General features: G+C 42.7%; 2 protein-coding genes across 5 annotated transcripts; both read right to left on the minus strand.

The window, feature by feature from the left end:
* Positions 1-6,022: 6,022 nt before the first annotated feature.
* On the minus strand, positions 6,023-27,591 carry Traf1 (TNF receptor associated factor 1). 4 transcript variants are annotated; one of them, XM_090330539.1, is made up of 8 exons: positions 27,417-27,591; positions 25,744-25,950; positions 23,565-23,646; positions 13,946-14,011; positions 13,187-13,597; positions 11,739-11,916; positions 9,789-9,937; positions 6,023-7,909 (listed from the first exon to the last, which is right to left on the minus strand). In XM_090330539.1, exons 2-8 carry the CDS (start codon positions 25,881-25,883, stop codon positions 7,691-7,693), a joined length of 1,245 nt encoding a protein of 414 aa, XP_090186665.1. In that variant the 5' UTR covers positions 25,884-25,950; positions 27,417-27,591; the 3' UTR covers positions 6,023-7,690. The 4 variants fall into 4 exon arrangements, with proteins under 4 accessions (XP_090186665.1, XP_090186664.1, XP_090186663.1 ...); XM_090330538.1 differs by lacking the exon at positions 27,417-27,591 and adding an exon at positions 26,327-27,124; XM_090330537.1 differs by lacking the exon at positions 27,417-27,591 and having other exon boundaries at positions 25,744-26,302.
* Positions 27,592-48,781: 21,190 nt separating this feature from the next.
* Positions 48,782-121,113, minus strand: C5 (complement C5). Its single transcript, XM_090330542.1, is given in 42 exon segments — positions 48,782-49,363; positions 50,332-50,470; positions 54,470-54,553; positions 57,547-57,636; positions 58,514-58,597; positions 60,801-60,906; positions 61,008-61,082; positions 62,433-62,535; positions 67,857-67,914; positions 68,236-68,317; positions 69,506-69,568; positions 70,749-70,901; positions 71,293-71,498; positions 74,041-74,212; positions 75,993-76,088; positions 79,530-79,689; positions 81,773-81,848; positions 82,357-82,569; positions 83,989-84,078; positions 85,344-85,404; positions 87,137-87,364; positions 88,809-88,948; positions 89,654-89,727; positions 91,967-92,021; positions 92,024-92,056; positions 93,782-93,979; positions 95,945-96,010; positions 97,227-97,356; positions 100,370-100,519; positions 100,613-100,822; positions 103,480-103,683; positions 105,200-105,385; positions 105,898-106,013; positions 108,987-109,113; positions 110,770-110,884; positions 111,471-111,561; positions 111,911-111,993; positions 114,260-114,351; positions 114,788-114,858; positions 115,693-115,855; positions 119,004-119,196; positions 121,032-121,113. Coding segments are annotated over 42 exon segments (5,040 nt in total). The 5' UTR covers positions 121,097-121,113; the 3' UTR covers positions 48,782-49,224.
* Positions 121,114-121,896: the final 783 nt, after the last annotated feature.

The following is a 121,896-nucleotide window of genomic DNA, read 5'->3' on the forward strand; positions in this document are numbered from 1 at the left end:
GTATGTGTTTGCTGAGTGAATCAATAAACAAGTAACTATTATCACTGATCACCAGCTTTTGCAAATAAGCAGCCCTCAAACCCAACAAAATGGTCAGATGCCCCTGGTCCCTGACCCACAGTTTGTGAACTAAGGCCTTCTCAATGAGCCTAAAACTTTCTTTTTGAGTAACTCATTTGACATTTTCATTTTAATATGTGAAACTAGGCTACTTGTCTCAGAGAGAGTTTATGGAAAAAGACTTCCAAGCTGGAGCTGAGGGCAGCCTATTTAAAAAAATGTACTCTAAACTGACTAGTTTGAAATCATGGAGAGAGAGAAAAAGGGAGAGGGAGAGGGAGAAGGAGGGGGGGAGAGAAACACTAGCCATAAGATCCTGGTAAAGCTCACTTTATTTCCGTCATTAGCACTCTTCACAAGAGGTTTCTTTCCTGGTTCCTAGTCAAAGGATGGGGCCCAGAATCTATTCAAGAGAAACCACAGCTTTCAAATAACAGACAATACATCTTAAATGCAGGCAGCCTGGGATTCAGACTGTTTCAAGGAGTGTTGGTGAGACGGAGAATGAAGAGTTTCTACTAGCTTTAACTGTAGCACTTAGAACCCCAATTTCCCTGACCCTTTGCTTCAAACCCGATGCCCTTCTGGAAGCCCTCTCCTTGGTAACCCCAGCCCATCTTAAATTTGCTTATTTGTACGACTCCTTGGCTTAAAGCTCTTCAGAAGCTCCTCTTGGCTGAAGGCCAAGTTCAATCTCAGTGTACCATACAAAGTCCTCTGTGATCTCTTTCTATACTCCTCACCCCCACCTACCTGCTGACCTAACTGTGCCCAACTCTAGCTACCTCTGCTTCCTCTACTTGGGTCTTAGAGGCTTAGACAACAAACTGCTATAGCTGGAATTGGCCTCCCCTCTTTGAGGTGTCTGGATAGCATTTGTCCCCCATTCCAGCCCCAGCCTCTCTTGGACGCCATGGGTGTGTGCTAGGAGGGGTGGGGTTCCCCAAGCAGCTAACAGCCAGGTACACTTGCTGCTCATCACATTTATCCTCAGGGTCTCTTTGCTCATCTGCCTCCTCTTCTCCCCTCCCCTGGGAGCTCTGGACAGCTCTTGCACATGCTCATTCTATAGGAGACCTGGCTCTGAGAAGGACACTCACTTTTAAGCTTGGCTCATCACCCTTGTTTGCACACGGGTATCACCTGACACAATGTACAGTAACACAATACCCTCTCTCATCCTTTGAGATTCTGACTGATTGGGGGTGTGGCCCAGGTATAGGGTTGAAAAGTGTACATTGAGAGGTTTCTAGGTCATTCTTGTGCAGCCCAAGGTGGAGGATACGAACTAGTGACACAGGACTCAAGACTGTCCCAGGCACTTATAAGAGCAGTACTCTGGACACCCACTTGTCAGAGGGCATCATCTTGAAGTCATAACCTCATTATGCTCACCCAAAAGAAAGAAACTTATTTGTTCATCTGTCTAGATCTATAGTACTAAGTAGATATACAACCCCACCTAGCTCTCTGTACCCTGTCATAGACATCTGCAAGAATTCCTGTTTGCCCTTTCCCTGTAAACTGTGTACTGATGAACCACAACTCAAAACAGAGCTGAAGACTTCCTATGACTTGTAGAGCCAGGAAGGGGTTCTAAAGGCCAAGAATGGCCTTGGAGGCCCACAGAGGAATGGAAGATGAATGCTCCAACCAATCTATGTTCTTTAGAATGTCAGTTTCCTATTGTAAAATCCTTGCTCCTTTCTATCCTCCCTCTCTCCCTTCCTCCCTCCCTCCCTTCCTCCCATCAGTCATGGGCCTTGAACTCAGGGCCTGGGTGCTGTCTCTGAGTTCTTTTGCTCAAGGTTAGTATTCTACCACTTTGAGCCACAGCTCTGCTTCTGGTTTTCTGGTGGTTCATTGGAGATAAGAGTATCATGAACTTTCCTGCCCAGCTGGCTTCAAACTACAACCCTCAGATCTCAGCGTAGGATTACAAGCTTCTGGCTTCCTTCCTTCTTTTCTTTGCTTCTTTCTTCATTTTTTTTTCTGATCCTAGGGCTTGAACTCAGATCATGGGCATTGTCCCTGAGGGTTTTTTTTTTTGGGGGGGGTGTTTGTTTGTTTGTTTTTGCTCAAACCTAGCTCTCTACCACTTGAGCCACAGTGCCACATCTGGCTTGTTGGTGGTTAATTAAAGATAAGGGTCACACAGATTTTCCTATCTGGGCTGGCTTTGATCTCCAGCTCTCAGATCTTAGTCTCTTGAATAGCTCAAATTATAAGAGTGAGCCACTGATACTCATTTTTATTTTTTTTTTAAGAACTGACAATGTGTGTGTGTGTGTGTGTGTGTGTGTGCGTGCGCGCGCGTGCGCAACTGTGAAAATCCTAACTAAAATTAACAACTAATTCGGTTTATGTACTAAACTCATCTGAACACTGCATTTAGCATTTCCTGTGGACTAAACTTGAGATGGGCATGCATGGCTGGTGTGGCTCTAGCTGCTCTTTCATTAGAGCTGCTTTTCTCTTCGGGAGGTAGGCCAGCTTGGAGCAGTTCAAGGAGGGGTTCAGGAAACAGTCCATGAGACTTGTGCTGTACGTGCAAGTCGGAGGCTATTTGAGGACATTGCTCCTTACGTTCAATAGTATTCTCTGCCTGCCAACTTATTGGAAAAAAAAAAACAACTAAACCCTCTGATCTCAGGGTTTCTGAGAGTTTTGTCTCCATTGTGGTTTGTCAGTGTCTTTGGGCTATAGTGTGGAGGATCAAATTGGCTGCTAGAAAGCTCAGACCTGTCTTTTTACCCTTTGCCCCTCTGTCTCACTCCTGGATTCTTCTGATATTTCCAGCTTTTGTTGTCCATGTTTCACTTGTTTCACAGTCACTCCTGTAAACGTTTATTTTCTCCTATATCACTATAGAAGCTGAGTGATTTCTAAAATAAGGCATGCTAGAAATAAATAAACCTACTTACAAGTGCTAAAATAGACTTATTTGAAATTAGGGTATATATAGTGCTAAAAAAGGGGGGGTGATTTAACAGATGACTACTTGAATGATTCACTCCGTGGTCATTCAGGATTTGGTAGAGAGCAGGTGCTCAGGAAATGAGGGGTAAGATGACAAGAGTGGAAGGCAGTTTAGTGAGGAGGAGATAAAAACCCTGTCATTTCTTAGCCACAAAGGCCTCAGTCATGTTGTTTCACCACTTAGTTGCAGCTTTCTCATTTGTGCAGTGGGAACAATCTCAGCAACCCCTGTAAGAGCTGGTGGTAGACAGGACAAGATTGTATAGATAGAGTGTCTGGTATGGAATAAACAATTAAGAAGAGGCAGCTGTGATTATTTTTTTTTACAATAAGTAGGCCTTGTGGCACATGAATATCATTATTCAATAACCTGATAAATGTGGTATATGCCTTGAATAAGGACACTGTCTCTCTGCTCAGTTTGACAAGGAAGTCACACAGGGGCCTAGATTCCCTCCACTCCTGATCCTAGGTCTCTGCTCATCATATACAACTCACACCTAGGTGCAGAGGTGAGAACAGGTGGTGGGAACAGTGTGTCTGTCCCTTCTCACTTCTCCCAGCATACTCAGCAGTAAAAACTTTTTGCCTACTCCAATACTGGTCTTAATAGCCCTTGCCCTCTACATACTTTCTTTTTTCTTTTTTTAATGCTCCTTCTGTATCCCTGAAGTGAGCCAACTCATCTTGAACAGTGACTTGACCTTCTGGCTTTTCAAAATCAGGCACACTTGAGAGAGACAGAGAGAGAGAGAGAGAGAAAGAGAGACAGAGAGACAGAGAGAGACAGAGCACCAGGTGGTATCCAAAAGAAAGGACCAAGTGAAGTTAGGGGGTTCACTCTTTTTTTTTTTTTTTTTTTTTTTTTGCCAGTCCTGGGCTTGAGCTCAGGGCCTGAGCACTGTCCTTGGACTTTCTCTCAAGGCTAGAGCTTTGCCACTTGAGCCTCAGCACCACTTCCGGCTTTTTTCTATATATGGTACCGAGGAATCGAACCCGGGTCTTCATGCATGCTAGGCAAGCACTTTAACCACTAGGCCAAACTCCTGGCCCAAGGGGTTCACTCTCTTGAGGGTGTCATGAATGAACATTCTGGGCATACAGGCAGGAAAGCAACACTGTAATATTGTCAAGATGAAGGAAGTTCACCAGTGATCTTTCTGGTGGACAGTGGTTTCTGGAAAACAAGAACAGGACCAAGTACTCTGTGCTTTAACAAATCCATGAGTGAGCGTGCATGGCCTATTCTGGAGCCACTGGACACTCCTGTGAATTTCATTTCGTCTTGGCCACCTCTGTGAACAGGGTCTGTGCTTGTCTAGCAGGCCCCACGCAAGGGAAATGAGGTTAAATGTGCATGGCAGGTGATGAGCAGTCCCTTCCCATAATTCCTCAAAACAACTGTGAGCTTAGTTGGTGACCTCAGGAAAAGATCCCTCAGCCCCAGCAGAGGGAGAGAGAGAAACAGTACGGAGAAGGGAACTCCAGGTCTGAAAATTAGCTTGCCAACTTTATATTGCCTTAAGATGTAGAGTTAAATGTTTACATTTTTCCTTCCCTGTGGCTGCCCTAGTGCCTTTTCTCCAGGCCACTTGTCAGGTCCTGGTGGGTCAGTGGTAGAACTATAGGGCCCTGCCATCACCCGCTGCAGGGTCATGACTGAAGCAGGCCAGATCCTGACTGGGTGGAAGGAAACCTTCTTATCTGCACAGAGACCCAGGCTGCCAACCGTGGCTGGCGCCTTCCAGGAACAGGCGCCTGGAGAGCAGAACCACACATTTGGAATGCGAGCGCTATTCAATGCCTTCCATATGGCTTCAGCAGCCCAGGGAGGCCCAGGCTGGACAGAAGGGGACCAAGAATCTGGCAACCAGCGGTGCCCGAGCCCTGGGCGGTGGTAAGGCACATTTATCTGTATTCACTTTAATGTTGCCTCTCTCACCAGACTGTACGGTGGGAAGTTTGCTGCTGGTGACTCAGACAAGCGCAGTACTGAGCAAGGAGGAAGCATCAGGAACATCTGAAGAATGAATATTAAATTAATGTCTGATTGTGCAAGGCTTTAGAGATTCTACTTCAGTCCATCCAGTACCCTGGCCCCACTCTGTTCTTGCATCCCTCAGGTTCAGCTTCAGTTACCTGAGAACCTGTCATGGTGAATCCTCCGCCAACCCTCATCACACTACTGGTCAGACACTTTGTTCTCCAAGTTTGTGTGCGAGTGTGGGACTCTCTCTTGAGGTTACCACAGCAGAACTTCTGGTTGTGGAGGCAGAGACCTGCCTATTGGCTGCGAGCGACCCGGGGAAAATTCCCTGACCTTTCTGAATTTGTTTCTTCACCTATCAAATGAGGAAAATGAACATGAAGTACGATACTTATGAGAACTATGTTAAATGATGCTAATAAATGATACCAATGTGTGAGAGCTGTTACCATTTTGTGATGGCTGTTTAAAAATTAATTTTGTCTGTGCAAACAGGATCTCATACATCATGGCTACTCTTCTATTTTTGTCAAGATGTGCTGTCCAGTCACTCATCAGATCGTAATTTGGGTTGAACTTCACTCCTGTCTCTTAGCCTCTGTGTGAGCTTGGATGAGTGTTTTGTCCTTGGATTTAGTGAGCTGGAACTCAGGTATTGGTGCTCCATAGGTGGGTTCTGAACCATCTGAGACCTATCTCTAGTCCATTCGCCTCTGGTTATTTTTGAAATAGTGTCTTTTTTCTAGGCTAGCCTGAGCTACAATCCTCGTTCCATCTCCTGCTGTATCAGGGATGACAAGGGGGTACCAGCATGCTCAGCTATTGGTTGAAAAAGAGTCTCTTGAACTTTCTACCCAGGCTGGCGTGGAACGGCAAAGCTCCTAATCTTAGCCTCTGGAGTAGCTAGAATGGCTGCTGGTATAAGCCACTAGCACCATGGCAGGCAGGCTGCAGGGCTGGGAAACCTCCCCTTCCTGTGTGTGTCAGACTCTCCTGTGTGGTCACAGAGCCCAATGTGGGAGGCAGGTGTGGACCTCCCCATTGTAGAGAAGAGGAGACTGAGGCTAAGAAGCAATGTTTCTGATCTTGCCAGAAGGGTGACTCTCATGTTCCCTGCAAAACTGTGGCTTGAACCAGGCACTGACCTTCATTTTCAGCCATGTCTCAGGACAACCAACTCACACCACCACACCTGTCATGAGAACTTCGGAAGAGCGAGGCATCAGCAGCTTATGCCTGGTATCTCAGCTACCCAGGAGGTTGAGATCTGAGGATCATGGTTCAAAGTCAGCCTGGGCAGAAAAGTTCATGAGACTCTTATCTCCAATTAACCATTAAAAATCCAGAAGTGGAGGTGTGACTCAAGTGGTAGAACACTAGCCTTGAGCACAAAGAAGTTCAGCACCCAAGCTGTGAGTTCAAGCTCTAGGGATTGTTCTCTCTCTTTCCATCCCCCTCTTTCTCTCTTTCTTTCTCTAAAAGATATTTTTTGCCAGTCCCGGGGCTTGGACTCAGGGCCTGTGCACTGTCCTTGAGCTTTCTCAAGGCTAGCGCTCTACCACTTGGGCCACAGCACCACTTGCAGCATTTTCTGTGTTTGTGGTACAGAGAAATGGAACCCAGGATTTCATGCTAGGCAAGCACACCACCACTAGGCCACACTCCAGACCCAAGAGATTTTTTTAAAAGAGTTGTTTCTTTGGTTTTATACATATTTAAAAGAACAGCCTTTGCCAAGTGGCTCAGAGGCCTTGGTCAGTCAATTGAGGGAGAATACTGAGGTGATTGGGATTCTGGAAAGCACCAGATAAGGAGATTGAGGCACACCAGCACACCCCCACACCTGGTTACTCCTGGAAGCCTGCTACGCTCTAGAATGAAGGGCCTGGGTGATGGAGGCACAGATGCCGGGGCCTGTGTGTGCTCCTGCAGGCTGGGAAGCTGGACTGCCAGGCCCAGGGATCAGGAGCATGGGAGTCACCTAGTGCACCTGGAAATGTAGGTAGGTGAGGAGCCAGAAGCCATGAGGCTCCAGTGTTCCTAGGAGCCCCCAGGGGCCTAGGCCTTGCCTGGTCCAGGAGGCCCAAATGAGGACTCTCTTGGTTGTAAGGAATGTTAAAAATGGTCAAATCCAACCTCTAGCTCGGTGCCCTTCCTCTGCCATAGTTTTTGGCTTTACCCGTTCACCTCCTGTGATGGAAAACTAAACTCAGTTTGAATTCTGAGCATATTCCCATCCTTTCTACTCCCCTGATCAGGGTCTGAGTCTGAGCGCGAAGAACAAGCACGTTTCCAGTTCTCCATGGGCCTACGAGACCCTCCTATCCTGATAACTTCTCTGCTCAGGCCCCATCGTTCTGGCTCACTGAGATGACTTCAGGTTGGGTCCAGCTTTTCCCAATCTCATTGGAAAATAGCCTCAACATTCCGGGCTGCCTCTCAGCAGTGAATGGTTGGTGAGAAGGGGAGCAATTGTGCTTTCTCCTTCAGCGCCATCTGCCTTTTGTGGGCCCAGCCCAAAGTCCCAGCATCTTGATAGCAGCCGTAGTCAACTTGTCTGTCCAGCCCATACTATGTCCTAGGACCACAGGAATGAAGCCAGCTGCCAGTCACCTTGCTAAGCCCCAAGTGGGAGTGAGTCCTTCCTCAGGAGCCCCATTGGTTCTAAGTACTGGTGTCCACAATGCACTTGAGAAACATGGTGTCGTCCTTCACATAGGCATGCTTGGGCGACTGCAGCTTGCTGAGGGGGAAGAACAAAGGGCAGCCACTGGCCACGTTGGTTTCGGTCTGAGGCCGTTGGAAGGAGGCTGAGCTGAGGTCAGGCCGGAAGGCATCGATGGCATGCTCACGGTTGTTCTGGTCGATTAGCATGAAGGTGACCTGTGGGGCAGGGGCAGATGGAGGTAAGGCCCCGGATGACAAGGTTGAGATTTGGAAGCTGGACGTGCATGCGGTGTAACCCTCTGATCCTTAGTTCAGAATGACTGGGAATGAGAGGAGCAGCACCAGGCCTGAACCAGGATTAGATCGAGACCCAGGAAGAGGAAGCCCAGGGTTTTCTCTGATTAGGATCAGCTGACCCATGCAGCAGGAAGGGTGGGAATTCTGATGCCACAGTCAAATCTGACTGACTATTGGCGATCCAAGGTGTGATGGGGAGACAAGACCCAGAAAATCCAGACTTGAAAAGTTTGGATTCATCAACTACAAACTGGCAAGCTCAGGCAAGAACAGCCTCCCGGTGAGAACGCCATCAACCAGGCCTTGAGACAGCTGGTGCATGTCTGGCACATACAAAAGCACATGTAAATGCTCATCTCAGGCTGACACCAGTACTCTTCCCTCACCCGTCAGAAAGCAGAACCACTGAAGCCACGTGTCCTCACATTAGAATCCCCAGGGGAGGCTCAGGCTGCACCGTGGACTGGGTAGGGTTGAGCCCACATCATTGGTAGCATTTAAACGGCCCCAGCACCTTGGCAACCACTGTCTATTGACTCATACCCAGAGCCACCTGGCTTGCCCACCTAGTTTCCAGGCCAACCAAGGTCTGTGGTCTTGATGCTCTCTCTCCTCAATGCCGTGGCCCTCTTTTTTTTTTTTTTTTTTTTTGGTCAGTCATGGGGTTTGGACTCAGGGCCTGGGGACTGTCCTTCAGCCTTTCTGCTCATGGCTAGTGCTCTACCTCTTTGAGCAACAGCACCACTTCTGGTTTTTAGGTGGTTAATTGGGGATAAAGGTCTCACAGACTATTCCTGCCTGGAGTTGGTTTTGAACCATGATCCTCAGATGTCTGCCTGCTGAGTAGCTAGGATTACACATGTGAGCCACCAGTGCTCGGCCTCCATCAGCCCTCTTTTAGAACAATTTAATAGGCGTGGGGATGGAGCTTGGTGGGATAGCTTTTCCTTAGCATGAGGCCATGGGTTTGATTATTTGTTCTTAAAAATGAAGACTATCTCCATCTTTTCAAGGCTTTGATGATGCATTTCTTTTTAGCATTGAATAATTTGTCACTGCTTACATACACCACAGTTTATCTACTTGCTTATTAAAGGTCATCCTGGAACTTGCAAATTTTGGCTTTTTAATTTTTGTACTGGTACCAGAGCTTGAAATCAGGACCTTGCACTTTTTCTGGGCTACCTCATTCACATGAATGGCTGGCACTAAACCACTTGATCCATGCCTCCTGTCTTCCATTTTGCTTGGTAACTGGAGATGGAGTCTCATGGACTTTTCTGTTTGGGCTGGTTTTGAAACTTGATCCTCCAGATCTCAGTCTCCTGAGTAGCTAGGATGATATTCATAAGCCACCAGCACCAGACATGAGTTTTAAAGTCCTTTAGGTAAATATCAGGGTACCTTTGATGGCTGAATATAAAAATTTGCTTGTCTAGATTTGTAAACAACTATCAAATTCATCTTGCAAAGAGGCTGCTTGACACTGCACTGACCCTGGCTGTGAGTGAGAAGTGTTCCCAGCCCACAGCTGAGAGGATGTGTGTTGGTGGGCCCGCCTCCTACGCAGCCCCTCCTCCACGCAGGTCTCCTTGCCCTCTCCACAGTCTCAATCCCATTTCCATGCACCCTTTAGGAGCCCTTTGCTCCTGGGCTTGGATCTGAGATCGAAAAGGAAAGGGTTAACACAGGAGGGCAGGGGCCTTGCTAGCTCACAGGCTCAGTTTGTGGAAAAACCCAGACACACTTGGTTCAGGATCCCCCACTCCCCATCTCTTCATTCCCCTGGGGCTCTCACCTTGTTCCGGAAAGGCCATGGCAGCAGGGCATCATACTCTCCTCTCATAATCACAATGAAGAGGGACAGGTGTGTCCTCTTGCCTGTACCATCCCCGTTCAGGTACAGTCTCAGGCACAACTTGTAGCCGTACTTGGCTGTGTAGAAAGCTGAAAGGTGGAGCCAGAGTTAGCCCTAGAGAAGGAGCTGAGCAGCGCTGGGCTTTGCAGAGGGGGAGACCCGGATATAGTGGTCAGATTTGCCAAGGACAAAGGCTCAACGTAAGGAAAGCTGGGCCTGGCAGTTGGCCTTCTCTGCAAGAATGCCAAGGAAAGATGCCTTCTTGGGGTCTGAGATTCTGACTCAGCAGTGCTGGTGAATACTAAGTAACTTCAAGCTTGCAGGGACCTTGGGGACCATATTTGAGCTATGGTCTCCTGTGTGGAAAGAAGCCAGTAAGAGGAAGTGGCTAGCCACAATCACAGTGTGTTGAATGGAGAGCCAGGGTTAGGTTCTCCAAGAATAGTGCTCACTGCTGCTCTGGATCTGTGCTTAGATTACCCTGGAAGCTGGGGTGAGGAGGGCTCATGGTTCTTACAATCACCCTAGGCAGAAGTCCCTGAGGGAGGGAGGGAGCCCTGAGGATTCTGTGCAGAAACCTCTGGGGCTTTCTCCAATACAAGCTGAAAAGTCCATCCAATTAGAACAGGAGTTCCTGTAGCAGTGACCTCTGATGACATGTCTCTGCGTAGAGACAGAATGTCCGGGTGGGCAGAAAGGGGGTTGAGGAGGGGAGGCTAACAGCCTGACTCATCTTTGCCTACTACAAGTTGGCAGAATAGGAAATCAGAGCACTGTTTGTACTTTCAGAAATGCAAGTAACTGCTTGCATTTCTTCTCTTTAGAAAAGGACAAAAGTCTGACAGTAGAACTCGAAATCACTCAAGGTACAGGCACCCTGCCCTGTTCTGGGCTGAGGGCATAGTCTGCCTCCACCACCATCCCATCTCTGTTGATCTTGGATCCCCTGGAAAAGCCAATGAGCATAAGCTCAACAGATATGCTCCTTCTTTACTCCCGCCCAGGACACTCAGACACAAGGGAGTGACGCTACCAGAAGCACACAGCCTGAGTCCTGGCTCCACACCTGGCTTCTGTGTAGAACAAGGTGGAGAGTCAGCCATCCCTGAGCCTCAGTGTACTCATCTGTTGCACTTTGTGAGGGCTTGAGATACTGTGTCCACACGAGGGTATGATTTGAGATACATATATATATACACATACATACACATATATATATACATATGCGTATTGTGTATATACAGATATACATATCATTCACATGTACATATGCACATTTGTATACGCATTAGTACATGGTGACAAGTCCCTCATATATATGAATATTTTATGCCCACTTATAGGCAGCCCCCCCCCCACATTGACCAAGTAACTGCTTCATACAAGTCATCATGCCAAGCCCAGCCACCCAGAAATGAGTAAGAACCAATAGCTACAATGGCTATTCCCAAGCTGTCCATATGCAAATGTAGGCAAGTCTGACTGGGTTCTGCACTTCTCACTGCAGAGTGCTCACTGCCTGGAGGTGCAGAATCACCTCAGGGAATCTTCATCTGAGCCTCTCTCACTTGCACAAACTCTGACCTGTGGGCTCCTTTCTTTTATAATCCCATAAGGACGTGCAGGAAGTAGATAAGGATTATTCCTAGTTGCAGAATGTAAATAGGATGCTCAGGGAAGAGAAATGCCTGCCCAGCCTCTCCAAGATCTGCAGGTTAGAACATAGTCCATGCACTGCCCCCACAGCTCCTCAGTGGACACTGATCTAAGTGGAGCACTGTCCCCCAGTTGGCTGTTCTCACTTCCCATTTCCTGGGTGCTGGGGACTGGGTGGGGGAGGGGCAGCGGATTCTGTTCTCCCACTTGGTCTCTGTGCTCTTGAGGTGTTACCTGGGGAGAAGAGGCTCATGGTCCTGCCGCAAGCAGACTCATGGCAGCGTCTGGTGACGTTGGTGATCTTCCAGAGAAAGGTACCATCAAAGGAGGCCTCCTCCATGAGGCGCAGGCTCTGCTCTAGCTTGCCCAGGGCCTGGTCTTTCTGGGCCAGTGTCTGCTGCAATTCCATCACCTGCGGGGAAACTGAACCAGCTAAGGAGATCGGGGCCCAGTTTCAGGGTCAGTGGAATGGTGGAGTATCGGGATGTCTGCCCTAGATGCAACTTTCTGGTCCCATCTGCATTCACATGGCTGCTCCTGCAGGGCATTTCTCTTCCTTCCTTCTCCACTAGCCAACTCCTAATCATCCATCAGGAGCCCTGGTGCTATGGCCCTTTCTGTGTAAGCCTTCAGTCACAGCCCTGGCTCAGCTGGTCTCTCTGACCAAGGTTCTCCCAATGGGTTGATAAGATAGATTTTCTGTCTGTCCATCTAGGTGGTTTCTGGTGTGGACTGTGCCCATGTCCATTTGTCTCCATCTGTGTGCTTTGCACAGTGCCAGACTATAAGAAGAGAGTCAGGGAGTTCCGTGGTGAATGAAGACACCATTGCTGCCCTGAAGGAGCCTGCCTTCCATGGGCATGCTGCACAAAGACAGGCTTTACTTGGTCAATTGAACTCAGTGCCTGGCCCTTCTAGAAGGTTCCCCAACAACATTTAAAAGAATATGATTTTAATAGATAAAGCCATTGAGAACCAGCAGTGATTTTTTTTTTGCCAGTTCTGGGGCTTGAACTCAGGGCCTGAGCACTCTCCTTCGGCTTTCTTGAAGCTAAAATTCTATTACTTGAGTCATAGCACCACTTCCAGCCTTTTCTGTGTATGTGGTACTGGGGATGGAACCCAGGGCTTCGTGCAGGGTAGGCAAGCACTCTACCACTAGGGGCCACGCTCCCAGCCCCTAGTAGTGAACATTTTCAAAGAAAATGAGTGCTGGCAGTTCACACCTGTAATCCCGGTAATTCAGGAGGCTGAGATCTGAGGATCATGGTTCAAAGCCAGCACTGACAGGAAAGTCTGTGAGCCTCTTTATCTCCAATTAACCACCAAAAAAACTGGAAGTGGAGCTGTGGACAAAAATAGCTAAGGGATAGTGCCTAAGCCTGGTGTTCAAGCTCCAGGACCATCATGCTTGCATGCATGTGCAAGTGTGTGCATGTGCCAAGCAGGGGAGTGAGTATCCTATTCTAGCAGTTCAAGCAGAGGAACTGGGCCATGGAATGGGGGTGGAGGGTGACCCTGACTGACTCTTCTGGGTCAGTGTTCTTCCTCACTTGTCCTGGGACACAGGAAGTGACTGCTGTGAACAGGATGGATGGCTGGGGGAAGACTGCTTTCTACTTTGGGGACAGGGTGGGACAAAGCTGGCTGGCTGGGGGGACATGCACGCCTCTCCCGCTCACCCTGTGCTCCAAGCTCTCGATGTGCTCCTGGTCTAATTGGCTCTGGTGGGCAGAGGCAGCCAGGGCCAGGTGAGAGGCTTCCACCTCCTTGTTGAGGACCGAGACGATGTTCTCAAATACACGCAGCTTCTCCTCCAGCTCAGCCAGCAGCTTCTCCTTCAGGAAGCGCTGCAGGATCAGCTGCTCCTGGCTCTCAGAGTTGGGGGCCTGGTAGCAGTCCACCTCTACATCTCCCGCCACCTCCACAGCCGCCTGCAGCTGCAGGTGTGACAGGTTCTGCTCCAGGGCTGTGGGTCTCCACCCTGGACTGGAGCTGTGCTGGGCTTTCCACTGGATCAGGAAGCTCAACAGCAGGTTGAGGTGGGAGGTCTGGGACGTGGCTGCATGTTCCTGTGTGGACTGGCTGCTCCCCTACCAAGAGAAGGGGATCATCAATGGAAAAGGGAATAGAGAAAAGCCAGGGGGGCCATAGGAAGCACGGGCACCTGGGGCCATGGCTCAGGCTCAAGTGAGCACAACAATCCACCCCTGCTCTTGAGCACAGTGATGATTCAGGACCATGGAGAGTGGCATGGGGGCTCATTCTTGCCAAGCGGCTCCACCAAGGCTTGGGTGAGACATTAAGGAGACCTCCCCCCAACACGACAAGGACTTAAGAGTGGCTTGGAATTTGATGTCTTAGGAAAATGCTGATGGGGCTAGAAGGGAGACCCAGATGTCAGGGATGTAGTGGACAGATGTCCCTTCTCACATGCTTACCTTGAAGGAGCAGCCCACACTTGCAAAGGGACATACAACTCCATCCTCAGCTGCCTCTGGGGCCACCTGGAAATAATGGCCATGTGATGGATTCCCCTAGGGAATCTCTGCAATGTACCAGAACCCACCAGGGCAGGAGTTTGGCTAGCCCATGACTTTGCAATGCTGTTCCTTCTGTCTGGCTGATTCCTTTCCATCTGATTACTATCCTACAACCCACCCATCCTCCCCTATGAGTTTGATCCTTTATGACCATCCACCCGAACAGGATGAGCAGAACTGATGTCACCCACAGCAGTGCTCCTTGGTGTCCTGTCTGGACACAAAAGGGAAGAAGACATCGTTCACTCTTCAGTTGCTTCCACTGGTCTGCAGGCAAGACACTGAACAGATACTTCCCCAGAGACGACTCAGGAATGGCAATTAAGCCTCTGAGAAGATGAGCCTCATCAGGAGTCATCAGAGAAATGTAAATTATAACCACAATGAAATACCATTCTCCATGTGCAAGAGTAAATAATGACAATAAAAAGGACAACAGCACGCCATGATGAGGACTGAAGAAGGGCTATCTATGCAAGCATCTCATCATGCTAAACCATACTTTCCTTTTGCCAGACCTAGGGTTTGAACTCAGGCCCTGGGCACTGTCCCTGAGTCCCCTCTCCCACTCTCTCTCCCTCTCTCCTTCACTCTCTCCCCCCTTTCTCTCTGTGGATCATGGGGCTTGAACTCAGCCTGGGAGATGCCCCACTTCCCATTTTTTAGAGGTTAACTGGAGATAAGAGTCTCAGGTCCTTTTGTGCCCGGGCTGGCTTTGAACCTTGATCCTCCTATCTCAGCCTCCTGAGTAGCCAGGATTACAGGCATGAGCTACTGTGCCCAGCTTGAGCTTCTCTTGCTCAAGGCTGGCACTCTAACTCTTGAGTCACAGAGCCACATCTGGATTTTTCTGTTTATGTGGTCTTGGGGAATGGAATCCTGAGCTTTATGAATACTAGGCAAGCACTCTACCACACGGCCACATTTCCAGCCCTAAACCATATTGATGAACAACTTACCTATCAACCATTCTACAACCCACCCATTGCACCCCGTGGAGCTTGTCCAAGAGAAATAAAAGCTCATATCCACCAAGATGTGGGTGTGGCAGTTCACAGCAGCTCTACTCACGATCACCCCAATGGAAGCCACCAAGGGGTAGAGGGACAAACACATTACCAGCTTCCTACACTATAGTCTCATATAACACAACTCGGCAATAAGTGGAATGAAGTACTAATGTATGCAACGGCATGGATGAACTTCAAAAACATTGTGTTAAAAGAAAGAAGCCAGCCTAGCTACTCAGGCGGCTGAGATCTGAGCATCAAGGTTCAAAGCCAGTCCAGGTACAAAAGGACCTGAGACTCAACTCCAATTGACCTCTAGAAAATGGGAAGTGGGTCTTGGCTCAAGGGTAGGGCAGAAGCCTTTAGCTGAAGAGCTCAGAGACAGTGCCCAGGCTGAGTTCAAGTTCGGTGACCCACAAAAAAAAAAAAAAAAAGCCAATCACCAAAGACTACATACCTAAATACTTCATGATTCTATGCTTGAGAGATTTGAGAAGGAGCAAAACCACAGTGACCCCCATGGTGACAGAAAGCAGGTGAGATGCAGTTCCTTGATGCGATTGTGGGGAGGGCTTCTGTACAGGGGCCAAAAAAGGCTTTTTATTGTTGTTTGTTTGGTCAGTTACTGGGACTTGACACTTTTGCTCACTGGCTGGTGTTTCACCATTGGAGTCATGCCTCCAACCCCAAACTGATTTTTCTTTTCTTTTCCTTTTTTAAGGCAGAAACAATTGCCCTCTTGACAACTGGCTGTCATGGGATTATGTACATTAACAAGATCCCTCACACTGTACACTTAATAAAAGTGAATTTGCTCACATGGGAATAATAACTTGATTTCATAAGACTCCCTTAAAAAAACAAACAAAACCCTTCAATTTGAAAGAATGATGTGGTGGAGTGAACTGAAAATGAGACTTGGATGAAAGGCCGGAAGTATGCGAAGAGAGGTGTTTGGGGCTGAGAAAATAGAAAGCCACACAAGTGACTCCTGTCAAAGTAAAATATGCAGAAGGCTGCAGGGCTAATGAGTAGAGTTGGGACACAGAGCCCGGCCCAGTGAAGGCCACCCCCGCCTTGCCCCAGTGCCCTAAGTCTCAGGGACACGCTGTTCTCAACAAAGAATAGAAACCAGATGTGCCATGGGAGTGGACAGATGGCGGTCTTGGCGGGAAATCCACTGGATTTGGGAAGTCTGGAGTGATGAAGCCTATTATAATAGGTCACTAGCGATGATCTATGAGAACAAGGAGTCTGACGTCACGTGGGGATCTGAGGGCTGGGTGGACAGACCATCTCAGGTCCTGCAATTCCTCCTTGTCTGAAATTCCAGTTCTCTGCACAGTCCAAGGGAGGGAGCTTGAAGTGGATCCTTGGAGGAACAGGACAAAGTGGTCAAGCTCACACTGCAATTCCAGGTGTTTCCTGTGAAATGGGAACTGTCTCTTGGCAGAGGCCTTCCTCAGGTTAGTGAGCAGTGAGTCTATGCTGGGGAGATAGCCCATGGATGCCTGGCTCATCCTTATTACAATGCCTATTCAGGTGGGCTGGAGTAAGCCTCAAATGTTTTCTGAGGCCATGGTGACCATTCAGGTCTCCGTGGAGCCAGCCTGTCGAGTTTGGTGCTTGTTTCTGTCATGTCACATAGTAGCTGAGTGGCCCTAAGAATGTCATTATCCATTCTGTCTTAGTTTCTCTATGTAAGAATGGGGATAACAGTATCCCTCTTGGAGTTATGTGATGTAAGGTAATGCATGTGAGTTGTTAGTATTAGTTACCTATTGCTGCTGTAACAAAACACCACGGACTTGCTGGCACAACATGATCCAAGTTTATTATCACACAGTTCTAGAGGCCACAAGTTCTAACATCAAGGTTTGGCACACCATGTTCCCTCTGAAGGTTGCAGGGGAGAATCTGTTTCCTTGCTTTTCTCAGCTTCTAGGGGCTGCCTGTATTCCTTGGCTCGGGGTCTCTTCCTCCATCTTGAATGCCAGCAACACAACATCTTCCGACCTCTCACTCAATCTTGTATGTCCCTCGTAGGCTCCCGGTGACTACATCAAGCTCACTTAGGTAGCCCTGGGTACTGTCTTTGAGCTCTTCAGTTCAAGGCTACCACCCTACCCCTGGGCCACAGCTCTACTTCCCCATTTTCTAGTGATTAAGTAGAGATAAGAGTCTCACTATCTTTAGTCCTTTAGTGCCCAAGCTGGCTTTGAACCACGATTATCCTCAGATCTCAGCCTCCTGAGTAGCTAGGATTACAAGCATGAGCCACCGCACCCCGCTCTGAGCCTCTTATTTCTAAGAATCTAGAGACAAAGCCTTTAAAGAAGCTCACTAAGTTAACATGGGCATGCTAACTTAATCTAACACAACTTATAAGATGAAATTAGACATCAGACACCATGTGAAAACAGAGAGGAAAAAAAATAGCCATCTGTAAAATGAGAGGTCTTGAAAGAAACCAACTCTGCCAATTCCTTGTCCTGGACTTACAGCTTCTAGAGCTAAGAACCCTAGACAGGTCGGGTACTTAGTCCTGGCAGCCCCAGCAAATCACATGTCCACAGGTTCTGGACACTGTGGGAGGGCATTTTTCTACCTAAGGGTATTTCATCAGTGTTAGTCATAGTAACACTAATGCTTAGTAGCATCTCCATGGATTAAATACTACCTCTGGTTCCCTACACTAGTAACTGGCACTTACATACATCAAATTTAGTCCTCATACTTCAAACTCTTAATAACCAATTCTATAAAATTCTATTTTCCCTCTGGATTTCCTTGGGTAAGGAACATCCTCTTAAATGTAGAAGTTCCAACAATATTTTCTAATTCTAGAAGCCCCAGCATCTTTCGATGCTATCTCCCTGTAGAAATCTCTTCAGTAGAAAGGATAAGATTCGCTTCTTTTAAGACAGATGAGAAAATTGCTGAGTATGGGTCTTCTTGTCCTTGGGGGTCTAGCCTTGGCAGGCTTGCTGTTTCCACTGCACTGGCCAAGCTCCAGCTCTGTAGATCTGCACATTACATGGGGGTGGGGCAGAGCTCTGAGGTCCTGCTCTCTCATGGAAGAGAAGAAGCCAGAGCTGACCCAGTTGGAGACTTGCAGGAGGCAACAGGGCCAGGTAAGGTAAAGCCAAAAGCTTGGAGTCTAGTGTGGTTTCTATCCAGCATGAATCCTCACCTTGATCAAAGAATGGCCCCTCTTGAAGGCCAGGAAATGCAGAGACAGGGAAGAATCCAACTCAAGTAGCAGAGAAGAATAAGGATATTAAGAAAAAAAAATAACCACCCTTTTGGGGTTGGATGTATGGCTAAGGTGCCATTGAACAAAAGTGTCAGATACTGAGTTTAAGTCTCAGTTTCAGACAAGGAAAAAAAAAAAAAAGAATGGACACTTTTGCCCAGTGCCACAAGTGGCCCCTATGGGAATGGTTTCTCTGCTTACGAATTGCTAAACATAGCTGAAAGTGGAATTTCCTCTTAGGAGAAAACCATAAAAGGCAAACAGAATCCCAGCCCCTGAGGGAATGCTTGTTCCTCTGTTGGGTCTGCAGAGCTTCTGGCATGTAGTGTTCCTGCCATGTCAGCCACCAAGGCTCTCTGTGATCTCCCCAGGACCTTTGTGACAGCAGGTCCTGATGGGAGGTGGCAGGAGGCCTGCTCCTGTGCCGCCTTGCATTGAATCAGAAGGTTCTACATACCAAGGTCACCTATTTGTAGGGATGAGGACCCCTGGGGTTCTGGAGGCAGGGGAAGACTTGATTCTATGAAATCCTAGCTGGTGCCAAGGGAAGGCACTCTACAGTCCCAGGGGGCCCTGCCCACAGTTACCTCCCCCCTCGGTAACTCTTCCTGTCTGCTTAACTCTGCCACTTCCTCCAGGAAGCCCTGTTAAGAGTCTTTTCATTAAAAGTACCCTTGCCCACTCCTGTTTTCCCAAAGTACTTGCTGGGTTCTAGCACTTACAGTACACTGTTTTTTTAACCATGCATAACACAATTGGGGAGTGGGTATCCCAGATGCAGAATGGGGATGTGCAGATCAGAATGACCCCTGGGGTCAGAGTGATTTGGCCTTTTGTGGCCCTCAAAGGAACCAGGCTTCAGCTTGGTGCAAGGAAATAAGAAATGGCTATATGACCCATGACCAATGAGCTCCCTGGCTTTGGAAGGGCATAAACCTATGTAGCAGGAACTCAGCATGGGATGGAAATTGGACTAGTCAGCTTAGAATTCCAACTTGCTTTTGACTTTGTGTGTGTGTGCATGCATGCATGTGTGTGTGTGTGTGTGTGTGTGTGTGTGTGTGTGTGTCCCTTATTGGGGTTTGAACTCAGAGCTTCATGCTCTCAATTGGCCTTATTTCATTCAAGACTAGTGCTCTCAGGATCTAAGGGTCTCTTGGATGTGTCTCCTTGGGTTGGCTTAGAACTGCGATCCTCAGATCTCAAAATCTTAAGTAGTGAGGATTTTAGGCATGAGCCATCAGCAACCTGACTACTGACATTCTTGATGTTCCCAGTGGAAAAAGAGTGAGGGCAACAAGCAATCTCTTTCATGGAAGCCTCAAAAAAACAAAACAAAACAAACAAAACAAAACACCACTAACCAGAATTAAATGTTATTTTCCAGCCACTTGTTTGTCCCTTACTTCACTATGACTTCTTTATCATCCAGACAAGAACCAAGTCTCTAACTAGGCCACCATTAATCATCTAATAGCTGCTTCTTATATTATATAACCAGCCAGTGGCTCTGGGTCCCTCTCTGAGAGCTGTTTAATAAAGTCAAGAGGATGAGGGCAAACTGATAAGCAGATGGCATGGCAACTGTGGCTTAGTTCAGCTGCTAGACAGCCAGTAAAGGCTTTACCATAAACTCAACCATCTACTAATCATATCACTTTTCAGCTTCTCTCAGATGAACAAATCAATTTAGAAATTGCCACGTATTGAGGAATAACCAGTTACTCTTCTTTGGTCAAAAGTCTCCCAAAGTTTTCATCAGGGTCAGGGGCCAGAGACATTCTTGATGTTTCCACTATGTGGCTTCCTGCAGGTGTTCATACCACTCAGTCACCCCAGCCCCTTCTCACTGGTGACTGCACTGAGCAGGAAGTCAGCAGGAAGGGGGAGGGCTGGCACCTCTCTGTGGACTGCCTTGACTCAAAGGGGCTTTTGTGCTCATCCCTGATGTCTCAGTCCTTTAATCCAAGCTACTCAGGAGTCTGAGATCTGAGGATTCTAGATTGAATGAAGTCAGCTCAGACAAGAAAGTCCATGAGATTCTTAGCTCAAATTAACTACCACAAAGCAGGAAGTGAGGTTGTGGCTCTTAGTGGGAGAAAAATAGCCTTGAGTGAAAAAGCTCAGGGACAGTACCCAGGCCCTGAGTTCAAGCCCTGGTACTGAAAGACAGATACAGACACACAGACATACAGAAACATAGACTCACACAGCTTTGTCCCAAATGTAAGCAGCACTCCTTACTACTCCACAGCCTGATGAAGTGTTTGCAATTTCACCATGGAACTATTTCACTCGGATTAAGACAGCCAACTTTCAAACTGTGCTCTGCAGAGCCCAGAAGTCCTTAGAGGCCTTGTGGGGGAGGTGGGGCAGAGACAGGAAAAAGAGTGGAGCAGACTCCCCTTTTATTTTTATTTTATTTTTTTTTTAAATTTTTTTTTTTTTGCCAGTCCTGGGCTTGAGCTCAGGGCCTGAGCACTGTCCTTGGACCTTCTCAAGGCTAGAGCTCTACCACTTGAGCCTCAGCACCACTTCTGGCTTTTTTCTATGTATGTGGTATGAGGAATCGAACCTGGGTCTTCATGCATGCTAGGCAAGCACTTTAACCACTAGGCCAAACTCCCGGCCCCAGACTCCCCTTTTATTACATAGAATTTTACTTGACAAAGATGCAAAAATTAAAGCCATTAGATTAAGCAATACTAAAACCTATCTAACCTATATTGTCTTACATTAAGTATTAATTTTGCCAAGAAGTAAGACCAAAAATATTATAAAACAATAGCCCCTGACGATGCAAGCAGCAGTGTCTCAGAAAGCATACAGCCCATGCCCTCTTTCTGCATATGGGATGGGGTAGCTCACAGTGAGGGGTCTGCTCCTGAGTCACCAGTAATCCACAGAGACAAGCAGGGAACACAGGAAATTGTTCCACATATATCATTGTGCCAGTCCTGGGGCTTGAACTCAGGGTTCAGAAGCTTGAATTCAGGGGCTGGGTGTTGTCCTTGAGCTTTTCTTTTCTTTTCTTTCTGTGCTCTACAACTTGAGCTAGAACTCCACTCTGGCTTTCTTAGTGGTTAATTGGGAATAAGAGTCTCATGATTTTTGACTTGGTTTTGAACCAGTTGAGATCCTCAGATCTCAGCACCCTGAATAGCTAGGACTCTAGGCGTGAGTACCACTGTCTGTCAGTACATCATATTATGACTTTCTGCACCACAGAGTGTAAAGTTCCAGAAAAATATGCTTGATCCTCATTATTCTTTTCTAAAGCCCTGCTGAGAAGGGAAAACTCTCCCAGCAAGCTCTGAGAGTGGCAGGAAATTCTCCCAAACCCTTTGAATGACAAGAAAAAGGGGAAGGAGACCCAGAGACTTTTTCCTTCTGGTTCACCAGGTGGGAAGGAGATGAGGCCTGGCAGTTAGTGATCTATAACCTGGATACCACAGATCCAGGGAGCGACCTGGAGAACCAGCTTGACCTTCATTAGATAAGAGGGAGGAACAGGGCTTGGATTTGCCTGAAGCCATGCAGAGAATCATACAAAACTGTCTCAGGCCATCAGGCTCCTGATTTGTGGTCCACTGTTGGTGGAAAGTTGTGCTGAAAGACTCAAGGTACTTGGGCATCGAAGTAGTTAGATTCCCCAGTGTAAATAAGGAGATTCCACACATAATTAAGGAGGTTCAGGTTTGCATAGTGATTCCAACATGTTTGGACTCATGGACTCATATAAGTTCTTGTGTTTGTTTTTGTTTTGAATTAGAAGATTAACATAAAGATTGCCATCTTTTTTTATTGTGCCTCATAAAGGTTTTATCCAACACTTATCTACTATTGCATCATTTCTATGAAGATATGTATAAGAAGCACATAATCTCAGAGGTGGATTCTACAAATTGAGATGATAGCTATAATATAGCTTTATAGAAATTTGATAGTTTCGACATTTTGTCATGAACTGATAGATACCTCCGTTCTAGCTTGGGAAGGCCAGGCAAACTCTTCTTTTTAACCACTTATACTCCCAACATGCATCATTCATTTAATTATTTATTTTTTTGGTCTGGGTTTTTTGACCTCAGGGTCTGGACCTGTCCTTGAGCTTTCTCAAAGCTAGCACTCTACCACTTGAGCTACAGCACCACTTCTGCTTTTTCTGTGTATGTGGTATTCAGGAATTGAACCCAGGGCTTCATGAATGCTAGGCAGGCACGCTACCACTAGGCCACGCTCCTGGCCCTGAGGTTTTTTTTTTTTTTTTTTTTTTTTAACTGTACTTTACTTTTTTGTCTTTTCTTTTTTGATACTAGGGACCAAAACCAGGATGTTGCACTTGCTAGGCAAGTTCTTTGCTACTGAGCTACATCCCAGCCCCCAAGGCATATCTTATTCCTAGAAGCTCATTTGTGGTACAGCCCATGGCTAAACTGAAAATAGCCTCTCGTTGCATTAGGGGCTGGCTGATTGTGTTTTGGTTTTTTGTTTGCTTGTAAAAAGCCAGAGAGTAGATATTTTGGGCTTTGAAATTTGTTGCAAATACGTAAGTTTTGTCCTTGTGAGGCATAATTGAGTTAGAGTAGTTATATACCAATAAAACTTTACTTACAGACACAGAAATTTGCTTTTCATAGAATTTTTCATGTATTTCAAAAATTTTATTCTTTTGACTTTTTTTTTTTTTTTGTGCCAGTTCTGGGGCTTGAACTCTGGGCCTGGGCACTGTCCCTGAGCTTCTTCTGCTTAAGGCTAACACGTGACCACATGAGCCACAGTGCCATTTCTGGCTCTTTTTTCTACGTAGTTTATTGGAGCTAGAGTCTCATGGACTTTCCTGCCTGAGCTGGCTTTGATTACAGGCATGACCCATTGGTGCTCAACTTCTTTTGATTTTTTTTTTACAAGCATTTAAAAATATAAAAGCCATTCTAAGCCTGTGGAATGTATAGAAGCAGGTGATGGGCTGAATTTAGCCCATAAGCTAGTTTGTGGTCCCTTGATTTCAGATAGCAGTTTTTACCCAAATCTATCACACAGCCACCAGGTGGCTGGGGCAAGACGCTTCACTATGAATATCAGTGTCCTCCATGCTCACGAAATGAACTCAGTCCAGGCTCATAGACAAAGTAGGGACAAGGATCAGGGAGGCAGTGGGGTTGGGGGGACAGGGGAGTTCACCTAGACAGTTGCCTCCACCTGAACAAATCAGGGAAAGTATGTGAAAGCTCTGACTGTGCCAACGTACCTTGTCCTGAGTCAGGCTGTCTGAGGCTCCAGGTTGTAGGCTGTTCCCTTGGCATTTGGGACAGATGGCATCCTGGGTGTTCCTAGGGAAATGAGCAAAACCCTTCAATGTGGGCCAGCTGGGCAGCCATGGGAACCACAGACCACCTGGATCCACAATCCCAGAGTCCTCATTCATAAACTCGAGAGCCCTGGACGGCACTGTCTTACTGTAGTTTACAGAGCTTCTTCTGCAGTTGGACTTAACCTCAAGTAAGTACCTCAGGAGAACACTGACGTTCCTGTAGAAGTGCTTGGTTCCTGGGTACTGCCCTAGCCCCCATGAAAGGAGTATACCATGTACTCTGTTGCTTCCTTCAAACTTGAAAATATTCTAAATTCCAAAACATAGCCAACCCTGGGGGGGCTTAGGCAAGGCACTGTGTACAGAGAACTATTTTCTCCTCTCGGCGGCTCATATTTAGTCCTGTTTTGTTGCTGTTGTTTTCTGTTCGGTTTTTGTTAATTGAAAATGATCCAGAATAGACCTCCAGGACCATCTAGCTGGGAGACAGCTATGTTATTCTCACTAGGTATCATTTAGATGCCTGTGTTTCACAAAGCCCCCAAGTAATTCTGATCTACAGTGAATATTTCTGGATGAGGCCACTTTCTAGGTGAGGAAAACGAGGCCGTGGAGGCCAGCGGGGGGGCCAAAGGAGAAAGAGAACTGGCTTTCAGGCTCCTCAGAACTCAGGAGGAGCCCCTTCATCCGAGGGCCAGCTCTCTCCCCTCCTCTGCCAGACTTTTACAGAATGGAGAGGGAAGCTCAGATTGATGGGAAGAGGTCAAGCTATGTCCCTCCATCCCCTACCTGGCCTTTCCACAGCCCTGAACTCCCACTCGTTTCCTGCAGCCTCCCCCTTAGTCCCCCTGTTTGAACTTCTCACTTGCCTGATTCAGTTTTCCCACAATTCTAAGCTGTAAAAACCCCCAACAAAAAAATTGTGCTGGTAGCACATGGCCCTATTTTTTTTTGCAGCCAGTCTTGGGGCTCAAACTCAGGGCCTGAGCCCTGTCCTTGGCTTTCTCAAGGCTAGAGCTCTACCACCTGAGCCAAAGCATCACTTCCAGCTTTTTCTATGTATGTGGTACCAAGGAATCAAACCTGGGTCTTCATATATGCTAGGCAAGCACTCTACCACTAGGCCAAACTCCTGGCCCCACATGGCCTTTTAAAGGCATCTCTGCTAGGAACTGACTTGGGGGAAGTGGACTTAATCTCTCTATGAGGCTTCAATGTCATCTATAAAATAGAATAATAACAGCCACCTTTCCAAGCCTTCCTGAGGATGCAAGGTAAGAGCATTTTATATACAGCAGGTGCATAACAGTTGCTTAAGGTACCATGCTAATGTTACTATCAAGGTGACACACATTTGTAAGTGACTTCTATTTTAACCATAAATGTATTAGTAAACATACACTTTATATCTATGCCCTTTACAGACTTCTTAGCAAACAAGATGAAATATATTTGTATAAGTTTGTTATTTACAAGGAGCTTTTCATTCACTATACTTTTTTTGAATAATATTATTATCATTATCATTTTATGCCAGTATTAGGGCTTGAACTCACTCAGGGCCTAGGAACTGTCCTTTAGCTTTTGTTGCTCTAGGCTAGCTCTTTACCACTTAAGCCACAGCTCCACTTCTGGCTTTTGGTCAGTTAATTAGAGACAAGAGTCTCTTGGACTTTCCTGCCTGGCTGGCTTTGAACTAAGATCCTTGAATCCTAGTCTCTTGGCTTTGATTACAGGCATGAACTACAGGCACACAGCTAATGTTTTGAACACAATTGATTGGGCCTTGTAACAACTGAGTGAGGGAGGAAATCTCTCTAGGTCAGAAAGCTGAAAGCCATCAACATTTTGCTTTGGTCCACGCAGGAAGTCAGAAACTGAGTGAGCCTTAAGCTCTGCCCTAGCAACCAATGGAATTCACAGTGCCAACATCTTTCCAGGACTACGTCTTACTTATAGCCAGAGGGACAGTGTCAGGAGAAAAAAGTAGGGAAACTGAGGATCAGAAAGATAAAGTCACCTACCGAAGACACTGACTTGATTTATCCCAACCACCTGTCAGGAATCCCTCCCTTGAACCTTCTTCCCACACACCCATCATTCTTGGTTCTCTCACCTCAGATTCTCAGCGAGACAGGTGGCACAGCAAAGGGCCCTGGGTTCTGATGCATCCTGGCACACGGTGAGGGGACCGCCAAAGGGAAACTCATTCTCACCAGGGGCTGGGTGAGGGCTGCTGGCTGAGCTGGAGGCCATCTTAGAGCCCCAGGCTGGCCAGGGGCTGTGTAAACTGCTCCAGGATAGAGGACCAACACCGTGGAATCTGTGGAGGAAAGCAGAGGTGGGTCTTTGCCTGGACCATGCTCTCTGGTGAGCAAGAGTTCTCTGGTGACTTTATCTTCCCCTCTCTGGCTTGTGTGGTTTGATGTCACAAGCTGAGTCACAGCAAGGACGGGGTAGGAATTACCCCTTGTGGTGCAAAAAAAAAAAAAAAAATCCCCTGGATGGTGAGCGAAGGCTTTGGGAGTGTCCAGTTGTTTTTCAGAGTGAAAAAGAGAAACAGAGAAGCATGTCATAGACCTGTGGGAGTCAGAGTTCCCCCATCTAAGGACTGCTGGCTTCTTCCCCCATCCTGGGGTTGGCTGTCTTGTTCTTTGGGGCTCCTGGAGCACTGGAGGATTCTCAGTGTGAGTATATACCTTCCAGCATCCTGGAGGCAGAGCCCCCAAGTCCAAGTTCTTTTAGGTCTAGCCTATTCTGAGTGTCCTCAGGGGAAAGTCACTTTCTCATCCGTTACCTCATCTGCAAAGAAACAAGTAGATGGCGTCTGAGCAATTTGACTCTAGGAACTTGCGACAGAAGTAACCAGAGGGAGGAGGATGGGTCTCTGAGGCTTTAGCCATGCCTTGTGGCATTCTGCATCAGTATGACAGTGACAACCAAGGTCCTCCCCTCCTTTGAAGTCCAAGGCTCTGGGACCTCTGCCTCTGCAGAATCTTGTTGCCACAACCCCACTCAGGGAGTCATAGATGGCTGCATTCTCAGCTTTGGGCCACCCCTTCCCTGCCCCCAGGAAAACAAAGTACTAAACGACTCCAGCATTAGGCAGGACACAGCTTCACATAAATGGTGGGAATGAGCATTCTAATCAGTCTGCTATGTTCTGACCAGTGTTATTGTTTTTCCTCCCCCTTCCAATCCTTACGACATCCTCTCCATAATTCTTCTGCAGTCATGAACAGCCCAGAGATATAACATGTGTCTTCTGACGTCACACAGCGTCTGGTGGTGGTGGGAGATTCAAAGTCGAATTATGGATTTCCCGAATCAGTTATCGTCTACTATATCAAAGATGAGAGCCAGGAAAACTTGGTGGAGCCTTGAAGTTCAGGATGAAGTTCAGAGAAAGACTCCTGAGCACCTTTCTGGGCTGCGATGAGGGCTTCACAAACGTAGATGCAAATCCTGGCCTCTGAGTTCAGACAGATCTGAGTAGAGATTCTGAGTTTACCACTGACAAGCTGTGGGTCTCAGGACAAGATCCTTAATCTGTCTGAACCTCTGTTTCTGCATCTGTAAACTGGGGGTAATAATATCTATTCCACCCCAATTGCTGTGAAGATAAAAGGAGATGAGGGAGAAAGTGTAGCAATGTGCATGGCCTAAGTGGCAGGCTTGAAAAGTTTTGATAGTTTACCCAGTGGATTGGCTATACAACCCTAATGCTTCCCCAAACCAGAGGAGAGGATTTTAATGACAAGTTATACTTATATAGTATTTCATACCTACCAACTCAGCCTGAATCTCCCAGGCAGGCAGGACAGATTGGATGCTATCATCTGTCCCCAGGTAAATTCAACTGCCTGCTCTCTCTAGAACGATATGATGGCTGGCAGGGACCATCAGCAAAGAGCTCACTATATCCTATAGCTGCAGAGTACATCAGGACTTCAGATTTCACCAGGGCCCTCTATGAAAACCAGCAGCTTGATGAGCCCTAGGACTATCTGAAAGGCATGCCTTCCACTTAATTTCCCAACCTGCAAAGTCTTGCTTTCCTCCCTCCCTGCTTTCCCCAGTTTGGGACAGAAAAGACATTGAAGCTTTATTTTCCCCCTTACCAGCTCCTTTCCAGAAGCAATCGAAATCCCCCTAGGCTGCTCTAATACTTCATCATCTATCATGGAGTTTCACCTGGCCCCCCAGAGGCAGAGATGGCCCCATCATCCTCATCTTATAAGGAACCTCAGCACAGAGAAGGGTTAATGGGATAAGAAATGTCCTTAAGGTCTGACAGCTGGTGAGCCAAAGAAGCTTTAAAATGCCCTCCACGCTGGCATTGAATTCCTCTTCTGCATGTCTAGTCTCTCCTCACCCAGCAGTAAACATTCTAGAAACATTCTGCCTGAATCTCCACTGAGCCATCTCATCTCAGCAAGTTATGGATGTCAGATTGTCAAATGTCTCTGGGCCCATCCCAACTTTCTTTTTTCTTTCTCCTCCAATCCCTGATCCCCTAAGGGCCAGGTCTCAAATACAGTCCCCGCTGGCCTGGAACTCACAACCCTCTCACCTCCTCTTCCTTGGTGCTGGGATTACAATCATGCCACATCAAGCCTAGTCATCTCTGTCCAATTTCTGTCCTGTTTTATCAGCCCTCTGGCCAGAACCTGGCCTCTCCTAGTCCTTGGGGTGAGAATCTGGGTTTTCCCTGGTTTCTGCACTCCCTGGAAGGGGCTGGGGTCTTTTCTAGGGCTGCCACCACCTGATCTTTGACCGCTTTCTTTGCCACCCATTTCCACCAGCCTCCTACGAGGCTGTTTCAGGTGCACCTGGGCCAGGAACCCCCTGGTCGGGAAGTCTAAATGGCTTGCACCCAGCTCGCCCCCAAACAGCCCTCTGCACGGCCCACCCCCTACAGTTGCTGAGCCCCAGGGCCCTGCACCTCTCCAGATTCCGGTAAGAAGCCCTTCCCCCAGGGGATGCCCAAGCTCCACAGGAAGAGGGGTGCAGAATCAGGGGCCCCGCTCTGCAGGGGGCCCCCCCACGGTGGGGCGCCTGACAGCTAGGGCAGAGGTGGGGCGGGAGCCGGGGCGGAAGGAGGTGTGTGGGGGGAAACGGGATGGGCTCTGCCCCCCCTCCATCCCCAGCGATCGGGAAGGGGGGGCGGGAAGGGGTGCAGGACAACCGACCTGGGCGCCGCGGCCACCGCCACTTCCTCCTCGCAGCCCTGCCTGGAGCTTCCGGCAGGCCTAGGAGGACGGGCCTGGTCTGCGGAAGCCACGGAAGGCAGGGTTGGGGGTGAGGGGGGCGGTCCCTGGGGGGGGTGGGGCAAGCGCTCCCCAGCTGGGGAAACTGAGGCCGGGCAGCTAACCTGCTCGTGGCCCCTGCTGTACACCGCGCTCAGGGCGCCGCGTCTGCACCTACTTGAGTGCCCAGTACAGGGAATCCAGCAGTGCGCACCTGGCCTCGGAGGCCTCCCTGCCCCCTCCCACAGTCCTAGGAGCCCCGAGCCCCGCCTGGCTTCCCCGCTGGCCGGGTGGGCTCTGTCCCCCGAGGAGGAGGAGGGGCTCCGCGGCTAGCACCGCAGGCTGGCGCGGGCGCTTTGCCAAGCGCCCATTTCTGGGTAGCCCACGGGGCCCCTGGTTCCCTTGAATGCGCACACACACAAGGAGTGTGGATCCCATCTCCAGAAGGCAGGCTACACCTACCTTGCTGTTGTATTTGGAACTTGTCAGAGGCATCCTTGAAGCCCACTTTAGGTGTTGGGGATGTTTTTGTGTTGACTCTTCACTAGATGTGGTTGGTGGTACTGGGATTGGAGCTCAGAGCCCCCTGCTTGCTAGGCAAGCATTCTGCCACTTGAACCATGCCTCTAGGCTTTATGGCTATGGCTGGTTACTCCTTTGTTCTTTTGCCTAAGTGACCCAGGACCACAGTCTTTCTATTTATGCTTCTGGCAGCCAGGTGACAGGTGGTGGCACCACCCTGGCTACTTCTTTAGTTTTTCTTTGGGGGATGTGACAGGCTGACCACCATCTTGTTTCTGGCAGGTGGGCAGTGTTGCAGGAAAGTCTCTGACTGGTATAAAAGGATTTTGGGGCCTTCACCTGGAAGAGATGTCTGCTTGATGATAAATAGGGGTCCCAGGCTACTCTAATAATTCACGTAACCTGAGATAATTCATGTAACCTGTGTATGGGGTCGAGAGATGGTCTCTGTGAAGCCGTTGTATTATTTTTATTTGTTGGTTTGTTTTGAGACAGGGGCTTGTGAAGCAGGTCAGATTGGACTTGAACTCAGAATCTTCCTGCCTTGGTCAGTCAAGTGCTGGGATCACAGATGCGTATTCCCATTCATGACGTGGGCCTCTGATTTTAAAATTCATTGAATCATATTCCAGTCCCTGAAAAGTTACCTTGTGGTGGCACCTTCCTCTCACCCCCTGTCCTAGGCCAGCTTCAGTGAGAAGAGCAGGCAGCCTGACCTCATGCCCTTTGTGTGCCACATCCTGTTTTCAGATTAGTGAGCTCATTTGCTGGAAAATTACCAAGGGAGACAGTTTAGTTTTGGAAAGTACCAAAAACTTATCTGTACTCACTCATTTTAATTTGAGGGGCTCTTGAAATAAAAGGGGGCATCACCAAAGGGCTTGGACCAGCAGAGCTGCAGAAACTGAAAGTCAAACTTTGATTCAGAAAGGAAATAAAAGCCTCTTAGATGCCACTCATTTCTCTAACCAGTAGAATGTGTGTGTGTGTGTGTGTGTGTGTGTATTGATAATGGGTCTTGAACTTGAGGCCTTGTGCTTTTGCTTGGTGTCTTCACTCAAGGTTGGTCCTCTACCACTTGAACCACCCTTCTACTTTCAGCTTTTTGCCGGTTAATTGGAGATAAGAATCTCAGAGACTTTTCTGTCTAGGCTGGCTTGGAACTAGAAGCTATGAAAAGCATGAGTCACTAGTGCCCACCTTAGATTTCTTTTCTTAAATGAAAATTAAAAAGAGAACTAGTTCATTTGGTTAGGGCATCAGAACTGGTGGTCTGAGCACAGACTGTAAATGAGGAGCAAAAAAAGTAAATAATCTAGAGAGGGAGGTAATGTTGAGCTTCCATCTTCTCTTTTTGTTCACTTTGGTCTCAGAGCCACCAAGTTCAAGCGTTCATTCTCCAGTTTTGTCCCAGTCCTCCAGCTGTCAGACGCTTGTCATTGAAGTGGCATGTCAGGCCTCACAGCCTTCAGAGCTTGTGGATTGAAAACAAGTGAGGGACTGAATGGCAGGAAGGATTCTGATCATTACATATTTGATAGCCTGTATTGTGAAAGATAACACACGAGTGAATCCCCTCAGAATTGGCTGTTAAAGTCCAAAAAACTCCGGACTGACATTATTTCCTAGAGTGGGATTTAAAATCCATTTCAAGATGTCAAATAGGAGCATGGTAAAAACAAATAAATGCTGACAGGCTGGCACCAGTGGGTCATGCCTATAATCCTGGATATTTAAGAGGCTGAGACCTAGGATCACAGTTTGAAGCCAGTCCAGACAGGAAAGTCTGTGTGACTCTTTATCTCCAATTAATCAGCAAAAAGCAGGAAGTAGAGTTGTTGTGGCTCAAGTGGTAGAGTGCTAGTTTTGAGTGAAAAAGACAAGTGTGTGACCCTGAGTTCAGACACAAATACACAGACTCAGACACAGACACACACACACACACACACATGCTGAAATGAAAGGAACTGTATCTCCTTTCTTCTTCTGTCTGAAACCTTTTGAAATACATAGGACTGAGCCTTGGGCTGCAAGTCAGAAGACTTGTGTTCGATTTTGTTTTACTTTTCCTAATTCAGAGCCCTCATCAGTTGTTTTGGAAGAAGGATAAATAAGCCAATACTTAAGTATGGTCATTCAAAAATACAATATAGGTTTATCTTACAGCGGAAGATGATCTTAGAGATTATAGAATACATGAAGTGTTACCAACTTCATATTTGTTGTAAAACCTTGTCTTCAAATACTTTCTCATGTGGAGCCAAGATCCACAAGCTGACCAGAAAGTAAGGAGGCTCTGGGAAGCAGGGCTGGTGGCTTGTACACTGGTTTGTTCACCTTCTCCACTTTGACTCTGATCCCCGCAGAACCACATTATTGGATAATCATCCAAATAATTAGGCCTTCTCAGCCCCCCCCTTCCCCACAACGTGGAAATGCTAGAGAAGAGACACATTACACTGGCCTAGGTCATCAGCCTTCCTCTCAAAGCTAAACAGCTGGAGGACCAGTCTGTGGTTGTGGGGAAAGTAATTATGACTTAATAATGACTTTAACTGAATGTCAGACACTGCTCTGCACACATAATACGCATAATCCGCTCTGTGGAGTGCCCAGAAGCGGTGAGAAAACATTTTGTTTTTCAGCTGGGAACACCAAGTCTGAAAGAGTTAAGTAATTTGGTCAAGGTCAAGCAGTCAGTAAAATGACCATGCTGGGGGAGAGGGGCGGAAGGGGAGGTTCACTTCCTGATGTGTGTGTTTTTCCACTTGCACTAGTTAAGACCAGGCTGCGATCTTACCCAGTTACCTCTGTGGCACATTTCACCTTGATCTCCTGCTCTTGTGCCTTTAGATGTCAGGTGACAAGAATAGAAGGTGGAACAGATTCTTCTAAGATGTTTAGTATGCAGACACTTAAGGGTCCAGATAGGAGTGGCACTACAGGATTCCTTATTCTAATGCAGCACATGAGCATGCCCTCTAGGCTCTTAATTCTGGAGAAATCTTGGGAGAATGATCAGTGAGTCATCAAGACTTCTATTTCCATCCAAGTGTCATATTTCTATTCTGGGTGGGTGGGTTGGAAAGGAAGGAAACCCAAGAGTCCAACAAGGGGAACGTATTAGAGGTGACTCTTCCTTGACTTTGCCCCCTATGTATTTATGGGACACCTGTCATCTGTTAGGTTGTAAGTAAGGCCCCTGCCTACAGCTGCCAATGAGACAGCCAAGGTCTTCCTTTGATGGAGGCCTCTTAGAGCAAAACAATGTGAATGGAAAAGCAAATGAATGGAGTAAGTCCATCGCATGGACTAAGTCTGGGCATGCTACCTGTTTGTCACCAGTCCAGAACAGGCTATTAACTGCTAAAACCTCACAATGCCAGTGGTTCCCTTCTCTATTATCATTCCCAGCCATGTGCCCTGTTTCTGTGAGACCCACAGCTTATATTTGGTAAACACACTCAGGGAACAGCTCTCTGGTTGTGACATCTTGACCTTTTCTCACAGTGTCTGATTCCTAAACCAGGAAATTTAACTCAGCAGGCGCTCACAGGCTTCCAGTGGTGTTTAGGTTCTGTGACCTAAATTCAGTATTTTCTCAGGGACCCTAACCTAACTGGCACCAACCACCCAAGACACCAAAAGATCTTATGAAAACAAAATTGTAGCATCTATATTTTTTTCCCTGAGTGGTAATGATTAAACAAAATGTTCTGTTTCCCTCTTTGTATTTCCTTCTTGGTTCTTACTGTTTGAATCTAACCACAATTTTTAAAATGTACCTGTTCATAAGTGGCCCCCCCCAATTTTTTGTCCCAGGAACATGTATGAGCATATGAAATAATAGAGTACATGAAATTAAGGTTATAAAGGGATGAAATAAAGTGAGGAAAAGCCATGGATGGGAAGCTGGGTCTGACACCTACATTGTTACTTCCTCTGCCTTAGCATAGATAGGTAATCATTCTATAAACATGTTTTCTATGAATGACTAGCCTGCAAGTCCACTATTCATAATTTCTTTGTTAACTTTTAGATAACAATAGTTAAGGATGTCATCCCTATTAGGAAATCTTTCTTGAATGTCTTTGATTTGGCCTTTCCTGGGTTTTGTAAAGTTAGAACTAGCTTTCTAGGGGCAGGAGTATGGCCTAGTAGTCGAGTGTCTGCCTAGCATTCACGAAGCCATGTGTTTGATTCCTTGGTACCACACACACAAAAAAAGCCAGAAGTGGTGCTGTGGCTCAAGTGGTAGAGCACTGGCTTTGAGAAAACCCAAAGACGGTGCTCAGGCCCTGAGTTCAAGCCCCAGGGGTGGCAAAACAAACTAATAAACAACCAAAAACCCTAGGAATGCTAGGTGGTAGGAATGTAAACTCATTCAACCACTATGGAACGCAGTATGGTAATTCCTCAAAACACTAAACACAGAGCTCCCCTATGATCCAGCAATCCCACGCCTGGGTATTTACCCAAATGTCCAGAAACAGGGCATACTAAACTCACTAGCACAATGATGTTCATTGCAGCACTATTTACCATAGTGAAGATATGGAACCAACCCAGATGCCCCTCAGTAGATGATTGGATCAAGAAGATGTGGTATTTATACACAATGAAATTCTATGCTACCATCAGAAAGAATGACATTGCCCCATTCATAAGGAAATGAAAAGATTTGGGGAAAAAATCATATTAAGTAAAGTAAGCCAGACACAAAGGCATATAGGCTCAATGATTTCCCTCATTTGTAATAATTAGTACATCTCTAGGACTCTCCTTCCTCATATAGGATGAGACTAAATGAAATGAACTCTAGGATATGGAAACAAGAGCTTTATCTTTGTGATTGTTGTTCTTAATGCACTAGGTCATTTCTTTTCTCCTTTTTCCCCCCTAATAGTTAATCTCCTGTGGTTATTGTATCTGACTTTGTTACCTGGCATGTTGTAAATACATTTATTTGTTTATTTGAAATAGGGAAGGGAAGGCGGGAAAACAAGATGATTGAGAGGGGGTACAGGGAGGGAAACAGAGTCAAAAACATGAGAAGGGGTATCAATGCGTGAGAAGTAATGCACCCTTTACCTGACGAATGTAACTGTAACCCCTCTATACACTACCCTAACAATAACATAAAACAAAAATAAAGTGATGCAAATCAAAATAAACTCCAAGACATGGGGGGAAAAAACCCTAGCTTTCTAGATTTAAAAAGAAGCCTGGGCTTGTTGGGTAAAGGGAGTCTCTATGTCTGATGATTTTTTTTCCCCCTATCTCAAGGTATTTTCAGACTTTAAGGAAACAAAACAAAAGAAACACTTCTGGAATTCTTAGAACAGGTTCCAAGTTGTCCCTGGGTTTTTTCCCCCAATAGTCTATGGGACTGGGGATTTCATGAGTACATGACATGGCAGGGAAGATAAGGACAAGCGGTAAGATGTCCATAGGTCTAGGGTACTTTAACCCTAGTGCATCACCTTTCTTTTTGCCATCTCTGGCCACCAACATGCCCTGTTCTAAGGGAGGTTTTGTCATGGATCAATCTATCTTTTCATGGTCTCTGAAAACAAAGACTATCTTTAGTGTGAATGTACTGGACTGGGCCTTTTGCTGTGCCTCAGAATGATAGCCCTCCCGTCACACTGGCGTTTGGCTAGTGCAGAAGTGTGACATGCGCCTTAACTCAACATGTCCACATCTGGTTGAGGAGGGAGGCATCTGAAGAACTCATCCTGAGAAACAACCATCAAGAAGGAAGGAAGAGCTCTTTCTGAGAGGTCAGATCTGTTTCTGCCTAGCTTGTAGGAATGTGCGGAAAGTTGCTCTGAACTTCACATCTTGTTGTCTTACCTGCAAAGTAGAGGAATGATCTCAGAGAATTTTTTTTATTATGAATTCTTTAACCATTAAAACAATTTTTTTAAAGGGAAGCTCTGTGAAAAACCTCCTCTGATGGATTGCTTTCAGAGCTTCAGCCATCTGAATTCCCAGTGCAAGCCAAGAGTTAGGAGCAAGAATGTGGGGTGGGTGTAAAAGGCTAAGAACTAGGGCTACAATCATCATTCATCAAAGAAGTCCCCTGCTAGCGCCCAGGAGGGTTGTCAAAGTCCAACTTTGCTCACCCCCACTGACACCATACTCTTGCAAAGGGGAAAGGAAGGCCAGAGAAGAAAACCAGCTTAAGGTCAGACATTTTTTTCCCTTGTGTTTTGTTGCTCTTTGGGCCTAGAAGTCTCAGGAATACCCTGTGCTTTTGTTACTGTATTCATTTCTCCTCTGTCTATACCTCTGGCTCCTCTGAAGACCAAGGAGTAGGGCAAACACATCTACAGCCTCCCTTGTGCCCAGTCTACCTCTCACATACAGTCCAGTTACTCTTTATTAAGAAGGACTGGTTTTCCATTCTAAGAGGGCCCCATGATACTGGAAAAGATGGGTCTTATCTTTCATATTGTACACCTTAGCTTCCCTCCCTCCCTCCTTCGCTCTCTTCCCCCCACTTTCTCTTTTACATCTCTCTCTTGTGCTGGTACTGGTACTTGAACTCAGGGCCTGGACACTGTCCCTTAAAGCTTTTTCTGCTTACGGCTGGTGCTCTAGCACTGCAGTCATACCCCTGCTTCCAGCCTTTTGGTAGTTAATTGGAGATGAGAGTCTCACAGATTTTCCTGCCCAGGCTTGCAGTGAACCCTTGATCCTCAGAGCTCAGCCTCCTGAGTATCTAAAATTACAGGCATAAACCACTGGCACCCTGCCTTTTTTTTTTTTAATGAGTGTATACACCTAGCAGACTTTCCAATCTATTCTTGCAACATTTCTAAATGCAAATATCAAATAGATAAGAAAAGCCATTCTGCCTAATTGCTATTTTTAATTGCTACTATCTAATCAGCATCCAGCTGCATAGCCAGCAAACCTTGATTTGCTGTGTTCTCTCTGCCTCCCTGACTGCTGAAACCAGAGCTGCCAGAGGAGCCCCAGGGTCTTGGCACCAGTTCCTGCCCTGTCCTTCTCTCACAGAGAACATGTCTGCACACATGCTCTCCTGAGCTGCTATGGCAGCTCTCCAAGGACAGCCCTGGAGAGTGGCCAGGGGTGGTCCTGGGAAGGATAGGTCTGTCAGGAAGCAGAAACGGTGGCATGCAGGCACACACATGTACAGGTTGGCAGGATGGCTGACTATTCCAGGGTTTCAAGAGAAACTGAAAATCTGGATTTCTACATGAAATGTCTTCATCTTTTAGAACGTACCATGACCCCCAAAGCAAACCCAAACCACATGAGATGTCCTCCCAAAGCAGACGTACAGGCTGCTATGTGCCACCTGTGGTAGAGCTTGACACTCCACAAACACATCCCGCGTGGATATATGGATGAGTGACGGCAGGCAACTCACCCTAACAGCTCACATCTGCTGTGTGTCCATTCCTGCTAGGGGCTGCCTTTAGAAATGGATGTACACATATTATTCCTGAGGGTATGGTTTTAATAATCGCATTTTCCAGCTAAGGAGGACAAATGACTATGGAATCAAGGCCACAGAATTAATGGGTGGTTAGCCTAGAATCCTACGCTGCCTGACTCTAAAGCTAGTGTTATGAACCCTTGTCAGACACCTGTCCTGTGAATTGAGATGGCCTGCTATTTTTTGCATTCCTCCCTAGACTAAGCTCTGGGAGTTTAGTCTTATTTCCTGTGTTCCCCTCACCTTTACTATGCCTGGAAAAACAAAGAAATTGGCCAATAAACCTCTGAGGGATTGTCCTCATGAAGGTGGGTACACAAGCAAATATACAGACATGATGTGTACAGATTCACATACATAACATGCGTATGCCTATGTACGGACTGCTGCCACTATATCCTGCTTCCCAGAGCCTTGGAGCCTAAGCTGGGCCACCCCAAGTTTCTCCCCCACCCCCAGTCCTCTGCCAGCCAGGCCCAGGAGTCTTCACAAGTAGTTTCCTGGAAATCTTAAGGCAGCTGTGGTGTTCTTTTTCCTTAACTCAGGAGACAACTCAGCAGTTTTGTTTTTCAAAGTCTGGGATTCATAAACCTGGAATCTTTTCTTCATTTTTTCCACTAGAATTCGCCTTGGCCTACTGCCTTTCCTCTGGGCCTTGGCCAAGAAGTTACACTTGGAGCGCCCTCTGCTGGGTACCAGCCTCTCAATCAAATGGGCAGTTGAGGAGCAGGGGACCTGCCTCAGACAGCTTTACAAATGAGGAAACTGAGTCAAGGATGGTTGAGAAGTGAGGAGAAGCTGGAGGATGTGTGTTGCTAGAAAGTGGTCTTCTGTGATTTTTTTATTGTTGAAAATAAATAGTTTCTAGAGGTTAGGCCTATGGCTTTCCCTGGGGCCCCTGGGAGTGTGTGGGGGGCACAGATGACAGATGTTTGGGAGAATCACCTGACATAATTTTATTCTTGAATCCCCACCACCCTAAACAGATGAAGCTGAGACCCAGAGCTATATTGTGGGAGTATTTATGGAGCCTCTGCTAGATGGCAGTTGGACTTGCAAATCGCTATTATTTAATCTTCACAAGAGACCTTGTGAGGTGGGTAATTTTATTTCTCATTTTGCCGATGAAGACTAAGAGGCTTGGTGAGGTCTCAAGATGAGAAAGAGAAGGGAAGAAGCTGGGATTTGAATCTAACTTGCTGTTTTCTTGGCTCTGCAGCCTCTTGGACTTTTTCCCATTTGGCTCCGGGTCTGAATTCAGTGAGGCCCCGAGCAGAGTTTGTGGCGGGACACATGGTAAGCGAGGGTTCCTTGGTCTTTCTCAAAAAGAGAAGTCCATCTTCTCAGACTTCAGAGTGCTGTTTGGGGGCTCTGGACAGTACAAATGGAAAAAATAAAACCCACAAAGTCTCTTCCAACTTTTAGAGCCAAAGACCTCAGAGATGGGAGTGGGGTCTCAGGAGTAGCAGCAGGGCCAAGGTCCCTACAGAACAAATTAGCCTGGATGTCTTATAAACTGAACCCATGGAGGGGGGGCCTACAGGGCAGAAGTTTTCCTGGAAAAGAAAAAGGGTCCTGGAAGCTTTTTGGTTTATTTTTCTTCTTAATGGGATCCTGGCTAATGACTCAAGGAAATGAAGAACATATTGCACCAAGGACCACTGACTGCTCTCCTGAATCTGGCCTCCATTCTCATGTGCTGTTTAGAAACCTTTGAACTTCTCTCTTCCTGCAAGAAAGACTCTTCTTAAGTCTCTTACACTGTTCAGTTTGGATCCTGCATGGCCTTGTTTCCCATCTGTCTTATTTGCATAGCTACACTAAGGGACCTGTTCCTACCTCTCTTGATCGCCGCAGCTGGGCTTTGCTCCATTAGTCGTTTCCCTGAAATCACTTTACTTTTAGGTATCTAGACCCTGGTCATTCTTTAAAACTCAGCTCAGGGGTCATCTCCTAGTGCCTTCTCCCTGACTCTCGGCAGAAGCTGTCCTGCCTGCCAGGTATGAGGCCTGGATCTTCGAGCAGATGGAAGCGCTTGAGCAACTGTTGCATTCATCTTTGGCTCATCTTTGCTTGTGTGTGTGTGTGTATGTGTGTGTGTGTGTGCGCGCGCACGCGCGTGCTTGCACATGTGTGTGTAGGCATGTGCATGTGCGAGAGTACACATACGCTTGGTTACGTACATCTATACTGTGCCCACACATGCATATAATGCTATTATAAGAGTCATACAATGGCTCTTAGACATACAATGCTATTATAAGAGCCCAGAGACCCTCCACTCTGGCATGAAGAAGACCAAGGTTGAATGAGGATTTTTGTTGTTGTTGAGAAAGCAGATGAAAGAGAAAGAGACTTGGAGGAGTTTACATAGAGAGCATAACACGTGTCAGTGGCAGTTTAAGGGGTGAAGACATGATGACATCTAATAGTTATCTGAGAAATCTAAAAGATACCATCTTAGACAAACAAGGCAAAGGAGAGGTGGCTCTCTTTGGATCAGCCTCAACTTTCAAAGTTGGCTGGGCGTCTATTGCTGGAGATTAGAAGTGGGCCATCATGCACAAAGAGATGAAAAGAGCTCTTAGTTCTAGCTGCAGTTCTAGCTACTATGGAGGCAGAGGTAGGGACGATTTCCAGTTGTGGCCAGCCAGGGGCAAGTTAGAGGTGGATCCTTTCTGAAAAACAAAATAAAATTGGAAAGGCTGGGGACTTTTCTAGCAAGTGACAGACCTTGAGTTCAATCCATAATATTAAAAAAAAATAAAGCCTCTCATTTTTCTAGTGCTGCAGAAGTGAACAGTGTTATACCGGGCAGGACAATGCTTAGGTAGAACGAGAGATTCTAAGTCCTCATAGCAGTCTGTGTATAACACCTTTTGGCTAAATAAGAACTCTCTGGCTTCCCTTTCCTCTCCCTTTTTTTCCCTCTACCCTGTCCCTTCAGTTCCTGAAAGAGCAGAAATCAGAGCTTGCACAATAATATGAATATATTAATCATACTATTAGACATGGTTAAGATAAAGCAGGCACTGGGGGCTCATACCTGGAATCCCAGCTACTTAGAAGACTGACATTGAAAGGACCATAGTTTGAAGGGAGGCTGGATGAAAACCCAGTACCATAAAAAGGTAGAAGATGGACATTTTATGTTATATATTTTAAATATATTGCCATAATTTTTAAAAGAAAATCTACAGCCAGGAAACTTGTGTGTGTGTGTGTGTGTGTGTGTGTGTGTGTGTGTGTGTGTGTGTGTAATAGCTAACTGTGGTTCCTAAATGCAGGAAACCCTGGCCGGGAGAAGGGAGAGGAGGAAATTTGAAATCAAGTTTGGGATTGAGCATTGCATTTAGGAATACTGTTACTTGGTGACCAATGTCACCAACAAGACAAGCATGTTCAGAAGTCCTAAGCCGCTTGCCTTCTCATTTTTGGGAGGAGAAAGGATTTCTCTTCCTTGCCTCTGAAGACAATGTAAATGGGGATTTAAAGACAAAATGAAGTTGACTTATGAGTCTTGTTTACTGGAGGAAGGAGTTATATCTGCTTACTTTAAAATAAGATCTCCTCTTCCATTTTCTTTTTCCATTAGGGGTTGTTTCTACATGACAGTTATGATATGACAGTCCTCTCACACAAATCCATAAATTCAGTTGTGCCTCAGCCTTCCGACTCCTTGTGAGAGGGAATTGAAACAAATTTTATTGTTATTATAAAGGTAATGCACAGGGGTTACAGTTACATAAGTGAGGTAAAGAGCACATTTGTTTTTGAACAATGTCACCCCTTCCTTTGCTCTCTCCCAGTTTTCCCTCCCATCCCCACCCACAAGTTGTAGAGTTCATTTTCAATATAGTATCCAGTGATAACCACTGTTATATTCATTCACCCTTTGTCTCTCCATTTCTGTGCCCCCTTACTTTCCCCAAAACAGATAAGCTAGCAAACAATTAAGACAAAAGGAAAAGACCAGCAACCAAGAAAAACCTTCTCATTTCCATTCCTGGAGTTCATCTCGATTAGTATTATTTTGTAGGCATTGTGCCTTTGTGTTCCTGTCCTGAGTATCCTCCTTTGGGGTCTCTGTGTGTGAATGCCTGCAGTCTTGTATAATTTATCATGTCTGAGGGGAATTCTTGTACACTCTGTTTTGAGTTCTTATGGGACAACCAAATCCTAATTTTAATGTTCTGTTAAGTATCTTTCTCACGGACCTTGATTTTAGTTCCCTGCAAGGAATTTACTAAATGGATTATTTCCTTAATTTATTTTATTATTCTTTTCTATAGTTATACAAGAGATTATCTTGATCCTACTATTTAGAACTGTGTCTGGTTCTATATAAATATCCAATGATTATTTAATGAATGAATAATCCTCCATGAAAGGACTTTGTGTATGAACCCCCCCCCTTTTTTTTGCTTTGGGGAATTGATCTATAAAAATAATTCAACAGAAGGAGTGTTATCAGATCAAGGGATACTAACAGAACTTGCTTCTAGAAATGTATTGTCAAATGGCTTTGCAAAGAGGTGAAATTGTTTTTCATCTGTTAGGTAACACTTTGGAAGTCTAATAGCCAAGGTGATGGTTTCTGGCACATGAGGATGGAAGGGGGCATGGCCAGAAATGGGGGTGACAGGCCAAGCGTGCTGCCTGTAGCAGCAACCAATCAGTTCATGATGTCTGTCAGGAAAGGGGACAGCTAGATCAAAGGCCCACGCAGGGGTTAGGGTCTGGTGGAAAGGCCCTTTTGAAGCTTAATAGGTTTGTGGTACTGGGGATTGTACTCAGGGTCTCACAGTTGCTATGCAGGTTCTCTACCATTCCAGTCATACCTCCAGACGCTTTTAATGTTGGTTATTTTTTTAATTAGTTATTCATTTTTTTGGCACATGTACTGGGTCATGACTTCAGGGTCTGGATGTTGTCTAGGCCTTGTGCTAGCACTCTACCACTTGAGCCTCAGGTCTATGTCCTGCTCTTCTGGTGACTAACTAAAGAGTCTTGGGCAGGGAGTTTGGCCTAGTGGTAGAGTGCTTGCCTAGCATGCACGAAGACCCGGTTGAATCCTCAGTACCACATACATAAAAAGCTGAAAATGGTCTGTGGCTCAAGTGGTAGAGCTCTAGTCTTGAGAAAACTCAAGGACAGTGCTCAGGCTCTGAGTCCAAGCCCTAGGACTGGCAAAAAAAAAAAAAAGAGTCTTATACACCTTCCTGCCTGGTTTGGCTTTGAACCATGATCCTCAGATCTCAGCCTGCTGAGTAGCTTGGGTTACAGATGTGAGCCATTGCCACTGCTCAGTTTTTGTTGCTTATTTTTGAGGTCAGCCTCGATTTCAATCTTCCTACTTGTGCCCCCTTGTGTCACTGGGGATGCCAGGTGCATGCCAGTGTACCTAGCCATTGTTTGAGATATAATATGGAGACCGTCTAATTGCTTGGGCGGGCCTTGAACCCCTGATCTCTGCCTTCTAAGTAATTAGGTTTATGAGCTTGAGCCGCCATGCTTGGTGAAGGCCATGTTTTCTTAGTGATATGAGACAACTACTACAAAGACAACTACTTAAGGTTCTCATTCATGTATGGAAAATGAAAAAGCGTATCTCATAGGAGTAGAAGTAGAGGCGTAGTTGTGAGAGGTTTCTAGAGTCTAATAAGGGATGTTAACAGTGGGTCTGGAAGAACCTTGGTTAACATGTACTAAGATATTTAGAGAAGATGAATGAGTTCTATGGTACACGGACAACTTACTACATTTCTTAAAGAACTATTGAGGTTTCCCAACAAAGTGGGAAAATACTTCTTTATGGAAATGGACAAGCTAAGGACCAAGATTTTTGTTTAAGGGCCACTATCTTTAATCACAAGTATGTCAAAACTACATTAAGAGTCAACTGCTCTAATCAGAATTCCAATAATCAAGAAAATGAGCAACAAATGTTGGGAAAGATATAATACGAACTTTTATGTGCTCTTGGAGGATATGAGAACAGTCTCTATGTAAATCAGTAAGGAGCTTTCTCAAAAGGCTTAAAATGTATTCATAATATGTCCCTGCAAATTTTGTATGCAAATGCACACAAGGAATGTAAGTCAGCATCCCATAGAGATAGCTGCATGCTTACGTTTCTTGCAGCACTATTCATAAGTCAAGATATCTAATGAGTATCATAGAGTACATATATGTTGAATAATCACTGCATACCTCATAAAGATATACAATCTTTTCATATCAATTAAAAATTTTAAAAAGAGGAAGTCTTAACATCGAATTTTTAAATTAAGAAGCAGGCAACAAAGTAAAAGATGAAGAACATTTGATAGAAGCATTATTGAGAAGGTGAAATGAAAAACACCCCAAAAAACAGATAAAATACCAGCTAGTAAGTAAATAAATCAGAAGAAAGAACTGCATGTATAACATTGTAGTAATTAGGAGGAAAGGATGAATTACAATTACTGTAACTGTACAAAAGCAAATGGCAAAAGCTAGAAGGTAAAAAAAAATTATAGAAAGAGAGAAAAAAAAAGGTAGATTCAGGCATCAGGAAGAAATGTAGGAAATTTCACTGGCATGGCAACTTGTCCAGAATCCTAGCCTGGGGACAGGTATGTGTATTTAAAGGACCAGCCATACAAGTCCTCAGCGAGTCCTCTGCCATAACCCAGTTAGGTAAGTCCCCGGACAGGGCAGCTCTTACCACAACAGACAGCTTGGTGGTCTCTTTCAATTTTCAGTCTCCTTCCACCTACCAACCTACCTACTCCAGTTCTACTTAACACACACTTGCGCACGCATGCGCACACACACACACACACACACACACACACACACAAGCACACATGCGTGCAACCCTCCCCCCCCAAATTCCTGAGATCCTCAGATCTCAGTCCCCTGAGTAGCTATGATTACAGGTGTGAACCACCAGTGCCAGGCTTTTATTTTTATTTTTTCACCAGACAGTTCTGATTTCTTTCATCTCATCTGCTGGAAATGTTAGCTTGAACCTCATCCACCCTCAGGCTCTGATCTTTGCTCATTTGGCAGACATGGCTTCCTGTTAGGTTCTATTAGTAGGAGGAGACCCTGGGGTACTACTAGAGGAGGGGAGGGGAGGGAAAGGGAAGGGAAAAGAGAGGGGAAGGGGGTGGGAAAGGGAGAGTGGAGAGGGGAGAGAAGGGTAAAGGGGAAGGAACAGGAGAGGAAAGGAGAGGAGGGGAAAAGAGAGGAGAAGGGAGGGAGGGGGAGGGGAGAGGTTAGTGAGATACTTCTGGCCTGACCCTGCTGTGGTGCCTTGGCTAAGTCCTTGCTTCCCCTGGGCCTGCTCCCTTATCTGTGGACGAGGAAGGGGTTGCTTAGACATCTTCCAGGGGATTTTGAAAGTAATCAGTCTGTGATTCTCAGTAAATGTTCACAGGGGGAAAATGATGAATTTATCACCCATGGTGTGTTCAGAGAGGTATTATCAGACAGCTCTCAATGATTTTTATTGTGCCAGGCATCGTACTAATCATTTTATTTGCATTCCAAACATTGTCTCATTTAACTCTGTCTTTAAGAAAATATATGACTTGGGGTATCAATGCGTGAGAAGTAATGCACTTACTACCTGACGAATGTAACTGTAACCCCTCTATACATTATCCTGACAATAAAAAAACTGAAGCATAAGCCTAAGATATGTATTAAAAATTGATTTCCCTATACCTTCTGTTACTCGCTGTACTGGAAAGAACACTGGGTGGAGAGTTAGAGGTTCTGGGAGGTGTCCAACCCTTCTGGCCAGCAGAAGCATAAGTGCAGGAAACTTAAGACTTGGGAATTACTACTTGCCTATTTTCAGATGTGAAGACTGAGGCTTTGAGAAGGAAAGTCGCTTTCCTGAGGACACTGAATCAATCTGGGTACCAGCCCTCACCTTGAATTGCCCAGCAGCATTTCTAGAAGGTAGCACGAGCTTCTCATTGACTCTCCCCAGGATAGGGCTGCTTCGTCTCCCATAGAAAGCCTTGCCTCAGCTTTGAATGGTTTTGACTGTAAGAATATGCTTCATGGGACACAAAAATTGATTTCCCTTCAATGGTTTCCCTCATCTGTAATAATTAGTACACATCTAGGACTCTCTTAGGATTACAATAGCTCAAAACCTAGATACATGTAGGATGAGACTAAATGAAAGGAACTATAGGATATGGAAACATGAGCTTTATCTTGTGTGATTGTTGTTCTTAATGTACATGTTATTTCTCTTCTCTTTTTTTCCCCTCATGGTTAATCTCATATTGTTACTGTATCTGACTTTGTTACCTGGTATATTATATATACATTTATTTGTTTATTTGAAATAGGAAAGGGAAGGCAGAAAATAAGATGATTGGGGTGGGGAGGGAAATGGGAACAAAAACCTGAGGTGTATCAATGTGTGAGAAGTAATGCATCTACTACCTGACGAATATTAACTGTAACCCCTCTATACATTATCCTGACAATAAAAAAACTGAAGCATAAGCCTAAGATATGTATTAAAAATTGATTTCCCTATACCTTCTGTTACTCGCTGTACTGGAAAGAACACTGGGTGGAGAGTTAGAGGTTCTGGGAGGTGTCCAACCCTTCTGGCCAGCAGAAGCATAAGTGCAGGTGAGAACTACGTTAGTCCTGTTTTCCCAGGTGGAAATAAAGGTTTGGATGAGATGAACCTTTCTGGTTTGGACATTTTACGATTATATAATTTATGACTCCGTAGATCACATGTCTGTATCTGACTGTAATGATGGAAACAGGGAAGGAGTGAACATTGTGTTCCAAGGAACAGATCTGTCTCTGCCAACATGTCTGCAAGGGTACGGAGCCTGCCAGTTGAGAAGAATCCAGAAGGTTCTTAGAAATGGAGTTCTCATTTTGCCTTAAAACCAAATCCCTCCTTTCTTTCCCCCTCTTTCTCCTCTCCTTACTCCCCTCCTTCTCCTTTTTTTTTTTTTTTTTTTTTTTTTTTTTTTTGCCAGTCTGGGCTTGAGCTCAGGGCCTGAGCACTGTCCTTGGACTTTCTCAAGGCTAGAGCTCTACCACTTTGAGCCTCAGCACCACTTCTGGCTTTTTTTTCTATGTATGTGGTACTGAGGAATCAAACCCAGGTCTTTGTGCATGCTAGACAAGCACTGTACCACTAGGCCAAACTCCTGGCCCCTCCTTCCCTTTCTTTTCCTTTTCCCCTCTTCCTTCCCTCCCTCCTTCACTTTGTCCCTCCCTTCCTCTCTCCCTCCTTTCCCACCTCCCTCCCTCCTCCCCTTCCTTCCATTAAGACAGAGGCCTAAAGGAATATTTTAATCTCTCAATCAGAGATAAAAGTGGACAACTTTTTCTCACCCCACAGAATCAGTCTCTTTTTAGGAATAAAGAAAACCCCAAGAAAACACGCAGTGTTTTTGTGTCCCTAAGAAGCTATAAATTCAGCTCTTGGGATGGGAGCTTTCAGTTAGGAGATTCCTGCATGCCCTTTCACCAGGCCCTTTGAAGTAGCATGCACATTTTGTGAATGAATTTTTCTGGGAATGCAGGGAGGGTCTGTGAAAGGGCACAGACCTTGACATCAGAGGTAGATCTCACTGTGTCTCAGAGCTGGCCTGGAGCTCAGGAGCTGGGCTATGGCAGGAAATATATTTGATGTTATAGAGCGCCAATACCAGAGACAATGCCTCAAGACCAAAAAAGACTACTCCATAATGACGTCTGAGCGAGAATAAAAACAACGACATTGTCTAAGGCACAAAAATGGACCCCACACCTAAGGGAAATCTGACTAGTGCTTTCCCCCTTAGATTGCAAGTTCCTCTCCCTTCCTTCCGTGGGCCCCTTCACACTTAGAGACAGCAATACATGATGTTTGGGTGTTTCCATGCCATTTGGCTTTGTTTCTGTTTCCCATGGCAAGAATGGAAAAGGATCTTAGAGCTATATAGAGAAGAGTCATCAGAGTGTTCGAATCCCAAGTTAGGAAAGAGATGAAGGGTCTTGTTCCAAATTGCCACCAACGTGCAAAATCAAGACTAGAATTTGAGTTCTCTGATGTTTCACTCTCAGAGCTGGAATCTTCAAACACATCGTGAGGGATCTCTACAATGTCCCTGGTGCTGTGCCAAGTTCAGGAGAAAATGGTTGACAGCACCCACAGGGAGCCCCACACAGCTACTTGGATATAATTAAGCAAATCCTTTCAAGGGCATTTACCCTTTGGGAGAGAAGAGCAGGATTAAGAAGGACCTGTTCTAGTCTGGAGGATCACAAATGGTGACTGAGGAAGTATGCTAGGAGTTAGTTGAGGAGTTGGTGGATGTCTTAAACTTGATTCGATTCACTGACAAATGTGCTTTAGTACTGACAATTCAGCTACATTATGGGCTAATTAGGCCTTTGTGGCCCAACCCATTTCCCACAATGCTCTAGGGAAGGCAGCCAAGGCACTCAAAGAGTCTCATTGTAAGCCAGCAATTCCAGTGGTCCACTCGATCCTTTATTCAACGAGGAGGTGATAGAAGACACTGCCAGGCTTGCTCTGAAGGAAATCCCTCACCTCTCTGTGGATATGCTTGCCAAGGAAGTGCCTACAAGGTGAGTTTTAATAGTTTTTACTTCCTGGAAATAGAAAATCTTTGTGTTTTTTAGGATGCACACAGCAAAACTTGGGGAAGTTTTAGCTGCCTGGCAAGGGGCATTTCCATTCTTATGATCATTATATCACACTTGTCTATATATTTCTTTGTGGTGGCTTAGTGGGGCTGCTTAATCTATTCCCAAAATACTCCAATTTCATGCTGCCTCGATCTTAGAAAATTAACCCTCACAAACCACATGATGAATTGGTATGTAGAACGAGATGGCCTTGCTCAGATTAGGAGAGCCCGAGAGATGGGCATCTATCTAGTTCTGCCGGTCACTGGACTAGGAAAATGGCTTTATGTTTCTGCATCTGTAAATGGGGATAGTAATTTGTGAGATTTTTGTTTGTTTTTGCTAGCCCTGGGGTTTGAACTTAGGGCCTGGACACTGTCCCTGGATACTTTTGCTCAAGGCTTGTGCTCTGCCACTTAAGCTACAGCTCTACTTCTGCCTTTTTCTGTGTATGTGGTATCGAGGAATCAAACTCAGGGCATCGTGCATGCTAGGCAAGCATTCTATCACTAGGCCACGCTCAAGGCTCATTTGTGAGATTGTTGTCACATTTTTCTTTTGTTTTTTTTAAGAGGCAAAAGGACTACAAAATGTCACTTGTACAAGACTCTCTCTCCTCCTCCTCTTCCTCCTCCTCTTCCTCCTCCTCTTCCTCTTCTCTCTCTCTCTCTCTCTCTCGATCTCTCTCTCTGTCTCTCTCTCTCTCCCTCTCCCTCCCCCTCCCTCTCTCCCTCTCTCCCTCTCTCTCCCTCTCTCCTGGTCCTGAGCTTGAACTCTGAGCTTGAGTGCTATTCCTTAGCTTCTCTTGTTCCAGGCTAGTACTCTACTGCTTGGGCCACAATGTCACTTCCAGCTTTCTCTGAGTAGTTTATTGGAGATAAGAAAGACTCTCACAGACTTTCCTGCCCAGGCTGACTTCAACTGGGCTCCTCAGATCTGAGCTTCCCGAGTAGCTAGCATTGCAGGAGAGAGCCCCCAGCAGCATCTGTCTCAGGATTATCTCTTGGAGGCTTAAAAGGACGCTCAAAGGTAGGGATGTCACAAAGGTCTTTTGATTCCCAGTTTCTCTGGTCAGGGGCGGGGGGAGGCACAGATGACCTGTCCTACCTTCCCAGTGGGCGGAAGGACTCTGAATGTAGCTGTCTTCCATGTCTAGCTTCTCTTATCACCTACTCTGTCTTTGCCTGTCTTTATATAGTTGTCGCCGACCTAGTATAAAATAGCAAGAAGTCAAATTTTAATGATCACATCTCTGTTTCTTGGCATTTTCTTTCAAGTGAAGACCATGTTTTTAAGGTACTGCATTAGTCAGTTTTTCTGTTCCTTGGTGGGTTTGCTTTTAGTTTTCAAGCGAAGGACGTGTTTTTGTAAGATACTGCATGTCCGTGGGGTCCTTCCTGTGGTCCCAGCAGACATTTCCGAGTGGTCAGTTTTAGGATGTGGTCCATTTGATTGTTCCTGAAGTCCCGTATCCTGGGAGCACCTGCCTTCACGTTCTTCAAGGCCAGGGTATTTCCAGAAAGTGACAGCACTTCAAACTATCCTCTAAAAGCAAGTGTAACTAATTATAAGGAAAGGGCGTTTTCCAAGTCAGACCAGTTGTGAATGGTTACAAAAAAGGAAAGGAGAAAAAAGGAACTTCAATGCGAGGAACCCGTAAGTGAAAATGACATGTGGTTCAGGCATTTTCACAGCCATTTAAAAAGATGTCTTCCACAAATGCGTCTAAATTAGCTAGAAATGCTTGACAAGATGGACAACTTGTGTCTGTGGGCCAATACTCAATCCAGGTGGAAGAATCTAAAGGGTAGATGTACCTACAAGAATAAATGGAAACCAGATGTTTGTGATAATGGCACGATGGAGGAAATCTGTATTCATTTTTGTTGTTTTTGAAAAGGCCAAATGTGGCAGATCCCCAGGGGTTAGACTGTCAACCACATAGCACCCTTCCTTCCTTCTTTCCTTCCTTCCTTCTTCCATCCTCCCCTCCTTGTCTCCCTCCCCCTCTCCCTCTCCCCCTCCCCCTTTCCCTTCCTCCCTCCTTCCTTCTTTCCCTTCTCCTCACCTTCCCCTTCCTTTCCTTCTTTCACTAGTACTGGAGCTTGAACTTGAGGCCTCAGGCTTATTCCTTCAGTTTTTCTTTCAAAGCTGGCACTTTACTACTTGAGCCACAGCTCCACTTTCCTTCTTTCTTTTCTTGGGGGGTGGGGGCTGGGGTGGTTGCTGAGCCTGAGATTGAACTCAGGGCTTGAGTGCTATCCCTGAGTTTTTATGCTCAAGGGACAGTGCTCTACCATTCAAGCCACAACTCTACTGTCTACTTTTTGGTAGTTAATTGGAGATAAGATTCTCATAGACTTTTCTGCCTGGGCTAGTTTTGAAACTGGACCCTCAGATCTCAGCATATTGAGTAACTAGGATTACAGATGTGACCTACCAGGGCCCAGCTTTATTTATGTTCATTATGGCTTGATGGTTAGCCTCAAAGTATATAAGAGTTATATAGCGTAAATAAAAAATGACTCTGAGGCCAGGAGTTTGGCCTAGTGGTAGGTTGCTTGTCTAGCATGCACGAAGACCAGAATTCAATTCCTCGGTACCACATACATAGAAAAAAGCCAGAAGAGGTGATGAGGCTCAAGTGGTAGAGCTCTAGCCTTGAGAAAGTCCAAGGACAGTGTGCTAAGGCCCTGAGCTCAAGCCCAGGACTGGCAAAAAAAAAATGATTCTGAGATTTAACATGAAAACCAAATAAACAGTTTCAAAAATATTGGTGACTTACTTGAAACTGAAGTTGTGTTTTATCTGCAGTGCTTCTTTACCCATAATTAAATACTGCCTTCCTTTTACCAGGGCAGCATTCGCACAGGACATTTTTTTAATGAAGGTGATTTCAGAGTCTTTCTCAGCAACAGCTTCCCCTGAGAAATACACAAGGAAAGTGAACACATTCATGTTTTTTTTTTTTTTTTTTTTTTTTTTGCCAGTCCTGGGCTTGAGCTCAGGGCCTGAGCACTGTCCTTGGACTTTCTCAAGGCTAGAGCTCTACCACTTGAGCCTCAGCACCACTTCTGGCTTTTTTTCTATGTATGTGGTACCGAGGAATCGAACCCGGGTCTTCATGCATGCTAGGTGAGCACTTTAACCACTAGGCCAAACTCCCAGCCCCCACATTCATGTCTTAATATGGTGATGAGAAACTTCCTCAGGCAGTCACATTTCTGATAGATAATGAGAGTAGCTACTGGAAAATGGCAATATCCACATGGTCAGACTTATGGAGCCAGTCCACCTGCATTAAACCCCAGCTGTTTCTTGGTTTCTGGATCTGGCCATTGATTTATGTGCTCAGTCGAGAACTCAGTTTCTTCGTCTGTGAAATGAGCATGATAATAAACTCCACTGTAGAACTGTTGTGAGATTAAGTTAGCTAATATCTGAAATGTACTTAGAACATACGAGAATCATATGTGTTTGTTCTCACTACTCTTGTAGACCCATAATTATTATCTAAGAGTTGAACAATATAAATTTCTATCTGTTACTCAGAGAAATAGCAGAAGTATTTGATTGTTGGCAATGTTCAACATTTGAGAAAAGTACATGATGTGAAAGACATAGGCAAGAAGCTGGAATACATTAGCCTGGAATAAGCTGTTTTCCATGCTGGCCTATTGAACCTTTCCCTCCTTAAAGCCATCTTCAGTTCTCAAAGTATCCAGTAAACCTTTCTGTTTACTCTCTGACATAAGAGGAGGATTGAGTCTGAGCCCACATACATATTGGAGTGCTCTTCCATTAGCTACGCCCCAGCCCCTCCCCCTTCTTTTATACCCAACTTTCTATCACAGTTTCTCCTACACATCTGTCTACTTAGGTAGACTGGAAACTTCTTGAGGTGGGGTCTGTGTCTGACTCATGGTTCCATACCTAATTACTAAATGGTTATCTATTCATCCTAATTGTCAAGTTTCCCTCCAAAACTTTTTTTTTTTTTTTTTGTGGGTCATGGAGCCTGAACTTGGCCTGGGCGCTGTCCCTGAGCTCTTCAGCTCAAGGCTACTGCCCTACCCCAGGGCTTGGACATTGTCCTTGAGCTCTTCAGCTCATGGCTACGGCTCTATCCTTGAGCCAAGCCCCACTTCCCATTTTCTAGAGATTAATTGGAGATAAGAGTCTCAGGTCCTTTTGTGCCTGGGCTGGCTTTGAACCTTGATCCTCAGATTTCAGCTTCCTGAGTAGGTAGGATTACAGGTGTGAGCCACCTCATCCAGCTCCCTCCAAAACTTTTGACTCATTTTTTTTTTGGCCAGAGCTGGCTCTGGATCGCAATTTCTCCTCATCTGTACCTCTTAAAAAGCTAGAATTACAGGTGTGAGCTACCATTTCTGGACTTTACAAACTTTTTGCTAGTGAAAAATTTCAAGCATATTTAGAAGTTAACTAACTTGAACAACTACAAATCTTCCCTTTAGGAGGTACCAAGACATGTGAAAGGGTATCAATGTATGTGAATTAATGCACCTTCTATATGGCAAATATCATGTAACCCTTTTATTAATTACAATAAAAAATGAAAAAAAATCTGTCTTAAAAAAAATCTATCTATTCTAGATACCCTGTGCCTTAGGGTAAATATCAGTTCATCATTATTCTCAGCTGCATGGTTTGCCTTTATTCTGTGTGGTTTCTTGTTGGTATAGAGTTTGTGTTTTGTAATGAAAATAAAGTACAAAAATGTTCCATTCAAGCCTGGCAATGGTGGCTCACACCTGTAATCTTAGCTACCTTGGAGGCTGAGATCTGAGGATCACAGTTCAAATCCAGCATGGGCATGAAAGTCCATGAGACTCTTATCTCCAAGTAACCACCAGAAAACCGGAAGTGATGCTGTGGCTCATTGTGGTAGAACAGTAGCCTAGAGCTGAAGAACTCAGGAACAGCACCCAGGCCCAGAGTTCAAGCCCCATGACCAAAAAATAAATAAATAAAAATAAAAAGTAGAGCCAGGAGTTTAGCCTAGTGGTAGAGTGCTTGCCTACTATGCACAAAGACACAGGTTCGATTCCTTTGTACCACATAGATTAAAAAAAAAAAAACAACAACAAAAATGGTCCTGTGGCTCAAGTGGTAGAGCTCTAGCCTTGAGAAAGTCCAAGGACAGTGCCCAGGCCCTGAGTTCAAGGCCCAGGACTGGCAAAAAATAAATAAAAATTAAAAAATAAATTAAAAGTAGCTGGGTGCAGTGGCTCTCGCCTGTAATCCTAGCTTCTCATGAGGCTGAGATCTTAGGAAGGTTCAAAGCCAGCCTGGCGCAAAAGGACCTGAGAGTCCTTTTTCCAATTAACCTCTAAAAATGGGAAGTTGCCAGGGCCAGCCGGCAGCGAACCGGGATTCCTGAAATAGGGGGCAGGGACTGGGAAAAGATAGAAAAGAGGCAAACAGATGAGGTTCGGGAGGACCACAGCCCAATCGGCAGCCCAAGAAGGCTGTAGCACTGTTTATTTCCAAATCAAGTCTTATATACTTTCTTGAAACCAGGGAACTACCAGGGATTACATTCTTACAAAGCCTCAGGTCAGTTAAGCAGGACAAGGCCATAAAACAATAAAGCAAAAAGCAATAAATCGATAAGGTCAGGGAGCTCACAAAACAGACAATGTAGCTCAAAAGTTCCCAGGCACAGCGCCATCCATAGCAGCTCATATCTTTATGTGGTTATCTTACTGAGTTATGCAAATTCATGAGTCAGTCTGACTCCATACTCCCACTCCCAATAGGAAGTGTGGTTTGGCTCAAGGGTAGGGCAGTAGTTGCAGGGCACAGGGACAGAGCCCAGGCCAAGTTCAAGCCCCATGACCCACAAAAATAAATGAATGGTATGTTATGGCTGAGTGTTGGTGGCTCATATCTGTAATCCTAGCTACTCAGAAGGCTGAGATCTGAGGATCCTAATTCTAAGCCAGACCAGGCAGACAAATCCAACAGATTCTTTTTTTTTTTTTTTGCCAGTCCTGGGCTTGAGCTCAGGGCCTGAGCACTGTCCTTGGACTTTCTCAAGGCTAGAGCTCTACCCCTTGAGCCTCAACACCACTTCTGGCTTTTTTCTATGTATGTGGTACCAAGGAATCGAACCCGGGTCTTCATGCATGCTAGGCAAGCACTTTAACCACTAGGCCAAACTCCCGGCCCCATCCAACAGATTCTTATATCCAATTAACCAGCGAAAAGCTGAAAGTGAAAAATCTTCAAGTAGTAGAGCACTAGCTTCAGTAAACAATAGCTCAGGAATAGGGATCACATATAGCACCTGAGTTCAAGCCCTAGGACCCCCCCCCCAAAAAAAAGGTGCCTTAAATAACTTAGAACGAAATGTCAAAGACTGAATATACCTATGGCTTTTGTTAGTGTCAAAAGTCCTGGAAGGAACAACTGAACAACAGAGATCTGAAATAAAAAAAACTGAATGAGGAAATTTTTTTCTGTCAGTAGTAGGGCTTGAACTCTGGGCCTGCTCACTGTCCCTGAGCTCTTCAGTTCAAAGTTACCACCCTACCCCTTGAGCCACAGTGCCACGCTTCTGATTTTCGAGTGATTAATTGGAGATATGAGTGTCAAGGTCTTTAGTGCCTGGGCTGGCTTTGAACCTGGATCCTCAGATCCCAGCCTCCTGAGTAGCTAGAATTACAGGCGTGAGCCACCAAGCCCAGCTAGGAACATTTATATAAATACATTTAAGATATATCTTTCCAAGGAGAATATAAACTTTTGGAAGGCAGGAATGTTATTCGAGTTTTAGCTTCTGCATCTAGTATAATGACTTGCACATAGTAAGCAACATATTTGTTGAAAGAAAGATAGGGGAGAGAAAGAGGAAGGAAGAGAGAGAGGGAGGGAGGGTGGAAGGGAGGAATTCTCACCTGTTTTGTAGATATCCAAAAGCGTTGCTGTATACTTGACAAAAACATTTTCTTCTGTAATGGACTTGATGCTAACTTTATAAGCTGGCAACAAAATGAGACAGGACCCAAATCAAATCAGTATAGGCAGAATAGCACTGATGCCATGAGCAATAAAAAGAAAAGCCCCATTTTGTGAGAGGAAAGGAAGCACAGCAAGCTATAGTAGACGCCCTGAAGAGGATCCTGTTTCTTCCAGGGAACTTTCTCAAATTCACTATCAGAGTTGACTGATAAGGATAAAGATCTAGCTAAGTTAAATAACAAACATATAAACAAGCAGAATAAACTTAAATCAGATGCTCAGATGGGAGTGACAAGAGAAGCAGAATCAGGTTGGTGGACACTCCTCCTTCTCCGTTGATCAGCTCTGCCATGGGAACTGCATTGTTTCCTGGCCTTGCTTCCTTGTACAGCCCCACAGGTTTCTGATTCTTAGCTCTTGGTAGGATTCTGTGTTCATACCCATCTTTGCTTGGATTGCTTGGATCCCCCTCCTGCTCTTGTTTCCAAAGAGTCAGGCATTATTGTGTGTTTAACCTCTCTTTGCAATGATCCAACTTGAAGGGAATGACTTTTCTACTGATCTCCTAAAAGGCCTCTTACTTTTGCTTTTCATGGAGTTGAAATAGAAGACATAAAAGGTTTGTCTATTTTGGAGATTTTTCAAGTTTCAATCTGTCCCTAATATTGATAAATACCCACTAAGTTTTGATACCCAGCTAGGTGAACTCACTGTGGCAGAAAAATGAATATTAGGTGGTGGAGGGGAGAGAAATGGGGACAAAAACATGAGAAGGGGTATCAATGTGAGAGAAGTAATGTACCTACTACTTGGTGAATGTAACTGTAACCCCTCTATACTTACGCTGAGAATGAAAAAAAAAAGAAAATTAAACATTATGTAGAGACAAAAGGTATGAAAATATCCTGAATTTCTGACTTAAGGTCTTTGTGGTATATATATGAGCAATGGTATAATAATAGTATAAGGATATGGGTCAAGAGAGAATTATAACCAGATGCCAGTGTCTCACATATGTAATTCTAGCTACTCAGGAGGTTGAGATTGAAGTTCAAAGCCAGCCTTGGCAGGAAAAAAATCCATGAGACTCTTAGCTCTAATTAACTACTACAAAGCTGGAAGTGGGTTGGCTCAAGTGGGAGAGAGAGAGAGAGAGAGAGAGAGAGAGAGAGAGAGAGAGAGAGAGAGAGAGAGAGAGAGAGAATTATTTCATTTTTATGTGTTTCTCCAGAAAGAAAAGTCTTTTTTCTCCCCACTTGGGGCTTTAACTTAGGACCCAGGCACTGTCTTTGAGCTTCTTTTGCTCAAGGCTAGCACTCTAACAAATTGAGCCACAGCTCTACTTCCAGCCTTTGAGTAGTTTATTGGAGAAAAGACTTTGCTGCTTGAGTTGGCTTTGAGCTGTGATCCTCAGATCTCAGCCTCCTGAGTAGCCAGGATTCCAGGAATGAGCTATCAGTGCCTGCTGCCCCCCTCCACCCCCCCACCCCTTTTGAAGTAACACACTAAATTCAGGTTACATTTATTCTCTGTGTTAGAATTTTTTTATACTTAAGAGTTAAAATACTTTTCAAATGGAGAAAAGAAATAACTGCAATTAAAAAAATTTTTTTGTGTGTGCTGAAAAGTATTCTCTTTTAAGTTCTGATGCATGTTATAAACCAAGTAGGTCTTGGCTGAATCAGGCAGTTTCTTGACATTGTTTTTAAATCAAGTATTTCAATGTTTTTAAATCAAGTATTTCAAAGGAAGAAATACTGGAAACCATTACAAAATTTGTTCTTATGGCCCTATTTGCATGAAAAAGATTCAGCTGACTGTGATGGAAATGATCTAATGGGGTCCAAGGTACATTCTATCCTACTGCTTCCTACATGACCTTCCACAAAGGAGGTAATGTCTTTAAGCTTCCCTGGCCAAAATACTGGTAACACACAGGTTCTTATAAAAACCTTTCTTATACAAGAAAACACACATGAAAACCACTGGTAATACAAAGTGCCAATCCAATTGTACTTCTTTTTATTTTATTTATTTTTATTAGCTCAGAAATGATGCCCTTCAAATTAGAAAAAATGATTTGGGGTAGTATGCAATCACACCTTCTTCACTCCTCAAAAGAAAGCATCAGCAATAAAAATAAAGATGAGAAATCAGGGCCAGGAGTGTGGGCTGGTGGTAGAGTGCTTGCCTAGCATGCATAAAGCCCTGGCCTTGATTCCTGGGTACCACATACACAGAAAAAGCCAGAATGGTGCTGTGGCGCAAGTGGTAGAGCACTAGCCTTGAGAAAGTCCAAGGACAGTGCTCAGGCCCTGAGTTCAAGCCCCAGGACTGCAAAAAGAAAAAACAAATAAAATCAAAGAATCAATGGGGTTAAATTCTATACAAATATAGATGAGGACATTTAGTTCTGAGATGTTGTATTTCTGAGCTCTAAAGAACCTGAAAGCCTGTCCTTTTGAGGATACTGGGATTGAACTTTGTGCTTGCTAAATAGGTACTCTACCATTTGATCCACTTAATCTAGAGCCCACCTTTTGAAGTAGAGAGAACTCAAATATGGATTGCAGCTCTGTACTTATTAAAAATTATTTAGTTCTGTCTTTGTTTTCAAAAGAGTTTTTAAATCAACCTTTCCGAAGCACTCTCTGTTCTGGTCAACTGAATGAATTAAAAAAAAAAAAACCCTGAAATATAATACCTCTGTGGCTTCTCAAAAGTTCCCTTTGAGTATGTTTTAGTGCCTGTAATTCAAAAGGATCTATTAGGGTGAAGTCTCTTGGCTGGTTGTGCAGGTCACTTCCATTATTTTTAATAAAAATCACATTTCTTTGCTGAGGAATAAATAATTTGCACATTAATGCTGAATATTGGTGGCATTTTTCCTTCAAGGGAACCTATGAAATCTTGAATCCAGATAATCATGATATGTTTTTTTTTATCTCTCTAAACGATCATGTATTCATAAAAATTTATATTGAAAAGAACTCCATTAAACTCTTGAACTTACCATATGCAATCTCTGGCTTACATGCTGTTTCTTTCCTGGTATCTGCAGAGATTGTCAAATCCAATTCTTTCTGCTTTTGCCCACAGTCAGCTGGATGGTATGAAAAGCAGTAAAATTTGTGTTGATGTGAAATGACAAAATCTCTTTTGGGGGGAATAAAAATGATTTCTTAGGAGCCCTGAGACAATTCAACATAATCTCACAAGTCCTAAATTCCTAAGACCTGCCCATTTTCTCCTCTTCCATAAAGGAAAGCATTATTAGAGCAAAAACAAAAACAAAATCAAGCAGTCAGCCAAAATAACAAAAAAAGTCTTGAACCTAAGACTTGAAGTATATCTTAGGATGGCTCTTCTTTGTGTGTAGGGAGGTATATTGGGCTTTATAAGAGACTGTGGGAGTGAGGAAGAATGAGACCTTATTCAAAATAAGAACAAAAAGGGGAAGGGGCTAGAGGTGGTACTGTGCCTCCATCGATCAATCCCTCCACCCCCCAAAAGAGATATCACAATAAGGACTGACTTAGGAAGTAGGGGGAAAAAATAACAGGTGACAAAAACAGTTACTAGTGAATTCTAGATCTTTCCCTTGACCAAAAGAAACTGAATGGAACTAGCCAATTGACAGAGAAATTCCACTGTTTGAAAGGACAAGGGAAATGAAAGAGGGCCTAACCCCAAGTCTGTTGTCTTGGGTTGCAGTTGTATGTTAAAAAGATGAGGTGAAAATAAGACATCCCCTAAACATCTGGATGAGATCTCTTTGTTCCTGAACAGTATTCCCCAGGTTGTTGACCTGAGAGGATTTAGCTTTAGGATTCTAACAGAATCATTCATTTTTGATCAATCACGATTATATTATTTTACTTCTGAGAACCACTCTCTGGCTGGGTAGGTTCTTCAAGGTGACCTTTTATGAGTGCTGTTTGAAACAAATATGCAGCCTGAACAAGTCAAGGGAAACTCACCTTCTACACACTTGCATGTGACTCCTTCACAGACTTTCTGAAATTTGGTATCAGAAGTGCTGTAGAACATGGTGCACTGTTTTTCTGTAGCAATAAAAGCAAGGTCACTCAGAGTGGCATGATTGATGTCTAACACATCTGCTAAGTCTCTTACAAAGGGCCTCAGAGACTGTCTTATCTCAAACCTTCTATTTATGGATAAGGCCCAGGTTCAATTATGAACTGGCTGTACTGGAAGGGCCTCCTTATCCTCCAGACAATCTCCTCTTGCTAGCTTAGTGATGTGCTTGAAATCTTACTGTTCAAAATTCATATCTTAGAATGCAAGTATTTGGTGCTCCCAGGAATGGGAAGAAAATACATTACATTACATGTGAACCTATTGAAAGTATTTAGACTGGATAAGAATAGATAGATACATAGATATAGATTTATAGCATTTAAGTATGTATGTACAATGTATATATAATGTATATATCAATAAGAAGAGTATCTACATATGGTTTACAATGGTTTCAGAGGATAACAATAGAGTGAATGGGTGTGAGAGGTTGGTTCTCTTTCATAATTTTCTAACAAACGAAACTGCTCAAGGTCCAGCCACCTGTTTTATGAACAAATCAGCTTTCCAATCATTTAATATTTCAGCAGTAGCTGATTAGTCAAATGTGAGCTCATTCCTCAAGGCTAGTGCTCTACCACTTGAACCATAGCACCACTTCTGGCTTTTTCTGTGCATGTGGTACTGAGGAATCAAACCCCAGTCTTTGTGCATGCTAGGCAAGCACTCTACCACTAAGCCATGCTCTTGGACAAGCTCATCCTCTTAACATACATATAACATGAATACAGCATGTATCGTAACACTTTGTTAGGTACCTAAATGTGATTGGATGAAAACACCTTGGGATTGATGAACAATTACAGTGTCATACAACAACTATTGTAATATATCTATATGAGAACTACAATGTAGATACTGTAGAAGTTGTCCTGGGAGGACAGGAGAATTCAAGGTTAAGCGACCTTCTCAAAAAGAGGGGTGGGGGCCAGGGGTTTAGCCTAGTTGTAGAGTGATTGTCTAGCATGCTCAAAGACCCAGGTTTGATTCCTTGGTATCTTATACATAGAAAAAGCTGGAAGTGGTGTTGTGACTCTAATGGTAGAGCACTAGACCTTGAGAAAACCCAAGGACAGTGCTCTGGCCCTGAGTTCAAGCCCCACAACTGGAAAAACAAAATTAAAGAAACAGGGTTGGGCCAGGTGCTTGTGGCTCATGCCTGTACTCCAAATCTCAGGAGGCTGAGACCTGAAGATCACAGTTCAAAGTCAGCCCATAGGGCTTAAACTTGGCCTGGGTGCTGTCCCTAAGCTCTTCAGCTCAAGGCTACCACCCTACCCTTGAGCCAAGCTCTAGTTTCCATTTTCTAGAGATTAGCTGGAGATAAGGGTCTCAGGTCCTTTTGTGCCAGGGCTGGCTTTGAACTTTTACCCTCAGATCTCAGCCTCCTGAGTAGCTAGGATTACAGGTGTGAGCCCCGCTCTGGCTTAAGTCTGTGAGACTCTTATCTCCAGATTACCACCAGAAAACTGGAAGGGGCACAGTGGCTCAAAGTGGTAGAGCACTATCCTGCTCTATGTTCTGGGACTATGCCCATGCCCCAAGTTCAAGCCCCACAACAGACCAAACAAAAAGAAGAGGAGTGAGGGTGGGGGTGGATGGGAACAGTGGAAGGAGGTCTTTGTGCAGAGATGAAATTTTATCTTGAGTTTTAGGAAAGGATTTCCCTCCCCTCCTCCCCAATCTGATCTCCAAACTGTATGGCCCTCAGTTCATAGATGATCTCTTTTACAGCCACCTGGTATATTTGGGGAGTGGGGAGAAAAGGGGAGATGATTCAGCCAGGACAGATCTACATTTCAGCTGTCAGGGGGAAAGGGGAATGTTTATATTTTAAGTCATTTTCCATCAGAGATCATACATATAAGACAGCAAATGCTACAGAAAAGTGACGAGGCAAAGGAAATTAAAGTTGGGTCCATATAGTCCTCTTATTTTTAAAAGGAAGGAACTGAGAACTGAGACATGAATGCAATTACTTCATCACATTAAGCAAGTAATTTCAATATTTAAAAAACTTTTAAGGCGACAGCTGGAAAGCTTAAGTTGGGATTTTTGTGAAGTGGGTTTAAAGACAATATATAACATTTATAGGTCTAGTGGATTTCTAAAAGTTGTATGAAGAATACTTAAATAGTCATTTGAAGTTAAGGTAAAATTTATTACCTGGTCTGTGATATTCATACACTGTAAAAGTGGCTGGGCTCAGAAACCCAACTTGGAAAAGTTCAAATATCCGGAATCGGACACAAAGGAAATTGCTGGAAGGAATCTGTTGGACAAATTCATGTATTTAAGAAACTGTCAGAGAGAAGATGTTCACAGGAGTCTGTAAATTTTGGAGAGCGGATGGGAGGGGAAACGGGGGCTTACCGAATTCAGCTGCAGGATAACATGTCCATCTTTGATGAGATAATCAGTTACTAGTTGATCCACTCCTTCCACAAGCTAAGGAAAGAGAGAGACATTTTATGTCTAATTGCATTGTCCTGTGGATGGATGTGAAACCACAGTATGAAGGGGAAAAAAATCTAAGCTCATGAACACAAATGAATTATTTTGGACTATGTAAATATATGTTTTCAATTCATACATATAAGTTAAATATAATCAATTGTTATTTAGTAAAGATTATTTTGCGAGATCACGTGAAAGTGATGTAATAAAATGAAAAGATGGGCCGGGTGTGGTGGCTCATGCCTGTAATCCTAGCTACTCAATAGGCTGACATCTGAGGATCAAAGCTAGCCTAAGCACTAAAGACTGTGACTCAGTTAATCACTAGAACACTGGAAGTGGTGCTGTGGCTCAAGGCGGGGGGGTGGTAGCCTTGAGCTGAAGATCTCAGGGACAATGCCCAGGCCCAGAGTCCAAGCCCCACAACAGAAAATAAATGAATAAATAAATAATAAAATGAAAAATGTTAATTTGTCTATAAAAGAATGTAGAAAAGAAGCTGGGCGAGGTGGCTCACACCTGTAATCTTAGCTACTCAGGAGGCTAAGATCTGAGGGCCACGGTTCAAAGCCAGCCCAGGCACTAAAGAATGTGAGACTCTTATCTCCAATTAACCACTAGAAAATGGGAAGTGGGGCTGTGACTCAAAGGGTAGAGTGGTAGCTTTGAGGTGAAAAGCTCAGGGATAATGCCCAGGCCCAGGGGTAGGGCGGTAGCCTTGAGCTAAAGAGCTCAGGGACAGAACCCAGGCACAGAGTTCAAGCCCCCATGACCCACAAAAAAGAAAAAAAAAAGAGTGTAGAAAAGAGCCAGTGGCTCACCTCTGTTTTCCTAGCTATTCAAGGGGCTGAGATTTGTAGATTGTAGTTTGAAGGCAACCAGGCAGGAAAATCTGTCAGACTCTTAAAGCCACTAAACTACCAAAAAAAGCTGGAAGTGAAGCTGTGGCTCAAGTGGTGAAGTGCTAATCAAAAAAAAAAAAAAAAGGTCAGGGACAGAGCCCAAGCCCTGAGTTCAAGCCCGAGGAGGACCCACACACAAAAGAAGAATGCACAGAAGAAATTCAAAGTTAGGCAGCAGTGGCTCATGCCTGTAATTCTAGTTACCCAGGAGGATCACAGCTCAGAGCCAGCCAGGGCACCAAAGTCTGTGAGACTCTAATATCCAATTAACCACCAGAAAACCAGAAATGGCACTGTGGTTCAGGTAGTGGATGGCTAGCCTTGATCTGAAGAGCTCAGGGACAGCACCCAGGCTCAGAGTACAAGCCTTACAAGCGTAAAAGAAAACAAAACAAAGAAAGAAAGCAATCTCAGCATTCACAAGATTGAAAACACTTGCTTCTCGTATGTCTTCTTGGTTTGCACTGATTCCCGTGGGCAGAGAAATATCCATCACAGCATGGGAAGACCCAGATGAAGACTCATCCTTGCTGGGATTGTAGCTAAAACAAACAAGAGGTTAAGGAATGAAAGAAATAAATGGATAGGACTCTTTAATGAAGAGCCCAATTCTTTAGCAGACTCTCATTTTTGAACTGGCATCTTTTTTTTTTTTTTGCTGGTGAATAATGTATATATTCAGAACCTCTGCATTTTAGGGTTGTAAGAGATTTTTGAGTCATCTATTCTGTCTTTCCTTGACTTGTTCAATAACCTCCGTGGCTAGTTAATTCAATGTTTTGTTTTTGTTTTGTGCTAGTCCGGGGGCTTGAATTCCGGGCCTGGGTGCAGTCCCTGAGCATTGTTTTTGCTTAAGACTAGTGCTCTAACACTTGAGCCACAGCTCTACTTCTGGCCTTTTGGAGATAAGAGTCTCATAGATTTTCCTGCCCTAGGCTTGCTTCCAACTGTGATGTTCAGATCTCAGCTTCCTGAGTAGCTGGGATTACAGGTGTGAACCACTGGTGCCTGGCTACAGTTTTAAATTAACTAAAAAATTATTGTACAAAGGATTTCGTTTTGATGTAGGGGCCATTATTCAAGAACAAAGAAATTATCCATTCCAAGCAAAGTAGCTGAGGAAACAAAGAAAGAGAGTCAGGCACCAGCGCACAAATATATAGTTAGGTCATTCAGTTATGTATGAATCCAGACCGCCTCTTCCTTACTCTAGTTACTTTATGGCTTATAGTCAATATTAAAATATTTTCACGGGGTTGGGAGTTTGGCCTAGTGGTTAAAGTGCTTGCCTAGCATGCACGAAGACCCGCGTTCGATTCCTCGGTACCACGTACATAGATAAAAGCCAGAAGTGGTGCTGAGGCTCAAGTGGTAGAGCTCTAGCCTAGAGAAAGTCCAAGGACAGGGCTCAGGCCCTGAGCTCAAGCCCAGGACTGGCAAAAAAATAAATAAATAAATAAATAAAATATTTTCATTCGTTGAAAAGAGACTCAGTAACACACCCAGGAGCCGACAGGAAGAACAGTACACTAAAATGTTTGAAGGAACTATGTAATGATGTTAAGGTTCTAGTCAATCATGCCTCTCTTCTCCCATGCTTTTCTCTGGTGTCTAAATTTTCCACGATAGACATTTTACTTTTAAAAACACTCAAAGGCTATAAGTAAAAAAAAAAAATTGAAGTTGGTAAAGTGAGAGTTTTGTGTTTGCTTTATTTTGGTGAGCGAGAAAGGGGATATCAGGAAACAGGCTTGGTTCTGAGAATTTTCCATCACTTGTATCTCTTGTCTAAGCTCATTTTCTTCTTTGAAAAAGTGACTATGTCCTGTGTTTTGAATGGCTGCTGAGGATTCTAAGGTTTTTCTTTGGGTGGCGGAACTTTGATGGTATCATTAGCAGAGCTGGAGAACTGAAGGGGAAGAGGGGGGAAAGGAAGGGCTGGAGGGGCAAAGGCAGAGAATGTCTCTTCTCTGCTGGGCTGGAGGTACCAGCCTCCCTCAAGATGCTTCAGAGGCAGGAGCTGAGGGAATTTTGAGACGGGAGCTGGGGAAAACAGGATGAATGTAAGAAACTAGAAGGACCCTTTCATAGGGATGAAACGGATAGATGGCCTCCCAAAGAACGAGTATTAGTGAAACAGAAGACACTACCCAAATGAGAGAGTTCACAGGGCCCATCTTACTTGACCTTACTGTAAAGCACATATAAAACAATCCCCACTTGAAAAGTTAGATATAATATTTATCACCACAATGTCAGTATGAGAAAAATCTGTCTCAACCATCGTAACCCTACTCTCCACCAACGGATCCATTTAGAGCCAAACATAAAAGGTTTTATGAACTGTGCTGTGACGTGTGAACATTCCCCTAATTGGATGGGGAGAAGCAGAGAATTCTTGCTCACAGATGCAAATACTCCAAAGACAGGATGGAAAGGGCCTCCCGGGTGGAGAGGGCCTATGAAAAGGTTATTGGAGCCTTGATGACTCGTTGCCATGGAGACCATTTCAATCATGGAACAGAAATCCTCCTTTCAAGAAGCCTTTTGCCTGCTGCCAAAACCAGCAATTTTCCCCAAAGGCATTTTGTTGCAGAGAAATGAAACTCTTCTCCCCCTTCCCTCCCTCCTATCTTTCTTAGGAATACAACAGAGAGGTTGTGAAAGCTAAATGCATGAAAGAGAGCCTCTGAACACAGACGCTGTGCTGGCATTTTTTTTTTTTTAACAGGAAAGAATATTTGAAGGCAAAGAATTTCCTTCATGAACGAGGTCTACAAGTTACTTTTGGAATTTACCCAACTTAACTTCAGTGTCATGGAGCGCAAAGCATATTCCAGTAGCTTTTTTTTTTTTTTTTTAACATTCTGTCCCCAGTTTGTAAAAAAGAAAGGATAAACTATTCAATATTGTATTTTTTTTTTTTGCCAGTCCTGGGCTTGAGCTCAGGGCCTGAGCACTGTCCTTGGACTTTCTCCAGGCTAGAGCTCTACCACTTGAGCCTCAGCACCACTTCCAGCTTTTTTCTATGTATGTGGTACCGAGGAATCGAACCCGAGTCTTCATGCATGCTAGGCAAGCACTTTAACCACTAGGCCAAACTCCCGGCCCCTCAATATTGTATTTTTACTTTCTTTCTTTTTTTTGAGGGGGAGTCAGTCGTGGGGCTTGAACTTGAAGCTTGGGCACTCTCTGAGCTCTTTTGCTCAAAGTTAGCACTCTACCACTTTGAGCCACAGCCCCACTTCCAGTTTTCTGATAATTAACTGAAGGTAAGAGTCTCATGGACTTTCCTGCCCCAGCTGGCTTTGCACTGATACCCAGCCTCCTGAGTAGCTAGGATTATAGGTGTGAGTCACCAGTGCCTAGCAACTTGTTTTCTTTTGAATAGTACAAAAATCTGGAATTGGTTTTTCTGACAATAAGTCAAATGAATGAGGTTTAAGAAAATTATGATTATCTTTAAGGGGTTGTACCAAGGGGTTTCAACTTAATATGTCAGTTTATGAATACAATGCACCTTGGTGAGTGTCACTCTTACGGTTCTCCACTGTCTGTCCCAATCTTACCCATCACCTCAAGTTCCCTGATTCCATTTGCCCATGAATGAGTTTTGATGAGCCTTTTTATACAGAGCAGAGTTATGGAAATTAGAAGAGTCATAGAGATAAGATACTTCAATATTCATGCCCAGTAGCAAACCTCTGTAAAGTAGGCTAACTTTCTGATAACCCGTGCTTGAGACTGCTCACAGGGGTACCATTTTATTTCAGGAGAGCCCTTCTTCAGGCCAACTCTAGGTACCACCCTGTTGGGTTCCATTCATGGATTCTAGAACTCTCAGAAGTTGCTCTTACCCCTCATGTGACCACTATCTGGCTTTAAACATAATGGTGATCATATTTCCTAACAGCTTACAAGTGGGGTAGTGACAGTAATGCTTGAGGAAAGGTGACCTCGATGGAATAGTGAGGGAAGTGGGAAAGATGTTGAAAGGGAACAGAAAAAAGCAGGAGCTAGCCTAGGAATGATGTGGGGAATGCTGGGAGGAAGGAATGTGGTCAAGGAGGAAGGGTGTTTGAAGAGTGGGTGGATAGTGAAGGAATTCCGAGAAGGAGGATGGGGATCAGAACATCAAGATGGCTAGGGGATGGCTGGTAGGTAGTGGAGAACAATTTACTGTTTCTTGGGATCAGCGGCCTCAGATTCTTCACATTGAAAGAGGTAATTTAAATGTTGGATTAGGAATCCAGGGGTCAGGGCCTTGAGGCCTGGATCCGTCTCTAAATATGTGGGAACTTGATAGGTCACTTCATCTTGTTTGATCTCAGTTTGTTTCTGAAATTGAGGGATTTCAATGTCATCACCAAAGCCCTAAGTTCTAATTAGGTAATTCCATGGAATTCCCAGGTTCTTATCATTGAATACTTTGGCATCATGTGAAATCAGAACTAGAAACAGCAACGTCCTATCCATAGATACCACTGCTATTGAGAATACAGAGTTCAGGAGACAGAAGACAGAAGAAAGGATTGAGAGGTGATGAATGGCCCTCAATGATGTCCATGTTTTAATTCCATGAACCTGTGAATCTGCTAGTTTATATGGCAAAAGGGACGTGGTTAAAGTAGGGATGGAGATAGATGACCATGGATTAGCTGGGTAGGTGCAATGAAATCAAGAAAGACCTTTATACAAGAGAAGTAAGAGAGTCAGAGAAGAATGTGATAACGGAAGCAGGAGCCAGAATCCAAATGCAAAGAGTACAGAGTTGGCACTGAAGACAGAGGAAGAAGCTACAAGCCAAGGCACACAGGCAATTTGTAGCCTTCTGAATGAGGAAAACACATGGAAATGGATTCTCCTCTAGACTCTCCAAAAGAAGTCCTTGCTTTTAAGGTTTCTGACCACATTGTAAAATTATAAACTAATTTTGTTTCATGTCGTTAGGTTTGAAGAAAATTGTTAGCTAGCAGCAATGGAGAACTAATATTTGGCCAACTTGAGTTTCTGTGTTCAGTGAGCATTGATGGGTTTGCATGAATGGTGTCTGAACTTTGGACATTTCTGAAAGCTCTGATTTCAGTGTGCAGACAGGGTAAGAACTAGTTACTGATGACAGCCAGAGATTTTGCTGGATGGATGCATTTTTATTTTATTTTTTTAATAGAAGAACCACTGGAGATATTCTTTGCATTTTCTTTGGATAATAATTATATCCCATTGCTATCCTTCTAAAAGACTGAGTTTATTATACTGTTTGACTAAAAAGATAAGATATAGGGAAGAAATATATACATACATATATATATATATATGTAATCTGTTCTTTGTGATAATTGGGTACTTAATAATACCATATGCTGGGTGCTGGTAGCACATTCCTGTAATCCTACCTACTCAGGAGGTTGAGATCTGAGGACCATGGCTCAAAGCCAGCCTGGGCAAGAAAGTCTGTGAGACTTTTATCAACAATTAAGCACCAAAAAAATCCAGAAGTAGAGCTGTGGCTCAAGTGGTAGAGTGTTAGCCTTGAGAAAATAAGCTCGGGAACAGCATCCAGGTCCTCAGTTCAAGCTCCACGACCAACATACACATGCATGTGTGCGTGCGTGCGCACACACACACACACACACACACACACAGAATGCCTCTTACATATGCATATACACATGACAATTTTAATGTCTTCTGTACTTATTAAAATAACCCAAATAAGACCATAGATAGGCATGATGGCATATTCCTGTAATCCCAGAATTAGGAATGCCAATCTAGGCTACATATGAAACATATCTCGAGCAACACCACCCACAAAATAAGACCCTGAGATCTCCATTTCACTTTGTGGAAAGGGACTCACCTGGCACATGCTATTAGGCGCTTGTATCCTGAGTTACCATATCCACTGTAGTGGGATGCTAGCATAGAAATAAACAAAGACCATGAGCCACCAGTGTGCAGCCAAATAGTTATATTCTTTAAAAGTAATATAATAAAAATAACTTTACCAATAGTAAAATGCACTTAGTTGTTAAATTATTCAATATTAGTTTCCAACTATTATTGAAGAGTTACATCTATTATAATAAATGGAAATAATGTTCACTTAGATGTCAACAGGCAAAAAATGTAGTCAGAAGTCATTTCTTAAATAACCAGATATTTCATAATCAGTGATGTGCTCTCTTTGCCAATCTTTATGTCTAGCTAAAATTACAGTGTAAGTCCTGCTGCTTTACCTTCAAAATCTTGTGTATCAATTTTCAAATGGAAGTTGCAAACTTCCTCAGAGGTACTGGTTTTGTGAACTACAGTTTTGACCTGCATTAGGACATGGAAACAAGAAGGTTATTTAAAATGTCAAAGGTATCACGGAAGTATTGTGGTGGTGAATGGGACACCTATAGTGTCACAGCCAGGAACCAGTGCCAAGGATATATTAAAGAGCCCTTTCACCAGCAGCCAGACTTTCAACATAGTCCACAAATTGAGACAGAGTTGAGAAGCCCAGTATAAGCCACCTTCACGGGGGAAAAAAAAAGATTTTTGGCTGGATCTTTGTCTATACCCCAGGAAGTCAAACCCAAGCATCTTATTCTATGAGAAGGTCCCTTAAGTGCTGTGTACTTTATCCATTGCATAACAAGGCAGGAAGCATGGCTCTCTCCCAGCGACTCATGTCTCAATCCAAACAACATTGTACAGGTGTGCTTGGGGCAGGGGGGAGGGTGTTGTACACTGAGAGCAACTAAGAGTGATAGAAAAAAATAGACAATCTACTTTTCCCCATGCAATCTTAATAGGCAGTTCTTGAAGGAATAAATGTCCTACAGAGAAGTGCATAATTAAATTCATCAAGAAGATGTCTACTTCAGAACATTCAGCTTCAAACTTCCTGGACAGACTCCAGGAGATGTGAATAGAAAATATACATACCACATATCTATACATGCACATATACATTCACATCTGTATCTCCTGAGAAATGAGTCATTAGGTAATCTTGTCACTGGTGTACTTTCTCAAACTACATCAGCTATGACATTATTATGGACTATAGACCATTATCATATATGCAGCCCAGCCTGGCCAGAAATAACATTCTGCAGCACACAACTGGATGCAATTATATACATCATTTGGGCAGAGACACAGAAAGTATATGTATAAGGATGGACATAGTATCAAAATGAAGGGAACAATTGTCAAGACAACTAGAAAAACAATTAGATGAATTCTGTTTGAGTCATAGTTACTCAAGTTCAGATTTCTTCCCCCCCCCACAATGAGTATGTTTATTTATTCTGCTTAAGAACTCAACTTTGGTATTTCAATGAACGGTTTACAGGCACATTGTTAATGAGAATATTAAGCTCTTCAAGATGACTAGATTCATTGAACTCAGGGTCTGGGCACTGTCCCTAAGTCAATCTTAGATTTCTATGCAAAGTCCTTAACTTCTATGTTACAAGGTAAAACAGACACATTGGATCTCAGGTAAATACTCACATGTACTGTAGCCAGGCCATTGCTAAATCCTGTACTGATGACGAGGTCATCATTGAGAGGCACCTGGAAACATGGAGAGAAAAACCTAGGAAAAGAGAGTCACATCTCCTATTCTCTCTGATAGAATATAGCAGCATTTGCTGGGGACGTGTGCCTTGAGAAAGTGCACAAGGAGAGTTTATGGGTGGGTAGATAATGGTTAGAAATGCTGTGTACTGAGTCTTACCTTTGTCTTTCTCCCTGCCCCCCTGCCCCACCCCCAGCCACCTATCACTTCTTAGGCACAGACTTTTTTTTTTTTTTAAGGACATTCCTGTATTAAAGAAGTTGTTCAAATTCTTTAAAACTGGTATTTCCCCTGCTTACTCAACTACCAAACATGCCTTCCTGTAATACATTTCCAGAAGTGTTGAATTAGAGAATTCCAAACTGGATATTAAACATCCAAGTTTCTTACAGAAGCAACATCCTAGGCTGAGATTTAAGTTGCTTTAAGATGACAAGAAGATTCTGATAGCTTTACTTCTATCGAGAAAAAGGTAACTCCAGCAACTTCATTTTGGCCTACTATGCTCCTCTGACCAACAGCTACTCACTATAGTTTAGACTTAGAACATGACTCTAAATACTCCAGGGAAGGGACACGCAACCTGAATCTAGGGACCATAGCAAAAATGTCAGGGCCACAAGCATAATTAACTACAATGGCCCAGGAATGAAGCATGTTGAAACCCAGAGCTCTATATTTCCAGGTCTTTGTTTTGTTTTATTATTTTTTTCCAAGAGAAAATTAGGGAATAGATTTGCATTTCAAAACTCGGGATCTTTAAATGTTGCCATGGACCTAAGTCTGTATCTACATATATATCTTCTTTTTTTATGATGAGTCCTTAGTTTGTCATTTTTGCATTCTGTTTTCTTCCTCATGCCCATTCCCAGCACCTGGCTTCATTTTTATTCTTCCAGACGTAACCCACATATCTGGGCACTCTGCCTCCCATCTGTCAGCCAGGATCAGGTCTGCCCTTCTCTATCAGTGCCTTTATATTTCATCATCTGCTTCAATGATAGTCTCTCCTCCTATACACGTGCCCAAGATCTAATAGGCATCCCTTCCTATTAAATAGCAGCTAGCTGATGCACATCTAAATAGTGAATAACCTCATTTGTAAAATAAGATTGAACAAATGATTTCACTATGGTTTCACCCAACTGTAAAACAGTAGGAAAAAAATTCACTTACCTCTATTGGTTTCCCAAGGAAATGCTTGTCTGTCATCTTATAGTTGTATAAGTCACCTTTGTGCTTATAAGAGACATTGATATCCATATTCAGCTGAAGATTTTTAATCAGGAGTGAATATTCTGTCAGGCCCTCTATGGCATTAATGGTGTCCTGTTAACCATCAGCAAGACACAAAAATATATTTAGCTTATACACACACCTGTTGTTTACAAATGTCCTTTTACAAAAATGAGGGTAGGACAGCACAGCTTGGAGAATATCTGAGTGAATGAAGCTACTAAAGGACCCCATTGTGGCGGTGGAAGGTTTTCCCTTCTTTGTTGCAAGCTGGGCATGTGGTGGCTCATGCCTGTAATCCTAGCTACTCAGGAGGCTGAGATCTGAGGATCTCATCTGGGGCGAGCCCTAGCAGGAAAGTTCATGAAACTGCCTCCAGTTAACTATTAGAAAGCCAGGGAGGGCGAGAATGAGAATGGAAGGTGTGCTGTGAGAAATAGAGGAGATGTCTACAAGAGGGTGAAAAGAGCTAAGGAGACGTTACCTGGGTGGAGTAAAAGCCGCCTCCATATCTCTGCTCTTCAGACAGCCATCTGATGATGGGATTGACGTAATTCATCTCTTTCAAGTTCAGGCTGGTGAGTAGAGCGTAGGCAGTAGTTTCCACCATTCCTGCTGTACCTGCGTTAGGTACTGCACTGTCTGTATGTTGGAGGTTGTCTTTCCAAAATCGGTAAATGGGTGGATTACCTGATGTGAACCCATTGATGAACAGGAATAAAGATGTAAATATGATGTCATTATATTAAAGACCTTCTGGTTCCTCAAAGCTGCTGACTTGATCAAAACAATATAAGATAAATTGGAGAACCCTTCTCCTCTGAAGGAAAATAATTCATATTTGGGAATTATGAGATAAGCATCCAAATCCCTAAGTTATATCTTTAAAAAAATTATCACCTCTCAATTTCAAGTGTTGGTTTTGTCAGGCACATAGCATATTTCATAAATGGGATTCTAATTTTTATTTGTTAATAGTCATGGCATGCAAAATGGTCACCTTAAATCCTTGGAACAAGTATTAAAAAAGACAAACAAAAACAAAAACAAGAAAACAAAGCCAGGAGGTTAGCCTAGTGGTAGAGTGCTTGCCTAACATGTGCAAAACCCCAGGTTCGATTCCTTGGTACCATATACATAGAAAAAGCCAAAAGTGGTGCTGTGACTCAAGTGGTAGAGCTGTAGCCTTGAGAAAGCCCAAGGACAATGCTCAGACCCTGAGTTCAAGCCCCAGGACTGGCAAAACAAACAAAAAACCCAAAAAACCAATAAAGCAATTTTGGCTAGTCAGATTTTGATCAATTCTTAATTACATGTTTGACATGACTTTGGACAAAATACTTTCCTTTCCCTCTCAGACTCAGATTTGCTCTCTGTAAAATGCAACTTTTAGTTATCTCCATCTGAAATATTATTTAAATTAGTAAGCTTTTTTCTAGCTCTCAAATTCTATGATTCTATGAATGATTTTGCAGCACTGAACACATTTTTGTGGTTTTTCCAAGTATTGTGGTTCTGTCTGCTAAGTAAATGTGTTTACGTGTATGGTAAAAGTTTAATTTTTTTTTTTTGCCAGTCCTGGGCTTGAGCTCAGGGCCTGAGCACTGTCCTTGGACTTAATCAAGGCTAGAGCTCTACCACTTGAGCCTCAGCACCACTTCCAGCTTTTTTCTATGTATGTGGTACCGAGGAATTGAACCCGGGTCTTCATGCATGCTAGGCAAGCACTTTAACCACTAGGCCAAACTCCTGGCCAAAAAGTTTAATTTTTTTTTAAGATGACAGTTAAATTTTGTAGTTGCTACTAAGTACCTATTCTAGGAATGGGCATGGTCCTGCTCTAACTTAAGAGACAAGCCAGGTCCCACACTGCTTTGCTCAAAATCCTATAGTGGACCTCGAAGTGGGAGTTCTAGACTCCCTCTGGCCCTCTGGCACTTTAATGTGGAGTAGACCCTTACAGTTCTTGTAAACCAGGCACATGGCAGCTGAGTGAGTAGAGCTTGGGTAGGGGTTCAGTGTCAATAAATATGATGTGTCCTCACCAAAATTCAGGTTGGGGCTTGGTCCATATGCCACAGCATTGGAGGGGATGCTGATGGGAAGTGACCAGGTAGTGGGGGGTGGAATCTTCATAAAAGGATGGATGCTTTCCTCCTAGGGATGGGTTCTCTATGCCAGGAGGACCTCAGTCCCCTTTCCTCTGTCCCTCATGCACCTGCTTGCCTTCTGCTTTCCAACACAAAGCTTCATCTGGAGCCCCACAGATAATGGTGCTATGTTCTTGGACCTCCAGTACTGTCAGCCAAAATAAACCTCTTTCCTTCATAAATTACCCAGTCTCAAGTACTGGGTTATAGCCGAGTGGAAATAAACTGAAATGGACATCCTGGCTATGACACAACTACATACAGAAGCTTAGAAGAGTCCCTGTCACAACTGCCAGCTTCCTACATAACCGTCCCTCATGCCCTCACCCTTTGGGTCCATGCTCTCACTTCCTACTCCTCATGTCACTCCTCTGTAGTGATATGACCTCCTTGGAGGATTCCTGGAGCATCAGGAATGCTCATGCCCCAGGCCATTAGTACATGCTCTATGTCCTTTTAAATATCCACGGATCTTGCTTCCTTTCAGGTCTCCACTCAAATATGGTCCTGGCTGTACAATGACATTTCAGTCAACAACAGACCACATATACAGAATGCATATGTTCTATGACCTAGAGTAACACAGAGGACTGTAGTAGTCCACTCACGGTGTTCGTACAATGGACAAATTGTCTAATTATGCATGTTTTGCAATTCATACTCACTGTTAAGTGACACCTGGCCATGCCAGGCTTAAACCTGGTTGGCGTAGTTCAAATCACAATCCATTCCTTTCTCTTATCTCCTTTTCCCGCTTGCATCCTTCACCAACCTATTTACAATGTTTTATCGCATATCACGTGAACCTCTCCCTAACACATATTTTGGAACTGTATACCTATTTTAATCTAGTGTAAACAGCAAGTGACATACTGGAGGTGTCCATAAGCTACACAACGCGTATTAGTTGATTAAGGGAATGAAACACGTTTGCTGAATGAATGGGCAACTGCACACCTGCACTCCATAGTTGGCTCTTAAAGGCCACCATGCCTTATTCTACTTTGCATGCCAACCTCTTGCCAGAACTGGAGGACTGTGTTGAGTGCTGTGTGCTGGGTACCTGCGTGGATGAGCCATACCTTTCACCAAGGCTTCCTTCTTCAGAGCTGAAACAATGGAACGAAACTGAGGGTGTGTTTTATCTCCCAGGGAGAGAGCATAGGCCACAATAGCCAGGATAAAGGTGTTCTGAGACATGAGGGTATTTTCCAACAGGAAGCTGTCAGCTTTAGTCAGAGCGGTGCTGATTTTCTAGAAACAAGATGAGAGGTAACTTATTTCTTTACCCATCGCCTATGGACAGCAGCCACGGGCAGGGAGATGAGGAATGGAGCTAAGACCCAGAATGGAAGTGGATGCCTGTCTCAGACAGGCATAACCTCTAGAGAAAATGAAAGGTAGTTGTCCAGATTGTGTGAGGTGTTTGCCTAGGAATTCCCACCTTCCCTCGGGAGTTTTTTTCTTGTTTTGTCCCTTTCTCAGTGTAGCCCCCAGAAAAAGCATCGAACATGGACATGGGAACTTTCATCTTCCCTCTCAGCCTGAGACATTCTTACAGGTTCATAAGGAATGTGAAAACACACACAAACAGTAGTAAAAGAGTAAAACTAGCAAAGTTCCCTCCTTCCCCCACCACTTTCTCTCCTTCGCTCCTTCCTTCTCTCCCTCTTTTCCTTCCTGCCTTCCTGCCTATCTGCCTGCCTGCCTGCTTGCCTGCCTTCCTTCCTTGATTGCTTTCTTTTTTTTTCTTTTTCTTGATTCAGAGAATTACATGTTTATTTTTCAAAGGAAATAGTTAAAGGACTGAAAATTTTATCATAGGTAAATGTTATTTGTGGAGAGATACTATATTTACCCTAATTTAAGCATTATATGATGCATACATGCATTTTCCTGTCAGCTCAATCTGTATGCCCTCAAGAAAGCAGTCTTGCTGAGTGCCAATGGCTCATGCCAGGTAGCTGCTCAGGAGGCTGAGATCTGAGGATAATGGTTCAAAGCAGCCCAGGCAGAAAAGTGAGAAAAGTGTGAGACTCCAGTTAGCCATTCAAAAACCAGAACTGGTGGAAGTGGTATCCTGGCTCAAAGTGGTAGAGCACTAGCCTTGAGCTGAAGAGCTCAGGGACAGCACCCAGGCCCTATAACTGACAAAAATTAAGGTAATAAATAAAGTGATGATGATGATGATGATAATGAAAGCAGGGAGGGAGATGTGCTTTCTCCGCTATCCTCAGGAACACTTTCTAATCCTAAAAATTCCTAGGAACAGAGTCCTTATCATTCCAGGCTGAGAGTACTAGAGGAGGGGTTGCTAACATCCTGTGTGGCACTTTCTCTCCCAGCCCAACCTGTGCCTGTCACTCATGTAGGGCCAACTGCTCAGTTAGGCTCCTGGGAATTGTCCTCCTTACGAGTAAGTACAAACATTTGTGAAACAAACTAAAAAAATGGTTTTGTTCCATAGTTTACATTCTACATATCCCTCCCTTTGTGTTTGCCCATCTCAGGTTCAAAGGATGCGTGTAAGTCATGTGTGCTTTACGGACGACAGTATTTAACCTCAGCCCAGGGACCTAGCTCTTCCCACAATGGGAGGTCACCTCTGATCATCTCTGGGGGTTTCTGTGGTGTTTCCCTGACCTGGAGCCTCTCTTTGGGGCCTCAGCACTCACAGTACCTCAACTACTCAATACGACTGTGCTGTCTCACAGAGATAAGTCAGGGAAGCTGGGGACACTGGGGTCATTTTCCCAGCATAGTCCTAGTTATTGTCCCAACTCTACAGTTTAGTGACAAAGTCTCCTATCCTTCCAAGGTCAGTTTTCTTAGCTTTCTGTGAAGAGGTGAGACAAGGTGATTCAGATATAAGTCACAGTTCTGAAGCCCTTTGATTCTGGAGTTATTGTCAAGGAATGTGAAAAGTAGAAAAAGAAGTTTTTGAAAATACGTGTCTTCAGATGGGTGATCCCCTCAGCAAGAGATGTATGCTGGGGTGGAGGGGGGAGGGGGCAGGTTGATGACTTATACTTACCACCAGGGGGCAGATATCAAAAGACTTTCTAATTCCAATCACAGCAAAGGCTGTCAGATACAAGGTGTTTTCTTGAGCTTCCACAGGCAAGGTACCCTATAATAAACAATATTTTTAAAGGAAGGTGGCAGTTTTTAGAGAAGTGATTTGGGTTAAATTTCTGTTTTGAGCCTTCTCCCATTCTTCCCCTTTATATAGTCTAGCTGTATGGCTTGCATTTCTTCCTAAGCATTCGGATCTATCTACAGCCTTCACTTGCCTTCCCCTAAACCCCAGTTTCCACTTTTACTTCCCCAAATTCAAATTCTCCCTTCTTTCCGAGGTCCTGTTAAAAATGCTACTTTGTCTGCAGAGAACTTCACACACAGTCTCTGTTCTTAGTGTAGTGATAACCCAGTGAAATGCTTGTAAGACTTTTCAATGAAATTGATTCATTTCTCTACTAGCCCCAGTTCTTTGTCTTTGACTAGAACTCTCTCCCCCCCTCATCCAAATGGTAGGTACAACCTACCATTATAAAATTAAAAAAATATATAAAAGATATATAAAAATGTTCAATATCACTAATCATCAGGGGAATGCAAATTAAAAACACAATAAAGAAGGCCTGAGGATGAGAGAAAAGGGAAGCACTGTACACTGCTGGTTGGAATGTAAAATAGTGCAGCTACTTTGGAGACTAGTACAGGCCAGGTTCCAGGCTTGCACCTGCAATGATGGCTGAGGACAGGAGACTTGTGGTTTGAAGCCAGCCTGGGCAGAAAAGTTCATGAGCTAGATCCTTTCTCAAACCTATAGCTGACATGGTGGTTTATGCCTGTCACCCTGAACTACAAGGGAGGCTGAGATTGAGAGGATCACAGATTCAAGCTAACATAGCAGAACAATCTTCAAGACTCCTCCTCAATGGAGAAAAGCTGGATGTGGTGGCCCTGTCCTCTGAGCAACGAGGAGGAAGCAGATTGCAATCCAGGAGTACCCCTGAGCAAGAGGCCATATTCTACCCTAAAAACAGCCAACAAAACAAATAATAGGACTGGAGGTATGGCTCAGTAGTACAGTGCCTGTTTATCAGTGTGAGGCACTGAGCAACAACAACACACACATACACACACATATGCACACACAAACTTTTTTTAAAGTCAGGTGTACTGCTAGCTCCACTCAGAATGGACGCTGAGCTTTCTTTCTATGTTTCTTGGGAACTTTCTATCAATGCTTCATTTTCCGATCTAGATTGGCTCCTCTGGTTTTAATAAAACTACATTTCCCTTTCCTTAATATGTTATCTGCCATTTAAAATTATTTACTGCCTCACTTGTCAGCTAGATCTGAAGCAATATGTCCCCAGAAACAACACTTGTCTTGTTCACTGTTGGGTCACTGGCACCTAACCCTTACTATACATTTGTTGGGTATTTATTCACAGGTATGACTAGAATTACTGGTATTTATACTTGCATTTCTATACCCACCCCCACCCCAATCAATGTCCAAGTTCTTTGGTGGCAAAGATCTGATCTGTGGCCTAGTTTTCCCACCTCTCCTTTCTCACTACTCCCCTACTGTAGTAGGTGCTCAGCCAATGGTTATTGAAGGAATGTTGAAAAATAGATAGATGGTTATCTGAGGGAAAAAAATGTTACTGTGTTTTACTCTTCAAACTATCAGTTTCTCCTACTTGTTCCTGGAACTCTAATCTGTTGGTGATGCAACAAAAGAGTATCACGTGACCAACTGGCAGTCAAGGAAGCTATTCCTGTCTATGAAAGGTGTTGGATTGGGCATGTAGAAAATGTTTCTGTTGGGTCTTCAATAAAAACATTCTAAGAGTAGACAACATTCCACAGTAGAAGGATATTATAATCATATTCCAAATATGGCAGTAGATTCTCATCTCAGAAAGCACTTAGGAACAGGATGTAAATAAGGTCCCATCTTTTATGACACTACCATGTAATCTTGACTCAAAAGCGGGCTTTAAAGCTGGCCAATGGCTCACGCATGTAATCCTAGCTACTTAGGAGGCTGAGATCTGAGGATTGTGGCTCAAGGGGTAGGGTGGCAACGTTGAGCTGAAGAGCTCAGGAACAATGCCCAGGCCCAAGGGGAGGGCGATAGCCTTGAGCTAAAGAGCTCAGGGACAAGAAACAAGGACATACTAAATCCTCTAGCACAACAGATGTTCATTGCAGCACTATGTACCATAGCGAAGATATGGAACTAACCCAGATGTCCCTCAGTTGATGAGTGGATCAACAAGATGTGGTATTTATACACAATGGAATTCTATGCTGCTGTCAGAAAGAATGATATCACCCTGTTTGTAAGGAAATGGGAAGACTTAGAAAAAATCATATTAAGTGAAGTAAGCCAGACTCAAAGGAACATAGGCTCAGTGGTTTCCCTTATTGTCATAATCAGTAGAAACCTTGGGCTCTCCTAGCAGAGATTTACAATAGAACAAAACCTAGATACATAAGGCCAAATAATATGATGCTAAATGAAAGAACCTCCAGGATATAGAAACAAAAGCCATATAATGAGTGAGGGTTGGCCTTAATGTACTATGTTACCTCTCATCTCTTTTGCTGTCCCTTGGTTATCTCATATTGTTACAGTATCTCACCTTGTTATCTGATATATTGTACATATGCGTATTTGGTTATTTGAAATAAGATAGGGAAGGGAGGCAAACAAGATGAGGGATGGGGATGGGGGGAGAGAAATGGGGACCAAGACATGAGAAAGGGTATCAATGTATGTGAAGTAATGCACCTTCTATCTGGTGAATATAATGTAACCTTTCTATTAATTACAATAAAAATATATGGAAAAAAAAGAGCTCAGGGATAGTGCCCAGGCCCAGAGTTCAAAAATACAAAAACAAACCACCACCACCAACAACAAAACACAGGCTTTGAACTTTAGGTACAGCTTTCATACGAGAAGTAAAGAATCAAATAGGTGCCATTTTACTTATTCTTAAATATCTGGAATTTACTCTGGGAGCTACAAAATGCTTGGTGTTTCTGATAAGCGATAAGAGAAAGGTATTATTTATATGTCTAATGGAAACTGTCTGAAGATGGTTCTGTGGTTGAGCACAAGGGAATCCAGTGTATTCTTGCCCTATGCACCAAATAAGCTTCTTGCTGGGTTACATATTTTAATTTGTCCTCCTCCCCTCCTCTTCCTCCTCCTTCTTCTTCTTGTCAGTTATGGGACTTAAACTCTGGGCCTGGGCACTGTTCCTGAGTTCTTCAGCTCAAGGCGACCACCCTACCCCTTGAGCCACAGGGCCACTTCATATTTTCTGATAGTTAATTGTAGATAAGAGTCTTAGGACTTTGGTGCCTGGGCTGGCTTTGAACTGTCATCTTCAGATCTCAGCCTCCTGAGTAGCTAGAATTACAGGTATGAGCCTCTGGCGCTTGACAAGTCCTCTCTTCTTTTTTGTTTTCCCATAATAGGAAGAGAATGAAACTCAAACTAATAAAAAAATTAGCTGTTAATTTGTACATTTGATTTCCTTACCTGTAATTTTACTGGATGATACTGGGATTTTTCCTTGAAAGACCCGTTTTCCAATTGGCAGTTTTCAACTAGCCACAATAAAGTATTACAAATTGAATTTTGACTCTGCTGTATATATTGATGTACTTGCCCAAGTACTCTTAAAGCAAACGCTGTTAACCTTTAAAATAAAATCAAGTATACATTTAGAATACTGAATCCTCATTGAATTCCATTAACAGCTTCTTTATTTCATGCAGTTTAGTGTGTGGGGGCGGGGGCTTGAACTCAGGGCGAGGCACTATCCTTGAGCTATTTTTTTTTTCTCTCATGGCTAGAGCTCCACCACTTTGAGACACAGTGTCATTTCCAGTTTGGGGGTGGTTAATTGGAAATAAGAATCTCATGGACTTTTCTGCCTATGCTGGCTTTAAACTGTGATCGCAGCCTCTTGAATAGCTAGGATTATAGGTGTGAGCCACCAGTACCAGGCTAGTTCATTATTCTTTAAAAGAAAAACAAATTGAGGATGAGACTGGTAGGGAAGGATAGATGGGAAGCAGGGAAACGTGAGAAGGAGAAATGATCTCTAATCACGATGCACTGCACACATATATAGACATGTAAATTGATATCCCACTCTCCATACATCCATTTTAAGATAATGATAAAAATATACGGGGAAGAAAATGCAGTCCCTGTATTCTATGTATATTATGTAAAAAATTGACTATGTAACTTGAGGATGGGAGGGGAAATAAAGGAAAATGATATGTCAAGACACATTATCATTACCTGACTTATGCAATTGTAAACTTTCTGTACAGCTACTTAGTAATAATTTTTAAAAGGAAAATTTGAAAGCATATGATTTGATAGCGTGTCCATTTTACAAAGTGACAAAGGAAAATATTTGAAAAAGAAAATCTTCAAATCATTCAGTCAACTAATGGGACAGAGCCTTAAAGACCAAGAGAAAGGTGAATGCTGAGTCTGAAGTGGAAGTCTACACGGTGTGAAGGGAAAGTGTCCTGGTACATTTGAGAAATAGTAAGAAGGCCAAGGGGCTGCAGTGGAATACAGGAGACAAAGGAGAGAGGTAAGGAAGGACCAGATCATAAAGGTCTCTTGAAGCCATCATAAAAATATTGTTTTAAAACAATTTTTTAGATTATCCTTAAGTAGTTGCCCAAAGGAAGTGCCATATAACAAAGCAATTTATGAATACCATGCATCTTGGTCAGTGTCACCCTTTCAACATTCTCACTCCCCTTTTACCCTCCCCTTTCCTTACTTTTCTTACTTTTGTGTTACATACAATGAATTATTGATATATTTCCCCCCTCTCTCCCCTTAAATCTTTTACCCCTCTCCCCTTAGCCTCTCCCCCCTCTTTCATGTTCCTGTTCCCTCATGCTGATTGTGTTGGGTTTTGACCTAGTCTTTCAAAAAGATTATATTATTTGAGCTTTCCACAGAATCTATTATATTTCAATTTATTTGTGACCACTTGCATACCAACTATCCTGTTTATGTACTGATTTATAGGTTTATTCTATCTGTCACAGATGAGGGAAATCATGCAACCTTTGTTTCTCTGGGTCTGGTTTACTTCACTTAAAACTTTTTTCCAAGTCTTCCCATTTCCTTATGAACAATACAATGCCATTCTTGTGTTTTTATTTTAATCCCAGATATGAAAAGCTCCTTTATATTTTACAGTGATGTTACCTAACATATATTAATTTGTCACTCCAGAGTTGTGTTGAGTGAGAAATGACCTGAGAGGATCTTTAATATACAAATATGTGAACTCATGAGCAGAGTTCTTATTGGGTTTTTAAGAAATTGTAACTAGTATCATATTATCATGATCATTCTGAAACTTGATTTTTTTCCCCTGACTTCAGTGTTTAGGGTTTTTTTTTTTTTTGTAGGTTTAGCTTTTCGGGTAGATCTAATTCATTCCTTTTCACTGCCATTCAGTGTTGCATTTAGTAAGAAAACTAAGAGAAGAGAGTGCAATAATGCAGACAAGAAGTCTGCTATAAATGTCATTTGGTGACAAGTAGTCAAATCCAAGTAGTCACATGTGTTTGAAGAGTCAGCCAAGCTCAGATGTGGCTGAGGAAGAGAGGAATGAAGAAGGACTAAGATTTCAGTTTGAACATCTGGAAAAAATGGAGTTTCCACACTGCCATTTATTATTCAATGAGTGAATCAAACTTTGTATGGAAAACACAAGACAAAAATCTCCTACTTACCAAGTGCTAGCATCTCCATTCTTCCACATGCTGTAAGAATGGTCCATATTTCTGTACGACATGATGCTTACCAACCCTAAGATGCACCAGGAAAAAAAAGAAAGAAAGAAAGAAAAGACAGTGTTTCATTTGACTTCCATTTCTGCTTCAGGGTGCTGTATCCTCCCCTAGGGAACTGTAAATGTCTTGTTGTATGTAGCAGTATATAATCGTGTAACAAACACTGAACTTCTCAGAATAAAGCCGATGGATTTCTTGAACTGAGCATCAGTTTCAACAATCAGAATGTTCAGATCTGATTCAATGTGCTCTGCAGGTTTGGAATGCACGTGTCTTGCCTATCATCCAGGCACTTTGGTAACATTCAGCCTACATGCTACAGAAATAGTATTTGTGTACACAGTGGAACCCATCTCATGATGTGGGGTTTTTTTTTTTTTTTGGTGGAGAATGAAGTGCTTTTACAATTAGGCTTTTACATAGTTGGTAATGCCTTGAAATTTAACTTAATCAAAAATATTTGTTAACACTCAAATTATTTATTAGTAGTAGACATCATCATCGCAGTAATAGTTGTTTTTTACCTTCTTTCATTTTTTTCTTTAGGATCTGTTTTTTAGTCAATGTGTTAGGATGAAAAATGTTCCAGTGGTTTCCTGCTTCCAGGTAGTGAAAAACATAGAAGGTTGGGACAATGCTCATTAGCTCCGCCTCAGCACTGCCCTGGGGAAGGTGGGTTAGGATACTGATGCCCTCTTGACTCAGAACTGTAGACATAACTTCACCTATAAGGAGCCCTGAGACAAAAAGAAATCAGAGTAGACACAATCACTGTCTATCAACCTCTAACATTATAAAGCAGGAGGCCCAACTGGTTTTACCCTGTTCCATCTCAGCAGTTTACCTGCTTCTTAGGAATGGCATAAAGAAAGAGGCAGCTGGCTAGTAGCAGGAATTTAAAAGAAACAAAGAAAAAGACTTAAAAATATCATGCTAATGTGGTGAAAAGTTACTTCATAAAGAATATGGCAGATGAACTGCTGTTGAACCCGGTAGATTAGGATATTACCAACCATATCAGGCAACCCTCTGGGTAAACAAGGCAGAAAGCCTGAGCTAGGAGGGCTGGGGTCGAGGTAACTCAAAGTGCAACCTTGGGCAAGCCACTGGAGGCGAGAGAATCCCTGCTATGGTTTTGAAAGTATATACCCCTTCCAAAATCCATATGCTGAAGCCTAGTCATCAAGCTGGTGATTTAGAAGGTGGAATATTATTTTTGGTGATTATGAAGGTTTTATCCCATGAGTGACATTAATAATGCCATAAAAGAAGTGGGAAAGTGCTCTTTTTGACATTGTGCCTTTTGTTATGTTGGATGAGGATGCAGCAAGAGAACACTTGGGAAGCAGGGAGACATGTGAATCCTTTGGATTTCCCGACCTCTCACACTATGAGAAATACATGTTTATTGTCTAATTCTCTATAACTGACCCAGCCTCAGGTATTTTATTACAGTAGCATGAATGGACTGACAACTCAACAGAGCAATACTGTTGTCTCAGAGTTGTTTGTAAGTTATAAAGTCTTCTGTGGAATAGGACAGGCCATAAGTACCTTAGAAAAGTTGTTTTGTGTGTATGTGGGGGGTCATGGGCTTGAACAAGGCCTGGGTGCTGTCCCTGAGCTCTTCAGCTCAAAGTTACTGCCCTATCCCTGGGCCTGGGTGTTGTCCCTGAGCTCTTCAGCTGAAGATACCACTCTACCCTTGAGCCAAGCCCCACTTCTGTTTTCTAGAGGTTAATGGGAGATGAGTCTCAAGGTCCTTTGTGCCTGGGCTGGTTTTGAACCTTGTTCCTCAGATCTCAGCCTCCTCTGAGTAGCTAGGATTATAGGGGTGAGCCACCATGTCCAGCTAGAAAAGTTCTTTATGTCTTCAAGCAACTGTGCCTCATTTTAGAAAAGTCTTTGGGGCCAATGACAACCCCACTCTCCATCATGCTAGAACTGTTCTTTATTTAAATCAGGCCCGTGAAAGAAGATTGTTTGAAAAGGGATCACGTGTTTGATGTTGGGGTACAGATGGATAGTGCATTCTCAAGGGGAGAGTTTACATATGCAAGGAAACAGAAAAATAGATATACAACACTGGAGAAGATTTGACTTTAGTTTGAAGGACAAAGCGAAATAAGACAGAAAAATACAATCTGTTGCTTTACCTTTTACACTCACAATCCTTTTGACATTTGTTTTGGGGACCAGATCTAATGGGATCTTGTATGGGAACTCCTTTCTTCTGCTAATGACACCTATAGTTTAAAAAATCATATTTACACATCTTTATTCGGGGAAATGACCATTTATACATCACAGATTATATATTACATATTATATATATTATATATATATTGTACATGATGCCAAAAATGTTGAAGATGTTTATAAGATTTAAAAAGAAAGAAAAAAATCATCAAGTCTGTTTATCAGGCCCTAAACATGTGTAAGTTTTTAAAAATAAAACATTAAATTTGGCAGAAAGCTCCCTGTAGTAAATAGGTTGTCAATTTTATCCATCAGGGAGAAGTAGTTATGTGATTTTTCCAAAGAGAGAAAATTGTTCCTGGAATCAAAATCTAAAAATAGCTGACATGTAATTTCTTAGACAAGGTAAATTTGTACACCAGCTCCACTGAGAAGCCTGAATTGAAATTCTTTCCATTTTCTGCTCTAGTCTAACTTAGACACACCTTTTCTATTATGTACATAATAGCAGAGTTTTAGCATACTAGGGTCAGATAAGTTTTCATTATAATCACACCCTGGTACACATCATAAAAATGATACTTGGTATTGACAGAGTATCATGTACTATAATAAACACGTGTGTGTGTATGTGTGTGTGTGTGTGTGTGTGTGTGTGTGTGTGCAGGTACAGGGCCTTGCACTGTTGCTTGGCATTTTTTTTTCTCAAGGCTAGAGCTCTACCACTTGAGCCACACTTCCATTTCTGGTTAATTGAACATAAGAGTCTCTTGGATTTATCTGCATAGGATGGCATTGAACTGGGAGAGACAGAGAGAGAGACAGACAGAGAAAATATTTCCCAAATTCTAGCTTTTTCTAGAACTGCACTACAGAAATAGGCATGAGGAGAATAGATTTGTGAAGTGACTAATCAATATTGTTGTATTTTCAGGTTAAGTAATTATGTAACAATGCTTTTTTCTTAGGTGTTTTTGGACTGGTTATTTTATAATAAAATACTACAAGTCTCTGTGATGCATAGAAAAATCACTAATATATGAGGAAGGTAGTCAGTTGTTACTATTTCAATGTCCTGTATTTAAAACAAATGAAATTATCTTTAAATAAATGGAATTATCTTTGTTTGGTGTCAACCGTCCAGATAATGGCACAGTGAGTGCTACCTGGAAAGGTAATGATGTAGGGAGTAGAGATTTTTAATCTACAATTGAACATTTTGAAAGATAAATTACATACGTATTTTAGTCTTGCATCATGTTCTAATTTTTACAGTGAAAACCACAATGTATTAATTAAATTAGTTTCCTACCATAAATCCCATTTGGATCCAGAGTAACCCCAGCATAACTTTCCTTTTTGATCCCTTCTGGCTAAAGAAAAGACAAAAAGTACTTAGTTAAAGACGTGATTATATCTACATGACCTGGCTTCCTTAGATTAATTTTTCTCATTGAAAAAAAAATCCCCCCTTTTTTTGGAAAAGATAAATGATTACAAATGCTACCAGGCATGCATACATGCATACCTACAGTAATAAGATTTTTTTGTGTGTGAATATTGATCAGAGCAGATGGTAAAATAAAAGTTTGGGCTCTGTATATATTAGCTTATTTAGCCTCTAAGTGTTTCATAATTAGATGCTATACTTTGATTTGACAGTTATGAAAGTGGACATAGGTAGAGGTCAGGTAGCATATCCAGTGTTACCCAGATAGGAAGCATGAAGCCAGGTTTTAAAGAAGTGGCTTGCTCCAGTCTCTCCAGGACCCATGGATGCTCAGGAATGTGCCTGGCACCAAATAAATCAATATATGCTGTTCTTGTGTCGCGTTGTTTTGTTTCAGATAGTGTCTTGCAAAATTGCCCATGCTGGTCTCAAAATTGCAACCCTTCTGCCGCTTAGCCTCCTGAATAACTGGGATTACAGGGCATATATCACTGTATAACCCAATGCATATTTAGCTAAAGTGATGTCCAAAGAGAACTCAGGCAATGAATACTTAGGAAAACCAATCTGTCATCAACCAATCATGTGACCTTCGGTAAGAGAATTTCCTCTTTAAAGTTCCTGTTATTTTAAATGGATAAAGCATAATTGTATCAGAATAAGCATGGCATATGTCTGTAATCCCAGCACTTAAACAAGTGCAGCAGAAGAATCAGGATGGGCTACATAGAAAGATCCTGTCTCAAAAACAAAAAGAAAAAGAAAAAGAAAAGAAGGGCTTCCTCTTGATAATATGAAAACATCCAAAAGACAATGGACCTAGACCGGGAGTTTGGCCTAGTGGTTAAAGTGCTTGCCTAGCATGCATGAAGACCCGGGTTTGATTCCTCGGTACCACATACATAGAAAAAAGCCGGAAGTGGTGCTGAGGCTCAAGTGGTAGAGCTCTAGCCTTGAGAAAGTCCAAGGACAGGGCTCAGGCCCTGAGCTCCAGCCCAGGACTGGCAAAAAAAAAAAAAAAAGACAATGGACCTAATGATATTGAACAAATTATCATTTTTTCTCATTTTTGGCCTGTTCACTCATGTATAAAATGGAAAGTTTTCTAGACAGTAAATTCTTGAAATGTAAGCACTGTAACTTGTGCATTTGTCTGTCTTAGTCATTGGAATTTGGCCATGTATTTCAAGATACATTTTCTAAATTTGTCTGAGAGTGGATAGGGAGATGATTCTATTTTTCCATTTTTGTTAGAATTGAAAATCTCAGGGTGTGGAGATTATCCTTGAAAACATTTTTCCTTCTGTGGTTTTTTTTTTCAGTATTCATATTTTTATAATAATCAAGTATCATCGCTCTACTTAAATTTTTTTTTGTTTCCGTTTAATGAAATAAAGTCTCACCACAGAGTCCAAGATGGCTTAGAACTCACTACATAGCCCAAAAGAGCCATAAGAATCTTATGTCTAATTACCCACCAAAATAGCTGGAAGTGGACGTCTAACTAAAAAAGCAGAGTCCTAGCTTCTTGTGAAAAAGCTAAGGGAAAGTGCTCAGTCCTCCAGTTCAATCCCTAGCATTGTCTCCAATCCACTCCCCCCCCTCAAAAAAAGAAAAAGGAAAGGGAAAAGAAAAGACGCCCGAGTTTATCTTACCACCACGCGTAATGTTTTTACTAAAGTTTCGCTTCCAAATGAAGTCTCCAGTGAAAAGTTGAGGTAGTGGAGGCCGGTTTCTAGAGGCAACAGGCTGAAGGTGACCAGGTGAGTGGAGGAGCCCTCTACCCTGTGACGCACACATTTAGAGGCTTTGGTCCCCTGAGCGTTCGCATCTGGCCTTCCTGATGTGCAGATTCCCTCTGCAGCAGATATCTGCACACAGAACTGGAATGCCCCCAGAGAAGAATCGTATCAAAACATGTTAGCATTGGAGCCAGTTTATGAAAAAATACATATTTGAAGCAAGCTTACCCTGAATTATGCTTCCCTGAACACAGACCCCCCCCCACCCCAGGTGCTTTAACGGTGTGGCAGTAACCCCTGCGGTTTGAAGTCATGGCAGCTCCAGCAGAGAAGGCACCCTAGGCAGTCCATTTCACAACTAAGTTCCGCTGTGGACAACACCTACCCAAATGCCTGTGGCTCTAAAGCTTAGCTATGGAGACAGGAACATGAATTTCATGTAATTTTCATGTATCATAAAAATCTTCCTGGGCTTTTTTCTCCACCACTTAAAAATGTAAAAAATTATCCTTAGCTTTTTTGTTCACATATTTTTTATTATAATTAATAGAAGGGTTACGTTATATTCACCAGATAGAAGGTGATCCTTAGCTTTTAAGACATACAACACACACACACACACACACACACACACACAAGATGTGACAAGTCATATCTGGCCTGGGGGGCAGAAAATTGCTGACTTGAATCCTGTACATAAAGCATAAGATTTAAAAGCACAAGATATAAAAGATTTCATATTGTAGAAAAGTTGGTTTCTCCAATATTCATTTACAAATTGAGAGTAATACCTATCAAAGATCTAATCCTAGTATATGTGTGGGTGTGTGGATATGTGTGCGTGTGTGCATATGCATGTGTATTTGTACTGGGGCTTGAAATCAGGTCCTGAGTTCTGTCTCTTAGTTTTTTTTTACTCAAGGTTGGAGATCTACATTTGATATACAGCTCCACTTTCAGCTTTGGGATGGTTCATTGGAGATAAGTAAGTGTCTCATAGACTTCTCTGTCTGGGCTGGCTTCTAACCTCAGTCCTCAGATCTCAGCCTAGGATTACAGAGTAAATGTGCAGGAATAAACAACAGCAAAAACAATGGAGGATAAATGGAATGTAGGAATGTGACTAAATCCATGGATGGAGACTTTAATGGGGCCACAGAGCTGGAGCTGTGGGGATGAGGAGACTGGGTTAGAAAGACAGGGAGGAGACTGGTTGGTTGGTGAGAACTGTGAAATCAAGATTTCAGAGAGGATGGCAAGATTTCATAAGTGAAGATCATATGAACAGCTAAAATGGAAGAATAGGTGGTTAGCATGCAGAGGAGCAGGAACTCAAATGCAGTCAGTGAGAGCTCAGTCTCTCTGAGCTTCCCCATAATTCTTCAGATAGCAGGTCATGTAAACACCTGTCCTACTCCTTCCTTTCTTCCTGCTGTGTCAAACTGATGGTTTGGTTTATATTGCTGAACTGAGTTGAACTTTTATTGTATTACATACGATAATTACCCCACTGACACCCTTATAAAATGAGAAAATGTTTCCCCTTTTCCCCATTTGTTTACACATAGCATGAATGCCTGCTTACCACCATCCCTGAAGTCCTGTAGTTATAAACCGTTCCTTTCAATTGAATCTGTTCCCCTCGTACAACTGAATAGGGTATATTCATTTCCAGGAAGACGTCTTTGAATATCTTGGCCTTAAGAGTATCAGCTACACAGATACCTTAGCCCAGAGGAAAAGCAAGTTAGGAGCATTTTAAGGAATTTCTACTGGGTTGTATTTGTATGAAAATATATCACATTTGCTTTATCTCAAAGATAAAAAAAAATCAGTTTAAATTTCCCCGTGTACTATCATCCCAAGTCCTTTGAATTTTCTGCCTATTGATTTAAAAAAGAGTTATTAGTAATAGGGTTTGTTTGTTGTGCAAATATTTAATTCTATTTGAAGTATGAAATACTTATTAGCAAACATACAAAACAAATAGTCACAGTTGGCTTTGTTTCATGAGTGTAAAGTTTTGGTTGTGGAAACTAAGAATCATTAAAAAAAAAAGAAAAAGATAACTACTATCACCACAAAAGAACATCAGTTCAAGAGGGATAGATTTGCTTTTAAATCTGCTTTGGCTCTCAGTCACGTTAAGAGAGTTCAGAGTTTTCTTCTGCTATATAGTGGAAGATAAAAAGAAGAAATTAACAGGTTCAAAATGCACCTTCCATCTGGCAAATGTAATGTAACCCTTCTATTAATTACAATAAAAATATATGGAAAAGAAAAGTATAGATATAGCTTCTGTAATATATACTTTAAACAATAATTTACCATTTATGATCTAGAGTAAACTAAATGCACATGAACAAAGAATTAACATCTTACTAATCAAATCACTCCTTACATGAGGAAATAGGACTTATGCTTCCTTACCACTGTCTGAAATGCCAACACCGTGAATTTCCCAGGTAGTGAGAGAATCAGGCAGCACAAATTGCAACTGGTTTCTGGAATTTAAAATGTTGAGATGATTCAATTACCTTGAAACATTAATCCAGCTTGATAGGATTGGTTTTCTTTATATTATTTTAGAAGAAAAGAAAATTAAAATACAAGCTCATAACAAATACCAAGAGAACACTGATTAAGAAAAGTTCTTTACACATTACACATATGAGGTGAGCATTCAAGTATCCAGGAGACCTTTGAAGCATATAAAACAAAAAGTGTGTTCATTGTGACTAAGTTCTAAATAGGGAAGAAAAACTAATATTTTTTTTGTAATACTGAGGATTAAACCAGGGTCTTGCACTTTATTGACAAGCACTCTACCACTTGAGCTATATACCCTTAGTCCTTCTGTTTTTGCTCTATAGCCTTGTGCTAACTTTCCCTGAGCTGCCTCAAAATTACGATCTGCTCATCTCCATCTCCTGATTTCTGGGATTGTAGGCACACAACATCATTCTGGATTAAAGTAATACATCTTAATGCTGTTCGTAATGAGTAAGCTGGTGTATTTCTTTTCCAGTATGGCCACTAACTTGGTGTCAGGTGAAGTATCACATAGACTCCAATCCCTGAACAGTCTAGTGGGAGGCAGCAAATAAAGTGCACATCACTCCAGTAACCGTATCAATAAGGCATCAAAAGAGCACAGAGGCTGAGCGCCAGTCACTCACACCTGGAATGCCAGCTACCCAGGAGGCTGAGATCTGAGAATCTCAGTGCAAAGCCAACCAGAGCAGGAGCGCCTATGAGATTCTTATCTTCTATTGACCACCTAGAAAGCTAGAAGTGGAGCTGTCTCAAGTGGTAGAGTGCTAGCCTTGGGCAAAATAGCTCAGGGACAGCACTCAGGCTCTGAGTTCAAGCCCCTAGGATAGGGCAAAAGAGAGAGAGAGAGAGAGAGAGAGAGAGAGAGAGAGAGAGAGAGAGAGAGAGAGAGAGAGAGGGAGAGAGAGAGGGAGAGGGAGAGGGAGAGGGAGAGGGAGAGGGAGAGGGAGAGGGAGAGGGAGAGAGGGAGAGAGGGAGAGAGGGAGAGAGGGAGAGAGGGAGAGAGGGAGAGAGGGAGGGAGGGAGGGAGGGAGGGAGAGGGAGAGAGGGAGAGAGGGAGAGAGGGAGAAGAGGGAGAAGAGGGAGAGAGGGAGAGAGGGAGAGAGGGAGAGAGGGAGAGAGAGGAGAGAGAGGGAGAGAGGGAGAGAGCATTTAGAGACAGTATGTATTCATTCAAAACATTTATTTTCATGGATCTATAAGAAATATCCTAGCCCAGTGCCAGATAAACTAACAGTATTTTGAATTTTGTTTTTTACTTCAAGTTGTTTTAATGAGAAAACATAGCTATTATCATGCTATGAAATTCTTATAGTATGTCGGAATATGGTTAATTGGGAGGGATAATTAGTTCAATTACTGGTACTTGACAGAACTGGAAAATTTTACCAAAAGTGCTAGAGAATGGAAAATGTCAAACAAAAACACAATTAGCCAGGGGTTGGTGGCTCATGCCTTTAATCCTTGCTACTGAAGAGGCTGAGATCTGAGGACTCAGCCAGAGAAGAAAAAGTCCCCATGAGACTTTTATCTCCAATTAACCACTCAAATACTAGAAGTGGGTACTGTGGATCAAAGTGTTAGAATACTAGCCAAAATGCTCAGGGACCCAGCCCAGGCCCTGAGTTCAATCCTCACACCTGTCACACACACACAAAAAGCAAACAATTGCTTAGTGTGGTTGATTGCATGTAGCTGTATGCAGGAAATGCATACTAAAAGGAAGTAAAATGGTTTTATCTTACCAATAATTCATGCTACCCTGATACTCAATAGACAGAGAAAAGTACATTAAAAATATGGAGCAAAGCCAGACACAGTGGCTCACACCTGTAATCCTAGCTACTCAGGAGGCTGAGATCTGAGGATCGAGGTTCAAAGCCAGTCCCGGCTCTAAAGAACTAAAGAATGTGAGACTCATCTCCAATTAATCACTAGAAAATGGGAAGTGGGGTTGTGGCTCTGGGGACAGGGCAGTAGCTTTGAGTTGAAGAGCCTCAGGGACTGCCCAGGCCCAGAGTTCAAACCCCATGACCCACACACAGAAAAATATGAAGCAAAACAAAACAAAATTTAACTAAAAAGTAGGATGATCTTAACTGTGAAGAAATGAGTAGTATCCAGACTTTTGGCCATGATATTTACATTTTCATATTTTCTTTCCAAAAGAACATCAAAGAAACATGATACCTCCGAGGCACACGATGAACTTCCCATAACCAGCTTTCTGGAAAATAGCTCCGATTTCTGGCTTCATTACTGGTGACACTGTCTGAATCTCTGAGGGAAAGAAAATATGTTCAATTGTGGAAAAAAAGAACTATGCTTATAGATGAATTTTGAAATATGTGTTCATCTGTAACTAAAGTGCTTTCTAAAAGTCCACTAACTCATTAAATGGTTTCAAAATAGAACTATGAAATGCCTTAGAATTTCTCTATATAAGAGCACTGACAAAAGAAGTCATGAAAATACTGATAGTGATTTTCTTTCCTTCCTTCCTTGCTTCCTTCTTCCTTCCTTCCTTCCTCTCTCCCTCTCCCTTTCCTATTCCTCTCTCTCCCTCCCTGCCCCCCTTTTTCTTTTAAGTTAGCCTGGCAATGGTGGCTTATGCCTGTAATCCTAGCTATTCAGGAGGCTGAAATCTGAGGATCGTGGTTCAAAAGCAGCCTGGTGGGAAAGTCCTTGAGTCTCTTATCTCCAATGAACCACCAGAAAACAAAGTGGCACTGTGGCTCAAAGTTGTGGAGTGCTAGACTTAAGCAAAAAGAGCTCAGGGATAGCACCCAGGCCCCGAGTTCAAGCCCCATGACTAACAAAACAACAAAAAAAACTTTTAAAATATTTTTATTATCTCTAAGTAGTTGTACAAGAGTTGCCATTCAAGTGGATGAATCTAGAGTGAATCATGTTGAGTGAGACATGTCAAGACCAAAGGAACAAAAGGCCCATTTCTTAATATGTGGCTATTAGATCCAAACAGTACAAGAGCGAGGACTCAATATTTGCTTACCCAACGCTATGGACATGGTATTGGAAATATAAACACAACTACATAGACATAAAAATTTATGACTCTATAGACATAATGTTTTGTTACATAGATTTATATGTATCTATGACATACAAACCCTCAGCTTAATTTTAATTATATTCTAAAATCTAAATGCCAGTGATTGTATATAGAGATTCCCTTCTAGAATACTTGTTTGTTAAATATGTCATTTGAAATACAATGTAACAATCAATGTTAATAAATTCTTTAATTAAAAAAAGAGTTGCCATTCAGCAAAGCAGTTTGTGAATAAAGTGCTGCTCCATCAATGTCATCCTTTCCAACACTCCCACCATACCTACCAACCCTCTTTCCTTTCCCTCCCTCCCTCCCTCCCTTCCTCTTTCTTTTCTCTTTCCTTCCTTCCTTCTCTTTGTTTCTTCCTCTCTTCCTTCCTTCCTCTCTTTCTTCTTTCCTTTTTCTCTTTCCTTCCTTTCTTTCTTCCTTTCCTTCCTTCCTTCTCTCCCTCCCTCCCTCCCTCCCTCCCTCCCTCCCTCCCTCTCTCCCTTCCTTCCTTCCTTCCTTCCTTCCTTCCTTCCTTCCTTCCTTCCTTCCTTCCTTCCTTCCCTCCCTCCCTCTTTCTCTCTCTCTCTCCCTTCCTTCCTCCCTCCCTCCCTCCCTCCCTCCCTCCCTCCCTCCCTCCCTCCCTCCTCTCTCTCTCTCTCTCTCTCTCTCTCTCTCTCTCTCTCTCTCTCTCTCTCTCTCTCTTTCTTTCTTTCTTTCTGCCACTCCTGGAGCTTGAACTCCAGGCCTGGGCACTGTCCTTGGACAGTTTTTGCTCAAGGCTAGTGCTCTGCCCCTTGAGCCACAGTACCACTTCCAGCTTTTTCTGTGTATGCAGTTCCAGGGAATAGAACCCAGGGCTTCATGCATGCTAGGCGAGCACTCTACCCCCTAGGTCACGCTCTCGTCCCTTGGGGCAGAATTCTGCCAGAGAACATCAGACTTACGTAGTCTTCCCAGCTGCATGGGTTTATGAGAGTTTTGAGCTCGGATCTGGGTGGCAAGGATGCAGCACTCATTGAAAGCTCTGATGCAGTGCGGCCCCACCGTCACGCGTGCCACTCGCTGTGCACAGGTTTCATAGTTGTTATAACGGGCGCCATCATAGCAACACCTCTTTGGCACTGGATGTCTGTATTTAGCAGCTGAAATGATGAGAGTACAAATACTCTGAATCAGGCGTTGGTATAACATATCAGATCCAGAAGGAATCACAAGGGAGGGCTTGGAGGTGTGGCTCAAGTGGCCGAGCACCTGCTCAGCAAGGGTAAGGTCCTGAGTTCGAATCCTTGTACTGCCAAGAAAAAAATCTCAGGGGATACTTGGTTTTGATTATCAAGTGATTCATTTTCTCACTACAGCCATAGCTAGTCAACAAGTTTTTTCCCTCTCTTTGGAACAATTTCATGACCTCATGAGGTCACCTAACTCATACTAAGGGGTTAAGGGACTTCCTTAAAGTAAGTACTAACTTTTGAAATGGGTACTTTGGTTTTAGAATACTTTAAAGAAGGTTAAATAGCCAAGTGGTTTTCTAATACTTCAAGATATCTATCATTACTATACTGGAATGTCCTGAAAGTAACACGTTCTACTTTCTCAAATGTGACTTGTATGACACATTGAGTAAACCGTATCATGCTTCATTGTACATGCTCAGATTTTTCTTTTTTTTATTGTAATTAATAAAAGGGTTACATGATATTTGCCAGATAGAAGGTGCATTAATTCACATACATTGATACCCTTTCACATGTCTTGGTACCCATTACCCTACCCCCCACCCACCACCTGTCTTGGTTTTCCCCCCTTCCCTATCAAATTTCAAATAACCAAATACAAATAAATTCAATATATCAGATAACAAAGTGAGATACAGTAACAATATGAGATACCCAAGGGACAGCAAAGGAGATGAGAGATAACATAGTACGTTAAGGACAACAATCACTCATTATATGGCTTTTGTTTCTATATCCTGGAGGTCCTTTCAATTAGCATCATACTATATGGCCTTATGTATCAAGGTTTTGCTCTATTGCAGATCTCTGCTAGTAGAGCCCAAGGTTTCTACTGATTATGATGAATGAGGGAAACCATTGCATGCTCAGATTTTTCTGTGTTCCTGGTATATCTGTGTGTGACTACCCTTGTAACATAAAATGAAGAGCTGCAATAATTCATATGTAAATGTAAGAAATTATTGTCGTGCTATAGGCCTGACTATTAGCTGAATTCAGGCCACTAACTCCCAGATCAATATTCTTTCTACTGTAAGATGAACAATAATCATGTTACCACAGAAATAATCCCCATTGGCTTATTTTCCAAAAAAAATCTGAAATTTAACTGTTAAATATATGCAATAGAGGAAATTCATTTCCTCAATCCCTTCCCCCTCTCACTCCCTCTCTGTCTTCCCTTTCTCTCTCTTTTCCTTCCTTCCTTCCTTCCTTCCTTCCTTCCTTCCTTCCTTCCTTCCTTCCTTCCTTCCTGCTTGCTTTGGTTCTTATTTGCTAGATAGGTGCTCTACTACTTGAGACACACCACCAGCTCTCTCTCTCTCTTTTTTAAAAAATAGATCCTCGGCCGGGAGTTTGGCCTAGTGGTTAAAGTGCTTGCCTAGCATGCACAAAGACCCGGGTTCGATTCCTTGGTACCACATATATAGAAAAGGCTGGAAGTGGTGCTGAGGCTCAAGTGGTAGAGCTCTAGCCTTGAGAAAGTCCAAGGACAGTGCTCAGGCCCTGAGCTCAAGCCCGGGACTGGCAAAAAAAAAAAAAAAATAGATCCTCATTTGTTTGCTTGTGGCTGGCCTTAGAACACAATCCTTCTACACATGGCTCTCTGTGTAGCTCAGATCTTAGGTATGTACATCACATCTGGCTTATTTGTTGAAATGAGAGTGTTGAAAACTTTTTGCTCAGGCTGGTCTGGTATCTCAATGCTCCTAATCTTTTCACCTGAGTGGCCAAGTCATTGTACAAGCTTTATATCTTTAACACCAATCTTATTCAAGTTAGGGGAAGTTGGGTAATGTTTCCTTTTTGACAGCTTTTGAATGATATGATCTTAGTATTTTATAATCATATGTCAGTTAGAGTTATTACCTTGTTCTTCTATTTTCTGTTGCAGATCTTCTCTTCTTGGCCGGAGAATTTCTTTACAAGTTTCATCTGTTATTTATTTATTTTTAAGATAGAGATGAAGAAAAGATGGGGAAAGGAAATAAAATTTCATAAAACTACATGTTTAAAATATTCACAAGTCATTCTTTCAGCAAATCTGTACTGAGAACTCGCTTCAGAGTAGACATTGTACACAATGCCTCCTAATATGATTTTTTTTTCACATGGAACACATGATCTTGTAGCACAAAGTTTGATTGTTTTATCTGAGGTAGCTTTGAACCCTGTACCTTTGTGACATTGATTTTTAACTACTTAAGCCTTTAGAGTGAGCAAGTAGTAAACTACTCTTCGTATTTGCTGTTTGAACTACGTTGTTAGAAAGTATGTAGTGGTAGAGTGCTTGTCTCGCATGCACGAAGATCTAGGTTCGATTCCTTGGTACACGTACATAGAAAAAAGCCAGAAGTGGTGCTGGGGCTCAAGTGGTAGAGCTCTGGCTTTGAGAAAAACCCAGGACAGTGCTCAGGCCCTGAGCTCAAGCCCAGAACTCGCAAAAAAAAAAGTATGAGGCAAATATCACCATATCGAGCATAATGATGGATAATATTTAAATAGCAGGATGAAAGTGATTCAGATCTACTCTCTGCCCTTGAAGAGTTCACAACTGCTCTGAGTGAGCTTAACTAAGCATTAAGAATGTACAGTTATTATATTTGTTATGAGTAGATCTAGTCCCTGTAATATATACTTCTTACTAAAGGAAGAGGAAATGATAAGCTCTCGATGGGGAAGAGACCTCATAGAGCATGTGATTCATTCATTTGCTTATTCATTTGAATGAATGAGCTATTGCTACTTTGGGACTAACTATCCTCTTGCTTCAGGCTCCAGAGTAACTTGGATTATAGGTGTAAACTGATGCTCCTGAAAATGAAGTAATTATTCTAGCTTGTCTAAAGTTGTAAAAGGAAAAGGAGCCTCTAAGAGTTAAGGCCAGAAGTCATAAAATAGCATCATCCCATCCTAGAGCTGCCCTTAGGTCTGTATCATTGAAACATAACGTTAGGAAGGCCCAAGTGAGTACAGATTAAAAAATGCTCAGGAGATCCTGGAGGACTCGAATTCTGCACCAATGCATGCTTTCACTGAAAGACCAACAAACACATTACCATGGCATTCTGAGGTCAACATAGAGAATATTCTGGAAGAGCTGGAAGGCAAGTGAGCTAAATGCCAGTCATAGAAGCACAGCGTGTTTTACCATTTTCTTGGGAGCTGTCGGTGTTGGCATTGGTGATGAAGGTGAGCCCAGCTAGGCTGAACACTTCTGTGTTGTCACGACCACCACCTGCCCCGCAGCCCAGGTCGCTCTTCTCTAAAGCTTGAAACACCTGTCCAGAAAAGCAACATGTCGATCCTATCCAGATATGAAAACATTCCTCCCAGGAACCAGTGCGCAGTTACAGGGCTATCCCACATCTGAGAAAGAAGAACCACGATCGCTCCTCTGTCAAAGGAGCAGAGGCCAGATTTCCCAATTTCATTTCTCTAGGTTGTCCTTTTCTTTTTTTATCTATAAATACCCTCTTATTCAAAATTAAAACAAGAACCAAGTCTTCATCAAATAGTTTTCCTGAAGAGATTCTTAGAGATGAAGCCATGACGAGTGTTTGTACATACTATACATACTGCAGCTAATACAATGTCTACAATTTGAATAAATAGGGGAGTAAAAGCATAAACGGATGAACTAACAGAAATTAATTTTTGCCGGATGTGGGGAGTCTGTGAGACTCCTATTTATTGCCAATTAACCTCTGGAAAACTGGAAGTACTGCTGTGGCTCAAAGGGTAGAAAGCTAGTCTTGAGCAAAAGAAGCTCAGGGAGAGTGCCCAGGCTCTGAGGGAAAGCCTCACAATTGACAAAAAGAAAAATAGTAAAACGAATTGATTTTCAAGTGACTAAATTTTAAAGAGCACAGTATTGGCACCAAAATAGACATAAAGACCAATAGAACAGAATAGAAGACCCAGAAATTAAACCAAAGGAGCCAAAAACAAATACTGGTGAAAAGATAAACTCTACAACAAATGAGACTGTGAAAACTGATTGTCTATATATGCAAGACATTGGAATTAGAATCCATTTTTCACTCTGTAAAAAAATCAGCCCCAAATAGATTGCAGATCTTAATGTAAGTCCTGATACTGAAAAAACATTCCAGGAAAACGTATGGAAAATTCTGAAGAGATAGACATAGGTCCCCATTTCTTAAATAGGATCCAACTGCCCAGGAAATAGAGCAAGGATGAACAAATAGAACTGTATACAGCCTAAAAGTTTCTGCACAGCAAAAGAGACAATCGCCAGGCACACTGACTCACACCTGTAATCCTAGCGACTCAGGAGGCTAAGATCTGAGAATCAAAGTTCAAAGCCAGCCCAGGCACAAAAGGACCAGAGACTCTTATCTCCAATTAACCTCCAGAAAATGGGAAGTGGGGTTTGGCTCACGGGTAGGGGGGTAGCCTTGAGCTGAAGAGCTCAAGGACAATGCCCAGGCCCAGGGGTAGGGCCATAGCCTTGACCTTGGATAGCGCCCAGACCAAGTTCAATCCCCATGACTCACAAAAAGGGAGGGGGGGGGGAATCATTATAGCTAAAAGAGCCAATCCACAGACTTTGGGAAAATCCCCACAGAACCTACTAGTTATTCAACAGATAAAGGATTAGTATCCACAATATACAAAGACCTCAAATATTAAGAAATGATTTAACTAGTACATGAGCAAACAGAGTGAACAGCTAGTTCTGAGAAGGAATACAAACGACTAATAAATAGATGGAAAAAATGCTTAGCATCTTACCCCTAAAGGAAATACAATTCAAAACTATACGAAACTGGGTGCTGGTAGTTCATGCCTACAAACCTAGCTATTCAGGAGGTGGAGATCTGAGGAGCTTAGTTCAAAGCCAGCCAGGGAAAGAAAGTCCAAGAAACTCTTATCATCAGTTAACCATCAGAAAACTGTAAGTGGTACTGTGGCTCAAAGTGGCACTAGCCTTGAGTGAAGCAGCTCAGGGACAGTACCCAGGCTCTCAGTTCAAATCCCATGACTAAAAACAAAATAAAACACCCAAACGATAACAGTAACAACAACAACAAAAACTACACTAAGAGTTTACCTTGCCCTAGTCAGAATGACGTCCATGAACAAGAACCTTTCCAGGGAAAAAGTAACTCTTCTATACTGTTGGTAGGAATGTAAATGAAGATAACCACTATGGAAATCAACATGAAGAGCCCTCAAAAAATTGAAAATAGGCCTGCAACTTTGTGATCCCACTATACAATTCTTGGGCATACATGCAAAAGAGAGTAAATCAATATACCAGAAAAATATCTGCAGAACCCATATTTAGTGCAGCTCTGGCCACAATAGCCAATCAGCCAATGTGCTGAATAGCCAATGGATAGATAAACTGTTTTAGATTTTAAAAATAGATGACAGAGGTCGGGAGTTTGGCCTAGTGGTAGGGGGCTTGCGTAGCATGCACGAAGACCCGGGTTCGATTCCTTGGTACCACATACATAGCAAAAAGCCAGAAGTGCTGTGGCTCAAGTGGTAGAGCCCTAACCTTGAGAAAATCCAGGGACAGTGCTCAGGCCCTGAGCCCAAGCCCAGAACTGGCAAAAAAAAAAAAAGATGACAGACGGGGGGGGGGAGAAAGAGAAAGAATATGGAGATAATGGAATGTAACATAGTTGTAAAGACAAATAAAATTACATCATTTGTACTAGTAATATGATTTCTTATTTTTTGCCAGTCCTGGGGCTTGAACTCAGGGCCAGGGCACTGTCCTTGAGCTTTCTTAAGGCTAGGGCTCTGCCACTTGGGTCACAGCACCATTTCTGCCTTTTTTTTTTTTTTTTTTGCCAGTCCTGAACTTGGGCTCAGGGCTTGATCACTGTCCTTGGGCTCTCTCAAGGCTAGAGCTCTACCACTTGAATCACAGCACCACTTCTGGCTTTTTTTCCCCTATGTATGTGGTATTGAGGAATTGAACCTCAGTCTTCATGCACTCTACCACTAGGCTCCCCCGTTTCTGGCTCTTTCTGTATATGTAGTACCCAGGAATCGAACCCAGAGCTTCATACAGACTAGGCAAGCACTCTATGACTAGGCCACAGTCCCAGCCCCTGGTCATATGTTTTAAATTTAGAAAAGCAAGCAAGGATTGACTTGTGCTTTAAGAAGTAATCTTCCTGGGAAAAATTATAAATACATAATGTATATACATGATAGAGAAGCAGGCGGTGTTGCCTTAACTCGGTTCTTTCTGGAGGTACCATGTTGACCCTCCCTCTGCCCCCGTAGTAAGCACACAGCACACTACTTAACTCTTTGCATGGGCCTTTTGGGTCTTTCTTGGACTCCATACACAGCACTGTCCACTGCTGCTAATGCCACCCATGAGTCTGACTCCGTCTCCATATTAAGAGACACTCTTTGGCCTGGAGAATAAGCGTCTGCATTTGGAGACAGATGAACCTAAAGGAAGAGAACATTTGTAGAGGACACGACCGTGGAGAGGAGGTTGCATGGCCAGCCTGCTTCCTGCAGATGATGTATCATTTGGCTTACCTGCAGCTGGTTCCCGCACTTTTCTTCGATGTTTAACCAGACTGAATCAGACACCAGTTCGGCTTTCTGTTCTCCAGTGACGATGTAATAGACCAGGAGACGGGCTGAAGGGACCATGTTCGGTGTCACTGGGATGTTTATACTTTGATAAGAAGAATCTGGAAGTTTCTCCCTGGTGCCAAAATGTACAATTTTGCCCTTGGATAAAATCTTGAAAAGAAGCAGCAGAAGCAATAATAAGTACAAAACTAAGACCTGGGGCTGGGAGCTTGGCCTACAGGTGGTGTGTTCACCTAGCATGCACAAAGCCTTGGGGTTGACTCCTTGGTACCAGAAGTAAAGCTGTAGTTCAAGTGGCAGAGCTCTAGCCTTGAGCAAAAAGTATCCAAGGACGGTGCCCAGACCCTAAGTTCAAGGCCCAGGACTGGCAAAAACAAAAAGCAAGCAAACAAACAAAAAACAAAGCAGTAACAAAACTAAGACCGGGGCTTGAGAATACACTTGGAAGTGGAGCAAAAAGAATATTGAAGAAGAACTGGGCGCCAGTGGCTCATGCCTGCAATCCTAGTTACCCAGGCAGAAAAGTCCCTGTGAGATGCTTATCTCCAATTAGCCACTCCAACAAACAAACAAAAACAAAACAAAACAATGCTCCCTCCCTCAAAAAAACACTGGAAGTGCACTGTGGTTCAAGTGACAGCAGCAACTGCAAGAGACTCTTATTTACAGTTAATCAGCAAGAAAACAGAAGTGGAGGCATAACTTAAGTGATAGAGCACTAGACTTGAGTGAAAGAGCCAGGAGACAATGCTCAGACCCTGAGTTCAAGACCCAGTAGTGATGAGAGAGAGAGAGAGAGAGAGAGAGAGAGAGAGAGAGAGAGAGAGAGAGAGAGAGAGAGAGAGAGAATCAGGGAAAGAGAGAGAGAGACAGGGAGTTGATATGTATATTTGTTCCCACTGTGTTATGAATATTAATATGATTGGAATAGTTATATCCATTAAAAAAACTGAGGCCCAGTAACTAATTAAATAGCATTCTGATTTTAGTTTAAAAAATCAAATAACTAGGAAATTAGAGAACTAAAAATTGGAATTAGATTTTTTTTTTTTTGGTGGGTCATGGGACTTGAACTCTGGGCCTGGGTGTTGTCCCTGAGCTCTTCAGCTCAAGGCTACCACCCTACCCTTGATGCAAGCCCCACTCGCTGTTTTCTAGAGGTTAATTGGAGATAAAAGCTTCAGGTCCTTTTTTGCCTGGGCTGGCTTTGAACCTTGATCTTCAGATCTCAACCTCCTGAGTAGCTAGGATTACAGGCTATACCCGGCTAAAACTAGATTCTTTAAGTCATACATTGGCCCTAAAATCTCCTTCATTTTGTTACATATATATGTATAGTGTTTATGTGTATATATATATATATTTGTAAATTCATACATATATACAAGCTATGTATGTATATATATGGTGTTTGTGTATGTATATATGTGTATAAATGCATGCTATTTTGGGATTAGGTTTAAAACCATGGATTGCATCTTAAGTTAGAGTTTTAAAGTTAAAAGCATGAAACCAGAATATCTTCCAAAGTCCCTTAAATTGTTCTTAAAGAGCAGACTGTGTACATAACTTGGTGTGTGATTCATGAATGGTGTCTCTGCTTCCCCTCCAGTCCTGTTAGCCTCAGGTCCTCATTTATGCTTGAATTCCTGCCTTAGAAAGCATAAGCATAGGGAAATCCCTCATCAGCACTGTTTAGCCTGGCCTTTGGTACGGTTCTCTCTGTTCCTTTGGAGACTGTCAGAAAGGCCCTGCCATTTTCTGTTCCTTCTTTCCTAAGCTTTGCTAGCAGGCTTAATGGATTCACCTCTTATGTGGTGTTAAGTGATGTAAAGGAATGTTGCTGGCTGTGCCACTGGAGCAGGTATGATATGATTTAAATCCTAACAGCAGGCCTTGGGTATGCCTTTTTTACACCAATGTAATCCTTGTAATTTTTGGTCTCGAAATAAGAGCTAACGTGACATAATCAGTCCCCAGTGATTAGACTACATTTAGTAGACAGAGTTATCACACCAGAAATCAGAGGTCCTACTTTAAGTCAAAATCTACCTCTTCTGAGCTGAGTTACCATCTATGGGTCTTGGAAACTAATTTCTCCCTATGTGAAATGGTCATGACAATCACGTTCTACCTTAAAGGATTTTGAAAAGCTGATGTTCAAATTGGTTAATGGTCTTGAAGCCGAGGGGCAACAGCCACAGAGGCTCAGGCCTGTAATCCTAGCTACTCAGGAGGCTCAGACCTGAAGATCTGAGGATTGAGGTTCAAAGCCAGCCCAGGCACAAAAGACTATGAGACTTTATCTCCAATTAACCACTAAAAAACGGGAAGTGGGGCTGTGACTCCAGGGGGAGGGCAGTAGCCTTGAGTTGAAGAGCTCAGGGACAGCGCCCAGGCCCAGAGTTCAATCCCCACGACCCACCAAAAAGAAAGAAAAAGATAATGTTTTTGAGAGCACTCTAAAATACAAACATGAAGAATCACTCTAGTGATTTTTTTTTTGCGGGGGGGTGAGGGGGGTGTCAATCATAGGGCTTCAGCTCAGGAGCTGGGCACTGTCTGTCCCTGAACTTTTTTGCTTAAGGCCAGCACTCTACCACTTTCCAGCTCCACTTCTAGTTTCTAGATGGTTAATTGGGGATAAGAGTCTCACAGACTTTCCTGTCCTAGCTGGCTTCTAATACAGTCTTCAGGTCTCAGCCTCCTGGGTGGCTAGGATTCCAGGTATGAGCCACCAGTACCAACAAACGAAATTGTTCTAGGTTTGAGATGTGGAGACATATATTTATAATTATTGTACTTACCAGGAAATTATAGTGAGTTATTTTGTCAATGTATGGACTCTTGGGGGTCACAATGATATTCAGATATTCTCCAACAAGTAAAGGTTTATAATTATCGATCCAATCGATATAAAGGTAACTGTGGCTGAGAGATGAATATGAAACTGCTCGGTAATCTTTGCTAGCTTGATTTTCTTCAGGGAGGTCTGGGGCATCCGTTTTGACCTGAAAAGAAAATGTGAGAAACACATGTGGACTGGGAGAAATGCTTTTCGGTAAAATGTGTCTTTTAAATTCTTGGCTTTCTAAATTTCTAAAATTCACAGTGCCAAATGTGAAAGGAGGATAAGACCTGCACTTCTCTGGTGTCTGTACAGCTGTAGTGTCAAGTTCCTTTTTAGCGACTGTGGAGAATGATGAAGGGGCTACGGATTACGTGGAGGAGTCTGATGAAAAGAAGAGAGAAGATGTTCCTGGAACAACCATTTGTTCCCTTTCTGAAATATCATTAAAGTACTTCTCTTTCTAGAGGATGAGATGACAGGAATGGATGGTAGGGAAAGAGAAGTGGCAAGGAAGCAGAACTAATTCTTGAGGACCTGGGGGCAGAAGTTATGAAAGAATATCACAGAGACTGGCTGGTTTAGTTTCATTATGAAGTAATTGACACAAAGGGTTGTTTCCCACCCAGATTGAGGCCCAAAGGATAGCATGGCTGAAGCAACCTTTTTATTGCTTGCAGACAGTAGAAGTTTACTGACTCATGTTCAGAAGTTAGATACACGTTGGTTCATATTCTCATCTAGTCCCTAGCTTAATTCTGGGTAAGTTATGTAATCAACAGAGCAGTAAAAAAGCTTCCATTGTCTAATTACAAAATTACAATGATAATATTCTCTAGTTTACATGGCTGATTAAGTAGATACGATTTGAGCTCTTTATAAAGTGCTTAAGCACTTGGTTACACAATGTCAGCTTGGTGAATGTCAGCTTGGTGTTTAGTGAGATGATCCTGACATATGCATCTTGTACTGATAGCCCTGAGCTGTTACCTTATCCTTATTTTATTTGAGATGAAGAAGAGTAAGTCCTAAAAAAGAGGAGATTGTTCATTTTTTTTAAGTATTCCATGTCTCAAGCCAGGTTCCGGTAACTCCCATCTGTACTTTAGCTATATAGGCTGAAATCTGAGGATTGAAGTTCGAAGCCAGCCAGAACAGGAAAGCAATTGAGACTCTTATCTCCAATGAACCACTAAAAAGCTGGAATGCTAAAAAGTTAGCTCAAGTGCTGGAACGATAGCTTGGAGCAAAAAACAAAACAAACAAAACAACAACAAAAAAACCTCAGGGACAATGCCTTGGCCTAAACTCCAGGACTTGGCACACACAATTTGTTTCTAACAAGAGAGAGAAAAGAAGGATGGGGAGATACTTCTGTCACAAATGTTCACTAGTATAACTTTTCTAAAGGGTGGAATGCATTCTAACAGGTTCTTACGGATGTAAGTGAAGACAGTGCATTTCAAAACAAAAAAAATGGACAGTTTTATCTTCCTCAAGGGCCATTTGATGGGTTAACAGATTGTCTCTGGCGTCTATTTGTTCTGGATATGAAAATTATGGAACTAGTCGCTGGGTGTGGGGATAAAAATCCACCACATCTGTTCAGCACAGTAGCCAAAGCATACAGTCAAAAGTATACAGTGTCCTAAGAAATAGAGCAGGAAGATTCAACTCACATAAAACTCCAATGCTGTCACTGCTGATGGGAGATTCACCACAAATGAAGCCACTCCATCGCTGAGACTTGTCACACTCTGCCTTGATTCCAAGTCAGACGTCTCTTGGTTTACATGGACTATTTGTGCATTCAGAGTTACTGGTACGCCTCCAACCAGCTGGTCTAATGAATCCTTCACCTGAACCTGTGTGTCAGAAAATTATAAATCCATTCAACAGTGTCATGTCTTTTGTTTATATTTTTCTGTTTAGTTTACGTGGGTTGTGTGTGTGTGTGTGTGTGTGTGTGTGTGTGTGTGTGTGTGGTGTGCCAGTCCTGCATGGGCTGCCTTTAAACTGCGATCCTGAGATCTCAGTCTCTTGAGTCGCTTGAAGCACAGGCACTGGAACCTGGCACTTGCATCACATCTTATCCTTTGCCAGTCTTGGGCTTGAACTCAGGGCCTGAGCACTGTCTTTGGACTTTCTCAAGGCTAGAGCTCTACCACTTGAGCCACAGAACCACTTCTGGCTTTTTTCTATGTATGTGGTACCACCGAGGAATCAAACCCGGGTCTTCGTGCATGCAAGGCAAGTACTCTACTACTAGGCCAAATTCCAGGCCCCTCCCATCCCAGCTTTTAATGAGCAATGGTTCTGAGACAATTGTGTGTTCCTCATGACCATGTTCAGCAGAGTTCCCCCAGGCCCCATTTACCTTGATGGAATATGGAATCCCAGGCTTCAAGAAAAGAGGTGTAGCAACCAAATTTAGTTTGTAGGGAGACAGCACATATTTGATGCCAGGAATTTCTGCCTCTTCAGAAAATCCACCTAAAGAAAGGGTTAACATTTTTAGACATCTACTGAACTGGAGGGTGTCTATTTTATCTGTGATTCAGCTCACTTATTCACATATAAATAAATATATATTCACACACATATTTGTATATATACACATATATGGGTGTATATATGTGTGTATATGTGTATATATGTATGTATATCTATATTGTGTGTATATATGGATACACACACACACACACACACACACACACACACACACACCCCTGGATAATTGCCTTAACTTTCCAGTCTGCTACCTTAGAAGGACATATTCAAAGAGAATGAGTGGGGTTCTTAGGAATCACCTGGTTTAACTTATTTTGCAGGATTGATCCACTCATGGTTACATGATTACTTCAGGCTTAATTAGGAGTTTGATAGAAGTCTGAACATATGAATAAAATGACTCATTAAGACATCTTAGCATGAAAACAATTCAGCCTTTCTTTTTTTCGTATATTAATTGAAGGTTTACATTATATTACCAGGTAGACTTCACAAACATTGATACCCTTTCTCATGTCTTGGTCCCCATTTCCCTCCCCCACCCCCCGCCGCTCATGTGTTTTTTCCCCCCTTCCCTATCCAATTTCAAATAACCAATCAAGCATTTATACAATATATCAGATAACAAGGTGAAATACTGTAACAATATGAGATAACCAAGGGACAGCCAAAGAGATGAGAGATAACATAGTACATTAAGGACAACAATAACTCATTATAATGGCTTTTGTTTCTATATCCTTTCATTTAGCGTCATACTATATGGCCTATGTATCTAGGTTTTGTTCTATTGTAAATCTCTGCTATGAGAGCCCAAGGCTTTTATACTGATTATGACAAATGAGGGAAACCACTGAGTTCCTTTGAGTCTGACTTACTTCACTTAATATGATTTTTAAGTCTTTCCATTTCCTTACAAATGGGGCAATGTTGTTCTTTTTGACAGCAGCACAGAATTCTATTATGTATAAATATCACATCTTGTTGATCCACTCATCAACTGAGGGGCATCTGGGTTGGTTCCATATCTTTGCTATGGTAAATAGTGCTGCAATGAACATCGTTGTGCTAGTGGATTTAGTATGTCCTTGTTTCTGGACGATAGGGTAAATGCCAAGTAGTGGAATTGCTGGGTCATAAAGGAATTCTATGTTTAGTCTTTTGAGTAATTGCCATACTGCTTTCCATAGTGGTTGAACAAGTTTGCACTTCCACCAACAGTGTAGTAGTGATCCCTCCTGGCCACATCCCCTCCAGCATCTGTTCTTATTAGATTTCTTGATCCTGGCCATTCTAACTGGAGTGAGGTGGAATCTTAGAGTTGTTTTGAACAATTCAGCCTTTCTTAGAGTAGTAATTAATAATTATTAAGAACAATTGAAGGAGCATAGAAAGCACTAGAGAAGATGTTAAGGGAAGGAGTAGACATACCCTAGGGAAGAAGGAAGAGGAGGATCTTGCAGGGAGGAAGAGGAAGGAAAGGAGGGGAGGAGGGGGGGAAGAAAAGAAGGGCTGACATATAACATTAAGTATCTGTAACAGGCAGTTTAGGGGCTTTGCACAGAGTGATTCTTTTTTTTTTTTTTTTTTCCAGTCCTGGGCTTGAGCTCAGGGTCTGAGCACTGTCCCTGGATTTTCTCAAGGCTAGGGCTCCACCACTTGAGCCACAGCACCATTTCTGGCTTTTTGCTATGTATGTGGTACTGAGGAATTGAGCCTGGGTCTTCATGCATGCTATGCAAGCACTCTACCACGAGGCCAAACTCCCGGCCCGACAGAGTGATTCTTTGGCCCTCACTGTTGCCCTGTAAATGGATACTAATATTGGCCTAGGTTTTAGAAACACATTATCCCCTCTAATTTGAGATTGAATTTCCTTCCTTCCTTCCTTCCTTCCTTCCTTCCTTCCTTCCTTCCTTCCTTCCTTCCTTCTTTCTTTCTTTCTTTCTTTCTTTCTTTCTTTCTTTCTTTCTTTCTTTCTTTTTTGTGGGTCACGGGGCTTGAACGCAGCCTGGGCGCTGTCCTTGAGCTCTTCAGCCCAAGGCTACCACTCTACCCTCGAGCCAAGCCCCAATTCCCATTTTTCTAGAAGCTAATTGGAGATAAGTCTCGGGTCCTTTTGTGCCTGGGCTGGCTTTGAGCATTGATCCTCAGATCTCAGCCTCCTGAGTATTCATTTTTTGTCAGCCATGGAGCTTGAGCTCAGGACCTTGGGCACTGTCCCTGAGCTCATCAGCTAAAGGCTACCACTCTACCCCTTGAGCCACAGAACCACTTCCAATTTTCTAGTGGTTAGAGATAAGATGCTCATGGTCTTTAGTCCATCCTCAGATCTCAGCCCCCTGAGTAGCTAGGGTTACAGGAGTGAGCCACCACGCCGGGCTTGAGATAGAATTTCTGAATCACTTTTTGCTTTTGATGCTTCTAGATGAGCACCCTGGGATGGCAGATGTGCGAGCAAGCCAGCCTGCTGAGCCACTTCGGGTAGCTATGGGACAGGGGTAACCCAGTTTTGCAGATCAGGTAATTGAGACTCAATGGCTTGTCTAATGACCCAGCAGCTCTAGTCTAATGCCAGCTTCTAATTACATATAGAAGTAAAATGTAAGGGCCGAGAGTTTGGCCTAGTGGTAGAGTGCTTGCCTAGCATGCATGAAGACCTGGGTTCGATTCCTCGGTACCACATACATAGAATAAAAAAGCTGGAAGTGGTAGTATGCCTCAAGTGGTAGAGTTCTAGCCTTGAGAAAGCCCAAGAACAGTGCTCAGGCCCTGAGTTCAAACTCCAGGACTGGCCAAAAAAAAGTAAAATTTAACTATGAAAGAAGATGTGACGAAAATGTAGAAATCAACTGTACTATTAAAGCACATTTTAAATATTTTCTGAAACACACACACACACACACACACACACACACACACACACACACACACACACACACGCACTCCTCTTACCTGTAGACTCTATGACAGTCACGGCAATATAAAGATACTTGTTGTTTAAATCCTCTAGACTGTTGTATGACAGTTCTTTACTTGCTGTTTCAGAGTCAAATGTGACATGTGCAATCCCATTTATCAACTTTTAAAAAGGGGAAAATTTAAAAATAAATTAATTACATAAGGAAACAAGATGATAATACAAGCTGCTTTTACTAGCTTCTAGATGGAAGGTAAATGTCAGAGCACTGGTTTAGCATTCCCAGCAAAGTGACTGACCCAGGACCACAGCAAAGCCAGCCTGCTATTTTCTAATCTATTGGGGCAGAATTGTAGATGATGAAGAACCGGGTGTCTCATGTGGTCCTTTTGGTATAAGCTACGAAGATTCCTTTTTCCAACCTCAAAGTTACCATCCATAGCTATACAGCTCTCTTGTTACTTCTGTCCTTAACTGAGGTTTGGGTTGGATTTTACATTTCATCCTGTTACACATTTAGATACTGATTTAAAAACATATACTGTTAGGACTTCAGTTCTTTTCTTTTTGCTTAGAATAAATTTATTTGGACACTCTAGATCATCTTCAATTCATTTTTGTCATTTGGTTCCCTGGAAAATTGTCCATTTGATGTAGCCTAGCTAATCTTTTTGGAATTCAGTTTTCTTTTCTTGTTTACCATCTTTATGGGCTGGAAATGTGGCTTAGTTGTAGAGTGCTTGCCTAGCATGCATGAGGGTGTGGGTTTGATTCCTCAATACCACATAAACAAACAAACAAAAAAAGAAGAAGGAAAGAAAGACAGATTTTTTTTTGAAAAAATCTAAAGAAACTGTCTTTAAGTAGTGTACAAAGGCGTTTCAATTCAACATGCCCATTTTATAAGCACAGTGCATGATGATCCATGCGCCCCCCCCCCTTTGTCATTCTCTCCCCAGCTCTCCTTTCCAGTTACCTGGTTCTATTTTTATGTATATACATTAAACAGCATGGTTTCATTCTCCCAGTTTTCCTCTCTTCATTGTCTCTCTCGTCCCTTGACCTCACCCCAGCTCCTGACACCTCAAGTCCCAGTTTACTGGTGTTCATTTTGTTAGACTGTAAATTCGCTTTTCAGAGGACTTATACCATAAGAGTCCTCCCTTGCATACTCCATATTTTTGTTAATACATTTGTGTATATATGCATACGATTCTGTGTATGTTTATGGATGTATATTAGTTAGATTTAACTATCACATATGAGAGAAAACTATGCATCCTTTCTCTTCCTGGGCTTGTGTTTAATTCTAAAATTGTTGGACTGGAAACCAGCCATCTTGTATGGTTTAGCTATATCTAGTTTTTGTCTTTGTTTTGTTTTGTGTTTTGTGTTTCAATCCAGCCAGGGCCTCACGAACACTAAAAAGGATTAGGTCTGAGAGAATGCGAAGCATGGGCGGCTAACCCAGTTCAAGGAGGCAAGGGAGATGTCTTAGAAAAAGTATTTCAATGTTTAAATTTAAGGAGTGAGAAGACATTAGGCAAAGAAGAGACAGAGGTAACAAGCAAAGATCCCGAGACGGAAAACTGTGGAGACTGAGAACCTGGAGTGATATGAAAGAGAATGAGTGGCATGAGATCAGTTGACAAGGAAAGACAATGCCAAGGGCACTGACCTTTGTTCCAAGGCCAATAGAAAGCCAAAGGAGGATCGTAGGTGTTCACCCTATCTATAGAGACTGCTGGATTGACAGGGGGGTTTGAACTGCCTTCTCGCGCTCATGCTATCTAGAGTGGTGTGAGTGTGGCGTCTTACCATTGTACTCTTCATTGCCTTGTGCATCATTTCTTTCTCGCCATCTTTTATGTCTTCTTTTAATCCAAAAAAGACATACACGTCAGCCTCAGTGACCACTTTATTGTAAAAATACCTGCCAGATGATATTATACAAGTGTTCCAGTAACATGATTGTAGTAATAAGAGTCGGATAAAATGTAACGCTCAAAACGTACAGAAAGCACTCAGTGTACCTCCATCTACTACTGGAGTACTGTGTACTAGAGTATTGTGACTTGAAGTCAGGGCTGAGATGCTGTCCCTTGGCTTTTTTACTCAAGCCTCGCGCTGTACCACTTGAGCCACAGCTTCATTTCTGGCTTTTTTCCCCCTGGCTTTCCTTCCTCGGCTGGCTTCGCACCATGATTCTCAGTTCCCAACTTCCTGAGTAGAAGGGATCACAGGTATCAGCCACCAGCACCCAGCTTAGAGTATGGATTTTTGGGAGAATGTAGCAAGGTGGCATAGACCATCCTTGAGTCAGTTTGATTGCGCATATATAAATATGTAGCATATATATATATCAATCTCAAATCAAAATAGGCAAATAAGCTACCCACATGCTATCTCCTCTATGAATCCATCCCAAATTATAGCAAACGTTGCTAACGACTCACAGGCCATCCTGAGAGTAACCTCCACCCATCAGAGTTGGGAATCAGTTAAATAAACCTTCTTACCCTGCTTTTATAGTAATTTCAAAGTTCTTAAAGTTCTTGTAGCCAATGAAATAACTTTCTGGTTCTATCAAAACAGAAAAGTGTGGCAGGACTGCAAGTAGAAAGGAAGAGACCACATTATCCATTAAATCAAAGCAGCCTTTAAAACGACTCCCAGTATCCACCCCTTATCCATCATCCTTATACGATGTCCCAAGGAACCTTCCCACTGTACCAATCAGAATCGAGTCCATAGGGGTTGGTTGTGTTCCTTACCAGAATAGTAAGGGCATGCTGGAACCAGAACCTAGGCATTCAGACAGCTACTGCCACCATCTCCCTAGCTCCAACCAGTATTTCCAGCCATATCAGGAGGATGCCTCCATCACAGAGGGATTTGTATTAGTCGAGAGAAGGATTACTGCCAAAGCATAGGTTAGCATCTAATGGTGAGAAATTACCGTATTCTTTAATTTCAAAGGTTGTGGCTGCCGTAGTTGAAAAGTCCTCTCTATATTTAGCTTTAATTGTCCATACACCATATCTAGGGAAGCAAAATATTTAAAATTATAGATGTTAACACATATCTTTAGTTTGCCTTAAGATTTAATAAGTTCCTGGGTTTTGTTTGGTTTTTGCCAGTCCTGAGGCTGGAACTCAGGGCCTCGATGGTGTCCCTGAGCTTCTTTTGCTCAAGGCTAGTGCTTTACTACTTGTGCCACAGCACCACTTGTGACCTTTTCTGTTTATGTATAACTGAGTATTCAAACCCAGGGCTTTGTGCATGCTAGGCAAGCACTCTACCACTAAGCCACATTCCCAGCCCTAAATTCCTGCTTACCAGAAGTTAGAGGACACATAGATATATGTAGTTTAAGTAAATGGTGTGTGAGAAACTTTTTAGTTGTTTTGTGCCAATCCTGGGCTAGAACTCGGGGCCTGTCCTTGAACTTTTTTGCTCAAAGCTAGCACTCTTCCATTTGAGCCACAGCACCACTTCCAGCTTTGTGGTAATTCATTAGACATAGAGTCTCATGGACTTTCCTGCCCAGTCTGGCTTCTAACTGCAATCCTCAGTCCCCAGATCTCAGCTTCCTGAGTAGCCTGGCTCCCAACTATGTGAGAGATTTTTAAGCAAATAGAATTAATCAAGTATACACACACACACACACACACACACACACACACACACTCACACTACTTGAAAACAACACAAGAATTATGGTGTCCATAGAGTTAATTGTCCATGCAAGTTCAAATCCTTACTTTTTTCCTTTGCAACTAGGTTTTTATGTGGGCAAGTTAATATAAGTTGCACATTGAGAAAAATAACTATTGGCTTTAAGAAGTTTGAAATCAAGTGGGGAATAAAAGCAAGCAAATAAATAATTTGTTATCCGATTGAGATAAATGTCATGAAGAAAATACAGAGAGAGAAAAAGAGACAGAGACAGAGACATACATACATACAGAGAGAGAGAGAGAGAGAGAGAGAGAGAGAGAGAGAGAGAGAGAGAGAGAGCATCCATTGAGTGTTCTTGAAAATTTAACATTTCCCTGAAGCTGAGAAGAAGTTAGCTTTATAAGAAAATAGCACGAGCAAATGCACTGAGCATTAATGACTCCCATGGCTGTAATTCTCCATCATGGGGTGAGTGGCACAAGATAAAGTTAGAGTAAGTGATAATAGCAATAAAATAACAAATTTGATTAGGCTTTACAGAGTATGGAGTATTTCCACAAAAGTATACAATTTAAAAATTACCCAGCTGGGCACCAATGGCTCAAACCTGTAATCCTAACTACTCAGGAGGCTGAGGTCTGAAGATTGCAGTTCAAAGCCAGTCATGGCATGGTAGTCCATGAGACTCTTATCTCCAATTAACCACCAGAAAACCGGGAGTGGAGCTGTGGCTCAAGTGGTAGAGTGCTAGCCTTGAGTTGAAGAGCTCAGGGACAGCACCCAGGCTCAGAATTCAAACCATATGACCACCCCCCAAAAAAGATTTCTCAAATTACTTAAAGCTCACAATTTCAATTGAAAAAATTAGAATATTTTAATACAATGAATTCACTACAAGTTATCCTGTGGTAGGCAAAGGAAAGATGACCATAAAACATACCTTCCTCTGTGGTAGTCCATGTAGATGAAATCCATAGGGCTGTGTTTTCTAATACTTAGGGGCAAGGAATGGGGCCCACATCAGCCTTTTAAATAGCTAGCCCATTTGAGCCTTTTAGAGACAAGAGCTGATGATTTGGATGAAAGAAGAAGAGAAAAGAAGAAAACCCAAGGACTGTGTTTGCCTCTTCCTAATTTTGATTTCTATTTGTAGATAGAATGAGAGAAGCATAGTGGGTCTTTGTATGTCGCCTAAGCTGCCTTCTGCCTCCTGAGAAGCAAGGGACTACAGACAAGTGGTGCTGGGCTGTTGTTGCAGAGGGAGGGGTTGTTATGGAATGAAATTTAATTTCTCAGCAGAGGGGAAAAGGAGTAAGCTAATGAAGAGAAGGGGGTAATGTGTGAAGAATCTCATGTGTAGCTTACAAAATTAAGAAGAGTAGAGGAAGGGGTGGGGAAGGGAGAGATGGGTGAGAATGCTAAAAGAGGGCATTGATCAAAATATATTATATTCATAAGACTTTTTGTTAAATGGCCACTTCTTCGTACAACTACTTAAAGATCATATTTTTAAGGTGATATGCTATGGCAACACTAGGTGGCGCCATGGGACTGCATAGTTTACTTCCACAACCAAAAGTTTCAGCTTGGCCGTTTACAGACTTTATTAACAAGTATTTTTACATACTTGGGATTGGGAGGAATCTTGAAGTCAGGAAAAGAAATAATTCCAGTATAGTCATTTTCTTCAACCATGTCAACTTCTGATCCCTCAGGATCCTTTGAATAAAACACAAACATCCTAAGTATCTTATATACATGGGTGTCAACATCATCATTGAAACTTTCACACATTTAATATGTGCCAGAAAAGAATAGCGTGAATTACAATTCTATTTTAAAGTACTCTAATAAAAAAGCTTATACATTATATTCCATTAATCCTTAATGGCATTGCTTTAACAAAAGAAACTGCCAAGGATGTATTTAACTCTTCAAAATCCTTCAATATGTTGAGTTTAATTTTACCTGAGCAATTTATGTACATATGTTGTATAGATATGGATCTATAACATACTTAGAATAGATGTTAATAACTCATTTGTGGGACATTGAAAAGTTGGGAAGCTATAAGGACAGAATTAAGAAATGAGAACTGTTATCCTCAAAAAAGAAACAGTTAAAATATCATTTGAATAAATGAAAGAATACTTACAATGAAAGTTAGAACAGTTTCTCTTTTGGCTGGCTTCAAATCATCATTCAGTGAATAAACTCTAACCTTAACTGTAAAAGTAATTAGATAGAATTAAAAACTGTTCAACCAGTAGTAATTTGAGTAATTTTTTCATATTTTTTAAATTGTAATTAATAGAAGGGTTACATTATATTCACCAGATAGAAGGTGGCTTATTAAGGTTTTCAAAAAATTGTTGCCTGCCTTCTGTGTGGTAGGCAGTGAAATATGTGAGTGTGGAAAAAATCATCCATGAATGTAGTATTCTAAGGGAGGAGAGGAGAAAAATTTGATGTGTAATTTCAGGGGTATGAAGTACAAAGTTATAGTCTTAATCATATCACTACTTGTTTATTATCTTGCTTAAGCCCTTATTATATGTTCAAAATCTCTTACTTCTACTTGGAAATAACTAATAGGATAGATAATGCAATTGTTGATTTTGTAGCTTATTTAGACATCAAACCCATCAGTGAAAGCATAAAAGTCATGAGAGAATTTCATCTGTTTTAGCAAGTTGGAAATCGGTTCACATTCGATTTTAGTTATTAAAAAGTTCTACAATATAGTGTCCAATTGGGCCTAGAGTCTGGCCTAGTGGTAGAGTGCTTGCCTAGCATGCACGAAGACCCAGGTTTGATTCCTCAGTACCACATACATAGAAAAAGCAGGAAATGGTGCTATGGCTCAAGTGGTAGAGCTCTAGCCTTTACAAAGCCCAAGGACAGTGCTTGGGCTCTGAGCTCAATCCCCAGAAATATATCTATCTATCTATCTATCTATCTATCTATCTATCTATCTATCTATCTATCTACATATGTGTGTGTATGTATATATATATAGTGTTCATTTTCCCACAAATGAAGAAGCATTTTATACTCTACCTGACTGATGGGGAGTGTATACGGGTTTGTCTGTTTGAATGAAGAGAAACCCATTGTCACGGGTTATGGGTATTTTCTTGGATTTTGAAAAATGCTTCGATATCACTTCCAAATACACATGTGAATCTGATATTTGCTCTCTAGACAGTTGTTTGGGTTGTATCTGTAAGAGAGAATATTGGTGGAGCTGGAGTATAATTCTGAGGTTATAAAGCATGTTGACTTTGTAAAAACTATACCAACATGTAGTATCTACTATGTGAAGTTTTCAACAAATCCTGCTGTTCTTTTTGTGTGTGTGTGTGAGTCATGGGGCTTGAACTCTGCCTAGGTGCTGTCCCTGACCTCTTCAGCTCAAGGCCACCACCCTACCCTTGAGCCAAGCCCCACTTCCCATTTTCTAGAGGATAGTTGGAGATAAGAGTCTCAGGACTTTTGTGCCCAGACTGGCTTTGAACCTTGATCCCCAGATCTCAGCCTCCTGAGTAGCTAGGATCATAGGCATGAGCCATCGTGCCTGGCTAAATCTGGCTGTTCTTGACTCACACCCTTTACCCTTCCCTGACAATAACATTAATGAGACTTCCCATAGTAAGAAGGAGAAATAAAGGATCTGGGGCTCTCAGTGAAACAAAAATTTGTGTGTGGAGGGAGGGGAAGTGTGAATCTGCGCATGCACCCCATCATTTAAAGCGTCACTCAGAACTGAAACAGGAGTGTATCAAATCTAGCATAGCTCCAATTATAGGGTGTGATCCTGTTTCAAAAACAAAAACAAAACACAAAAAAAGGAAAAAAAAACAGATGAGCTGATAATATCCAAAAAGAAATGTACTCATTACCTGACTTATGTAACTGTAACGCCTCTGTATCTGACCTTTATAATAGCAATACAAAAAGAAAAAAAATAAATAAAAAATAGAACACCAACCAATCCAAACAAATAAAGAGTGGTTTAGAGACCACAAAAGTAAATTAATACTGCCCAAATCCCTTCAGTGTCTAAAATCATAAACAACCTTTAGCTTTAAGCATTTGAAAACCTTTTTATTTCCTAATATTTTCATCTATTTAATTAAACCACTACCAAAAACACTCATAGAAAACCTTCCCTGCAATCAATCAATCAGCTAGTTAAGCCATCTTCTCCATTCTCCATATACAACCAACCTCCTGACAGATGGCCTCACCATTTTGTGTTAAATCACACCCTTCTGTTCCCGCACTGTAGAGGTGTACTTTCAAAGTTGCAAATTGCAACTTAACCCTGTTTACATTCTGTAGCAAGTGAATATCTTATATTATCATAAGTAATAAATGCAAAACAAATGTTACTGTGAAAATTTAACCCCCTGAAACACAGGGATGAGAGTTAATCACTAGAATCAAATTGCTATGGAATTCAGTACAAAATTAGTATTAGAGAAATTGGGAAACCATCTTTAGGTTGTTTTGTACTCAGGTACTTTTGCAAGTATCCAAGAGACCAATTTCAGACCAGCAACGATTTGTTAAAGCTGTAACATGTATATTGAGTCAATGTACTCAAAGCAAAGGCTCAGTATCAAACAACTGACAAAATGCTACTTTTTAGTGTTAAGATAAAATTAAATGCTTAAGATCTGTTCAACGTTTATCATCCTCCCCCCTCCATTGGCTTTTTCAGTGAACCATCTGGAACTTTCTGTGACAATGGAAGTGAGGAAGCCAATGTTTAGTTTCTGTTCCACCTTGACTGATTTAAATATAAAGGCCAAGGCCCACATGTAACTCATTCTCTTACACATTACTAGAAAGATTTATTTACTGAACATAAATGAATTTTAGCTTTTAATAAACCCAAGTGAGAATACGCATTAAGAGATGAGAACGTTTTACTATCAAAAGCCACTTGGGAGGCCAAGATTGAAGGATAGCAATTCATGGCTAGCCTAAGCTAGAACAGGTTTGTGAGCCTCCATCTTGATCAACATGTACTTGTTACATGAACCGCAGGGGAAACAGTGGCTAGGCATTGTGGACTGCACCTGTCATCTCAGTGATGTGAGGAAGATTACAGTGCAAGGTGGCTCAGGTATAAGTGAGACCCTATCTTAAAAATTAACTAATATAAGAAGTGTTAGTGGAGTGGTCTAAGTGGAAGAGCCCGTGGCATATGAAAGGCCCTGAACTTAGATCCCAGTACTTTTTCTTTCTTTTTTTTTTTTTTTTAAGTATATTGAGAGTAGGATTTTGGTTAGAATTTATTTAGATCGCGCTATCATATACCTCCCTCTGAAAGGAATTAAAAAGATATAGAAAACTCTTAATGTGAGCAATTTTTTGTAATATGTAATAAAACACTTTGTCTCAAACATGCGCAAAGCAAAAAGTAGCTATAAACTTATACTTATGATATTTAGATATTTAAAAAATAAAAACAAGACCGGGGGTTTGGCCTACTGGTAGAGCGCTTGCCTAGCATGCATGAAGACGCGTGTTTGGTTCCTCGGTATCACATACATAGAAAAGGGCAAATATGGTGTTGTGGCTCAAGTGGTAGAGCTCTAGTCTTGAACTCAGCCCCTGAGTTCAAGCCCTAGGATTGGCAAAAAATAAATAAAAACAAAAGATGACAAAAATCAATAATTTTACTTTTAAGCTCCATAAGATTTCAATTGTTGATTTTTTTTTTTTTTATTTTTTGGTCATGAACTCTGCCTGGGCTCTGACCTTGAGCTCTTTAGCTCAAGGCTACTGTCTACCCCTGGACCTAGGCATTGTCACTGAGCTCTTCAGTGGAGCCAAGCCCCACTTCCCTTTTTCTAGTGGTTAATTGGAGATAAGAGTCTCAGGTCCTTTTGTGCTGTCTTTGAACCTTGATCCTCAGATCTCAGCCTCCTGAGTAGCTAGGATTACAGGTGTGAGCCACTGCACCACACTGGCAATTATTGTTTTTTTTTTTTAAATGAAGAAATCACATTGGAAAAAGACAGGTCTGAATGAACCCCTAGAGTGTTTGCACATAGTACAGAAATATGTACAAATGGGCTGGGAATATAGTTTAGTGCTAGAGTGCTTGTGTAGCATGCATGAAACCCTGGGTTTGATTCCTCAGTACTACATAAACCAGAAATGCCAGAAGTGGTGCTGTGGCTCAAATGGTAGAGTGCTAGCCTCGAGCAAAAGAAACTCAGGGACAGTGATCAGGCCCTGAGTTCAAGCCCCAGGACTAACAAAAATAAAATAAAATAAAGAAATATGCATAAATTTACAAAACTATTTACAGATATATTCTATAAATATGAAGAAAATAAAAGATAAATACATACTGTTAAGATGGCAGAGTTTTGGAATTTATTTTCTGGGGATAAGGTAACAGAGCCTGATGCATAAGCAAATTTTTTATCAGGGTAACTTTTTATAGAAATGGTTGCATCAAATGCTTCCATGTACCCATAGACTTGAATCACGACATTTTCAGATGCTCCAACACGCAATACTTTTGGTGCAGAAATGACATAGCTGTTAAATTGAAAAACAAAATATTTAGTAATTTAATATTGCCTATTGAATGTTATGTTCCCTCTTGTTTGAGAATCAATCTACAAATGATATGACATCAAATTTTATTTTGTGATCTATGATAATTTCAGCATTGTTTTCAAGAAGAAGTGCTTATAATTAACACTTAACAGGGCACGTTGGGGGGCGGGGAGTGTGGCCTAGTGGTAGAGTGCTTGCCTAGCATGCACGAAGACCCAGGTTCGATTCCTCGGTACCACATACATAGAAAAAAAGCCAGAAATGGTGCTGAGGCTCAAGTGGTAGAGCTCTAGCCTTGAGAAAGTCCAAGGACAGTGCTCAGGCCCTGAGCTCAAGCCCACGACTGGCAAAAACAAAACAAAACAAAAAACAAGGCACGTTGGAATTAAGTTTACATTCAGAAAGGGAAGAAAAGCATTCCCTCTATATTACTGCCAACTGTAACTTAATGTGTTCTCTGGAAAATATAGCTCCCGGTGCTGGTGGCTCATGCCTGTAATCCTAGCTACTCAGGAGGCTGAGATCTGAGGACAGCAATTCAAAGCTACCTTGGACTCTAAAAATCATGAGACTCATATCCAATTAACCACCAGAAAACAGGAAATGGCGCTGTGGTTCAAAGGATAGAGTGCTAGCCTTGAGCTGAAGAGCTCAGGGATGGCAACCATGGCCAGACTTCAAGCCCCATGACCAAGAACAAACAAACACACACACACACACACACACACACACACACACACACACACGCACGCACGCACGCACGCACGCACGTGCATGAGCACGCAGTTGTTATTCTTTTCTTTCTTTTTCTTTCCTTTCTTTTTCTCCAGTGATAAAAAAAGAAGTGATATAGGCCCCAGCCATTCAATGTAATCTCTGCCATCTGCTGGGAAAGATGGAGGAGAATGATAAAAGGGGTGAATTGAGCCTCATACATTGTCCTCATAAACAGATATGTAGAATTGAAACCCCTTTGTATAACTACTAAAAAATACTGAAACAAACAAAACACACCCAAATAACTGCAAGTGAACACCTCAGAGCAACACTTTCAAGGGGTGTCCTAAATTGGACATATTAAAAAGGAAGGGAATAAGGGAGGGAGGATGGAAGGAGGGAGAAGAAAGGATATAAGGAAGGAAGGGGGGTAGGGAGGGAGGAAAAGAGCGAGAGAGAGGAGGAAAAGAGGGAGGGGGGAGAGGGGAAGAAGGGAGGGAGGGGGAGAACTCGGGAGGGGAGGGGAACAAAGAAGAAAAGGAAGGGGCAGGGAGGGAAGAAAGGAGGGGGGAGGCAAGGAGAAAGGAAGGGAAGAAGGGGGAGTGAGGGAAGGAGAGAGAACATTTGAGTAGATAATACCCGGGTACTTTTCAGCAGTTAAGCATTATTTTTAGAAATCATCATTTATAAGATAAAATTTAAAGTGCACAAAATTTCAGTAACACAAATAGTTGTGAAGAATCAACTTATACATTTGGAAATAATGACTAATAGATTTTCAAAGCTATTTGAACTGTGAAAAACACCCAGAAAAACTAAGAAGAAATGCAAACAAGCAATGAGAACAAAGTTTAAATTGACTTTGTCATTTATTGAAGAGAAACTGGAACATGTGAAGTTTTGTAAATAACAATTCATCAAAGCTGTCATATTTTTCACCATTCACTCAATCAAAATGCTTACATAGCTTTCTCATTCAGAGAGGAATCTCCTCATTTGGGCAAAGTTATTTGCAATGATATAATCTGATGAGTTTACTTTTTCACTTAATATAACAAACATGCATCAAACAATAGAGATGGGCTGCTTTTACTTACGTTTGTTCCTGTCCCCAACTTTTCTCCAGGAAGATTAACAAACAAAGTATCTCCCAAAGGGCCATGGTGGAAAGTGGTACAAAACCATGGGCATCAAAACTTGAATCTACTTTCCTTTTAAATAAACTAAGCTTGAAGAATTTGGATAAATTTGTTCTCTGGTTAATCATTAATGACAAAAAGAAATATCTCTGAGCAAGAAAACTAAAATCGGAACCCAAACACATTTTCATGTCCATAAATAAAGATAGGAATTGTTTTATAGGAGTTTACACTTGAGGGACTTATTTTTCATTTTCCCTCTTCATTGTTCCTCTTTCCCTCTCTTGTCCTTTCCTTTATCCTCTCATCTCATCTCCCTTTTTTTCTTTCCTTCCTCTCCTTCCCTCTTTCCTTCCTTCCTTGGACTGAACATCTGGGATTATGCAAACTTTGCAAGCACTATAATTTCCTAACTCCTCAAAATATTTTTATTCATTCAAATAGTAAAAGAATTCTAAAATAAGAGTGTCTCCAAGAGGAATGGCTCAACTGTGAAAACCAGGAAGTCAAATTGCCTCTGACTTTTTTCTCTAGTCCAGGGCCTTTGCTTTGATGTACTATCTGTGAGCATGCCTCTGGTAGGTCCTATTTGTTCTGATACTGACAGAGACCTGGATTTGGTTCCAAACTGAGAGGTATTAGGAAAACAGGACTCCCAAGGTCCCGTCCATGACACTGGTTATAATTTAAGGATAACCTAGATCTACAAAAGGGTCCAAGGGATAGTTTCTTGGTTTGCTTCAGTCCATAGAAGAAAATAAAGATTTGCTGGACAAAGACTGTGACTGCAGGTGAGGAATCTGGTATCACTGTTCATATCACC

This window comes from Megascapheus bottae, chromosome 3 (genome assembly GCF_031878675.1).
Source record: "Megascapheus bottae isolate mThoBot1 chromosome 3, mThoBot2.hap1, whole genome shotgun sequence".
NCBI lineage: Eukaryota > Metazoa > Chordata > Mammalia > Rodentia > Geomyidae > Megascapheus > Megascapheus bottae.

Bases quoted from the DNA above. Each gene is read 5' to 3' on its own strand.
- Traf1 (XM_090330539.1), bottom strand. From the start codon at position 25,883: ATGGCCTCCAGCTCAGCCAGCAGCCCTCACCCAGCCCCTGGTGAGAAT. The intron at 11,917-13,186 runs GTGAGCGGGAGA...GTTTCCCCGCAG, and splicing joins TCGAGAGCTTGGAGCACAGG to GTGATGGAATTGCAGCAGAC. The intron at 9,938-11,738 runs GTAACACCTCAA...TCCACCTTTCAG, and splicing joins CATGAGCCTCTTCTCCCCAG to CTTTCTACACAGCCAAGTAC.